General features: G+C 47.4%; 1 protein-coding gene across 2 annotated transcripts; it reads right to left on the reverse strand.

Annotated features, from left to right (window-relative positions):
- Positions 1–7,070: 7,070 nt before the first annotated feature.
- Positions 7,071–117,838, reverse strand: LOC122945126. 2 transcript variants are annotated; one of them, XM_044304014.1, is made up of 21 exons: positions 117,671–117,838; positions 113,619–113,948; positions 112,094–112,393; positions 104,429–104,713; positions 104,046–104,153; positions 93,942–94,262; positions 90,990–91,331; positions 90,323–90,628; positions 85,149–85,484; positions 82,580–82,873; positions 81,710–82,039; positions 52,989–53,291; positions 49,391–49,735; positions 45,939–46,232; positions 45,066–45,398; positions 39,475–39,777; positions 35,757–36,101; positions 33,647–33,940; positions 20,403–20,732; positions 10,694–10,997; positions 7,071–7,825 (listed from the first exon to the last, which is right to left on the reverse strand). In XM_044304014.1, exons 1-21 carry the CDS (start codon positions 117,714–117,716, stop codon positions 7,822–7,824), a joined length of 5,853 nt encoding a protein of 1,950 aa, XP_044159949.1. In that variant the 5' UTR covers positions 117,717–117,838; the 3' UTR covers positions 7,071–7,821. The 2 variants fall into 2 exon arrangements, with proteins under 2 accessions (XP_044159949.1, XP_044159950.1); XM_044304015.1 differs by having other exon boundaries at positions 10,682–10,997.
- Between the last annotated feature and the right edge of the window lie 16,695 nt (positions 117,839–134,533).

Here is a 134,533-nt window from a genome sequence, read left to right on the forward strand (position 1 = left end):
GCAAGTTTATTTATTTATTTATTTTATGCACTTATATAGCGCTCATAGGCGTGAGCACCCTAAGGCTGGGTTCACACCTGAGCGTATTCGAGAAGCGCTGTTTACAGGCGTTTTTATCAGGCGTTTTTATCGGGCGTTTTTGAGGCGTATTTTGGAAACGCGCGTCGTACGCGCGTTCTTGCTATTGACCACAGAGGCGTACAATGAAAAACAGAGGTGTTACGCGCGACAATACGCCCCAAAGAAGCCCCTGTACTTCTTGGGGCGTCGGGCGTTTTACAGCGCATTCGTACGCTCTGTAAAACGATCAGGTGAGAACCATGCCCATAGGGAAACATTGGTTTTTGCCTGTTGAGCATTTTACAGCGTAAAGCGGTCAGGTGTGAACCTAGCCTAAAGCGCAAACACACACACTGCGCGAGTGTGTATGTATGTATATATATATGTATGTAGACTTTATGCCATTAGCCCCATTATGCCTCTCATTAGCCCCCATTATGCTCTCATTAGCCCCCATTATGCTCTCATTAGCCCCCATTATGCTCTCATTAGCCCCCATTATGCCTCTCATTAGCCCCCATTTTGCCTCTCATTATCCCCCATTATGCCTCTCATTAGCCCCCATTATGCCTCTCATTAGCCCCCATTATGCCTCTCATTAGCCCCCATTATGCCTATCATTAGCCCCCATTATGCCTCTCATTAGCTCCATTATGCCTCAAATTAGCCCCCATTATGCCTCTCATTAGCCCCCATTATGCCTCTCATTAGCCCCCATTATGCCTCTCATTAGCCCCCATTATGCCTCTCACTAGTCCCCATTATGCCTATCTTTAGCCCCCATTATGCCTATCTTTAGCCCCCATTATGCCTATCATTAGCCCCCATATGCCTATCATTAGCCCCCATATGCCTACTGATACTGCTGTCGGCTGTTCTCTGAACTGGCGAGCACAGCATGACGTCACAAAGCGCCTCACGCTGTGCGGTAAGTACAGAGCATTCACCGCTTCCTGGTCCTCCTGTACTAATGAGCGCTTCCAAAATGGAAGCACTTCATTAGTATTCACCGGCCAGCAGGCTTGATTAGGGTGTGCCCAGGCACACCCGCCTATGACAGCGCTTTACAGACATTAGCATCCCCAATGGGGCTCACAATCTAAGTTCCTATCAGTATGACTTTGGAAGGAAACCGGAGTACCCAGAGGAAACTCATGCAAACACAGGGAGAACATACAAACTCCATGCAGATGTTGCCCTTGGTTTGATTCAAACTTAGGACCCCGGTGTTGCAAGGCACCAGTGCTAACCTCTGAGCCACCATGCTGCCCAGTTAAAGTTAAAGGGATTCAGTCACTACGTTTAACCCCACAAACCAATGTCTGGATACGAAAAAAGCATAGGCCCCAATATGTACTTTCTATTTACAGTAGGTACTCATTGGCATTCCTCTCAGTCAGCCCACAAAGGGTCCATGACTGGGGGAGGCCAGTGAGTACTGAGATGAGTATTACATATTTGGAATCAGTGGGGGTCATTTACAAAGATTGGTATTTTATGACATCCTTTCTTTCCTCCCTGTGCTGGCAGAGAAAGCACTAACCTTGTCATAAATTAGGTGCACTGCTGGCAGTCTGTGCACCCAGATTAAAGAATACTCTTGCGCCTGATTGGAGTAGTTTTTTTGCTTCTCTTTTACTCCTATTTCCAGGTGTAAAAGTCTCGGCCCCTGCCACGCCACTCCAACTCCTGAATAATGAACACAGTGCAAAGACGCCCATGCAATAAAATATACTCGCACGGTCTTGCAACTGTTGTTATGCCAAAAACAGCCGTAACAATATTCGTAAATGACCCTCGGTGTCTTTTCACCTACCTAGCCATTACACTGGTTTGGGTGGTTCCACAGTGGCTAACTAAGTGGAGCATGGTGAGCAGGATTTTATGGTCTTTGGTATCAAACGCTGCAGAGAGATCCAGAAGAATCAGTAGAGAATAATCACCATTTCTTTTTGCTGTCAGGAGATCGTTACACACTTTAGTAAGGACAGTATCTGTAGCATGAAGAGGGCGAAAGACAGATTATAAGGGGTCAAGAAGAGAGTTTGCAGAGAGATAGCTCATTAAGCCAGAGTAAACAAGACATTCAAGGAGTTTACAGATGAAGGGGAGGTTAGAAACAGTTCGGTACTTAGCAGTACAAGTAGGTTCAAGAGATGGTAATTATCTACTACTCTTTCTGTGTGCAGATGGCGAAGACTTAAGTAAAGATATAAAGGATGCCCTCTTAAAGGTGTAGGTACGAAGGGATCATTAGAAGGGTCTCCGCACTGTCCATGTACGTGATTTGTACAATGTAATCAGATTGCCCTCTAGGCCAGCAGTTTTTTTTTTTTAAATGCTGAACACCATGTCACATAGCCTGTCTTGGTTCTGCAAACCAGCCATTCCCTTCATTATCTTTGTCACCCTCCTCTGCACATGAAAAACAGGAAAGAAAATCTTTATCATTGTGGCCTCAATATCCTCCGATCTTACCACTGAAATTGAGGCGGCACAACATCTATCTCCTGTACAGTCCTCCAATGAGAAGTTGTTTGTTCCAGGTCATTTACGCCTCTGAATTTTGGTTGAGTGCCATAATTCAGTATTGTGTGGACATCCCGGTGTTAATGCCACCATGGAACTCATTTCCAGGTCCTACTGGTGGCCCAAGTTATCGAGGGATGTCAACTTGTATGTGTCTTCATGTGTGGTGTAAATAATACCAAGTCGGTCAAAAAGTAGTAACTAAGCTGTTACTGGGGTACTCAGAAATATCAATGAACACCTTAAATTAATGAGTACAAAAAGATCCCAAATGTTTTTAAAAATATATATTATCTTTATTAGAAAATCAAAATATGAACATGATTACATCACTTATAACAATTTATTGTAAAAGTAGTATCAAGCCTTTAAAGTGAAGCTAACTAATAGCTATAGAGCCTTTTTATAAAGTCGACTATTCTCATGGAAAGGAATCATCAAGGTCTAAACACTGCACAATGTGTGGTGTGTGCTAGAGCCAAAACTCCCAAAACTCGCCCGGCTGGTGAGTTGCGACCATTACCCATTCCTAGTAGACCATGGTCACATATTTCCATGGATTTTATTACTGACTTGCCTCCCTCTGAGGGTAAGTCAGTGGTATGGGTAGTGGTCGATAGATTTAGTAAGATGGTGCATTTTGACCCATTGGCTAAGCTCCCTAATGCTAAGACTCTGGCTTCCCTGTTTGTGGATCATGTGGTATGTCTGCACGGGATTCCAGAAAATGTTGTTTCCGATAGAGGTGTTCAGTTTGTTTCTAGGTTTTGGAGAGCCTTTTGTCATAAATGTGATATTGCTTTGTATTTTTCTTCTGCTTTTCACTGAAACTAATGGTCAAACCGAACGGTTGAATCAGTCGTTGGAACAGTTTTTGAGATGTTATGTTGCTGACAACCAACAGTTGTGGGTGCGGCATCTACCCTTGGCTGAGTTTGCTATTAATAACTCATCCACTGGAGTGTTGCCCTTTTTCTGAAATCTTGGCTTCCATCCACGATTTAATTCACTGTCGCCGTCCTCTTCACAAGTTCCGGAAGCAGATAAATTGGTTAGAGAACTGTGCACAGTCTGGGCCCAGGTTCAGTCGAACCTGAATTAAGGTTATTAAACCTGTATCTTTTAAACTAAAACTACCTGACTCCTTTCGCATCCACAATGTGTTTTACAAGTCTTTACTAAAGAAGTATGTGTCACCTGTCGTTCCTTCACAGGAGCCCCCGCCTCCAGTGGAGGTTGCCGGACAAATTGAATTCGAGGTCTTAAGGATTATTGATGTTAGAAAGGTCCGGAATTCCTTCCAGTATTTGGTGCATTGGAAGGGTTTTGGGCCAGAAGAGAGGTCTTGGGTGCCAATGAGTAAGTTACATGCTGCCAGACTGGTGAAAAGGTTTCAGCGGGCGCCTCCGGAGAAACCCAACCCTATAACTTTGGGTCCAGTGGCCCCTCGTAGAAGGGAGGTGCTGGCAACGCGCGATTCCTTCACAGCACCGCCGGCACCCTGCGCATGGAGAGGGACAGGGACGTAGCCTGCGTCCTCGTCTCCATGACAGCAGGCGAGCTGCAGGAGAACCGAGCACCGATAATGATAATCAGTGGTGTTCGGCTGAGTTGGGATGCTGTGAGTCATGAGACGCCGGCCACGTCATGTGACTCACCAGCCAGGACCTGCTGGCCACAGGTTGCCTGTGAATAAGGTCTTTTCCTTTACCAAGTTCTCTGTATTGGTTTGCATTGTACCTTGACCTCTGCTCTGTTTCCTTGACCCTGCTTCTGCTGTTTCCTCTGTATTCACGTGACCTCCTGGCATTCGGACCTTGGCTTGTGTTTGTGATTTGGTTATTCCTTTGTACTGACTTGACCTCCTAGTACTGACCTCGGCTTGTTTTGACCTTGCTTTCTCTTTTATATGTATCTTTCGTCCTGTATTTTGACCGCTGCTTATATTTACATTGTTTGTGTATTTAGCCCTCGGTGCCTGCATGTCACTTTGTTTATTATCTTCTCCAGTTTTGTTGTTCCTTTTAAGGCCCAGCACGTACTCAGTTTAGGGAAAGTTGTCCAGTTGTACACCGTCGCCTAGGGCGGACCGTGAAAGTAGGCAGGGACAGAGGTGTGGGTTGCGCTGAGGGCTGTGCATGCTCTCCCCTACCATGAAAGTTGTGAGTTTGAATCCCGGCAGAAACTTTTCTGAAATACAGGCTAAATTAGATTTAAGTACACTGGGGTGTCCCCAAGCACTGACTCCAATATATGGAGTCAAGGCAGGGACTCCTAAGCCGCGGACTCACACTGAGGGATTCCCTCACTGTACAGCGATCTTCTGCATAGAAATAAAGGCTTAATTAGATTTAAATGAACCGACTCGAGCACACGCAGTGTTTGGCCGAAGTCAGCGATGTGCTGAGCATAGCGATGCTCGAGCTGAACTGGTGTTCGGCTGAGCATGCTCACTCGACACTAGTGTTGAGGACTGTGTCGGCCTGTAGTATCTGTGCACGTGCTAAGGTGGATCTCTACTATCGTTACCCACACCGTCCAGACCATGGACTCACTTGTCTATGGATTTTATTACTGATCTGCCTAATTCGTCTGGAAAGACAGTTAATCTGGTGGTGGTTGATTGTTTTAGTAAAATGGTGCACTTTATAGCACTGCCTGTTCTACCTAATGCTAAAACACTTAGGGCTCTTTCACACTTGCGTTCTTTTCTTCCGGCATAGAGTTCCGTCGTCAGGGCTCTATGCCGGAAGGATCCTGATCAGGATTATCCCCATGCATTCTGAATGGAGAGAAATCCGTTCAGGATGCATCAGGATGTCTTCAGTTCAGGACCGGAACGTTTTTCGGCCGAAGAAAATACTGCAGCATGCTGCGCTTTTTGCTCCGGCCAAAAATCCTAAACACTTGCCGCAAGGCCGGATCCGGAATTAATGCCCATTGAAAGGCATTATTCCGGATCCGGCCTTAAGCTAAACGTTGTTTCGGCGCATTGCTGGATCCGACGTTTAGCTTTTTCTGAATGGTTATCATGGCTGCCAGGACGCTAAAGTCCTGTTTGCTATGGTAAAGTGTAGTGGGGAGCAGTATACTTACCGTCTGTGCGGCTCCCGGGGCGCTTCAGAGTGACGTCAGGGCGCCCCACGCGCATGGATGACGTGATCGCACCCAGGAGCCGCACGGACTGTAAGTATACCGCTCCCCACTACTACTATGGCAACCAGGACTTTAATAGCGTCCTGGCTGCCATAGTAACACTGAACGCATGAAACACAGAAATGTTTTCAGTACACTTGCGTTTAGCCGGATCCGGCGTGTAATTCCGGCAAATGAAGTACACGCCGGATCCGGACAACGCAAGTGTGAAAGAGCCCTTAGACATCCCAGTTGTCTTTCAAATAATTACATCATTTTACTTTGCCCACAGAAATGAAGGTATTTCACAAAAAACAAAAACTACCATGGTCAAAATGATTCCCCCCCCCCCCGGTGCTAATAGTCAATTGTGTATCCTTTTTGCTAGATAACAGTCTACAGTTGTTTGCTGTAGTTTGCAAGTTTTGCTGCTGACTGCAGAAGGTTTTCTTTCAAAACTTTCACATATCCTCCTTCTTTCTTTAGGATTCCTTTAACCTTGACGAGATCCCCAGGTCCAGATACCCTGAAGCATCCCCACAGCATGATACTCCCACCACCGTGTCTCACTGTGGGGACGGTGTTCTTTGGGTTATAAGCCTCTCTCTTGTTCCTCCAAACATAAACAATGTCTCCATGGCCAAAGAGCTGTAGTTGTGTCTCATCTGACCTAAGGACATGCTTCCAGTATGCATAATTTTTTTCCAGGTTGTCCTTAGGTACGTCAGACTGGCGTGAAGTTGTCTTTTCTGCAGAAGTGGAGTTTTTCTTATCCTGCCGTTTTCTGCTGTAACTGGGGTGTAGATGGAAGCCCCTGTTCTAGGGGATAACAGCAAGAGAGTAGTGACGAGTGGCAGGGGCAATATCCGAATTCGCAATATTTTGTGAAAGTTTTGTAGAATATTCGTCATATATTTGAGAATTCACGATTATATTCTTGATTGCGAAAATCGCCAAAGTAATAATAAGAATTACAGGTCACTTGTGCTACATTTTTCAAGCTGTATAAGTTTCCTGAGACTGGAGAAAATGGTCGGCACGGCAGAACATTACAATAGCTCTATGTGCAGATAGAGTCAAGTGCTCCAATATATTTGGCATAATGATGCGCATATTTTTTTGCAATACGTCCAACTTGTGACATCACAGCGCTATGTCTGTAGTATGTATGGACAGCTCTCTCTCTCAGAACTGCAATAAACTGCAGGAAATGGCTTCTGGGGAGGTTCTTATATAGTAAGGGGGAGGCAGCTTTCCTATTGGTTGCTAGGGATGTTGCTAAGCTCAGACAAAGACATTGCAGCCTTCTCATTGGCCCACAAGCAAGAAGCAGGGAGGGGTCATGGGTTCTGATGAAAATAAAATCTAGAATATTTGTAAATACGACTATATAGCACTATATTCAAAATTTTCGCGAATTCTCGAAGTTGCAATATTCGCACCCAACACTACACGAGAGGACACAAAGCAGGAGCAGTTATACAGCCGGGCACTCACACAGTACATTTACAGCACACAGTCATAAACAGGTTAATTAGGTATTTGTTTTTATAATATTATAGAAAATCATTATATACCAGAACATCATGCTCATTGGAGGTCCAAAGTCTGTGACCGCGCTCATCCTGAGAATGAGAAGAATAAGACCCCCATAAATTTATAGATTTTCAAATCATTATATACCAGAACATCATGATCACTGGAGGTCCAACGTCTGAGACCGCGCTCATCCTGAGAATGAAAAGGATAAGACCCCCATAAATTTAAAGATTTGCATTTTTTCCCCCTGGTCCTGCAGGCTGTAGTCCGTGTGCAGAAGACGAAGATGAATGAGGATATATTATACCTCCAGCAGCAAATAGGTTCAACTAATGTCATGGCTCCTTCATCATGAGGGTTGTTGGGCCCCGGTGCGTCTTATGTGTTTATTGCTCTACAGTCAAATTATAGAGTTAGGAGAAGGCAGCAATTTACACTGAGCAGCTGGCCGCAACGCCTCGCCTTGATGGAACGTGTAACGCCGGAGTCATTGTTGTCTAGGGGAGCATTGATTCCTGCGGTATACTGTGGTTTTCCGCTTTACATCCTGACTGCGGATCATCTGGGAAGAACAGTATAAAAAACAATACATATAGTTAGAACATCAGCTATATATATATATACAGTATATAGCATTGTGCTATACAGTCTCGCATGTCACCAGCTGATAGTATTCTGGGAAACTTTACTTTGATTAAATATAATTTATCAGGTTTGACATTTATTTCATGAACATATATTCAGTTTTATTACTTTTGAATTGACTTAGCTTAAACCCTATTGATATGGATTATTGGTTTTCATTTATTATGTAGTGATCATGTATATACTTATATACTGTGTACAGTGGTGGCCAAAAGTTTTGAGAATTACATAAATATTGGAAATTGGAAAAGTTGCTGCTTAAGTTTTTATAATAGCAATTTGCATATACTCCAGAATGTTATGAAGAGGGATCAGATGAATTGCATAGTCCTTCTTTGCCATGAAAATTAACTTATTCCCCAAAAAAACTTTCCACTGCATTTCATTGCTGTCATTAAAGGACCTGCTGAGATCATTTCAGTAATAGTCTTGTTAACTCAGGTGAGAATGTTGACGAGCACAAGGCTGGAGAGCATTATGTCAAGCTGATTGGGCTAAAATGGCAGACTTGACCTGTTAAAAGGAGGGTGATGCTTGAAATCATTGTTCTACCATTGTTAACCATGGTGACCTGCAAAGAAACGCGTGCAGCCATCATTGCGTTGCATAAAAATGGCTTCACAGGCAAGGATATTGTGGCTACTAAGATTGTACCTCAATCAATTTATAGGATCATCAAGAACTTCAAGGAAAGAGGTTCAATTCTTGTTAAGAAGGCTTCAGGGCGTCCAAGAAAGTCCAGCAAGTGCCAGGATCGTCTCCTAAAGAGGATTCAGCTGCGGGATCGGAGTGCCACCAGTGCAGCGCTTGCTCAGGAATGACAGCAGGCAGGTGTGAGCGCATCTCAACGCACAGTGAGGAGAAGACTGGAGGGAAGATGGCCTGGTGTCAAGAAGGGCAGCAAAGAAGCCACTTCTCTCCAAAAAAAACATCAGGGACAGATTGATCTTCTGCAGAAAATATGGTGAATGGACTGTTGAGGACTGGGGCAAAGTCATATTCTCCGATGAAACCTCTTTCCGATTGTTTGGGGCATCAGGAAAAAGGCTTGTCTGGAGAAGAAAAGGTGAGCGCTACCATCAGTCCTGTGTCATGCCAACAGTAAAGCATCCTGAGACCATTCATGTGTGGAGTTGCGTCTCATCCAAGGGAGTGGGCTCACTCACAATTCAATTTTGCCCCAAAACACAGCCATGAATAAAGAATGGTACCAAAACACCCTCCAACAGCAACTTCTTCCAACAATCCAACAACAGTTTGGTGAAGAACAATGCATTTTCCAGCAGGATGGAGCACCGTGCCATAAGGCAAAAGTGATAACTAAGTGTCACAACCAGACAGCTGAGAAGCTCTGACAGAGGCCTTTCAGAACCTCCTCTTTGAGTTTCTGTGTTGTGGTATTCAGCTCCTCCTCTCCTTAGCCTCTCTCAGCTGTCATGTGTTGGACTAATTGCTTCCCTTTAAATTCTTCCCCAGAAGGCTTTTCTGGGCGGCTTATATTTCTTCCTGGAGTGTGTGTGCATGCCCATCTGGTTCTCCTCTCCTCTACAAAGTTAAGTGTTATACTGTTATCTGTTATTTTCTGTTTGCTGGATCCCAGGTGACCCTGACTCCCTCCGTGTCTGGTGTAGGGAGCCGGTGGTCGTGTCCCCTCACTATTGTAGGGTGCTCAGGGGTTATATAGTCAAGGTACGTGGATATGCATACCTCCACCATTCGGATCTATGCATAGGCTAAGCAGCCAGGGAAAGTGCCAGGTCTTCTACAGGGGTCTCCCTTTTGTTCCTTAGCTGTTGGATCCAGCGAGTCATTTATGCATGTTGTTTTGCCTTGTTACCTGTACACATTCCGTGACACTAAGTGGCTCGGGGACCAAAACGTTGACATTTTGGGTCCATGGCCTGGAAACTCCCCAGATCTTAATCCCATTGGGAACTTGTAGTCAATCCTCCAGAGGCGGGTGGACAAACAAAAACCCACTAATTCTGACAAACTCCAAGAAGTGATTATGAAAGAATGGGTTGCTCTCAGTCAGGAATTGGCCCAGAAGTTGATTGAGAGCATGCCCAGTCGGATTGCAGAGGTCCTGAAAAAGAAGGGCCAACACTGCAAATACTGACTCTGCATAAATGTCATGAAATTGTCGATAAAAGCCTTTGAAATGTATGAAGTGCGTGTAATTATATTTCACTACATCACAGAAACAACTGAAACAAAGATCTAAAAGCAGTTTAGCAGCAAACTTTGTGAAAACTAATATTTGTGTCATTCTCCAAACTTTTGGCCACGACTGTAGTGCGCCGTGCCAGGTCTGCGGGGTATTTCCATACACTGTAATGTGTCTTTATAGCTTTTCTGCTACATTTTGTATAAAACACTAATGTGACGTGTAAAACCATCCTATTGGCAGACGTCGGCTAGTGAAGAAGTATTCTGGGCAAGGTTCATACACCAATGGTGGGCAAATAGTAATGTGCCATGAGACATCGGGGGCTGTAGATCCCGGCTCTCTCATTGCAGCAGTGCGCTCTGCCTCCTCAGACTCGGTATCAGTGCGTTACCAGCATCTTCTAGAGCAGGTACGCTCCACCCGCGGCCCTCCAGCTGTTGTAAAACTGCAACTCCCACAATGCCCCGGTGTAGGCTGTTTGGGTATGCTGGGAGTTGTAGTTTTGCAACAGCTGGAGGGCCGCAGGTTGAGCATGCCTGTTCTAGAGAATTCTACTTTATTGTGGGTTATGTGGCTCTTTGCAGTGTGTGGAGGATTTCATACCTTTATTATTACCTGCGTCCCTTTATGTACATCTCTCTCCTTTCTGGTCCACCCAGTGATCCGTGGCTCCAGGTGACTATGATCTTAAAGTCATGGTCGGTGATGACCTCCTCCGGGACGGTGCACTCACTCCTCACATTGTAGGTTGAGTCTGGATTGTCTTGATAGGTTTCTCTGGATGTTACTTCACTGTCTGAACTGCAGCTCCACTTGATGTCTATCGGCTTGGGGTAAAAACCCTGCAAACTGAGAGTACAGAGACCTTCTCCTCTCTGTCCGAGAGACCACCGTATGGGCTCCTGCATCCTGGGAGAAGCTGGACAAGAGAATAGATGTTACACCGCTGCAGAATAGGGAGAAATCATCTGGTTTGGTAAATTTTTGTCTATTCCATAGAGAAATATTTTCTAAATGAGTAAAACACAGGAGGTCTCGGCATTTATGCTCAGCTCCTTCTCATTGCTGTTTTCTGCTACTTTTCACTCTGCAGATGATATAACATAAGCTTAGCTGGTATTATATAGATTATAAATTATTTTCAGCCTTGATGTAATCAGCGGGTCGCTCAGTTATCACACCACCTCTTCAGATTGTGAATCCCCCATAGACAAGCTGGTCCACATGAGAGCTGCTGGGGGCCATGTTCTCTGCTCTTACATAGGTTCGGATCTCCACCACTGGGAAAGTTTTGCTAGAAAAGCTGAGGCCAGCCTGACAGTCAGATAAATAGCAAATTACATAATACGTGAGACCAGAGATGAGGCTTCTTTTATAGGATGACTCCTCTGTGGATTCTAGAGCCCCTATAGCAGTGATGGCGAACGTTTTACAGGCCGAGTGCCCAAACTACAACCCAAAACCCACTTATTTATCTCAAAGTGCCAAGACTGCAATGTAACCTGAATCCTACAGTCCAGTATAGTGTATCCTCCATTATCCATAATATCCCGCCTACATTCAGTGCGCGGCCTGTGCTGTTCATAGTGCGCCCTGCGCCAATGAATGGCAGGAAATGTCTAAGACTTATCGGTACACCATAGACTTTTTCCAGGGAGGTCAGGCTGTGGCCGTGCTGCGGTCAAGTACCACACAGCCAATCAGCCCGCAGCTGCCTTTCATTTAACTAACGAAGACCGCACTGCCGTCGTCTTCATTGTTGTTAAAGTGAGGCCGGACGGAGCGGTACGCTTCAGGGAAGGCCGGCATGAGGGGTTGTGGCAGCGAGGGCTAGGAGAGGCAATGGGTTAACGGGGGTGACGTGCTGGGGGGGGGAGGAGCCAGGAAGAGGCGGAGAGCGGCGCGCTTAAGGAAGGGTGAGGCGAGGTAGCGCCCGCCATTTTGTCTGAGCAAGGAGCCGGCATCACATCTGTTATCTCTGCAGCATCGCAGACTGCCATGTCGGACGCAGTGGAAGCGATGCTGCGGCGGCTGAGAGAGGCGGCGGTCTCCAGGGGCCCGGAATGGTTAGAGCAGCAGGTGATGGACTTACTGGGGGGAGCGGAGGGGGGTACAGCTAGCCCCAATCCCATGGCTACACGGTCGCGGCGGGTACGGCCGCCGGCGCGCCTGAGCCCTGATCTACCCCCCCGGGTCCGGCGCCGTGTCAGGAGCCCCACAAGGGACCCTCCACGCCGGGGGCCTTCTAGCATCCCCGCTCCTACGGCCCCCCGGCGTGGGAGGAATCCATATGTCCGGCGGGACCCTGAGGAGGCTGCGGGGCCTCCCCCTCAGCGCAATGCAGCCGCGTCTAGGGAATCCGGACCAGGTGCTGCGGGATCCCCTCCTGTCCCCGGGAGGCGGAGGCCTGCTCAGCGTGGGAGCGGCAGCAGTGGCGGCGGCGGGGCTGCGCGGTCGGCCAGGGCGGCCCGGCGCAGGCCCTTACAGGATGAGCCCCTTTCATTGGCACACGAGGCTGCGCTTGGCGGTGCCAGGGACGGGCGCAGGCCTTGCCAGGATTCACCACCTTCGGAGGAGGAGGACGAGGTTGCTCTGGACGCCCCTCTTACCCAGAGCAGGCCTCTTGGGCGGGAAGATAGGCGCGAGGCTGCGTATGTGGAGGTCAGGGACATGTGCAGGCCTTTGGCGGCGGGCGGACAGCTTTCTGCTGGTCCAGACGGCGTGGAGGACAGAGGGCTTCCCAGAGTCATTCCTAACGCGCCCAGCAGCGTCCTGGCTGGGGCGCAGCCTACGAACACCGCCAGTGACCGTACCGGGACCGTCGCGGATCCAGGAGCCGTCCGTCAGGAATCCGGATCTTCGGCTGCCGGGCTCACAGCACCCGGGCAGTTAGGTGAGACATCACTGGGAACTTTGATATCTTTATTTAACGGGGCGCCCAATGCAGGTGGGAGCAATAGTGATATTATCGGGGGTTTGGGACGCTTGCTGTGTGGTTTAGCCGGGGTTAGTCAGGATAGGGGGGGAGTGGGGGCCACCCCCTTAACAGCGTGGGGGTTGGGGACAGGAAATAGCAATATACCGCAGCCAGCGAGCACGGGTATGGCGGAGGCGGTGTCAGTGCAGACGCAGGCGGGAGGTGAGGAGGATAGGCCCAGGTTAGATGATGCGGCGAAAGGGGAAGTGTATGTCTGCTTTGAGGGTCCCTTGGGAGCGCATTTGAAGGCTGAGGTACGCGAAAAGATTTGGAAGGGGGAATATGTGGAGATCTTCTCGCTGCTCCCGTTGGAGCGGTTCAATCTAGACGTGGTAAAGAAAGATGGTGTAAGGAAGGAGGATGAGGATAAACGGCGTTTTCGCCTTATCCCTAGGTCATTTAGTAATTGGCTGCAGGCCTTTGCTATTTTGGCCAGTGTTATTGGGGAGAAGAGTCCCGAATGTTGCTCCCCTTTGTTCTGTTATCTGGATGCTATCGGGGAGGCCTATAGGGTTTATGGGGGATCAGGGTGGCTACGTTATGACGAGCAGTTTCGTCAAAGGAAAGCGGTCCGCCCCAATATGAGATGGGACCATAAAGACATTGCGTTGTGGATGAGGGTGACAGCGCCAGGTAGGAGTGGTCAGTCCTTTCGGACCGACTCAGGGGCGGGAGGGCAGCAAGGTACAGGGGCACCCCCAGTTGGGAGGGGTTTCTGCTTCCTTTTCAATGAGGGAAATTGTAAATTCGGCCAGAAATGTAAATTTAGGCATGAATGTTCCGTGTGTGGAGCTGCCCATGGGGCTAGCAGATGTTTTAGAGGGGGCAGACAAAGGGGAGGGGATAGTTTTGCAAAAGGGGCTGACTCCGGTACGAGTGGAAAGGATGGTGGATCATCTAAATAGATATCCGAACCGGGAGTTAGCGGATTTTTTGTGTTTAGGGTTTAAGTTTGGTTTTCATATTCCCTCTCACCCGGTACCAGTGGCGGAGAAGCGGAAGAATTTGCGCTCAGCATTGGAGTTCCCGGACATAGTGGCAGAGAAGTTAGCTAAGGAAGTTTCTCTGGGAAGGATGGATGGTCCGTTTGGTACGCCACCCATATGTAATTTGCGGGTCTCCCCTTTGGGTTTAATCCCTAAGAAGGAGCCGCACAAATTTCGGCTTATCCACCATTTATCATTCCCTAAGGGAGCGTCGGTCAATGAGGGCATTGACCCGGAGCTTTGTTCCGTGGTTTATGCTTCCTTTGACGCGGCTGTGGAATGGGTTAGGAGGTTGGGTCCGGGTACCCTGTTGGCAAAATGTGACATTGAAGCGGCATTCCGATTGTTACCGGTCCACCCGGATAGTCTACATTTACTGGGTTGTTTTTGGGATGGCGGCTATATTGTGGATAGGTGTTTGCCAATGGGCTGTTCCATATCGTGTGCATATTTTGAGCGTTTCAGTTCCTTTCTGGAGTGGGTGGTTGTTCAGGAATCAGGTTGTCGTTCGATCATTCACTACTTGGATGATTTCCTGTGTTTAGGGGCGGGAGGATCTAGAGTTTGTTCTTTGCTGTTATCAACATTGCAGTCTGTTTTTGAGTTTTTCGGAGTCCCGTTGGCGGTGGATAAGACGGTGGGGCCGACTACTCAGCTGAGTTTTCTGGGTATTGTCATTGATACGCAGCGGATGGAGTGTAGGCTGCCGGTAGAGAAGGTGTCAGATTTGAGAGCAGGAGTGGCGGCTGCATTGGGGGCTAAGAAGATTCGCCTGTGGGATCTGCAGTCATTATTGGGAAAATTGAATTTTGCTTGTAGGATCCTTCCCATGGGCCGCATTTTTAGTAGGAGGTTGGCCTCTGCGACTGGGGGTGTGGTGTCTCCGCATCATTTTATTAGGCTAGGCAGGGAGTTAAAAGGGGACTTGAAGGTTTGGGATTCTTTTTTACAACAGTTTAACGGCAGAGCATTGGTTATGGGCGGGGTGGTTGATGCATTTGATTTTGAATTGTTTACGGATGCTGCGGGTGGAGTTGGTTTTGGGGCCTTCTGTGAGGGACAATGGTGTGCGGGTGAGTGGCCGGAGTCTTGGGTGCTGAAGGGGTGGGTTAAGAATGTGGCCTTGTTGGAACTCTTTCCCATTGTGTTGGCAGTCACGCTCTGGGGGGAGAAGTTTAGGCACAAGAAGGTTAGGTTTCATTGTGACAACCTGGGCGTGGTGCAAGCCATCAATAGCGTAACTGCTTCTTCCCCCCAAGTTGTTTGCCTGTTGCAACAGTTGGTCCTGAGGTGTTTGTCCCTGAATGCTTGGGTGTTGGCGGTGCATGTTCCTGGTTCTTCTAATGGCATAGCTGACGCACTTTCTCGTTTTCAGTGGGAGCGGTTTCGCCAGTTGGCCCCGGAGGCGAGTTGGGTCGGGATGGTGTGTCCGGAGTCGTTGTGGGAGATCTTGGAGGTACCTTAGCGTTTCTGTTGCGGGCATCATTGAGTGAGGGGACTTGGAAGATGTACGATAAGGCGTGGAGTATGTGGCAGCGGTGGTGTGCTGACCTGGGGGTCGAGGTGCTGGCCGGGGAGATTCCGTTGTTGCTTTTCATTGGCCATGCGAAGGAACAAGGTTGGTCAGTGGCAAAGATCAACGGCTGCATCGCAGGCCTGGCCTTTGGATTCAAGTTGCGGAGTTCTCCGGACGTTACTAAGTCCTTTTTGGTTCGGCAACTTCTGAAGGGGTATAGAAGGTTTCAGCGCGTCAAAGATTCCCGTCTCCCGGTGTCTTTTTCATTGTTATTGCAGCTGGGGGAGCAGGTGTCGGCAGTGTGTCATTCGGTTTGGGAGGTCAGACTGTTCAGATTAGCTTTTGCGCTTGCCTTTTTTGGGGCCTTCCGTTTGGGGGAGTTAGTGTGTGCGAGTGTGCGGAAGGAGGGGGGTCTGAGATGGGAGGATGTCAGTTTATATGACGACAGGGTGGTGATATTTCTGAGATTTTCCAAGATGGATCAGGACGGTAGAGGTCGTTTTATTTCCTTGTTTGTGGTGCCAAGATGTTTGTTGTGTCCGGTACGGTGTTTGCGGGATTTTCAAGGAGGGGCTGGTGTCGCGGCTGGCCCGCTTCTCAGGCACGAGGATGGTTCTTTTCTATCACGATTTCAATTCATAGCAGTTTTTAAGAAATGCTTGCGTAATCTGGGAATGGACCCTGCCAAATATACGGGTCATTCCTTCAGAATTGGGGCTGCCACGGAGGCTGCTCGTTTGGGGGTGCGGGATGAGGTGATCAAACGTATTGGGAGATGGGAGTCGGAGCGTTTTCGGCTGTATGTCCGTTTAGGGGCGGTTTAGGGCTGTGCTAACCGTCTTTGTCTTGTCTTTGCAGGTGCCGCGCCGTTGTTAGTATGGATTTTGGGCCATTCCTTCGTTTTTTGGGGGGCCTTGAGGGCGGACGTCCGACAGAATGGGCGCCAGTTGGGGTTTGAGCGTGGGATGGCCGTGGTGAGATGGATCGGGTGTAGAGGTATGTTGTGGGGTAGTGTGCTTCAGGAGGTTCATCGTCACGTTAGGCTGGATAGGGCCCCGGATGTCTTGGTATTACATGTTGGGGGGAATGACCTTGGGGTCCGTCCCTGCAGGGAATTGATTAGGGATATTCGTTTCGATTTCTTGCGTTTATGGTCCCTTTTTCCGTCAATGGTCACGGTATGGTCTGACATTGTGCCCAGGAGGGTCTGGAGGGAGGCGAGATCTGTGGACAAGCTCAATAAGGCCAGGATTAAACTGAACCGGGTTATTGGGCGGTTTTGTGCCAAGCATGGTGCAGTGGTGGTGCGGCACCCTGAGTTGGAAGCAGGGACTGGAGGTTTTTGGAGACAGGATGGGGTCCACCTTAATGCGGTGGGTATTGACTTGTGGTCCCTTGATTTGCAGGGAGGTGTTGAGAGGGCCCTCCGGGTGTGGCGGAACGTGCGAGCTTAAGGTTGCGGTCAAGCTGCGCGTTGTTGGCGGGGGGAGGTCATAGAAGCTGGGGCTACTGGATGGTAACGGTGAATGAGAGGGCCTCAATGGTGGGGCTGGACTCTCAGAGTTGGGGCACCTGGTTGGCTTGGTACGGCGTCCGTCAGTTGGTGTCCCCGAGCTTGTGGTACGCGGCTGGGGGCAAGATGGAATAGCCGTGGTGGTTTGTGGTCGTTTAAGGTGCAGTTAGGCGGCTTCTAGGACCTCCCTCGTCAGTTATATATTTATACAAATGTTTATGTTTTGTTCATGTTATTTATATTATTTAATAAAGAATGGCTGCTGTGGCCGATTTAATCCAAACAGTGGCTGTGTGTGGTTATTAGGGATGGTAAGTGGGGGTGGTTTAGTTAAATGGGTCAGGTAAGGGGACCCGAGCATAGCCAATAACCCTACTCATGACCCTGCAGTGTTAAAGGTGCCGTGCGGCCATTAACAATGTAGACCGACTATAGAGTGCGGCCTTTATTAAAGAGTAACTAACCCTTTGTGTCAAATTTTAATAAGATGTCCCTAATGCCCTAATTAAAGATGAGTGAATTTTATGTTAGGAAATTCATTCACGCTTCGCTTGGTGGTAAAAGCAAAATTGCCTTATGGATTCCATTGCCACGGACCATAACGCAATTCTATGACGGAATGCATAACGCAATGCTTTTAGAGGCATTCCGTTATTCATTCCATCATAATAGAAGTCTATGGGCTGCATAGCGGAAACAGGATGGTTCCGTTATGCAGCCCATAGACTTATATTATGACGGCCTCTAAAGGCATTCCGTTATACATTCTGTCATAGAATTGCGTTATTGTCCGTGGTAACGGAATCCATAACGCAATCCTGCTTTTACCACTAAACTAAGCTCATCTCTAACCCTAATAAAAGTTTGTCTAATATACTGCATTAATAATTTGGGATTTTTATTAGACTTTTCCCTACCTAAAGCGCACCATTCCCTGTGCACTTAAAATTCAGTTCTCTGTACACCGCTGACCGCTCCTATGAATGGGGCCACATAAGCAGGGGGCCACATATCGCTGTTCCTGCCCATGTCCCCCGGGGGTTTACTAACTCCTGGCATAGCCAATGGCTATCCTGTACCCATGTACTGTGCCAGGATTAGTTGAGTGGAGCGAACTCTGGCTTCTTCCTGCTCCGCTAAGCTAAGATCTGGCAGTACCCTTAGCTTAGCGGAGCAGGCAGGAGCTCGCTCAGCTAATCCTGGCACAGTACATGGGTACAGGATAGCCATTGGCTATGCCAGGAGTTAGTAAACCTCCGGGGGGCATAGGCAGGAGCAGCGATATGTGCTCCTGCCCATACTCCCTGCTTATGTGGCCCCATTCATAAACTTTACAGCCCGTACACCGCTGAGCGGTCAGCGGTGTACAGAGAACTGAGTTTTAAGCGCACAGGGAATGGTGCGCTTTAGGGAGGAATGTATAATAAAAATACAAAATTAATAAAGTATATTAGAAAAACTCTTATTAAAATGTTACACAAAGGTTTAGTTTTTCTTTAAATGAAAGGAATCTGCGGGCTAATAGTCTGTGCAGTTCTTGACCACAGCATGGCCGCTCCGTGTGGCTGTACCTCTTCCATATCGGCAGCTGGGTGAGGAGATGGAGTACACATGTAATAAGTGCCTCCCCAGAAGGATGGGAGGGATCCCTTATCTCCAGCCTTTGCTGCAGGGAATAAAAATTAGGGACTTTAGACATTTAAAAAAAGAAACGTAAATTGATCTAGATAAGATAGCGTGGTATCCCAGTGTAAATGCAAATCAAAAAGTTTATAAATAGAAATAGGACCCTTAAAATGCAATACTTTATTTCTAATTAGATAAAAATATCTCCCAAGCCTAATATAGAGGCGAACTCTGATGTACACATTTAGATGTTTCCTTTGACACAATGTGGGGATTAGATGGAAATTAGAGTTGTGATCAACTTTCTCTCCCGATCCCTGGGACCAGCAAAGGACTTTTATGAGTATCCTGATAAATATAAAAACCTTTCTCTTTTTCTTTTTCATATTTTTTTGCACCAAAGCTGTTCTGACTCTACAACTCCCAGAATCCTCCTTTTCCTTCTATGATCGTTACAAGAACAGCCAAATAGGTGTGCATGTTGGGAGTTGTAGTTTCACAGCAGCTGGAGTGTCGAAGATTGCCGATCCCTGGCTTAGAGGCTGCTGTGTGTCTGCTTTCCAGTAGGGCGTTGTTGGGGCTCCTATTGGTCCCTAATTAACTTTATTAATACATTGTAGTGCAGTAGGTGGTGGCAGTGTGTAGCGGGGTAGAGGAGTGTCGTAACTCTGGGGTGTTACATATACATAGTGTGTATATATAAATATACACGTGCACATTTTTACATAGACCTACATAAAAACTGGCTGGAAGTTTTATCTGAGGCTCTTGTCATGATCACTTACCATATTTTTTACCCTTAAATTTTGGGGAAAATGTCAGTGCGTCCTATGAGGCGAATACTAATGAGCACCTCCATTATGGAAGCGCTCTTTAGTACAGGAGGACCGGGAAGTGGTGAATGCAGCGCTCCCCAGGCTCTGTCCTCGGCCACTCGCTGTGCTGTGAGTGCGCGCAGTGTGAGGACGTCGGCGTGCTGTGACCTCTCGCTGTGGGTGTCCGGTCACAGCACAGCGCGCAGCAGGCTGAACTAGAAGAGTATAGATATTAGGAGTGGCGGTGTCCGGAGCAGGAGAGGTAAGTTAATTAATTGTTTTTATCTGATCTGAGGTTTGCTTGGGGGTCATTTACATTGGGGGTCTGAATGGGAGATTCTTATTCACATTGGGGCTGTGATCTGAAGTGAGATCTGGTTAACACAGGGGTCTGACTGGGCTCTGAGCTGAGGTGTGCTGAAAAATACAACCATACAAACAGAAAGATGTACATGTATGACACTACAGCAGTACACCCCACAGGTGATGTACATGTATGACACTACAGCAGTACACCCCACAGGTGATGTACATGTATGACACTACAGCAGGTACACCCCACAGGTGATGCACATGTATGACACTACAGCAGTACACCCCACAGGTGATGTACATGTATGACACTACAGCAGGTACACCCCACAGGTGATGCACATGTATGACACTACAGCAGTACACCCCACAGGTGATGCACATGTATGATGCTCTGCAGCAGGTACACCCCACAGGTGATGTACATGTATGACGCTCTGCAGCAGGTACACCCCGCAGGTGATGATTGACATTTTATAAGAAGGATCTACTTAAAAATAATCAGAATTGCACATTCACTTCATATAAGATGTTATTAATGATGTATCAGTTCTAGTTGGTAATTACTGAAGGACTCACCATAGACTTGCATTGGTCCTGTAGATTTCTCCACGTGTTGCTCTGAGCTCGGATGCTGCACTGTGCAGATGATCTCTGCTCCATCATGGTTATGTATGGATGGTCTGACTACCAGGCTGGCGGTACAGCTGTACGTGTTGTCAGGCTGTCTCTCTGCTGTAGGTGTAGTGTTCTCAGTTAGCTTTAGATATCCCCTATTTATCTTCTTGTACCAGATCACAGTGAGATCATTTGGAAAGTACTGAGAGATTTTACACTGTAATCTGGCTTCAGTGTTCACATGGAAAATGGGTTTCTCTATTTCTTCAACGACCGGACGCCAGGGAAGATCTAGAAAGAAGTCACAGAAAACCGACCAATGAGGGATATTACTGGACGTCACTTGTTAGGATCTGTTCACACCTGTGATCTTTAGTGAGACGTTCTGCTCTGTTATAGGAGAACAACAAGAAAATGAAGATTACTCTTACCAGTAATTGTTTTTTCCTGACCCCACGACAGCACCACGAGAGAGGGGCTCTGCCCCCACAGACAGGAAACCTGAAGAGCAAAAAGGCGGAGGCTCTTCTCGCCCTCCACTATGTCTTTCCAAAGATGAGCGGAAACTCCGCCCGCAAATATTATCAAATCTTGTCACATACTTTTTTTTGTTTGTTTTGCAACACCCCACACATGCACCAACCACCAAAATAACAGGAAAAGGGAATAAGGGTGGTGTCGTGGGTTCAGGAAAATCCAATAACCGGTAAGAGTAATCTTCATTTTTCCCCCTCACTCACGACAGCACCACGAGAGTGAAAACTAAGGAGACAATCAGGGTTGACAGCTGAAAGCACCTTAGTAGTAAAGGTTAGATCCGAAGAAGAGTCTAACTGTAAATGGTAATGTTTAAAGAAAGTAGTCGGAGAAGACCAAACAGCCGCCTTACAGATATCCTCTATAGATACAGCAGCCCTCTCAGCCCAAGATGTGAAAATAGCCCTAGTAGAGTGAGCTCTGAGGCCTTCTGGAGGAGACTTCCCTAAAGAAGAGTAAGCCAATGATATTGCTGAAGTAATCCATCTGACCAAGGTATTTTTTCATGCTGCATGGCCCTTTCTTTTCCCGTGAAAAACAAGAAACATCGATGAAGACTTCCTCCAGTCTTTAGTCTAGGACAAATACTGTGTCAAACACCTTCTAACATCAAGATAATGATAAGCCTCTTCCTGAACTTTTAAGGTGCTAGGAGATAACCCTAACTGTAACCTCTTCTGAAGGAATTCTAAAATCTGGTGAACCGGAACCTGAGAGGGGATGTCCCTAAAATCAATATCAATATCAGCAAAACTCACTAAGCCAGAAGAAAATCCCTTCTTGGCTAACAGGAACCTTTTGAATTCCATGCCATTAGATGGAGGCCCTTTTTATGAAAAATTTGGCCCCTGAGACAGAAGGTCCTGGTTCTCTGGAAGGACCCATGGGTCCGACACCGACATTTTTCTTAGCCATGTAAACCATGTCCTTCTGGGCCAAAAGGGAGCTATTAAAATCACCTGAGTACGATCTTCCCTCATCTTCTGTAACACCCTGGGAATCAAGGGAAAGGGAGGGAAGTCATACCCCAGAGGAAACTTCCAACTGTGAAGGAAGGCATCCAGACCACAAGGGGATCCCTCTAGAGATGGAGAAAATAATTTCTTTACTTTCCTGTTTTGACTAGTAGCAAAAAGGTCTACTGAAGGAACCCCCCCAACTGTCTGTAATCCTATTAAAAATTTGCTGGTTTACACTCCACTCCCCTTGGGAAATTTTCTGTGCCTTTTAATGTGGACTGATGAGATGGAACTACAATTTCTTTCTGCCAACTGAAGAATCTCGCTCGCCATCAACATTAAGGTTTTACTTCTGGTACCCCCTGCTTGTTTATATAGGAAACTACAATGCTGTTGTCTGACATGATTCTGAGATGTCTGTTTGATATTAATGGAAGAACTTCTAACATAGCAAATTTTACCGCCATAAGTTCCTTCATATTTCAGGAAGCTGACTTCTGACAGCCTCGCCACAAGCGATGCAGTGTCTCAGGGGGTCAGTAGTGTATGCTGGGCTTTGTAGTGCAGATTGACCACTAACCTGGGATCCACTGTCGTCTTCAATTGGGGCAAACACTGGAACAGGCAGGTAGTTAAAGAGTTTGTGACGCCAGTGTCAATTAAACGGTGACACGCCGTGTAAAGTATGGTGGAAGAACGAAGCAAGCACAGGATAGCCAACAAAAACTGGAACTTTTACTGAATATCAGTCAGGATAATACATGGACACAGGAAGAGCACAGTTCCATAAAAGACGGTTGGTTTCTTATAGCAATACAGGTGGTTCTTGGGAGTACAGAATGGCCGGTCTTAGCAAGGCATTATACAGAGTGTTGATTACAGGAGATGCAGTACAGGCGGCTTGCTCAACATTCCTGACTGGTCCTGCTACATGTGCCTTTCTCTCCAAGGTCTAATGCCCTTTATCTGGCGTACCCTTGAATCGATCCTTATCTAGTACCTCCTCTGTTGTCTTGAGTACCTCTTGCTTTCTCTGATCGGCCTCTGTGGTATTCTGTGTCTTCAGGCTGATTAGCTATGCCCTTCTGACTTCTATGCATGGACTCAGGAGGGAATCCTCTCTGCACTGAGTCTGGAAACTTCTCTCCTTCCTGAGCTAGGCCCTAGCCTATTTATACTGAACTGGGGGCTCCCTCTGCTGGCTGTGATAAGAATCGCCGGTAACCGGCCTGACTGGCTTAAAGGGAACTACACACTCAAATCTAGCAGTGTCGGGTAGCCTACCCGTATGCTGCACACCCCCAGACTTTAACGTGAGTAAGGCCTCGTACTCACACACACGCCTGAACCAACATAAGCGGATGCATAATTTAAACATTACATTATAAATATAATAAACAACTATTTCACATAAAAATATAACATTTGCAATAACTGACGCAAGAAAAAGGGGCGTCTTCTTTCTTCTTAGGCACGGCCGCTGACCTGGCACAGCGGACTTAAGGTGAACCAGGTTAGTCTATTTTTTTCCTTGACTGAAGTATAATAAGGAACTACACAGGGTTTCCCCGTGGGTGTAGAACAGGCAAGGGCTCACGTGGAGGAGTCCATTCTTGCGCACAAACATCAAGCAGGCTATTTCCGATAGTAACTGTTCGGGAGGAGACACCACCAGCATAGTCAAAGTCTCTTAAATGGACTGGCGGACGTCCCCTGGTCATCCGGGTGGACCTTCTCAACACAGGGGTCTCCTCTTCCCTTAGCACCGAGGTAGAAGAGGGAGTAGCAACAGGAGGATCTCCATCCGTGAGACCTTGGTCAGGAACAACGGGAACAACGGGAACAACAGGAACAACAGGATCCACTGGAGGGGGAACTGGATCCGGGGCATCTTGAACCGGCTCTTCTGGAAGTAAAGGTACAGTAGGTGCCGGAGCGGGCACCAACAAGTTCAACCATGGTGTCAGAAGCCAATGCATGGGATCGGCGTCATACCTTAGATTTCGGACAGCCTGCATAGGATCCTCGGGCTGTATCGATGACTCTGACACAGGGGGTTCAGATATAGAACTCTCGGCACTGGGTCCTGGTGTCAGGCAAAGCTTTAACCGGTTTCGGTGTACAATTTGGGATCCCCTGCCCTCCCGGATGATCTCATAAGTGTGAGTCCCAACATTTGGGATTGCAGTGACAACATAAGGACTTTGCTCCCATTTACTGTCCAGTTTACTGGTACGGCGGTTATTTTTTAACCATACCACAGCCCCTATCTTCAGGGGTTCTGCATGGGCTGCTTGGTCATAGTCTCTCTGCTGCCGGTCTCTAGCATAGTCCATACGTTCCTGAACAATAGCTTGGGCTGTATTCAATCGCCTTTGGTGTTCAGCAACCCAGTCGGTATTAGGGAATGGGTTGATGCCATCAGGTACGAGTACATCCAAGGAGTGGTCAGCAGGCAATAATCCTTGGCGCCCAAACATCAAATAAAAGGGGGTATACCCGGTGGAACAGTGTATGGTATGATTGTATGTGAACATGAGCTGTGGCAACAGATTAGGCCAATCTCCCCTGGTTTCAGGAGGCACGGTCCTCAGCATCTCTATCAAGGTCTGATTCATTTTTTCACATAATCCATTACCTTGCGGATGGTAGGCCGTCGTCCGGATCTTCTTACAGTTGTGCAGGCGGCACAGTTCATGGAACAGATGGGACTCAAAAGCAGGACCTTGATCGGTGAGGATCTTTTCTGGACAACCGTAGGGCAGGAGGAAGTGTTTCCAGAACAGTTCGGCTGTAGTCTTGGCCGTCTGGTCTCTCACAGGCACCGCTACAACAAACTTAGTGAAATGGTCAATAATAGTCATAGCGTACACATACCCTGAGCGACTAGGCTCCAGTTTCACATGGTCGATGGCGACAAGTTCAAGAGGACGAGTACTTACAATGGGTCTCAGTGGTGCCCTCTGATCATGGTGTTCACCTCGTTTCAAGGCACAGGCTACGCACTCCCGACACCACTTCTCCATGTCTTCTCTCATGCCCACCCAGTAAAACCGCTGGCGGATATTGGCCTCAGTCTTTTGGACCCCAAAGTGACCGGATTGATTGTGGTACATCTCCAACACCATACCTGCATCTCGTCGGGGTATGAGAATTTGATGCACTCTTTCGTTGGACACTGGGTCTAGGCTTCTCCGTAGCAACAGGCCCTTTTGTATGAAGAGTTGATTGCGCTGTCTCCACAGTTTGATGAGCTCAGGATCTGTACTCTTACGCCGAATCCTCTCAGGGGTTCTGCCACTGGTAATGAAGTCCAACAATTCACCCATCACTCTACTTTCAGACTGTAGTTTCACCCACCTTTCTTCTTTGAGTTCCGGCCTACTGGAGGGTGAAGGAACTGCAGCTCTGTTACTGGTAGCCCGAGCCTGATCCTGTTGAGCAAATTTATGGTAGAAGGCCGGCATTTCTACATCTTCCCAAGCATCCCGCACATCATCAGGAGCTGTCTCTGTGGGGAGTCTGGATAAAGCATCAGCATTGTCGTTAGTACGTCCAGCGCGATATTTTACAGAGAAATCATAGTTGGCGAGACGAGAGGCCCATCTTTGCTCCAGAGCCCCCAATTTAGCTGTATTTAAATGTGCCAGAGGGTTATTATCAGTGAATGCAATGAATGGGGTAGCGGCTAGATAATCTTTGAATTTCTCCGTCACTGCCCACACTAATGCCAGGAATTCTAGTTTGAAGGAACTATAATTCTGGTCATTTTTCTCAGCTCCTTTCAGGGAGCGGCTTGCATAAGCTATCACTCTTTCTTTTCCCTCTTGGATCTGGGCCAACACAGCCCCCAGGCCTCGCTTGCTAGCATCAGTATACAGATGGAAGGGCTTGCTGTAGTCGGGATAACCTAACACGGGAGGCTCGGTCAGTTTTTTCTTTAACAACTGGAACGCTATCTCTCTCTCTTCATTCCACTCAATGAGCACTGGAGTTCTAGGACTTTTCTTGGGCTGCCCCCTCAAGAGTTCCTGGAGAGGATCGGCTATTTGAGCAAAATGGGGGATGAAACGTCTATAGTAGCCGGCAAAACCAAGGAAACCCCTCACCTCTTTGACGGTAGTGGGGACCGGCCAGTTACGGACAGCCGCTAACTTATCAGGGTCAGGTTGTACGCCCTCTCCGCTTACCACATGCCCCAGGTATTTTACCGCAGGTTTGAGCAAGTGGCATTTAGATGGCTTTACCTTCAGGCCATATTTGACAAGGATTTCAAAGACCTCTGCTAAGTGTTTCAGGTGGTCTTCATATGTTTTTGAGTACACAATGACGTCATCTAGATACAGCAGCACTGTTTCGAAGTTTTTGTGACCCAAACACCGCTCCATTAGTCTCTGGAAAGTTCCTGGGGCATTACATAACCCGAACGGCATACAATTGAATTCGAACAGGCCCATGGGAGTGGTGAAAGCAGTCTTTTCCCTATCTGCCGGGGCCATGGGTACTTGCCAGTAGCCACTGGTCAAGTCCAATGTGGAGAAATAGGCAGCGGAGCCCAGAGCAGTTAGTGACTCCTCAATGCGGGGCAGTGGGTATGCGTCTTTGTGGGTTATTTGGTTAATTTTTCTATAGTCCACGCAGAAACGGATACCATCATCCTTCTTCTTTACAAGAACCAGGGGTGCCGCCCACGGGCTACGACTGTCCCGGATTACATTAGAGTCTTTCATCTCTTGGATCATTTCTTTTACAGTCTGATAAGAAGTAGGCGGTAAGGGTCGGTATCTCTCCTTGATAGGAGGATGAGAGCCAGTAGGTATGGTGTGTTGTATGGCACTAACCTCTCCATAATCAGTAGCATGTTTACTGAAGGCCTGGTGGTGCTCTTTGACAAGCCGTAGTATCCCTTCTTGTTGATGTTGGGGGGTAGTCTCGTCCCCGACATGTAGCTCTTCCCACCAGGGTACCTGTGACTGGGGCACCGGCGGACATCCGCTGACTGCAGCTGGCGGCTTTTCTGTCACTGGAAGACGGATGATGTCTTGGAAGAACACCTGAGAAAGCTGGGCAACAGGGTAATGCTTAGTAAGCGCCACAGGATGATCACTCAGGTTAATCAGACGGACAGGTACTTTACCTTGGGAGACGTTCACCAGGCACTTGGCAGCTCTCACGTAAGGGTAGTTCTCCATCTGGATTGGTTCCACCAGGGCCGGATAATCTTGGCCTTGGACTCCCAGGACAGCACGACACCATAAGAGAGTTTGGGAATTAGGAGGCAAAGTCACAGGCTTATTATCACGAATCTTGGCAGTACAAATTTCTCCTTTCCCGTTAGCAAACCTCTGCTGGGCACTTAACACAGTGATAGTCTTTTGAATCACCCTCTTGGACGCAGAGGAAGCGGTGGGCAGAGTCTGATGTAATACGGCAAGTATTTCTGCATAACAGTTTTTGAAGACATTGGTGCCTAGAATGACAGGATGTCCTCCTCTGTCGCCAGCCTGTACTACTATCACCCCCTGTTGAGGCAAGGTTACTTCTCCCACCTGTAGGGTGGGTTCCCAGTATCCATGGATCTTTACCGGTTTGCCATTGCTGGCGATAATCTCTACCCAGGATTCAGGCGGCTGGGTCAATTGGTTGGTGTCCCAGAATCTTTCAAAGGCGGGCAGCTGAATAGTAGTGACCTGAGACCCAGTATCTAATAGGGCTTCAAAGGGGACCCCGTTAATCTCCACATTGATTTTAGGATGGGATCCTACATACCGTGGCATCCAATTTGGATCTTTTGGACCTAGTGTTCTACCTCCCGAGGGGTGGTCCTCAGCCTCAGGGGTTGCCCGTTTAACTGCCAGCAAGTGGATTCTGTGTGTCCCATCTTTTTGCAGTATGCACACACGGGCCGCTTGCGACCCCTATTACGCCTCCCAGGATCCCTGGGGTGAGTCTCTTGGTATGGAGGTGGGAACGGCTTAGAGGGTGACAGGAACTCCTCTTCTGACATCATAGGTTTTTCCCATTCCTCCATTTTTCTGCACACTCTCTCTAGGCTTTTAGTGAGGTGATTTACTTGCTCTGTCAGCATGGCGATAGTATCGGTAGCTGTAGCCTGAACAGCTTGACCGGCCTCAGCTCGGTTAATGACAAGCGGTTTTGACCTGCAGGCTGATAACTCAGGTGGGGTGCTCAACTCTGTAGATACTGCTGACCCCAGAATTTTTATAGCCAGCTCTTTAAAGTCCAGAAAGGTATTGTTAGGGTGTTGGGCGGACAGCATCTTTAATTGGGTCCTTATTTGCTCACTAGCCACTCCAGTAATAAATTGTTCCCTCAGGGTCTGATCCTGGTTATCAGCTTCCTTGGGATCTATCTGGATTACAGCCCCCAAAGCCTCCTGAAGTGATAGGGCATAGTCACAGAGGGACTCACCGGGCCTCTGTTTCTTGCCAAAGAAGTGCATCTTTATCTCTGAGGCAGTCCTCGTTTCAAAAGTGGCCCTGAGGCGGGTGAATATCTGCTCTAGAGTACTCCGTTCCGCAGCAGGCCAGGATAATACCTCTCTGCGGGCAGCCCCCTCCAGTTGCGCTAGCAAGATTTCCATTTGCTGATCGGCATTTATGGGGTACAGTTTGAATAAGGCCAGTAACTTTTCTTTAAAGTCTCTTAGGGTATGGGCCTCTCCGTTATAGCGGGGAAACCATGGGGCCCCAAAATAGTAAGGCATGGTAAAGGGCATCATGCTGGGGGCTACAGGATGATTAGGAGCCGCGAGCTCTCCCGGGTCCGGCCGCTCGGCAACTCCCGGATCTGACATGTTAACTTATTACGAGGTGGCCGCTGGTGACTAAAGGGGCCGGAACAATCCCCTTCCCTCCGGATACAAGTTCTTACCGGTATCGCCGGGTTCGCGCAGGCCAAATCTCGTGAGACTCCGGACGTCCTGTGTACGCGGTGACGTTGCTGACGCAGGAAAAGCAGGGCCGCGGCGGTGCGATGATGAAGAGGGCGGGATTCTCTGTGTCTTTGAAGGGATCCGCCCACGGAGGTCCTCAGCAGCGCGGGAAACTTTACTCCAGGCGGCCGGTGGCCATCTTGATCACGATTCCCTGACAGCAAGCAGGGTGTTGCAAAGTCCAATAAATCACAGTCCACAAATACGATTTTCCCTCTGGGGGTAGCGCAACACAGTACAGCGCCTCTGATTCCTCCCAGGCACAATTTCAATCCACCGGCTTGGAAATAAAGGGTACAGTCTTTGCCATACGGTGGTGGAATAGTTAAAGCACACAGTTCACACTTCTCTGCACTGTAGAAGTATGCGGATCCTGTTCGTGACGCCAAAAAGAGCGATGCAGTGTCCCAGGGGGTCAGTAGTGTATGCTGGGCTTTGTAGTGCAGATTGACCACTAACCTGGGATCCACTGTCGTCTTCAATTGGGGCAAACACTGGAACAGGCAGGTAGTTAAAGAGTTCGTGACGCCAGTGTCAATTAAACGGTGACACGCCGTGTAAAGTATGGTGGAAGAACGAAGCAAGCACAGGATAGCCAACAAAAACTGGAACTTTTACTGAATATCAGTCAGGATAATACATGGACACAGGAAGAGCACAGTTCCATAAAAGACGGTTGGTTTCTTATAGCAATACAGGTGGTTCTTGGGAGTACAGAATGGCCGGTCTTAGCAAGGCATTATACAGAGTGTTGATTACAGGAGATGCAGTACAGGCGGCTTACTCAACATTCCTGACTGGTCCTGCTACATGTGCCTTTCTCTCCAAGGTCTAATGCCCTTTATCTGGCGTACCCTTGAATCGATCCTTATCTAGTACCTCCTCTGTTATCTTGAGTACCTCTTGCTTTCTCTGATCGGCCTCTGTGGTATTCTGTGTCTTCAGGCTGATTAGCTATGCCCTTCTGACTTCTATGCATGGACTCAGGAGGGAATCCTCTCTGCACTGAGTCTGGAAACTTCTCTCCTTCCTGAGCTAGGCCCTAGCCTATTTATACTGAACTGGGGGCTCCCTCTGCTGGCTGTGATAAGAATCGCCGGTAACCGGCCTGACTGGCTTAAAGGGAACTACACACTCAAATCTAGCAGTGTCGGGTAGCCTACCCGTATGCTGCAAATGTTCTAGAATATGGGCCCCCCAACCCCAAGGGCTTGTATCTGTAGACAAGCATAAAAGATTCTTCCTTATCCAAAGAGCCTCCTGGGTTAGATTGTCTCTTATCAACCACTACCTGATCTGATCTGAAATAACTAAGCAAGATTCTAAGGGTTTCTTTCCCCCTTCCCAAGCTGTCAACAGGTCCCACTGCAGGCCTCTGGAATGGAACTGGGCCAATACAACAGCTGGAATACATGATGTCAAACTTCCCAGAATCAACATACCTTTTTCTCATGGATATTATTGGGCTCTGGGCTAGATCTTGTATTTTTTTTTCTTTATTTCCAGATCTTTTCTTCCGTCAGGAAGCACGTCTGTACCCTTGAATCCAGCAGCAATCCTAGAAAATGCTGACTTTGCCAGGGTTCTGGTGTCAATTTTTTCTTTGTTCAAGACCCATCCTATTTCCTCCAGAATCTGAGACACGTTCTCTACTGCTTCCCTGCAGGCCTCCCATGAATCTCCAACTATCAAAAAGTCGTTCAGATAAAGGATAAAAAGAATATCCTTCTCCCTGATATGAGCTGCTATCTCAGAGATTACCTTTGTGAACAGTCTCGGTGCCATTGACAGACCTGAAATTGTAGATGTCTGACTATTCCTCCTAGTTCTACGGCCACTCGGAGGAACTTCTGATAGTCTCGATGGATAGGGACATGAAAATAAGCATCTTTTAGGTCCAGGACCGCCATGAAGCAATTGGGATAGAGCAAATTTATTTTCATATTTTGGTCTCCATTTTGAACTTTTCTAAGATCAAGAACCCAGCTTTTTTAAATTTATAATTGTTCTAAAGGTTTTTTCACCAGAAAGTAAAAACCTTCTGCCTCCTGTCCCCTTGGAACTCTCAGGACTTTCTTTTTTTAATAATTCCAAGACTTCTAGTTCTATAGAATTGTTTCTTTCTCCAGCAGTCTTTGTGACTACAAATCTTACTGGAGGAGGAGAACGAAAGTCTAGTTTTAAACCTAGACCTATGGTGTCTAAAATCCAGGAACTGTTGGAAATTTGCTGCCATGCAGGAAGAAATTTTGCTAGTCTGCCTCCTACAGGCAACCTGGCATCATTGTTGGTCACCTGATTTTATTTTATTTTTTCTTATCTGTAAAGGATTGACCAAAGAAAAATCCTCTTCCTCTTCTTCTTTGTGATCTGTATTTACCTTCTTTGTCTTTCTTATCTCCTTCTCTGTTACCTCGAAAGGGATGAAAGGAATGATCAAATCTTCCTCTAGCAGAAAAGGTCTGAACTGGAGATTTCTTCTTCTTATCTGCCTTTTCTTACAGCTTGTCTAAAGCAGAACCAAACAGATACTCGCCCTCACAAAGAACAGCACACAACCCTTTCTTGGAAAGCAAATCTCCACTTCAACCTTTTTAGCCACAAAGCCCTTTGGGCAGAGTTACCGAGAGCAGAAGATCTAGCCGCAAGCCTAATAGAAACTGCAGAAGCGTCTGCTAAAAAATCAGCTGCTTTCCTAATGGTGGGAAGACCTGCTAGAATTTCCTCCCTAGGACATTTGTTTTTTAACTGATCTTCTAACTCAGAGCCAAACAATTAAGGAACGTGCTGTACAAGTGGACGTGATAGAGGGCCTAAAGGATGATGTAGCCGCCTCCCAGGCACCCTTTAGGAACACATCTGCTTTTTTATCTAATGGGTCCTTAAGGGAGCCCATATCTTCAAAGGGGCAAAGCAAATAGCCACGTCTATTTTGGGTGCTTTGTTCCAAGGGGCACAATCTACTTCTGTAAAGGGTTATTTTCTTCTAATATGTTTAGAAATATAAACTCTCCTACTAGGCTTATTCCATTCCCCTTTAATTAAACATGTGACATTTTTATGTATAGGAAAACATCATATCCTGCACGGATTTTGGCTCCTTAGAATCTTCAATGCCCATGGTCGATTTTACTGCTTTTAATAAACGATCACTATCTTCCACTGGAAAAAAGGGGTCTTCCAATTTCTTTTTCCTCTTTTCCAGAAGAAAAAGATGATACGTCAGAACATAGATCTTCAATTTAATGAAAATCCTGTTCCAGCTCTGAGTCAGAGGAGCTCACCAAATCAAGACGCTGGAGTCTCTTAGATTTCTGCTTTTTGCGACCCCCAGACTTCGTTGTTGACACAGAAGAGCTGACCTCAGGCCTGACTAATGACTGAAGGCGATTCTTCCGCCACCGTCTTGTCAATGCAGACCTGACACAACTTCAAGTATTCCGAAGATAGAGGGCATCTGCATAGGGCACACTACCTATTCTTCCTTTTAGACAAAACTTTCTTATATAGGACTCAATAAAAGAAATTGGCGGAAGGCCGCTCACCCCCCTTCAGGTACCAGAGCTGGAGTGGAAGCGGGATCCTCAGGAATATCCTTTTTGTCTTCATCCATAGTCGCCTGCCACAGGATATCAGCCCTCCTTATCCGGGTTATGAAAGGAACACCCGCCAGGAGACGATTCATATGTGTCTTGCAGTAACTCCCATGAACCCGCCGGCAACTACCATCGGGTTACGTGCTCTATAAGCGCCTCCCGTGATGTCATCGCTGAGCATGCTCACACATCCGGCGCTCTGCGTTCCAAGCCTTATTACCGACGTCTTCCGCTTCCTGTTAAGCCACTAAGGCATCCGGCAACTACCGCTCCTCCCCTGGGACTCTTTCCTAAATGCCTAAGGTACGCCACCAAGCATACCCCACAGCGCTTCTGAGCCCTTCATACCAGCTATCGTGCCTCTGCCGGTCCACCAGTGCATGAACATGGCGCCATATATTGAAAGGGACCGCAGATAAACAGTGGATACGCGGGGGGAGAAGCCACATGAGAACTTCAGGCTTCGCTCCAGAGACTGGAAACCATACAGAAGGGGAAGAAGAGCCTCCGCCTTTTTGTACTTCAGGTTTCCAGTCTGTGGTGGGGGAGCCTCTCTCTCGTGGTGCTGTCGTGGGTGAGGGGAAAAATGGCCGTGCGGGGTCCATTACATGCCGGACACCAGACCCCATTGACTATAAGGTCGGTTACCCTTCTGCCATAGCGCACAATACTGCAGCGTGCTGGGGGATGGAATCTTCTATGGAGTCTCAAAACTCCTATAATCCCTTTCTCTAAAACATACATTTTATAAATCCTTAGAATAATACAAGTACAGATGACTGTGGGGACCGAAAACTATCCTTTACTACAATGTAAAGGGTCGACCTCCAGCTTATCCTACTGTATGTACTACTACTCCCACCAGATATCTGCAGGAAATCATTCACAGTGCAGATGATGGGGGTCTGGTGGGAACTATCTATGGAGTCAGTGTTGTACAGGGTGTGACTAGGCCAGTGATCGGCAAACTGCGGCTCTCCAGCTGTTGCAAAACTACAACTCCCACCATGCCCTGCTGTAGGCTGAAAGCTGTATGCAGTCTTTGCATGCTGGGAGTTGTAGTTCTGCAACAGCTGGAGAGACGCAGTTTGCCTATCACTGGACTAGGCCATCAGTGTTCTGTGCGGTGCGATGACCGGGGTCCTTCTAGGGCCGTACCTGTTACACGGAGGTCGTGATGCTGAGGAGATGTCAGGGATTCATGCTCCCAAGTCACTCGCACTCCAGAGCGGAAATCTTTCCAGGGAACTGTGCATTTACTTGTAGCATCAAAGGTCTGTTCCTCGTCCGTCTGGATAAGTTTTCTGGTTGAAGGGATTGGTTTATTATCTGCCATATTATTCCAGGTAATCTTAATACTTGATGGATAAAACTTTAATAAACTCATGGAGCAGGTCACTGTGTCTGATGCACCGGGGGTTAACTTCACCGGCTTCGCTATCGGCGGAGTCACTGGGGGTAAAACATATGATGAGCTTTGTGTATGTGTTATACAATCCTATAAACGTCCCTACTCTTGTAAAGGAGGCTGGAAATGCTGACACGTATTAGTTGTGCAGAATCTCCCTTAAGCAGCTCTCAGAATGCACTGTGTACATAGATGTCAGTGCAGCAGCTCTCAGAATGAGCTGTGTACATAGATGTCAGTGCAGCAGCTCTCAGAATGTGCTGTGTACATAGATGTTAGTGCAGCAGCTCTCAGAATGCGCAGTATACATAGATGTCAGTGCAGCAGCTCTCAGAATGCGCTGTATATATAGATGTCAGTGCAGCAGGTCTCGGAATGCGCTGTGTACATAGATGTCAGTGCAGCAGCTCTCAGAATGGGCTGTATACATAGATGTCAGTGCAGCAGCTCTCAGAATGCGCTGTATACATAGATGTCAGTGCAGCAGCTCTCAGAATGCGCTGTATACATAGGTGTCAGTGCAGCAGCTCTCAGAATGCACTGTATACATAGATGTCAGTGCAGCAGCTCTCAGAATGTGCTGTGTACATAGATGTCAGTGCAGCAGCTCTCAGAATGCGCTGTATACATAGATGCCAGTGCAGCAGCTCTCAGAATGCGCTGTGTACATAGATGTCAGTGCAGCAGCTCTCAGAATGCGCTGTATACATAGATGTCAGTGCAGCAGCTCTCAGAATGAGCTGTGTACATAAATGTCAGTGCAGCAGCTCTCAGAATGCGCTGTATACATAGATGTCAGTGCAGCAGCTCTCAGAATGGGCTGTATACATAGATGTCAGTGCAGCAGCTCTCAGAATGCGCTGTATACATAGATGTCAGTGCAGCAGCTCTCAGAATGCGCTGTATACATAGGTGTCAGTGCAGCAGCTCTCAGAATGCACTGTATACATAGATGTCAGTGCAGCAGCTCTCAGAATGTGCTGTGTACATAGATGTCAGTGCAGCAGCTCTCAGAATGCGCTGTATACATAGATGCCAGTGCAGCAGCTCTCAGAATGCGCTGTGTACATAGATGTCAGTGCAGCAGCTCTCAGAATGCGCTGTATACATAGATGTCAGTGCAGCAGCTCTCAGAATGAGCTGTGTACATAAATGTCAGTGCAGCAGCTCTCAGAATGCGCTGTATACATAGATGCCAGTGCAGCAGCTCTCAGAATGCGCTGTGTACATAGATGTCAGTGCAGCAGCTCTCAGAATGCGCTGTATACATAGATGTCAGTGCAGCAGCTCTCAGAATGAGCTGTGTACATAGATGTCAGTGCAGCAGCTCTCAGAATGCGCTGTGTACATAGATGTCAGTGCAGCAGCTCTCAGAATGCGCTGTGTACATAGATGTCAGTGCAGCAGCTCTCAGAATGCGCTGTGTACATAGATGTCAGTGCAGCAGCTCTCAGAATGCGCTGTGTGCATAGATGTCAGTGCAGCAGCTCTCAGAATGCGCTGTGTGCATAGATGTCAGTGCAGCAGCTCTCAGAATGCGCTGTATACATAGATGTCAGTGCAGCAGCTCTCAGAATGCGCTGTATACATAGATGTCAGTGCAGCAGCTCTCAGAATGCGCTGTATACATAGATGTCAGTGCAGCAGCTCTCAGAATGCGCTGTGTACATAGATGTCAGTGCAGCGGCTCTCAAAATGCGCTGTGTACATAGATGTCAGTGCAGCAGCTCTCACCCTGAGATCTCTATATACCAGTGCAGTGCGGTGAAGAACTGTAGGTACATTTTATAACTATACCCTTACATCTAATAACCCAACCCATAATTCCTGATGGTCCAGTGTGTCCAGAGAGTTACTCACATGAGATGAAGAGAGGTCCCGTGCTTCTCTCTATGGGGCGATCCAGACTCGGGTGCTGTACTTCACACATGAACTGAATCCCATGGTAATGTATGGGAAATGAGTGGACGTGTAATGAGGCTTTACAGCGGTATCCAGTGTCTGAATATTGGGCTGCTATGGGCTCGATCCGGGATTTGTACTTTTCTGCGGGGACATAATCATCGCGTCCTCTCTCCTTCACAAACCAGGTCACGGTCAGTTTATTGGGGAAGTATCCGCTGATGTCACAGTGCACGTTTACTTCTTTATTGATTAAGATAATTGGTGTGGATATCTCTCCGACTTCTGGGCGCCAGGGTAGACCTATACATATAGGAAAAGCGCAAAACCTCATGGACGTAATTCTACAAATACATCAATGATAACGGGAACAGCAGCAATAATCGCATTCTATGTAATGTTACCGTATTTTTTGGTTTATAAGACGCACTTTTTACCAAGAAATGATCTTGCCATAAAGTGGTTGTGTCTTCTAATTGGTAGTCAGGGCGATCCAGCAGTGCCGCACTCCCCGATTGCTTCCTAATGATCCGGCAGAGCGCATTCAGCAGTAGTGAAGGGACATGGGAGTTTTATTAAAGATGATAGATGTATGTGTGTAGCAAAGCTGTAAGGCCTATTGCACACGACCATATGGTTTTGCTTTCAGTTTTAAACAGATCCGTTTTTCCTTCTTTTTTTTTTTGTTTCAGTAGTGCTTCCGTTCCGTTTTGCCATTCTGTTTTTCCATTAGTAACCCTTGTTTTGCGGATCGGAAACGGAAGCATACAATAATGTTTAAACAGTAAGTACATAAAAAAATTGGGCTGGGCATAACATTTTCAATAGATGGTTCCGCTAAAATGGATACGGACGACATATGGATGCATTCTGTATGCATTCCATTTTTTTTTACTTTGACTTGAATGGAGCCACGGACCGTGATTTGCGGGCAATATTAGGAAATGTTTTTTCTCTGAACGGAAATGGAATGCATACGGAGTACCTTCCGTTGTCTTTGCAGACCCATTGAAGTGAATGGTTCCGCATATGGACTGCAAACGGAATCCGCAAAAAACGGAAAAAAAAAAAAGGTGTCCAAGAGGCCTAAGTGTGTGTAGCAGAGCTGTAAGATTGTAACAGAACTATATCTGTGTGTAGCAGAGCTGTGAGTGTGTATGGCAGAGCTGTGTGTGTCTCGCAGACAAATACTTACAAATAATCTAGCAGAAGAACAGAGCAGTGATATTTGGATAGGTACATTTCATGAGGTGACCACATGCACCACTGCTGGTTGGTACAAGGGTCCGCAGATGACACAGTAAGGGTAACAGGAGCTGAAGAAAACTATTCCCCTCCATTCTACACCCGGAAGTTACTGACCTTGACCCCTCTACTCCAGTAAAACACCAGTAAACCACATTACATTCAAAGAGGAACAAGAAAATATTTTTTCTAATTTTCTGTGGTCTAATCCTGGGGTGCGTCTTATAAAGTGAAAAATACGGTATATATAGTATTTCTTTTAAAACGCCATTAATTCCATAGCACTGTGCATCTGTAAAGGGGTTCACATACATGATAGAAAACAAAACAAGTACAAAAGCCTGAATGTATTAACAGGCTGGTAGAGAGGAGCAGAGGACCCTGCGCAGGAGGGTTGAACATGTACAGAGATATAATCCCTCGTCTCCTTTGAGGGTAGGATGTTTTGTTTCTGGGTTCGCTATGTGGGGGGAATTTATCAAACCCTTCCATCCAGAATTCTGGCTTCAAAAAGTTCGCAAAATTAGGGCTTTGCATCTTTTGGGCCCCTTGTCAGTGGCGTGCCTACGGTGTTAGGCACTTGGGGCAGTCCTTTTTCTGCCCCACCCCTCCTTCCCCAATAATTTAAAATAATTGTACCCCCTCACAGTAGTATTGCCCTCATTGTACAACCTTCACAGTAGTTTTGTCCAGATATGTGCCCGCTTACGGTAGTTATGCCAATATTGTGCCCCCTCACAGTAGTTATGCCCTCATTATACCTCTTTCACAGTAGTTATGTCCACATTGTTCCCCCTTAAAGTGCTTATGCCTTCGATGTGCCCCTTTCACAGTAATTATGACCTCTCTGTGCCCCTTTCACAGTAGTAATGCCCTCTGTGTGCCCCCTTCATAGTAGTAATTCCCATTGTGCCCTCTTCATAGTAATAATGCACATTCTTCACCTTTCACAGTAGTAATGTACATTGTGCCCCCTTCATAGTAATAATGCCCTTTGTGCACTCTTCATAGTAATAATGCCCATTTTTTCCACCTCCATAGTAGTAATGCCTGTTGTGCCCCCTTCATAATAGCAATGCCCATTATTCCACCTTCACAGTAGTAATGCCTATTGTGCCCCCTTCATAGTAGCAATGCCCATTTTTCCCCTTCGTAGTTGCAATGTCCATTGTGCCCTCTTTACAGTAGTAATGCCTATTGTGCCCCTTCATAGTAGTAATGCCCAACGTGCCCCCTTTATAGTAATAATGCCCATTGTGCCCCCTTCACAGTAATAATGCCTACTGTGCCCTTTAATGGTAGTAATGCACATTTTGCCCCCTTTATAGTAGTAATTTCCATTGTGCCCCCTTACAGTTATAATGCCAATTGTGCCCCCTCTATAGTAATAATCGCCACTGTGCCCCTTCACAGTAATAATGCCCATTGTGCCACCTTAATAGTAGTAATGCTCTGTACCCCTTTGTAGTAGTAATGCCCTCCGTGTCCCCTACATAGTAGAAATGCCCATTGTGCCCCCTCCACAGTAGCCCTCTGTGCTAAAAAAAAAACACAAAAAATGTGTAACTACTCTCCCCATTGTGCCCCCTCACAGTAGTTATGCTCTCATTGTACAACTTTCACAATAGTTATGTCCACATTGTATCTTCTTAAATTGCTTATCCCTTCATTGTGCCCCCTTCATAGTAGTAATGCCTATTGTGTTCCATTCATAGTAGTAATGCCCTCTGTGTGCCCCTTCACAGTAATAATCCCCATTGTGACAGATATAACAGGATTCAGCACACAATCGGTGATTGTCACATCTTCTCTCTTCTTCCCTTGTACAATGAGCTCTGCACAGGTCACAGAGCAGCCCAGAGAACTCTCCCATAGAAGTCAATGAGGTTCCTCCTGACCACTGTGTCTATGGACCACCGGGCTGCCGTAAAACCATTAATGCCGTGTAAATGCTAAGAACAGATCAACCAAGATGGCCGCCCCCATAATCATCTTCAGGAAACAGAAAAAATCCAATACATCTGCCATCAGAAAATAAAAACGGATTAGGCTACTTTCAGACCAGCGTCATGGATCAGCAAAAACGCTTCCGTTACCATAATACAACCGTCTGCGTCTGTTCTTAACGGATCCGGTTGTAGCATCTCTAAAATAGCCAAGATGGATCCGTCTCTAAAACTATTGTAAGTCAATGGGGGACGGATCCGTTTTCTATTGTGACAGAGAAAACGGATCCATCCCTATTGACTTACATTGTGTGTCAGGACGGATCCATCTTGTTCCGCACCACATCGCGGACAGGAAAACGCTACAATTCTACCTCTTTTAATGGTGTCTGCACTGAACGAAGCTGCTGATTTCAGGATAAATAATTCATTGGTGTTACCTGTGGAGTAAAGAACATGGGCATGATGGCCTCCGAATGTATTACCTGCGTCCCTTATGTACATCTCTCTCCTTTCTGGTCCACCCAGTGATCCGTGGCTCCAGGTGACTATGATCTTAAAGTCATGGTCGGTGATGTCCTCCTCCGGGACGGTGCACTCACTCCTCACATCGTAGGTTGAGTCTGGATTGTGTTGATAGGTTTCTCTGGATGTTACTTCACTGTGTGAACTGCAGCTCCACGTGATTTCTATCGGCTTGGGGTAAAAACCCTGCAAACTGAGAGTACAGAGACCTTCTCCTCTCTGTCCGAGAGACCACCGTATGGGCTCCTGCATCCTGGGAGAAGCTGGACAAGAGAATAGATGTTACACCGCTGCAGAATAGGGAGAAATCATCTGGTTTGGTAAATTTGTCAATTCCATTGAGAAATATTTTCTAAATTAGTAAAACACAGGAGGTCTCGGCATTTATGCTCAGCTCCTTCTCATTGCTGTTTTCTGCTTCTTTTCACTCTGCAGATGATATAACATAAGCTTAGCTGGTATTATATAGATTATACATTATTTTCAGCATTGATGTAATCAGCGGGTCGCTCAGTTATCACACCACCTCTTCAGATTGTGAATCCCCCATAGACAAGCTGGTCCACATGACAAGCGTCTTGTCGTTCTCCCCTATGTCCCCCAATTCCCAACCAAATAAAGACAACACCTCAGGTGGCTTTTATTGGCCACAGCAGCCATTTTATTAAATAAACATACAATAAATAACCAACCCCAAAGGCCTTCCCACCTGAAGGCCACCCAAGGAACACATAAAACACGGGGAGGGTCCTTGGACAGGTAACTGCCCCACCCCTCAATAAAACTGAATTAACTCTAGTCGATAAACGACAGCTCAGAGGAAGAAAAAACGGTAACCATGGGCAACAAATGTGGGCAGATAACCGCCATATCACTCCCCAAATTCCTGTACCTGGGGAGTCCAGAGCCCAATTGGCTCCCTTCTCACCACGCCAGATCCACCATAATCACCAACTCCAAGGACCCACCACCGCCCATGACCCAAGGTAGTGACAGCTCACCTCCTTGCGTCCCGCCACACCCGCAAAGCCAACTCAATCCCGTCCTGCAAAGTTGAACACCATAACTCAATCCCCACCCCGTTCAAGTGTACTCAATCCCCCCTTCGAAACGCCCCCCCCCTCCCGCTTCAAACTCCCTATGACGCACTGCAATACCGCAATTCCTCACCACAAAACGAACTACCGCCCTATTAACTTTAATCCTGGCTTTGTTGACCCTCTCCACTGACCTGGCGTCCCTCCACTGTTTCCGCGGCACCATGTCTGACCAGACTGTCACCAAACCTGGAAACTGAGCCCACAACCGCAATAAATCTGTCACAACCAGACAGCTGAGAAGCTCTGACAGAAGCCTTTCAGAACCTCCTCCTTGAGTTTTCTTTGTTGTGCTGTTCAGTTCCTCATCTCGTTAGCCTCTCTCAGCTGTCATGGAGTTGGACTGATTGCTTCCCTTTAAATTCCTCCCCATAATGCTTTACTGGGCGGCTTATACTTCTTCCTGGAGTGTGTGTGCATGCTGATCCTATTTCCCAGTCTGCTACTAAGTTAAGTGCTGTACTTTCATCTGTTATTTTCTGTTTGCTGGATCCCAGGTGACCCTGACTCCCTCCGTGTCTGGTGTAGGGAGCCGGTGGTCGTGTCCCCTCACTATTGTAGGGTGTTCAGGTGTTATATAGTCGAAGTACGTGGATATGCGACCATCCACCTTTGGGATTTTTGCATAGGCTGAGCAGCCAGGGAAAGTGCCAGGTCTTATGCAGGGGTCTCCCTTTTGGTTCCTTAGCTTTGGATCCAGTGAGTCATACAGGGAGTGCAGAATTATTAGGCAAATGAGTATTTTGACCACATCATCCTCTTTATGCATGTTGTCTTACTCCAAGCTGTATAGGCTCGAAAGCTTACTACCAATTAAGCATATTAGGTAATGTGCATCTCTGTAATGAGAAGGGGTGTGGTCTAATGACATCAACACCCTATATCAGGTGTGCATAATTATTAGGCAACTTCCTTTCCTTTGGCAAAATGGGTCAAAAGAAGGACTTGACAGGCTCAGAAAAGGCAAAAATAGTGAGATATCTTGCAGAGGGATGCAGCACTCTTAAAATTGCAAAGCTTCTGAAGCGTGATCATCGAACAATCAAGCGTTTCATTCAAAATAGTCAACAGGGTCGCAAGAAGCGTGTGGAAAAACCAAGGCGCAAAATAACTGCCCATGAACTGAGAAAAGTCAAGCGTGCAGCTGCCAAGATGCCACTTGCCACCAGTTTGGCCATATTTCAGAGCTGCAACATCACTGGAGTGCCCAAAAGCACAAGGTGTGCAATACTCAGAGACATGGCCAAGGTAAGAAAGGCTGAAAGACGACCACCACTGAACAAGACACACAAGCTGAAACGTCAAGACTGGGCCAAGAAATATCTCAAGACTGATTTTTCTAAGGTTTTATGGACTGATGAAATGAGAGTGAGTCTTGATGGGCCAGATGGCTGGATTGGTAAAGGGCAGAGAGCTCCAGTCCGACTCAGACGCCAGCAAGGTGGAGGTGGAGTACTGGTTTGGGCTGGTATCATCAAAGATGAGCTTGTGGGACCTTTTCGGGTTGAGGATGGAGTCAAGCTCAACTCCCAGTCCTACTGCCAGTTTCTGGAAGACACCTTCTTCAAGCAGTGGTACAGGAAGAAGTCTGCAAGGTAAGAAAAACATGATTTTCATGCAGGACAATGCTCCATCACACGCGTCCAAGTACTCCACAGCGTGGCTGGCAAGAAAGGGTATAAAAGAAGAAAATCTAATGACATGGCCTCCTTGTTCACCTGATCTGAACCCCATTGAGAACCTGTGGTCCATCATCAAATGTGAGATTTACAAGGAGGGAAAACAGTCCACCTCTCTGAACAGTGTCTGGGAGGCTGTGGTTGCTGCTGCACGCAATGTTCATGGTGAACAGATCACAACACTGGCAGAATCCATGGATGGCAGGCTTTTGAGTGTCCTTGCAAAGAAAGGTGGCTATATTGGTCACTGATTTGTTTTTGTTTTGTTTTTGAATGTCAGAAATGTATATTTGTGAATGTTGAGATGTTATATTGGTTTCACTGGTAAAAATAAAAAATTGAAATGGGTATATATTTGTTTTTTGTTAAGTTGCCTAATAATTATGCACAGTAATAGTCACCTGCACACACAGATATCCCCCTAAAATAGCTAAAACTAAAAACAAACTAAAAACTACTTCCAAAAATATTCAGCTTTGATATTAATGAGTTTTTTGGGTTCATTGAGAACATGGTTGTTGTTCAATAATAAAATGAATCCTCAAAAATACAACTTGCCTAATAATTCTGCACTCCCTGTAGATGCATGTTGCATTGTCTTGTTTCCTGTACACCGTCCGTGACAGGTACACCCCGTAGGTGATTTACGTGTATGACGCTCTGCAGCAGGTACACCCCGCACGTGATGTACATGTATGACACTCTGCAGCAGGTACACCCCACAGGTGATGTACATGTATGACACTCTGCAGCAGGTACACCCCACAGGTGATGTACATGTATGATACTCTGCAGCAGGTACACCCCGCAGGTGATGTACATGTATGATACTCTGCAGCAGGTACACCCCACAGGTGATATACATGTATGATACTCTGCAGCAGGTACACCCCACAGGTGATGTACATGTATGATACTCTGCAGCAGGTACACCCCACAGGTGATGTACATGTATGACACTCTGCAGCAGGTACACCCCGCAGGTGATGTACATGTATGACGCTCTGCAGCAGGTACACCCCGCAGGTGATGTACATGTATGACGCCCTGCAGCAGGTACACCTCGCAGGTGATGTACATGTATGACGCTCTGCAGCAGGTACACCCCGTAGGTGATTTACGTGTATGACGCTCTGCAGCAGGTACACCCCGCACGTGATGTACATGTATGACACTCTGCAGCAGGTACACCCCACAGGTGATGTACATGTATGACACTCTGCAGCAGGTACACCCCACAGGTGATGTACATGTATGATACTCTGCAGCAGGTACACCCCGCAGGTGATGTACATGTATGATACTCTGCAGCAGGTACACCCCACAGGTGATATACATGTATGATACTCTGCAGCAGGTACACCCCACAGGTGATGTACATGTATGATACTCTGCAGCAGGTACACCCCACAGGTGATGTACATGTATGACACTCTGCAGCAGGTACACCCCGCAGGTGATGTACATGTATGACGCTCTGCAGCAGGTACACCCCACAGGCGATGTACATGTATGACGCCCTGCAGCAGGTACACCTCGCAGGTGATGTACATGTATGACACTCTGCAGCAGGTACACCCCACAGGCGATGTACATGTATGACACTCTGCAGCAGGTACACCCCACAGGTGATGCACATGTATGACACTCTGCAGCAGGTACACCCCGCAGGTGATGTACCTGTATGACGCTCTGCAGCAGGTACACCCCGCAGGTGATGTACATGTATGACGCTCTGCAGCAGGTACACCCCGCAGGTGATGTACATGTATGACGCCCTGCAGCAGGTACACCTCGCAGGTGATGTACATGTATGACACTCTGCAGCAGGTACACCCCACAGGCGATGTACATGTATGACACTCTGCAGCAGGTACACCCCACAGGTGATGTACATGTATGATACTCGGCAGCAGGTACACCCCGCAGGTGATGTACATGTATGATACTCTGCAGCAGGTACACCCCACAGGTGATATACATGTATGATACTCTGCAGCAGGTACACCCCACAGGTGATGTACATGTATGACACTCTGCAGCGGGTACACCCCACAGGTGATGCACATGTATGACACTCTGCAGCAGGTACACCCCGCAGGTGATGTACCTGTATGACGCTCTGCAGCAGGTACACCCCACAGGCGATGTACATGTATGACACTCTGCAGCAGGTACACCCCACAGGTGATGCACATGTATGACACTCTGCAGCAGGTACACCCCGCAGGTGATGTACCTGTATGACGCTCTGCAGCAGGTACACCCCGCAGGTGATGTACATGTATGACGCTCTGCAGCAGGTACACCCCGCAGGTGATGTACATGTATGACGCCCTGCAGCAGGTACACCTCGCAGGTGATGTACATGTATGACACTCTGCAGCAGGTACACCCCACAGGCGATGTACATGTATGACACTCTGCAGCAGGTACACCCCACAGGTGATGTACATGTATGATACTCGGCAGCAGGTACACCCCACAGGTGATGCACATGTATGACACTCTGCAGCAGGTACACCCCGCAGGTGATGTACCTGTATGACGCTCTGCAGCAGGTACGCCCCGCAGGTGATGTACGTGTATGACGCTCTGCAGCAGGTACACCCCGCAGGTGATGTACATGTATGACGCTCTACAGCAGGTACACCCCACAGGTGATGTTGGTGACATTTTATAATAAGTATCCACTTAAAAATAAATCACATTCACTTCATATAAGATGTTATTAATGATGTATCAGTTCTAGTTGGTAATTACTGAAGGACTCACCATAGACTTGCATTGGTCCTGTAGATTTCTCCACGTGTTGCCCTGAGCTCGGATGCTGCACTGTGCAGATGATCTCTGCTCCATCATGGTCTTGTATGGATGGTCTGACTACCAGGCTGGCGGTACAGCTGTACGTGTTGTCAGGCTGTCTTTCGGCAGTGGTTGTAGTGTCCTCGGTTAGGTTTAGATTTCTCTTCACCTTCCTCTTCATGTACCAGGTCACAGTGAGATCGTTTGGAAAGTACTGAGAGATTTTACACTGTAATCTGGCTTCAGTGTTCACATGGAAAACGGGTTTCTCTATTTCTTCAACGACCGGACGCCAGGGAAGATCTAGAAAGAAGTCACAGAAAACCGACCGATGAGGGATATTACTGGACGTCACTTGTTAGGATCTGTTCACACCTGTGATCTTTACTGAGACGTTCTGCTCTGTTATAGGAGAACAACAAGCAATGGCCGTGCGGGGTCCATTACACGCCGGACACCAGACCCCATTGACTATAAGGTCGGTTACCCTTCCGCCATAGCGCACAATACTGCAGCGTGCTGGGGGATGGAATCTTCTATGGAGTCTCTAAACTCCTATAATCCCGTTCTCTAATACATACATTTTATAAATCCACAGAATAATACAAGTCCAGATGACTGTGGGGACCGAAAACTATCCTTTACTACAATGTAACAGGGTCGACCTCCAGCTTATCCTACTGCATGTACTACTACTCCCACCAGATCTCTGCAGGAAATCATTCACAGTGCAGATGATGGGGGTCTGGTGGGAACCATCTATGGAGTCAGTGTGGTGCAGGGGGTGACTAGGCCATCAGTGTTCTGTGCGGTGCGATGACCGGGGTCCTTCTAGGGCCGTACCTGTTACACGGAGGTCGTGATGCTGAGGAGATGTCAGGGATTCATGCTCCCAAGTCACTCGCACTCCAGAGCGGAAATCTTTCCAGGGAACTGTGCATTCACTTGTAGCATCAAAGGTCTGTTCCTCGTCCATCTGGATAAGTTTTCTGGTTGAAGGGATTGATTTATTATCTGCCATATTATTCCAGGTAATATTAATACTTGATGGATAAAACTTTAATAAACTCATGGAGCAGGTCACTGTGTCTGATGCACCGGGGGTTAACGTCACCGGCTTCGCTATCGGCGGAGTCACTGGGGGTAAAACATATGATGAGCTTTGTGTATGTGTTATACAATCCTATAAACGTCCCTACTCTTGTAATGTGCTGCATACATAGATTTCAGTGCAGCAGCTCTTAAAATGCACTGTATACATAGATGTCCGTGCAGCAGCTCTTAAAATGCACTGTATACATAGATGTCAGTGCAGCAGCTCTCAGAATGCACTGTATACATAGATGTCCGTGCAGCAGCTCTCAGAATGTGCTGTGTACATAGATGTCAGTGCAGCAGATCTCAGAATGCGCTGTATACATAGATGTCCGTGCAGCAGCTCTCAGAATGCGCTGTATACATAGATGTCAGTGCAGATACTCTCAGAATGCGCTGTATACATAGATGTCAGTGCAGCAGCTCTCAGAATGTGCTGTATACATAGATGTCAGTGCAGCAGCTCTCAGAATGCGCTGTATACATAGATGTCAGTGCAGCAGCTCTCAGAATGTGCTGTATACATAGATGTCAGTGCAGCAGCTCTCAGAATGCACTGTATACATAGATGTCAGTGCAGCAGCTCTCAGAATGCGCTGTATACATAGATGTCAGTGCAGCAGCTCTCAGAATGTGCTGTATACATAGATGTCAGTGCAGCAGCTCTCAGAATGCGCTGTATACATAGATGTCAGTGCAGCAGCTCTCAGAATGCGCTGTATACATAGATGTCAGTGCAGCAGCTCTCAGAATGCACTGTATACATAGATGTCAGTGCAGCAGCTCTCAGAATGTGCTGTATACAAAGATGTCAGTGCAGCGGCTCTCAGAATGCGCTGTATACATAGATGTCAGTGCAGCAGCTCTCAGAATGTGCTGTATACATAGATGTCAGTGCAGCAGCTCTCAGAATGCACTGTATACATAGATGTCAGTGCAGCAGCTCTCAGAATGTGCTGTATACATAGATGTCAGTGCAGCAGCTCTCAGAATGCACTGTATACATAGATGTCAGTGCAGCAGCTCTCAGAATGCGCTGTATACATAGATGTCAGTGCAGCAGCTCTCAGAATGCGCTGTATACATAGATGTCAGTGCAGCAGCTCTCAGAATGTGCTGTATACATAGATGTCAGTGCAGCGGCTCTCAGAATGCGCTGTATACATAGATGTCAGTGCAGCAGCTCTCAGAATGTGCTGTATACATAGATGTAAGTGCAGCAGCTCTCAGAATGCACTGTATACATAGATGTCAGTGCAGCAGCTCTCAGAATGTGCTGTGTACATAGATGTCAGTGTGGCAGCTCTAAGAATGCGCTGTATACATAGATGTCAGTGCAGCAGCTCTCAGAATGCGCTGTATACATAGATGTCAGTGCAGCAGCTCTCAGAATGCCTTTTATACATAGATGTCAGTGCAGCAGCTCTCAGAATGCCCCTCATACATAGATGTCAGTGCAGCAGCTCTCAGAATGCGCTGTATACATAGATGTCAGTGCAGCAGCACTAAGAATGCCCTGCATACATAGATATCAGTGGAGCAGCTCTCAGAATGTGCTGTATACATAGATGTCAGTACAGCAGCTCTCAGAATGCCCTGCATACATAGATGTCAGTGCAGCAGCTCTCAGAATGCGCTGTATACATAGATGTCAATGCAGCAGCTCTCAGAATGTGCTGTATACATAGATGTCAGTAGAGCAGCTCTCAGAAAGTGCTGTATACATAGATGTCAGTACAGCAGCTCTCAGAAAGTGCTGTATACATAGATGTTAGTGCAGCAGCTCTCAGAATGTGCTGTGTACATAGATGTCAGTGCAGCAGCTCTCAGAATGTGCTGTTTACATAGATGTCAGTGCAGCAGCTCTTAGAATGCGCTGTGTACATAGATGTCCGTGCAGCAGCTCTCAGAATGCGCTGTATACATAGATGTCAGTGCAGCAGCTCTCAGAATGCGCTGTGTACATAGATGTCAGTGCAGCAGCTCTTAGAATGCGCTGTGTGCATAGATGTCAGTGCAGCAGCTCTCAGAATGCGCTGTATACATAGATGTCAGTGCAGCAGCTCTCAGAATGTGCTGTATACATAGATGTCAGTCCAGCAGCTCTCAGAATGTGCTGTATACATAGATGTCAGTGCAGCAGCTCGCAGAATGCGCTGTGTGCATAGATGTCAGTGCAGCAGCTCTCAGAATGTGCTGTATACATAGATGTCAGTGCAGCAGCTCTCAGAATGCGCTCTGTATACATAGATGTCAGTGCAGCAGCTCTCAGAATGCGCTCTGTATACATAGATGTCAGTGCAGCAGCTCTCAGAATGCGCTCTGTATACATAGATGTCAGTGCAGCAGCTCTCAGTATGCGCTGTATACATAGATGTCAGTGCAGCAGCTCTCAGAATGCGCTGTATACATAGATGTCAGTGCAGCAGCTCTCAGAATGTGCTGTATACATAGATGTCAGTGCAGCAGCTCTCAGAATGTGCTGTATACATAGATGTCAGTGCAGCAGCTCTCAGAATGCGCTGTATACATAGATGTCAGTGCAGCAGCTCTCAGAATGCGCTGTATACATAGATGTCAGTGCAGCAGCTCTCAGAATGCGCTGTGTACATAGATGTCAGTGCAGCAGCTCTCAGAATGCCCTGTATACATAGATGTCAGTGCAGCAGCTCTCAGAATGCGCTGTATACATAGATGTCAGTGCAGCAGCTCTCAGAATGTGCTGTATACATAGATGTCAGTGCAGCAGCTCTCAGAATGCGCTGTATACATAGATGTCAGTGCAGAGCTCTCAGAATGTGCTGTGTACATAGATGTCAGTGCAGAGCTCTCAGAATGTGCTGTGTACATAGATGTCAGTGCAGCAGATCTCAGAATGTGCTGTATACATAGATGTCAGTGCAGCAGCTCTCAGAATGCGCTGTGTACATAGATGTCAGTGCAGCAGCTCTCAGAATGCACTGTATACATAGATGTCAGTGCAGCAGCTCTCAGAATGTGCTGTATACATAGATGTCAGTGCAGCAGCTCTCAGAATGTGCTGTATACATAGATGTCAGTGCAGCAGCTCTCACCCTGAGATCTCTATATAACAGTGCAGCGTGGTGAAGAACTGTAGGTGCATTTTATAACTATACCCTTACATCTAATAACCCAACCCATAATTCCTGATGGTCCAGTGTGTCCAGAGAGTTACTCACATGAGATGAAGAGAGGTTCTGTGCTTCTCTCTATGGGGCGATCCAGGCTCGGGTGCTGTACTTCACACATGAACTGAATCCCATGGTAATGTATGGGAAATGAGTGGACGTGTAATGAGGCTTTACAGCGGTATCCAGTGTCTGAATATTGGGCTGCTATGGGCTCGATCCGGCATTGGTACTTTTCTGCGGGGACATAATCATCGCGTCCTCTCTCCTTCACAAACCAGGTGACGGTCAGTTTATTGGGGAAGTATCCGCTGATGTCACAGTGCACGTTTACTTCTTTATTGATTAAGATAATTGGTGTGGATATCTCTCCGACTTCTGGGCGCCAGGGTAGACCTATACATATAGGAAAAGCGCTAAACCTCATGGACGTAATTCTACAAATACATCAATGATAACGGGAACAGCAGCAATAATCGCATCATGTACGTCCAGAATCCAGCAAATACAGGAATTATCAGTTGTTTCAGAACTTTTCCTTCTATGTAATGTTACCGTATTTTTTGCTTTATAAGAAATAATATTGCCATAAAGTGCTTGTGTCTTCTAATTGGTAGTCAGGGCGATCCGGCAGTGCCGCACTCCCCGACTGCTTCCTAATGATCCGGCAGAGCGCATTCAGCAGTAGTGAAGGGACATGGGAGTTTTTATTAACCCTTTCGCTACCAGCGCCGTACATGTATGGTGCTGGTAGCGCTGTGCAAGCATTACGACCGCTTGCGCATGCAGCAGGCGTCATGGCCGGCAAGTCTCTGCTGTTTCAAACAGCAAAGACCTGCGGCTAATTACCGCAACTGGCAATAATGCCGATCACGGTAATTAAATTCTTTAGATGCCGTCATCAAGTGCGGCCAATCGGGACTTCAGTACATGCGCTGAATGCTTTGAGTCTCTATGAAGAAATTCAGAGCATTAATTCTGCAATTCTTATTTTGGCCACCAGATGGCAGGCCAACATAAGAAATCAGCAAAATGCAAAGAAATTGTCACCTTACAGGTCAAAATTAAAAAAACATAATTTTTAAGGTCATTTATGAGCCTTAAAATGATAAAAAATAAATAAAAAAAGTTAAATATATAAAAATAAATTTAAAAGTTAAAATCACCCCTCTTTTCGTATAATAAAAAATTAATAAATAAACGATAAATATAAACATACTGGGTATCACTGAGACTGAAAACGGCCATAATATTAAAATATAAAAGAAAAAAAATCCAATACAGTGAATGGCGTAACGGAAAAAAGCGTCAAAATGGCCGATTAGCCATTTTTTTTATTTCTTCTCTCACCCAAAGAAATTCCATAAAAATGAGATCCAAAAGTCATGCACACTCCAAATTGGTATCAATAAAAACTATGAATTGTCCTGCAAAACAGCTCAGTGGACACAAGTATACAAAAGTTATGGGGGTCAGAATATGGTGATGTAAAAAAAATATATAAATTCTCAAAGTTAAAATTTATTTTTACACTATTAACACATAAAAACCTATACATATGGGGTATCGTTGTAATCGTACCGACCGAGAGAATGAAGGGCATGGGTCAGTTGTGCCATAAACAAAATTCAGTGGGAACAAAACCCGTAAAACGGTGAAGGGATTGCGTTTTTGTTTTTTTTCAATTCCACCCCATTTGAAATCTTTTCCCGCTTCCCACTACATTTTATGCCATAATTAATGATGGCATTAGAAAGTACAACTTGTCCCACAAAAAATAAGCCCTCATACAGCTATGTGACTGGAAATATAAAAAAAAGTTATGGCTCACGGAAAATAGGGAAGAAAAATGAAAACGCAAAAACGACAAAAAACCTCCGGCAGCCAAAGGGTTAAAGATGATAAATGTGTGTGTTTGTAAACCACATTACATTCAAAGAGGACCAAGAAAATATTTTTTCTTATTTTCTGTTGTCTAATCCTGGGGTGCGTCTTATAAAGTGAAGAATACGGTATATATAGTATTTCTTTTTAAACGCCATTAATTCCATAGCACTGTGCATCTGTAAAGGGGTTCACATACATGATAGAAAACAAAACAAGTACAAAAGCCTGAATGTATTAACAGGCTGGTAGAGAGGAGCAGAGGACCCTGCGCAGGAGGGTTTAACATGTACAGAGATATAATCCCTCGTCTCCTTTGAGGGTAGGATGTTTTGTTCCTAGGTTCGCTATGTGGGGGGAATTTATCAAACCCTTCCATCCAGAATTCTGGCTTCAGAAATTTTTCTAAATAAGGGCTTTGCATCTTTTGGGCCCCTTGTCAGTGGCGTGCCTACGGTGTTAGACACTCGGGGCAGTCCTTTTTCTGCCCCCTCCCCCACCCCCTCACAGTAGTATTGCCCTTATTGTACAACCTTCACAGTAGTTTTGTCCAGATATGTGCCTGCTTACGGTAGTTATGCCAATATTGTGCCCCCTCACAGTATTTATGCCTTCATTGTACAACTTTCACAGTAGTTATGCCCACACTGTGCCCCCTCACAGTAGTTATGCTCTCATTGTACAACTTTCACAGTAGTTATGTCCACATTGTGCCCCTTAAAGTGCTCATCCCTTCATTGTGCCCCCTTTATAGTAGTAATGCCTTCTGTGTGCCCCCTTCACAGTAGTTATGCTCTCATTGTACTTTCTTAAAGTGCTTATCCCTTCATTGTGCCCCCTTCATAGTAGTAATGCCCTCTGTGTGCCCCCTTCACAGTAATAATCCCGATTGTGACAGATAAAACAGGATTCAGCACACAATCGGTGATTGTCACATCTTCTCTCTTCTTCCCTTGTACAATGAGCTCCGCACAGGTCACAGAGCAGCCCAGAGAACTCTCCCATGGAAGTCAATGAGGTTCCTCCTGACCACTGTGTCTATGGACCACGGGGCTGCCATAAAACCATTAATGCCGTGTAAATGCTAAGGACAGCTCAACCAAGATGGCCGCCCCCATAATCATCTTCAGGAAACAGAAAAAATCCAATACATCTGCCATCAGAAAATAAAAACAGATTAGGCTACTTTCAGACCAGGAAAAACGCTTCCGTTACCATAATACAACCGTCTGCGTCTGTTCTTAACGGATCCGGTTGTATTATCTCTAAAATAGCCATGACGGATCCGTCTCGAAAACCATTGTAAGTCAATGGGGGACTGATCCGTTTTCTATTGTGTCAGAGAAAACGGATCAGTCCCCATTGACTTACATTGTGTGTCAGGACGGATCCGTCTTGCTCTGCACCACATCACGGACAGGAAAATGCTGCTTGCAGAGCAGAGATGTGTTACTATCTGGCAGAAAACCTTGTTGGTGACACGTTTCCGTTACCTTGCCTCGGGGCAGCCTCCTGGCACGCTTCTGTAGGGAGGCTGCTGTCTGAACAGGTCTTATAATGATGATATGATGCACATTATATCGGCTCTATGTGGAGGAGGAGTCCATAGGATGATGTTTTCATACAATTCTACCTCTCCTAATGGTGTCTGCACTGAACGAAGCTGCTGATTTCAGGATAAATACCAACCTGGACATATTCTCTAATTCATTGGTGTTACCTGTGGAGTAAAGAACATGGGCATGATGGCCTCCGAATGTATTACCTGCGTCCCTTATGTACATCTCTCTCCTTTCTGGTCCACACAGTGATCCGTGGCTCCAGGTGACTATGATCTTAAAGTCATGGTCGGTGATGACCTCCTCCGGGACGGTGCACTGACTCCTCACATTGTAGGTTGAGTCTGGATTCTCTTCATAGGTTTCTCTGGATGTTACTTCACTGTCTGAACTGCAGCTCCACTTGATGTCTATCGGCTTGGGGTAAAAACCCTGCAAGCTGAGAGTACAGAGACCTTCTCCTCTCTGTCCGAGAGACCACCGTATGGGCTCCTGCATCCTGGGAGAAGCTGGACAAGAGAATAGATGTTACACCGCTGCAGAATAGGGAGAAATCATCTGGTCTGGTAAATTTGTCAATTTCATAGATGATAATATAAAAAACTGAAGTACTGGGCACTCCCAGATTTTGTGACCAATATTGAATTTATTAATTAGAACTATGTGCTAGGTCAATGTTAAATACTAATACATACTACAATTTCAATCAATAAAATCCATTATATAACACTCATAATAAAATCATGCCAATAATATTCCCATTCACTAGCAGCCTTCAAGGGTGTGAGTCCATTATTTCGAATCTCCGATCCGATGAAATACAGTATGGGAAGACAATGCTTTCGAGAAAAAATATTCGGATAAACAGAAATGTCTCTTTAACTTAATTAACTTGTGTTAAAGTGCTTGCCCAAAGTTCGTTCAAGCGGCGTCCCGCTACATTAAATTCTCAGTGGCGTCCCACTGAAATGAATAAATGTGTATTGCCAACACAAAATCGGTAATAAACTGCAATGCTCTAGACGTTGGTCTTTAGATATATTCGACCGTAGTCCTGCTAGTTGTATTAACCGTTTCAGTCTGACTCTCCCACGTCGGCCGCTTGTTTGCACATAAGTTGTGCACAATCTTCATCAAGCTTTCGGTCGCCACTGAGAATTTAATGTAGCGGGACGCCGCTTGAACGAACTTTGGGCAAGCACTTTAACACAAGTTAATTAAGTTGAAGAGACATTTCTGTTTATCCGAATATTTTTTCTCGAAAGCATTATCTTCCCATATTTAATCGGATCGGAGATTCGAAATAATGGACTCACACCCTTGAAGGCTGCTAGTGAATGGGAATAATGCAGATAATCCAACTAGCTTTATCGATTTTATTGATACGATTTTATTGGCATGATTTTATTATGAGTGTTATATAATGGATTTCATTGATTGAAATTGTAGTATGTATTAGTATTTAACATTGACCTAGCACATAGTTCTAATTAAAAAAATTCAATATTGGTCACAAAATCCGGGAGTGCCCAGTACTTCTGTTTCTTTATATTGTATACTGCTGAATAGATTGGGTGAATCTATTTCACTGAGAGCACCTCACTTGATCTTGGGTGACCCAGTGCGTCACATTATACCTGTATTGCTCATAGATGATGATGTCCTAAGTTAGAAGACACTAGAGATGAGCAAATTTCTAAAAATCGATTTGGCCGGTTCGGCGAATTTTTCGAAAAGATTTGCTTCGATCCGAATTTATTTGCAGCAAATTGCGTAAAAAAACGGCTATTTTCTGGCTGCTGAGAGCCTGTATAGCAGTGTAGAACACTGTGCCTTGCAGTAACACGCATAGGGAGTCTGCTGTGGTAGTGAAATAATACTGTGAGTCAGTATGACAAGCAGATGACAGGAGTCGCTCTTAGAATCACTGCACACTTCACAAATTTGGGCAGTCACGGGGCCAAAACTGACCAAATAACTCAAGTGTGAACTCAGCCTTTCAGGTCGATGTTAGCGCCAAGAAGAAGCGCACTCCTTTTACACCGTCGGCAGCTGATTCCACATAGATGTCTACAGAACCTGTTCTATTAAACGCTTATACAAGTAGAGCCCCCGACAGAGTGGAGAGGGTGTCAGCAGTAAGTGTGTGTTGATGTCACTGATTATTTTGCCCTTCCTCTGATCTGTCAGAACAATAACCCCCCCCAAAAAGATCCTGTCTGTGGTGCATTCTAGGGAATCGACCGATTATCGGATTTACCGATATTATCGGCCGATATTCAGGATTTTGAACGCTATCGGTATCGGCATTTATTTTGCCGATATTCCAATAGTGTATGGGGAACACAGATCGCGCTGCTGTCAGCGCTCTCCGTGTTCCCCTTAGCAGCACAGGGGAGAAGGAAGCAGTGTCTCCTCCCCCTGTGCTGCTGCTGCCGCCAATGAGAGGACAGGGGACAAGAGGAGGGGAGGGGCTGTGGCCACTGCACCACCAATGAAGCTTAATCTCTCATTTATTCATATACAGGAGGCGGGAGCTGCAGGATCACATAGCCGGCTCCCGGCCTCTATGAGCGGTAGCTGCGATCTGCGGTAGTTAACCCCTCAGGTGCCGCGGATCGCAGCTACTGCTCATAGAGGTCGGGAGCCGGCTATGTGATTCTGCAGCCAGCTCCCGCCTCCTGTATATGAATAAATGAGAGAGGGGTTGTCCAAGTTATATTTATTGATGACCTATCCCCAGGATAGGTCATTAATATCAGATCGGCAGGGGTCCGACACCCGGCACCCCCTCCGATCAGCTGTTTGAAGAGAAGGCGTGCGTGGTGTCATGAGTCTCCTCTTCAAACAGCTGATCGGAGGGGGTGCCTGGTCATCAAGAAATATAACTTGGACAACCCCTTTAATCTTAATTGGTGGTGCAGTGCACCCCCCCCAACCCCAGTATTAGATATTGGTGGCGCAGTGCGCCCCCCCTCCCCCCCCCAGTATTAAGCATTGGCGGCGCAGTGCGCCTCCCCCCCAAGCCCCCCCAGTATTAAGCATTGGTGGCGCAGTGCACCCCTCCACAGGATCCCCTCTCCCCTCCTCCTCCGATCGGAGCCCCAGCAGTGTAATGTGTGACAGGGACAGTGTGACCTCCTATTCACTCTGATAGATCTCTATCAGGGTGAAAAGGACAAGGGTTCTAGTCCCTAAGGGGGCTAAAAGTTAGTAAAAAAAAGTTACAAAAATAAAACACCAAAATATTAAGTATAAATGAAAAAGAAAGATTTACAAAAAAAAACACTACACATTAACAATAAACATTAATTTTCAGCAGATTTGTGGGAATTTTTAATTTTTATTTCAAAAATAAAAATTCCCAGAATATCGGTATAAATTATCGGCTATCGGCCTGAAAGTTCACAAATTATCGGTATCGGCCCTAAAAAATCAATATCGGTCGATCCCTAGTGCATTCGCCTTCACTCGGTCAGCATTTGGTCAGTAATCCATCAGTATTGCTAATGCCAAAAAAAACAGGAGTGGATCTAAAACGGAGATGACACGTGAATGGAATATTTGCATGTCTTCTGTGTTTTGTACCCACTCCTGCTTTTGGCTACCAAATTATAAGCCAATTCTGATGGGACCATACAGGCCTTACAGCTGCTACACATACAGGATCCGTTGTGTGTCTCAATTTTACTTCCTTCTGACAGATTAGAAGAAAGGTCAAACAAATGATGTCAGCCAGGCTGAAAGGCAAAATAGTGGACCAGTCATGAAGTGGGGAGGGTGGGAACAGCACGAGAAGTCCACAGAGTGGACCTATGAAATAGTGGAAATGTGGAAGCAGCATGAGGAGACCACAGAGTGGCCCAATGACACAGTTTGGGGGTGGCGGCAGCATCAGGAGGCTACCAAGTGGCACAATGACAGAGTCTGGAGTTGACATTAGCAGGAGAAGGCCACCGAGTGGCACAATGACCGAGTCTGGAGTTGGCAGCAGTATGAGGAGGCCACTGAGTGGCACAATGACCGAGTCTGGAGTTGGCAGCAGTATGAGGAGGCCACTGAGTGGCACAATGACCGAGCCTGGAGTTGGCAGAGGTATGAGGAGGCCACAGAGTGGCACAATGACCGAGTCTTGAGGTGGCAGCAGTATGAGGAGGCCACCGAGTGGGACAATGACAGTCTGGAGGTGGTGACAGCAGCAGCATCAGGATACCACAGAGTGGCAAGGTGACATAGCATGGATATGGCAGCAGCATCAGGATACCACAGAGTGGCAAGGTGACAATGTGCATATGGCAGCAGCAGTATCAGGAGACCTTAAGGCTGGGTTCACACCTGAGTGTTTTACAGCATGTTCCTACGCGCTGTAAAACGCTCAAGAAGCAAAAACCAATGCTTCCCTATCGGCATGGTTCTCACCTGAGCGTTTTACAGCGCGTACGATCGCACTGTAAAATGCCCGACGCCCCAAGAAGTACAGGAGCTTTTTTTGGGGTGCATTGTCGCGCGTTCCCGCACATAGACCTAGCGGGAACGCGTGACAATGGGCGTTTGCTTGTCTCCTCGGCACGTATGTAAACGCTTGTAAACAGCGCTTATCGGGTACGCTTATGTGTGAACCCGGCCTAAAGTGACCCGGTGACAGAGTGGGGCGGTGGGTGGCAATACCAGTACCCGCTGATGAAGGTGGGTGAAAGAAGGAGCACTTGGCATTAGATGTGTGGCATCAGGCGGGTGGCAGCATCAGAGTAGCTGAGACGGGTAGCCAGACGAAACCACTCTCTTTTGTCAAAGTGTTGCTGTGGCACCATGGATGATCATAAGTCTAATGCATCAGGCATTGGTGGGTGGAAATCCTGGCTAATCCACGCCTGATTCATCTTGACAAAGGTCAGTCTCTCCACATTTTGGGTGGACAGGCGAGTTCTCATTGGGATTACTATGGCCCCCGCCACACTAAACACCCGCTCTGATGCCACACTACTGGCCGGACAGCACAGCTTTTCCAGGGCAACTCTGCTAGTTGCGGCCACAAATCCAGTTTGGCCGCTCAGTAGTCCAGCAGATCTTTAATGTGGGTTGGACGATGGAGCAGATGGGCAGCAGTTTGTACTCCCTCTCAGTGGGTGTAAAAAAAGGCCCCCATTTTTTCCAAGAAGGTGGAGAGTCCTCTGCCGAATGGTGACAATTCGGCTGTCACTACGCAAGCAAGTGAGCATGCATCGGGCCATTTGTGCAAGTGACTCGGTGGGACTCCCTGCCTCCATCTCCACTGCATACTGCCACTGTGTGTCTGTGTCCTCTGTCTCATCTTCCTCATCGCCCTGTAGCTCCTCTGGCTGCTCCTGATCCTCCTCTCCTGTCAGCTGAGTAGAAAAACCACCCATTTCGCTACACATTGCCTGTGATCCAATGTCCTCCTCCTCTTCCTCCTCCTCTTTCAGTTCAGCCCCCACAGGGCTCATGTGGCCGTGAGATCCAAGCACCACGTCTCCTGTTCCCTGACCAGCCATTGTTACCACCATCTGTTTCAGGACATGAAGCAGTGGAATGATGTTGTTAATTCCATACTCCTGGCAACTGACAAATAACGTGGCCTCCTCAAAGGGCCTGAGCAAACGTCAGGTGTCATGTATGAGCGGCCACTGGCTGACATCGAAGTTATACAGGGGAGTACTCCTATCCGCTTGGATCATCAAGAAATCGTTGATGGCCTTTCTCTGTTCGTATAGCTGGTCCAACATATGGAGGGTGGAAACGTCGCATATCAGCCTATGTTGGGGGATGCCGTTCTGCCACTGCAGCTCAAGGACGGTGTGCTTTGCGGTGTACGAGTGGCTGAAGTGCATGCAAAGTTTTCTAGCCATTTTTAGGATGTCTTGCAGATGGGTTGAAGACTTCAGGAACCACTTGACAACCAGATTGAACATGTGCGCCATGCAGGACGCATGGCTCAGCCCTCTTTGATGCAGCACCGACACCATGTTCTTCCCGTTGTCGGTCACCATGGTTCCAATTTTGAGTTGTCGCGGAGAAAGCCAGGATTCGATTTCTTGATGAAGGACACGGAGCAGTTCCTCCCCTGTGTGACTGTTCGCCCAGGCAAACGAGGTGCAGAACAGCGTGACACCGCCGTGCCCTGCATATGTGGTATGCTAGAGGGGCACTGTGACTTCTCCCTGCAGTTGAGGCTGAGGACATGGTGGAGGAGGCAGAGACGGACATTGTCACAGGACCAACGGCGTGACAGCATGGAGGCGGAAGCGGCGTGACCTGGCCAAGTTGCTGCTGTGGCTGTGCAGGAACCACATTCACCCAGTGGGATGTAAAGGACATATATTGTCCCTGACTGTGTTACGACACTCACCGCCAGGTAGATGACGCCGCTGGTTAGTGAATAAACCCCTTTCTCCAGGAATGCAGTTTTTAATCCAGCCGATCATCAAACCCCCGAATGGAGCATACGAACGTCGCAACTCCCGATCAGTAATTCAGTCGAACTCCCTCCACAGCTAGCAAAATACGAAAGCGCTGTCCCAATAATAAATCCCTCCATAAACGAGACCAAGCTCCGTCTTGAAAGTCAAACAGGGAATGTTTTATTGAGGGCTACCCGCCCATTTTTATGCAGGTCCCCATCTGGTGGACACGCCCCTAGGGGCCCAGAATGGAGACTGGGACACAGGACAGACATGTAGCACTACAGAGACAATACATCCCCACAATGCATTATGGTTTTCTCCTCTCTGCCCTGGCGACACCCGAAGAATAATCCAATTATCTCCCAAGACAGAGGGAAATCACCAATACACATGTGGGGACAACAGAACAGACATCACCATTTAAACACACAATGTCACAACCCTTTTCAATACACAGACATTTAACATATCCCACAATGGCACAAATTAGTCCAGGAGGTCAAGTTGGTTCAAGTCCTTTGTGAACAAGGAGGCCATTTGGGTTAACTAGCAACACACTCCTCTCCTGGGTGGCCGTCTGTTTAGTAGTTCCAATCGGTATGTGGGGAAACACACGAACAGGGGCATATGGACAGGAAATCCAGCGAAATGAGGGCAAACAGACGAACCAGCAATATAGGTCTATACAGATGGATCTGTCACACGGCTCCCCCCTTGTGGGACACTCCGGCAGACCCGGCTTGACCCTTTAGCGGGTCAACTTGGGGATGACCGGACTAGGAGGTAGCAAGAACGTCGGTTTGCCGGGACAATCCATCTGCATTCCCATTCTGCTTACCGGGTCGGTAGCTGATGGTGAAGTTATACGGTTGTAAAGCTAAACTCCACCGCAGCAGTCTCCCATTGTCTCCTGAGACCCGGTTAAGCCAGACAAGGGGATTGTGGTCCGTCACAAGGGAAAATTCCTGTCCATACAAATAAGGGCTTAACTTTTTCAATGCCCAGACCAGGGCCAAGCATTCCTTCTCCACTGCCGCATAACTCACTTCTCGGGGTAACAGCTTTCTACTGAGATATGCGACAGGGTGCTCTCCTCCATCTTCCCCGACCTGGCTCAGCACAGCCCCCAGTCCATACATGGAAGCATCCGTATGGACGAGAAAACGTTTGTTAGGGACTGGGGCAGCCAGGACAGGGGCATTTACAAGAGCCTGTTTGAGTGCTTGAAACGCAGCTTCACAAGCCGGAGACCACAGGACCTGCTTAGGGAGGTTTTTCTTGGTCAGGTCAGTCAGGGGCTTAGCAATAGTGCTGTAGTCTGGGACAAAGCGTCTGTAATACCCTGCTGTCCCTAGGAAGGCTAACACCTGGGTCTTAGTGATAGGTGTGGGCCAGTTAGCTACTGCCTCTATCTTAGCCGGCTCCGGTCTCTGGCTCCCACACCCCACTCTGTGACCCAGGTATTGCACTTCAGCCATGCCTAGATGGCACTTCTCTGGCTTCAATGTCAGGCCAGCAGCCCGAATTTTATCCAAAACTACCCCTACATGTACTAGGTGTTCCTCCCAGGACCCACTGTACAGGGCCGGACTGGCCCACCGGGATACCGGGAAATTTCCCGCTAGGCCGCCGGCCCTGGGGCCGCTTTACGATGTGTCTGCACCTTTTCGGCGGCCGGCAGGCCGAATCTGAAAGCTCTGTAGTGGTGGCCGGTGGGTGGAGCTGAGCAGGCCGGCAGCCGGCCTCCGTGGGAGCGGCACTTCTCCCTCCGACCACCTGGTGTCACTGTGAGCAGCAGCCCGTGATCCTCCTGGCTTGCTGTCCTGTGTGTGGCTGCCCCTCTCTGACTTCCTGCAAGTGGCCTCACCTCCACATTCAATATGCCGGGCCCAGGCCGCAGACCGGAAGCAGAGCCCGACCCCTGTGTCTGCCGCCCGCCGTCATGACCGATGCAAACAGCCCTGAGAGGACTTGAGGAGCCGCAAATACTGGGGGTAAGAAGGGGCCAGGCTGTGCCTACATGTGACTGTGCAGGCTGTCAGGGTTATGTAGTGTATATTATTTACATACAGTCCTATAAATTTTAAGACTGTATGTACACTAATATACACTACATAACCCTGACAGCCTGCACGGCGAATGCAGCTTATTTTGCGAATTTCCGTGCGAATTTTCGCGCGATTTTTTGCGCAAATTTTTGTGCGAATTTTTGGCGCAAATTTTTTGCAGAGTACTTACAACTACAAACGCTCGCCGAGAGGAGGGAGGAGGCAGGCTGGGAGGACGGGCGCTGGCAGTGTGTGAGTCATACGTCACGCGCCTGCGCTGCCCACTTTATGAATGAAGCAGGCGGCGTGGGCGCATGACGTATGACTCACGCTGCCAGCGCCTGTCCTCCCGGCCTGCCTCCTCCCTCCTCTCGGCGAGCGCTTGTAGTTGTAAGTACTCCGCTCATTATGCGATTATGCACATAACTATTTACTATTAGACATACGATTATACAGTGAGCGGGGCCCGTGTAGTAGAATAGTCACTGCACGGGCCCCGCTGTCATTATAAAGCCAGATGCCGGCCCCCAGCCCTGTATTGAGGGTCATTCACTGCAGGGACACTTATGGAGGGGATCTGTGGATGACACATAGCATAAGATGCTATATATGTGTCATCCACAGATCCCCCCCATAACTGTCATACACAGAGACCCCAATAAGAGCCACCCACAGATCCCCCATAAGTGTCACCCACAGATCCCCCCATAAGTGTCACCCACAGATCCCCCCATAAGTGTCACCCACAGATCCCCCATAAGTGTCACCCACAGATCCCCCCATAAGTGTCACCCACAGATCCCCCCATAAGTGTCACCCACAGATCCCCCATAAGTGTCACCCACAGATCCCCCATAAGTGTCACCCACAGATCCCCCATAAGTGTCACCCACAGATCCCCCATAAGTGTCACCCACAGATCCCCCATAAGCGTCACCCACAGATCCCCCATAAGCGTCACCCACAGATCCCCCATAAGCGTCACCCACAGATCCCCCATAAGCGTCACCCACAGATCCCCCATAAGTGTCACCCACAGATCCCCCATAAGTGTCACCCACAGATCCCCCATAAGTGTCACCCACAGATCCCCCATAAGTGTCACCCACAGATCCCCCATAAGTGTCACCCACAGATCCCCCATAAGTGTCACCCACAGATCCCCCATAAGTGTCACCCACAGATCCCCCATAAGTGTCACCCACAGATCCCCCATAAGTGTCACCCACAGATCCCCCATAAGTGTCACCCACAGATCCCCCATAAGTGTCACCCACAGATCCCCCATAAGTGTCACCCACAGATCCCCCATGTGCGTCACCCACAGATCCCCCATAACAGTGCGTCACCCACAGATCCCCCATAACAGTGCGTCACCCACAGATCCCCCCATAACAGTGCGTCACCCACAGATCCCCCCATAACAGTGCGTCACCCACAGATCCCCCCATAACAGTGCGTCACCCACAGATCCCCCCATAACAGTGCGTCACCCACAGATCCCCCCATAACAGTGCGTCACCCACAGATCCCCCCATAACAGTGCGTCACCCACAGATCCCCCCATAACAGTGTCCGTCAGCCACAGATCCCCAGTAATAGTGCCATCCACAGACCACAATTAGTTCAAAACCCACCAAAAGCACACCTTTTGGTTCAAAATATTTTTTTTCTTATTTTCCTCCTCAAAAACCTAGGTGCGTCTTATGGGCCGGTGCGTCTTATACGGCGAAAAATATGGTATATCACAGAGAGCTATACTGTGCAGTATAGCTTATAATGCACAGTATAGCTCTCTGTGATATGTATTGGATGCCAGGGCTGTGCCCACATGTGACTGTGCAGGCTGCCAGGGTTATGTAGTGTATACTATTAGTTTACATACAGTCTCCAGTTTACAGTAATCTCCAGGAGTGGCATCGGCTGGGCAAATCAGCTTCTAGGATCTGGGCTCCATGGGCACTCTGTACCCTCACATGCTTCTTTATGCATCACAGCAAGGAGATTGGGGCAGTTGACAGCAGGGCTCCGGCTGGAGGTAGCACTTTGTGAAAGGTTGTCACACAGGTTGTCAGGGGCTGGGAGTGGAGAACATCTTGGTGTGTAACCTGGTGTCACTGTGCTGTACAAAGTACCTGCTGGGCATGGTGCCTCCACAGGGGGCAGATAATCAGATTGACTGAGGAGGGCTTGTACTTTGGAGAAGAATATGTGGCTTCATGTGACAGAGCAGAGGAATCGCACAGAAGAGTGTGTGGATGAGGATACGTCGTGTCTCCAGGAGCTCTGCCGCTGACATCTCCAAGTGACAGACCCTGCTGGACCCCCCTGGCACCCTGCACACATTATAAATGCACAGTATAGCTTTCCCTGATATGTATTGAATGCCAGGGCCATGCCCACATGTGGCGAGTGGCGGTGCATTATACACAGCAGCACGGTGTCCGGTACTCACAAAGACGTGGTAGACAAATGCCCAGCCCCGGGGTCTCTCCAGCACGTTGCACAGGTAGTTATGCAGCCTCCGGTACTTCACGTTCCTCCGGCAGCTCTGGCTGCTGTTGTACGACAGCGGCTTCCCCAATAAGCTCATGCGAGCTCCCTGCTTCCCACGGCGGCTCTCCTGCAAGCCCCCTCCTGGTCCCACACCGCTGCCCCTGCCAGTGTCACCGGTGCCCAGGAGAAGCAGCCCATCCCCTCTACTGGAGTTCAACAGCACCCTGTTGCCCCGACTCCACATCTTTCGTGCCGTAGTAACGGTCCCTGCCCCTGCCTTTACCTCCAGAGCTGCTTTTTATCCAGAGCCCAGAGCCTCCCACATCACCTCCACTATGGTTGCGGGACATGGCATCACCGGCGTGGGCACAGAGGGCTCTGGCTGCATGCACAGAGCAGACCTGGGGACAGGGTGGCAGCGCTTCCTGGCTTCAGACTGTCAGATCTGATCACAAGTTGGCACCAGCCATACATACAGGAAGGCTCTGTGTGCAGGGTGCCAGGGGGGTCCAGCAGTGTCTGTTACTTGGAGATGTCAGCGGCAGAGCTCCTGGAGACACGACGTATCCTCATCCACACACTCTTCTGTGCGATTCCTCTGCTCTGTCACATGAAGCCACATATTCTTCTCCAAAGTACAAGCCCTCCTCAGTCAATCTGATTCCCTGCCCTCTGTGGAGGCACCATGCCCAGCAGATCTTTTGTACAGCACAGTGACACCAGGTTACACACCAAGATGTTCTCCACTCCCAGCCCCTGACAACCTGTGTGACAACCTTTCACAAAGTGCTACCTCCAGCCAGAGCCCTGCTGTCAACTGCCCCAATCTCCTTGCTGTGATGTATAAAGAAGCATGTGAGGGTACAGAGTGCCCATGGAGTCCACATCCTAGAAGCGGATCTGCCCAGCCGATGCCACTCCTGGAGAGTCCCTTGCTGCTCTCTGTACAGGAGGGGACAGTGATCACACAGCTCTCTGCATCCAGCAGGCTGCTCAGCCTCCACACAGGCAGCTCCCAGCAGTCTACTGTGCCTTCATACATAGAAGCCTGGAGGTCACTTCCAGGCAGCTGAAACTCCATGCATGGTGGTCAGAGTGGCTGTGAGAAGCTTGGAGCCCACCACCTCCAGGCAGCTGCACTTCAACAACTTTTCCAGGAGAACCCAGCAACTCTGTGACAGCAGGAAGGGGTTGCCAGTCACTCACTTGTCCCTGTGCAGCCTGCAGCTCCAGTCCTTCTCCTGGTGCTGCTGCTGACATACATTCAAGGGGGACAGAAGGGGAAGGGGGTGAGGAAGAGGGGGACAGAGGGGGAAGGCCAGGTACTTACAGGAGGACTATATCTGAGTATAAATTTAAAGGGGTTGTTCGGGTTCAGAGCTGAACCCGGACATCCCTCCATTTTCACCCAGGCAGGCCTTCTGACTTGAGCATCGGAGCAGTTCATGCTCCAATGCTCTCCTTTGCCCTGCGCTAAATCGCGCAGGGCAAAGGCATTTTTTGAAGATCTGGTGACGTACCGGGGCTCTCTATGGGGCTGACAGGAACCCCGGTGACGTCAACGGCACTGATGGCTGGGATTTAGCGCTGCCCTAGCCAGTAAAATGGTAATATGAACAATGGGGTTCTACAAAAGAGCTATTGTGGGGCAAAGTTCATATTCGTGTTTACACACGTGTTTTAAAATGAATGCTTTCCCCTTTTATAAACAAGTAAATAATGACGCAATGCTGTGGGGCTGGTGTGCAACTTTTTCCAGGGCTGGTTTTTATCCCCAGTCCGGCCCTGCCACTGTAGATCGCAATGTCATCCAGGTATGCACAAGCAAATTCCTGGAATCCATCGAGAAGTCTATCCACCATACGCTGAAAGGTAGCCGGGGCATTCTTCATCCCAAATGGCATGACCTTAAATTGGTACAAGCCAAATGGGGTGACGAAGGCCGACTTGGGGATAGCATCCTCGGCCAGGGGGATCTGCCAATAACCTTTACACAGGTCTATGGTGGTCAGATAGCGTCCCCTGGCAATACGATCTAACAATTCGTCTACCCGGGGCATCGGGTAGGCGTCAGTGGTGGTCCGCTCATTGAGCCGCCTGTAGTCTACACAGAACCGGGTGGTCCCATCTTTCTTAGGCACCAGGACTACAGGCGAAGCCCAAGGGCTATCGGAGTGTTCGATGACCCCAAGCTGGGTCATCTCCTGTATCTCCTTCCGCATTCCTTCTCGGACTGCTTCAGGGATACGGTACGGGGGCTGTCGTAGAGGGTTCTGTCCAGGGGTCTCTACCTTATGTACAGCTAGGGTAGTGTAGCCAGGCTCTTGGGAGAACGTCGCCTGCTTCTCCCACAGAAGCTGTCTTGCCTGTCCCTTCTCTGTGGGGCTTAATCTATCCCCTAGCTGTACAAGACTAGTAAGGTCAGTCTGGGAGTCCCTCTCTAACAAATCCGGTAAGGGTAAACTCTCTGTATCATCTGCAGCAGGGGCACATACTGCAGCGACATCCTCCGGTCTCTCCTGATACTCCTTTAGCATGTTCACATGAAAGGATCGCTGGATCCTTTCATCTGAACAGCTGGCTATAAGGTAGGTAGTATCACACACCTGAGCTACCACCTTATACGGGCCCTGCCAAGATGCTTGCATCTTGTTCGCTTTCACAGGTTTGAGCACTAGCACTTTCTGCCCAACCTGGAAGACTCGCTGCCGGGCACCCCGATCGTACCATCTCTTCTGTCTCCCCTGGGCCACCTGGAGATTCTCTCTTACCATCAGGGACAGTTTCTCCATGCGGTCCCGGAGTTCCAGGACATACGGTACTATGGGGGTCCCTTCCTGCTCTGTCTCCCCCTCCCAGTGGCCTCTAATGAGATCTAGGGGTCCGCGGACCCTCCTCCCATAGAGCAACTCAAAAGGGGAGAACCCAGTAGATTCCTGGGGCACCTCTCTGTAAGAAAACAACAGATGAGGCAGGAATCGCTCCCAGTCTCTGCAAGTGTCAGAAAAGGTCCTCAACATCTGTTTGAGGGTGCCATTAAATCGCTCGCAGAGGCCGTTAGTCTGTGGATGGTACGGGGAACTAAGTATTGGTTTAATGCCGCACACCCTCCACAGTTGCTGGGTGAGCACAGCGGTAAATTGGGTTCCCTGGTCAGAGAGAATCTCCTTAGGGAACCCGACCCTAGTAAAAATTCTAACCAGGGCATCAGCAACTGTCTCTGCCTCTATATTAGACAGCGCTGCTGCCTCTGGATAGCGAGTGGCATAGTCCACCACGGTGAGAATATACTTCTTACCGGATGGACTAGCCCTGGCCAGTGGACCCACAATGTCAACGGCTATGCGGGCAAAGGGCTCCCCAATGATAGGCATAGACATAAGCCTAGCTCTTGGGTGGTCCCCCCGCTTTCCTACCCGTTGACAAGTGTCACACGTACTACAATGTATCCGCACAGCCTGATTAAAATTTGGCCAAAAGAAGTTCTGCATGATCCTATAGGCTGTGCGGCGGGACCCTAGATGTCCGGCTAATGGAACGTCATGCCCTATCCGCAGAATCTCCTGCCGGTATTTTGCGGGCACCACCAGCTGTCGATTCGGCGGATGGGCAACACTTTTCTGGGACGGTTTAGGGATCCTATATAACCTGTCCCCCACCCATTCATACCGCTCCCCATCTACTCCTTCCTCTCCAGTATCTGCTCTGTCTCTATACTTCTGGAGAGTCGGATCTGCCTGAGTTTCCCTCCCAAACTCCTCTGGGGAATCCCAGCTAGCAAAGGTCTTTCCTAGGGTATCAGTCGGGGAATCGGGTCTTACCTGGGTCTCGGTGGCAGGTGGGCTGGTTCCAGCAACACGGGTCTGGGCCCGGGTAGTCACTGGGTGCAGGGCCGGTGCAAGGATTTTTGCCAACACAAGCGAAGCTACATTTTGGCGCCCCCCCCCCCCCTCTGTGGTCTTGGTATCTTCTCTCTGCTTAATCAGACCTCAGATCAGAACCCCATGTCAGACATCATCCCCCAGCCATCAGACCCCCATGTCACATTTCTCCCCCTCCATGTCACATTTTTCCACCCTCCCCCAGGGTGCGCTCTAAGGCGACCACTTGGTCTGTCTTATGGTAGCACCGGCCCTGCAAGGAGAGCAACGGCCCAAACAGGACGTTTACATGGAAGACCTGAGACAAGCAGGGAATCAGGCAAGTAAGATCACTAACATGGGTTCCGCCAGTCTGAGAGGTCTTGAAATGAGTGCACAACCCCTTTAAGGAAAGCAGTTTATGTACATTAAGCTGTGTGTGCAAGACCAGGACTGCTCCATGCATCTGATGTCAAACTCTGCAGGCATTATAAAAAACCTGTGCTGTTACAAGCTGCGGCCACCAGATGGCAGTATAACATTAGAAAACTTGTAATATCTGATGACTTACGGTACATGCGCTACACTGCCTTGTTCATAGAAGAGGATGTGAGATTCATCCCTAACCAGGACCCCAGATCCTCTGACCCAGCAGTGAACCATGACTATGGAGAGAGACATGAGCGTAAACTAGTGTACTGCACCTTCATACAACTTCTCAACCCTTCTGCAACTTATACCATGCCCTGGTGTTCTTCAGAGCGCTCTGCCCCTTCAGGTTTTAGGTTAATGATCTTGATTGCGATGCCGTTGACCAGCACTTTCACGCATGAAGGAAAGTTTTACAATTTACAAAAAAAACAAAACACTTTGCATTTCAGCATTAATTTGACGTGCAAAAAATGCTGTGATGTACCGCTATGAGCTATGCTCCTGTGTCAGATGGACAGGATGGGTTTACAGCCGCTGGGTGCAGTGGCACCATTCATTGATAGCAAGCAGAGATTTTGGTAATGGCGAAGAACTTAGCAGAACCTGTGCTTTTTATTTAATCCCCATTTGTGTGCGCTGCTGCTGATGCTGCGTATTATCCCAAGGTGGGGGCAATACTTTTGCAATGGAGATTTATACAAAGAGCAGGAGAGTTCACTGACACTTACCTGAGATTAGATTTCCCATGATGCTGCTGGTCACAAAGAGGGCATCCTCTGTGCCAAGGAGCTGCACCGTGTACCTCTGGATCTCTGTGTGGACACATATAGCAGACGGCAGCCGCAGCCCGCGCCCGCCAAGAAATTGAATCAGAATTATCAGATTAATCTGATTAGAGCGAGGCTGAGCTGCCTGTGTGTGACTGTCTAGTCTACGCCCCCCTGTGCAGGTCAGGTGACTTGAGTTGTCAGTCACTAGTAGTGGCAGCCAGAGCGGCGCACTGCTGACTGAGCCAATGAATGAAGAATATCTATCATTCATCTGTGAGACTGTGATCAACTAGCTCTGCCTGCCTACTCCTAGCTCAGCTGCTGCTGCTATCTATGTTGCCCTGACTACGAGTCCGGCCGGGCGGCCCAGCCAGCACACAGCCGCCCGCCGCACACACAGGCTGGGGGGGCCGGGTGATATGTCTAACTTGCCCTGAGAGTCCCTGACTACTGTAGACTAGACAGACGAGCGCCGCGGCTGCTGCCGGCCGACACACGTGGGGCGGGAGCGGCAGGTTCAAATGAGTAAGTCAAGTCAAAAAAAAAAAAAAAAGCATTCATCCATTCTTGCCGCCCTGCGCAGGGCGCGCCCTAAGGCGGCCGCTTGGCCTGCCTTATGGTAGCGCCGGCCCTGACTGGGTGGACATCAGCAGGTCCCATTGGAGCATAAGCAGAAACCAAAGGGGCCAGGTCATTCCCGAGCAAGACATCAGCAGGCAAGTCTTTCATAACCCCCACATTCACATGTCCAGAGCCCACTCCCCAATCCAAATGAACCCGGGCAACAGGTAGACGGAACACGGCGCCTCCTGCTACCCTCACTGCCACAGTATTTCCAGTGTGTTGGTGTTCCGAAACAAGGTTCTTTTGGAGCAGGGTCATAGTGGCCCCGGTGTCTCTCAGACCAGTGACCACTTTACCGTTTAGTCTAACGGTCTGCCTGTGCTGCTGCCGGTTATCCTGCTGGGCGGCTTGTACTGGATCCGCCTCATGTAGTATACCCCAAAATTCCTCCTGCTCAAGACAGTGAGCGGAAGGCTGGGGTGGCTGCTGATTTCCGCCGGCTGGTTTTCTCCACGACTGCGCTGGGTTGGAATTGTTCAATGGGCACTCCGGTCTCTTGTGCCCCAACTGTTTGCACCCATAGCACCGGATAGGCTGAGAGTAATTCCGGGCGTTGAACCGAGCTGGCTGAACATAATTGTTCGCTGGTGGTATTGTGGGGGTGCGTTGCGCTGGGGGGTGATACACAGTAGTGGTTGGAGGTGCTGCCGGTTTGTACTCCACTCGGGTAGGGACCTTGGCTGCTGTCTGGTCTAGCCTTCGTGCATCTGTGTATTCATCGGCCAGACGAGCAGCTTCAGGTAAGGTAGCGGGTTTGCGGTCCCTAACCCACTCTCTGACTCCTGCAGGTAACCGATCAAAGCAGTGCTCCAACAAAAATACTTGCAGCACCTCTTCCCCAGTTACCGCTTGGCACCCTGCCATCCAGTGGGCTGCGGTGCGGTGTACCCTGCATGCCCACTCCACATAAGAATCACCAGCCTGCTTGTTAGTGTCCCGGAATCGCCGCCGATACGCCTCAGGGGTGACAGCATATCTGGCCAAAAGGGCATCTTTTACTGCCCGGTAACTTGTAAGTTCCTCCTCTGGGATGGCCCGAAAAGCCTCCCTGGCCCGGCCGGATAATTTCCCAGAGAGGATAGGGACCCATTCCTCTGCGGGTACCTGGTGTAAGGCACACTGCCTTTCAAAATCGGCCAGGAACCCGTCAATCTCTCCCTCCGCTTCCACAAAATGTCTAAATGCAGCAAAAGGTACCTTTCTCCTTCCATTGTTACTATGGGGTACCTCTGCTGCTGCAGCTCCTCTTCCCTGTTGTGCTGCTACTGCTGCTTGCACCTGGACCACAATATCTGCTGCAGGGTTGGGGCCAAAGTGTGCCAGCCTTATCTGGACTGCCCGGTTAAATTGTACCTCCTCGGGTGTTAAATCCAGTATGCCAGGCACATTAGCGCTCTCCGTTCCCTGTGCTGCATCCATCTCCAATAATATAGAAATAATCTCTCTCTTCTTGAGATTACTCGCTGATCGTCCTCTGCGTTCCAATATATCTTTAAGGGTAGCACGCCTTAATTCCTCATACTGCATCTCCACCCTGGGATTTGTAGCTGGCCTTCTGGGCGGTAGGATTCATCCCGTTGCTTGCCACCAATTGTTACGACACTCACCGCCAGGTAGATGACGCCGCTGGTTAGTGAATAAACCCCTTTCTCCAGGAATGCAGTTTTTAATCCAGCCGATCATCAAACCCCCGAATGGAGCATACGAACGTCGCAACTCCCGATCAGTAATTCAGTCGAACTCCCTCCACAGCTAGCAAAATACGAAAGCGCTGTCCCAATAATAAATCCCTCCATAAACGAGACCAAGCTCCGTCTTGAAAGTCAAACAGGGAATGTTTTATTGAGGGCTACCCGCCCATTTTTATGCAGGTCCCCATCTGGTGGACACGCCCCTAGGGGCCCAGAATGGAGACTGGGACACAGGACAGACATGTAGCACTACAGAGACAATACATCCCCACAATGCATTATGGTTTTCTCCTCTCTGCCCTGGCGACACCCGAGGAATAATCCAATTATCTCCCAAGACAGAGGGAAATCACCAATACACATGTGGGGACAACAGAACAGACATCACCATTTAAACACACAATGTCACAACCCTTTTCAATACACAGACATTTAACATATCCCACAATGGCACAAATTAGTCCAGGAGGTCAAGTTGGTTCAAGTCCTTTGTGAACAAGGAGGCCATTTGGGTTAACTAGCAACACACTCCTCTCCTGGGTGGCCGTCTGTTTAGTAGTTCCAATCGGTATGTGGGGAAACACACGAACAGGGGCATATGGACAGGAAATCCAGCGAAATGAGGGCAAACAGACGAACCAGCAATATAGGTCTATACAGATGGATCTGTCACAGACTGTAGTTACAGCTCCACACGTCGGCGCTGCCGTGCACTTTGGCAGACATCGACAGGCTCAAGGACTGGCCCACCTTCTGTTCTACATATTTGTGCAGGGCTGGTACTGCCTTTTTCGCAAAGAAATGACTGCTTGGGACTCTCCACCTCGGCTCGGCACAAGCCATCAGTTCTCTGAAAGGTGCAGAGTCCACCACTTGGAAAGGGAGGGCCTGCAGCACCAGCAACTTAGCCAGGAGCATGTTCAGTGCACGCATACTGCTGTCTCTTGGCAATCGCTTTGACTCCCGACCTCCCACTGCTGCAACCCTGCTGACTCCAAGCCATGCTACCACCTTGTTGGCTCCGCCGCTGCCTCACGGTCAAGCTGCCACCCTCTTCTCCTGATGATGATGAAGCCCCTTCTGCACCCGGCTCCCAAGTGCGATCGGCTTCATCATCGAGTAGTGTCTGCACGTCACTGATGTCCTCCTCAACGGTCTCTCGGTCAGGATCCTGATCGCTCGCAGCACCACCTCCCACACCACTCTCCTCATCACTACTTGCCCGCCTAGTGGAGGAAGCGGGGGATGTCTCCTCCAGATCTTGGCTGGCCAGTAGCTGCTGACTGTCCTCTAGTAGCTCGTCCTCGCTGTACAGTGGAGCTGAGCCAACAGCATGCAATCCTTCTCTGGCTGAGGGAACAGAAAAGGACAGAGGCAGGTTGAGGACAGGTGAGGGCACAGGGCCTGCTCCCGGGCCATGCCAACTAAGGGTTGTGTCTGACGAACCCACGACTGTTGGCTGGGGGTGTCTGAGGTCACTTGGGACGACGTGGATGACCGAGTTCAACAATCAAGAACCGCTGGGTTGCTGGTCAAGACACGATTGCTAGCTGACACTGGGAGCTCAGGCCTCGCGCTGCGACTCCTGCTGACACGCCCCCTTACTCTGCTGCTACTTCTGCCTGCGCCAGAAACATTTAGGCCTCTGCCACTCTGCCACTGTGCATGGCCTGGCACTTCTCTGTCTGTCTGACATTATTTTAGCTGAACTAAATAAATTAAAAGCAAATTAAAGACACCCCTAAAAGCAACAAATATATTTTTCTTTCTGTACTGAAATAGGCCAATAAACACTTTCACCACATAAAACTGCAGAAGTGAACTGAAAATATTTTTTTCTTTTTCCACAGATATAAGCCACTAAAGGCTTTTCAACTAAAAGCGCAAATATTCGAAAAGCGAATTTTTATCGCAACTTCGAATTTGCGAATATTTAGACTATAGTGCTATATATTCATAATGAAGAATATTTTTTATTTTTTTAAAACACAGTCTAGCTTGTGGGCCAATGAGAACACTTTGTCACAGCTTAGCAACATCCCTAGCAACCAATAGAAAAGTTGCCTACCCCTTACTATATAAGAACCTCCCCAGCAGCCATTTTCTAAAGTTTATTGCAGTTATGAAAGAGACAGCAGTGTGAGATATATATATATATATATGTTATTTCAAATAGTTAGTGTAGGTTAGATTGATCTATAGTGTAGCTGATAGGTTCTGCTGTCCATACATACATGCTACAGACATAGTGCTGTGTTGTCACAAGTTGCACGTATTGCAAAAAAATATGCGCATCATTAATTGCTGAAAATTTGCAAGCACAAATATTTTGGAGCACTATATCTGCATATAAAGCTATTCTAATGTTCTGCCGGGCCAACCATTTTCTCCAGTCTCAGGAAACTTATACCAGCTTGAAAAATGTAGTATAAGTGTCTCACGCCGGTATTTCGCGCGCATTACGCGAATAATACAATGCCGATTTTCGCAATCAAGAATATAATCTTGAATTCGCGAATATATGAAGAATATTCTACAAAATATTCGCAAAATATTGCGAATTCGAATATTGCCCCTGCCGCTCATCACTATTTTCAACATAGCACTTGCACCCCAAGAACAAATAGCTGGAATGACAGAGATGTCTAATGGCTATTTGGAGCCCTAAATAATTTTTCCCTGCACTTGTAAAACACTTTATTTTCACAATGAGGTTTTTGATATCACTGTCCCTAGCGCCTTTTGACGTCTCCCCCTGCACTAAGATGCTGTGAAATAATTCCTTCTTATCCTTTTCCTGCACTTCGTTCTTTTTTTTTTTTTTTCACAATGAGGTTTTTCCTATTGCTGTCCCTAGCGCCTTATCACGTCTCTCCCTGCACTCAGAACACTGGAAAATGTCTGCATCCAAGATGGCTGCCATATTTATACGGCTGTGACATCACAGGGCTGGTTGGCTGCATGAAGGCATGTCAGTCTGGGTGATCCCGCCTTCCCAGAGTTCCTTGCCCCATGTTTTAACACATGCAGCAGCCATTTTAGGAAAAATCAAATTTTTCCTGAAATTCGGATCGAATTCCACTTCGTCAGCTTTGATTCGCTCATCTCTAGAAGATACACAAGAGGCCTCTGCACTGAGTCTGTGTGAGATTGTGAGCAAGCTCTCTTTGTTTAGTTTGTATATCATTGTTATTTGGCATTTCTGCCACTAGATGCCACTGTTTCGCAGTTACAACCAGTACACTCTGGGATTTGAATATGTAAAACAGACGATGCCTCTTGCAGACTGTTTTTGTGAGGAGAACCAGGAAGTGAAGGTGCTGACATCTTGAGAGGATCGTGTGTGAAGGAGGCCACACGGTTACATCCTGGCTGCAGGGAGTCTAAAAGTGATCGTAGTCACGGAAAGGAAAGACTGATCGCTGCTTACTATTTGATCTTGCTTGTTGGAGAAAGGATTGCTTCCAGGAAGGCTGCTGTGAGCTGTGTAGTGAAACATCATCTACCTTGGCAAGGCCACATTTGTGTAAAGGGACCTGTGGCCATCCCGGTCAAAGCCACCCTCTGACACAGAAGGGACTAGGGGCAGTGAACCAGTTTATGCTTTATATTGCATCAGTGACTCCAGTACCAGAAGCCAAGTTTAGGCCTGCAAGTAGTTAGATAGATAGGGTTCTATTTTTGCTAGACTGCACTGAATTGTTCTGCGGCACGGTAACGACTTACAGGCTCTGCTGCGTCAGCCACCGGCTAGGTTTGTCCTCTTTTGCGGCACAGCACGACTTGCAGGCTCTGTTGTGTGCGCCACCGGTCTAGGCCTGGCCAACGGAGAGGGACACTGACTTGGGAAGGGAGTCTGGAATACAAGATATTCTGAGTGTCTTTATATTTTTGTGTTATTACTACTGTTAAAGTAAAGTTTCTGTTCTTGCATAAAAAGCTGGTGTCTGTGTCACTTTTCTCATCTGTGACTTTGCTGTATCCTGGGGAGCCCACCCAGGTTTTCGGCTAACATCTTGACGTAGTCGGCAGGATACAACAACCCTTATGGACGGGAAGGCGGCGGGAGACCTTCCCCTGGCGCCAGTGGTGCCAGATCAGGACCCAGCCCAGGGTGCACAAGCGCAAGACCAGCTTGCCCCCAACAACATGGCCAACCCAGTAGGATACATCCCCGTAGGGGCACTGCTGCGTCATCTGCCAAAGTATGACGGTAGATACATGACATTGCAGGGCTGGACTGAAAGGGTGTGAAGTGTGGTTAAAATGTGTAACTTGACCCCCAAACTGCGGGCAGAGGGAGCCCTAGAGGATGACGTCAGACGGACAGTGATGGTAAGGCCCGACTTCGAGAGAGATACCCTAGAGAAGATATTCTCCCTGCTAGAGAGAGCCCAAGGTGGGCGTGCCAAAATGGTACAGTTATGGAGTCACTTCTTTAACCGACCCCAACAAGAGGGCGAGACCCTGATGAAATATTCCAATGCTCTGTAGGAGACGATTAATGAGATACAACGACGGGACCCCAAGGCCATGGGCAACTTCCGGGAGGTGGACCGGCTACTACGAGATCAGTTCATAGTGGGGCTCTCAAATAAATTCTTACAAGAGAAATTACAAGAGATGACCCGAACAATGGCCGACATAACATTCTACAGCGTTTACTTAGCCACAGTAGAGAGAGAGGAAGAGCCCATGCCTGCGGTGACGAGAGTAGTGAATAGCACACATGCTACAGGGGACCGGCCGGGGTCTGAAGAATCGGAGACCTTAAAGGATGTGGTCCAGGCCCTGCAGGTGGAATTGAAAGAGCTTCGGCTGGAAGTGTCCCAGATGAAGGCCGAGCTGCTCCGGCATCCAGAAACGATCCCTGTACCTCGTGCCACTTCACTCAGAACAACCCAAGTGAGGGGGCTGGTCAGAAGAGGGCCTCTCTGTTGGACTTGCCGAAAGTACGGCCATATGGCCAGAGAGTGCCCAGAACAGGTAGCGTCAGAGCAGACGTTAAACTTCCGACTGCTGCAGTAGCTGGGCGTCCTGCAGCGGTGCACAAGGAGTTAAGCCCTCTGCATGAAGAACATGATCTGTTAGCCAACAGCCCCGTTATAGAAGCAGAGTTGGAAGGCCGGAAGGTCTGCCGCCTAGTCAATACAGGGTTGGAGTGCACCCTTATGCCTCTGGAGTTCTTCGAGAGGCACTTCCGGCATATGATGGAGCCCGAAGGCGGGAGCGTCATCAGGCTGATGGCTGACGATAACCGAGAGATGGATGTCCGAGGGATAGTCTGGATGCGGGTCCGACTGTTTGGGCAAGACATCGGAAAGGAATGGACGTAACCATGGGCATGAATGTACTGAGAGACCTAGACCATCAACTCTATGCCAAAGAAGGGCCGAAGTATTGGAAATGGGCCACCACACACCGGCCTACCTAGAAGGTTTTACAACAGATGGTGAGGAGCTGTAGCCTGCAAAAGAGTAACATGTCCTATTGGAAATGTGAAGGTGCCACAGAGGACCCCGGTGAAGATCCCCCCCCCCCCCAGACAAGAGCAAATATTGATGCTGCCGGTGGGGGCTGGACGACTACTGAATGGACTGGAGGTCCTGATCGAGCCTGCCCATCAGGAAGAAACACAGGCTTGTCCGCTGGTAGCCCGGGTCCTCGCCATTGTGAAAGATGGATGTGTGCCTGTACGCTGCCGCAGTGTTGAGGACTGCGAGTAAACTGTCCCTGGAAACACCTTGCTGGCCACAGATTGTGTCCAAAGGGGGTATCTTTCAACAAAGGGACATTACGCTACAGCCTGATAGGAGATCAGCCTGGACCTATGCCGTAGAGATCCATCCAAGGGAAACATCCGACAGCGGGGTGGAACGGTCGAGTGATCATGGCCGGGATGGGGGTGGACTGTAGAACAAAAGCTGCTGGAAGACACCCTTTGGGAATTTCAGGAGGCCTTCTCAAGACATGATGAGGACTTTGGGTGTGCTGCTGCCATTGAACACGAAATCCCGACCGGCGATGCTGCACCGATCAGGGAATGTTACCGGCAAATCCCACCTAATATGTACCAGGAGGTGAAAGATATGGTGGCCAGCATGTTGGAAAACTGGGTGATCCAGGAGAGTCAAAGTCTGTGGGCTGCTCCGGTAGTCTTGGTGCGGAAGAAAGATGGGAGTCTCCAGTTCTGCGTGGATTATCGGAAGCTTTTTGTGAGGAGAACCAGGAAGTGAAGGTGCTGACATCTTGAGAGGATTGTGTGTGAAGGAGGCCATCCGGTTACATCCTGGCTGCAGGGAGTCTAAAAGTGATCGTAGTCGCGGAAAGGAGAGACTGATCGCTGCTTACTATTTGATCCTGCTTGTTGGAGAAAGGATTGCTTCCAGGAAGGCTGCTGTGAGCTGTGTAGTGAAACATCTACCTTGGCAATGCTGCATTTGTGTAAAGGGACCTGTGGCTAATACAGAAGGGACTCAGATCAGTGAACCCGTGTATGCTTTATGTTGCATCAGGACTCCAGTACCAGAAACCAAGTTTAGGCCTGCAAGTAGTTAGATAGATAGGGTTGTATTTTTGCTAGACTGCACCGAAATTGTTCTGCAGCGCGGTAACGACTTGCAGGCTCTGCTGTGTCCGCCACCGGCTAGGTTTGTCCTCTTTTGTGACACAGCACGACTTGTAGGCTCTGTTGTGTGCGCCACCGGTCTAGGCCTGGTGAGCGGAGAGGGACACTGACTGGGGGAGGGAGTCTGGAATACAAGATATTCTGGGGTGTCTTTATATTGTTGTGTTATTACTACTGTTAAAGTAAAGTTTCTGTTCTTGCATAAAAAGCTGGTGTCTGTGTTGCTTTTCTCGTCTGGGACTTTGCTGTATCCTGGGAAGCCCACCCCGGTACATGCTTATATCTGTGTAGTTGATGATCCTTCACTAGTCTTCAGTTAGTTCCTTCTTATTGTCTGCTGCTTATTACTATGAAGAGTAAATGGCATAAATCTGGATGGTATTATTCAGATTACATTTTATTTGCTGTATTAGCAGACATTTTCCGCAAAGAAATCCGCACGTAACTTTTTTTTGCATCCAGCAGGTCAGTTGTGGTTGTGGATATCTGCAGCGGATTTCACTCTTTGCAGTGCAAGAGGAGCAATTCTCAACAAACCTGCTGCATGTCCACCAGGATTTCCACAAAGAAATGCACACCATTTGGTCTGAACTCTGCCGTTGTGAATACAGCCGGCCCAGAGAGATTGGCCATATGTTCTTTTGGAGACACAAGTCCTGCAGGTGATATATCATCTCTCCATGTACAGACTTCCTGGTGGACTTGTGATGGGCTTGTGAGGTTCTCCAGTGTAATGAAGTAACAAGAATTGGAGTGACAGCCGAGAGTAGAAGACTACGAGATAGTGCGGTTGTTACCAGCGGTGCACGGCGAATGACTACTTTATAAGAAGGCATCTGGGAGAGATTTCTAGTGAACCTTCAGATGAACGGGTGTGTACGTCCTACCATCCTTATCTCAAGCTTTTGAATAGGAGCTGCGCAGACCACCCGTCATGACACTCTGCAGCAGGTACACCCCACAGGTGATGTACATGTATGACGCTCTGCAGCAGGTACACCCCACAGGTGATGTACATGTATGACACTCTGCAGCAGGTACACCCCACAGGTGATGTACATGTATGACACTCTGCAGAAGGTACACCCCGCAGGTGATGTACATGTATGACGCTCTGCAGAAGGTACACCCCGCAGGTGATGTACATGTATGACGCTCTGCAGCAGGAATCCCATAGCCCCGCATTGGTTCCTGCTAGGCCCTACCCATTAACCCTCCCTTTACTTTCCTAAAACAACATTCACATATTGTCCACTCCATAATCTATCTAAAACAACATATACCTTTGTCTGTCACATTACCATGCTGTAGGAGATTCTGCCTTCTTTATTCTGGTGCATTTTCATGCTTTCGTTTTCCCATGTGTTCTCGGCGTCCCTGCATGCCTACTGCGCCTGCGCGACATCGTCACTTCCGCCCTTCCATGCGTACTTCCGCCAGGCAATGCCCTGCTTTCGAATCATGTGATTCTGTCGCTCTGGTGACGTAGTGTCATGTGATCATTATGAGTTGGAAACAATGGAGCCGAAGGGCCTGAATAGGGAATTCAAGGTTGGTTCCCTTTTCTGACTCTCTACTGGGTTGTGCGTAAAAGACATTAGGCTGAATAGCCGTTTTTATGTATGCATATATATATGTACAATATCTAACTCCTTTTCTTTTATTTGCCTATATCTCCATTTTTATGGTAAAAGTTCATTTAATAAAACCTTTTCTTTTGTCCATAGATGGTGTCAACATACATGCTGTGGGAGAACCGCCTCTTGACGCTCACGATGCCTCTAAATAAAAGGCCTATAGTTAATAAGGAAGCATGGGAAATAATTGAACGGGTCCTCTGGTGGTGATGTGGGTCTGTCAAGGTTTGCACCATATATAAAACGTCTTTTGTGATGCTTTTTGAGACTGCAGCTAGAAGGACCTAGTCCTAGATATCCTACAATTTGAGAATTTCTCTGTAAGAATAATTGAGTGAAATGGCGCTGGAGGCTATTAAAGATGTAGCAGGATTAGCCATAAAATATTAGGAAGTCATGAGAGGATGAGGGTGACTCCCCGTAAGGAAGGGCTACCCTACGTGCTCCCATTAGAACTTTCCTATAGAATGAATGACAGTATGGGACTGGATGAGCAGGTGGACTGGGGGCTAACTACCCCTAGAACGCTAGCTCTATACACCAGCCACTGGATGAATGATGGCAAACCTGCAAGAATAACCTGTGAATAGAACGCCATGCGATTCATTCTGAAGTGTTGGAGATGTAATAAGAAAATGCTGATGCATTAGGGATGTAATAATGGACCCGATAGCTGCAGCCTCTTAATAGCAATTGAATAGTAGTGAAATGGTACAGCTGATAGTTTGATAAAACATCGGCTTGTATTTGATATGCACCAGACGGCCCGCATCATGAAACCACAGGTCTCGTTCTGCTTATAATGTTTGAATATCTAGGGTAACTGAGCCTGAACATCTAATGACAACTTAGATAAATGATCGATGTACGATCACATGACACTACGTCACCAGAGCGACAGAATCACATGATTCGAAAGCAGGGCATTGCCTGGCGGAAGTACGCATGGAAGGGCGGAAGTGACGATGTCGCGCAGGCGCAGTAGGCATGCAGGGACGCCGAGAACACATGGGAAAACGAAAGCATGAAAATGCACCCGAATAAAGAAGGCAGAATCTCCTACAGCATGGTAATGTGACAGACAAAGGTATATGTTGTTTTAGATAGATTATGGAGTGGACAATATGTGAATGTTGTTTTAGGAAAGTAAAGGGAGGGTTAATGGGTAGGGCCTAGCAGGAACCAATGCGGGGCAATGGGACTGTATTTAATGTTCACTGTGTTACCTGTGTATTGGGAGCTTGATAAAGACCGTTAGGTTGAAACGTTGCTGCACAAGGTGTAATAAAAAGAAATCGATTGGAATCCCTCTGGAGTGCCGTGGCTTATTCTACACTGTTAACCATTGGAATCCTAGGACCAGGATTTAATGCTACAGGCACCGCCACGTACCGGAGTAGCTATAACAATAGTGAGTAGTGCTGTCTTATTATTTAATTTTTGGCTCTGCAGCAGGTACACCCCGCACGTGATGTACCTGTATGACGCTCTGCAGCAGGTACACCCCGCAGGTAATGTACCTGTATGACGCTCTGCAGCAGGTACACCCCGCAGGTAATGTACCTGTATGACGCTCTGCAGCAGGTACACCCCGCAGGTAATGTACCTGTATGACACCCTGCAGCAGGTACACCCCACAGGTGATGTACATGTATGACGCTCTTCAGCAGGGACACCCTGCAGGTGATGTACCTGTATGACACTCTGCAGCAGGTACACCCCGCAGGTGATGTACCTGTATGATGCTCTGCAGCAGGTACACCCCGCAGGTGATGTACCTGTATGACGCTCTGCAGCAGGTACACCCCGCAGGTAAAGTACCTGTATGACGCTCTGCAGCAGGTACACCCCGCAGGTAAAGTACCTGTATGTCGCTCTGCAGCAGGTACACCCCGCAGGTGATGTACCTGTATGACGCTCTGCAGCAGGTACACCCCACAGGTGATGTACATGTATGACACTCTGCAGCAGGTACACCCCGCAGGTGATGTACATGTATGATGCTCTGCAGCAGGTACACCCTACAGGTAATGTACATGTATGACGCTCTGCAGCAGGTACACCCCACAGGTGATGTACATGTATGATACTCTGCAGCAGGTACACCCCACAGGTGATGTACATTTATGATGCTCTGCAGCAGGTACACCCCACAGGTACATGTATGATGCTCTGCAGCAGGTGCACCCCACAGGTGATGTTGGTGACATTTTATAATAAGTATCTAATTAAAAATAATCAGAATTGCACATTCACTTCATATAAGATGTTATTAATGATGTATCAGTTCTAGTTGGTAATTACTGGAAAAGGACTCACCATAGACTTGCATTGGTCCTGTAGATTTCTCCACGTGTTGCTCTGAGCTCGGATGCTGCACTGTGCAGATGATCTCTGCTCCATCATGGTCTCGTATGGATGGTCTGACTACCAGGCTGGCGGTACAGCTGTACGTGTTGTCAGGCTGTCTCTCTGCTGTGGTTGTAGTGTTCTCAGTTAGCTTTCCATATCCACTTTTTGTCTTCCTGTACCAGGTCACAGTGAGATCGTTTGGAAAGTACTGAGAGATTTTACACTGTAATCTGGCTTCAGTGTTCACATGGAAAACGGGTTTCTCTATTTCTTCAACGACCGGACGCCAGGGAAGATCTAGAAAGAAGTCACAGAAAACCGACCGATGAGGGATATTACTGGACGTCACTTGTTAGGATCTGTTCACACCTGTGATCTTTACTGAGACGTTCTGCTCTGTTATAGGAGAACAACAAGCAATGGCCGTGCGGGGTCCATTACATGCCGGACACCAGACCCCATTGACTATAAGGTCGGTTACCCTTCCGCCATAGCGCACAATACTGCAGCGTGCTGGGGGATGGAATCTTCTATGGAGTCTCTAAACTCCTATAATCCCTTTCTCTAATACATACATTTTATAAATCCACAGAATAATACAAGTCCAGATGACTGTGGGGACCGAAAACTATCCTTTACTACAATGTAACAGGGTCGACCTCCAGCTTATCCTACTGTATGGACTACTACTCCCACCAGATCTCTGCAGAAAATCATTCACACTGCAGATGATGGGGGTCTGGTGGGAACTATCTATGGAGTCAGTGTGGTGCAGGGTGTGACTAGGCCATCAGTGTTCTGTGCGGTGCGATGACCGGGGTCCTTCTAGGGCCGTACCTGTTACACGGAGGTCGTGATGCTGAGGAGATGTCAGGGATTCATGCTCCCAAGTCACTCGCACTCCAGAGCTGAAATCTTTCCAGGGAACTGTGCATTCACTTGTAGCATCAAAGGTCTGTTCCTCGTCCGTCTGGATAAGTTTTCTGGTTGAAGGGATTGGTTTATTATCTGCCATATTATTCCAGGTAATATTAATACTTGATGGATAAAACTTTAATAAACTCATGGAGCAGGTCACTGTGTCTGATGCATCGGGGGTTAACTTCACCGGCTTCACCATCCGCGGAGTCACTGGGGGTAAAAGTGATAAATGATGATAACGTACAAAGAAACAGTGGCGGAAGTTTATCACAAGGGACATTTTTAGTTAAGTTAGTTTTGCCAAAGTCGGCAGTAATTCACTATAATGCAGGCATGCTCAAACTACGGCCCTGTCACGGCGGACAGTATCTCAGATATACAGACAACCAAATAAACAAGTGTCTAGGCGAGATGCAGGGGAATGGTCACCTCCTAGTACATCCCTGACTTCTCTCCCTATGCTGCTAAGCCCACATTCAGACCTTGATGGTAGGAATGAAGTGTCCTCGTGCCTTGACTGCAAACACCCTAGAATCCCTGAGATGGTGAAAGGGGAGAAGGGGCAGAAGACACACAAACAGCCTAGACCACAAATAATGAAACAAAAACCAAACTCATCTGAGCTGGAACATCCCTTCCCTTCCCTTCCCTTCCCCCCTCTGGGAGTGAAGGCAATTTAAGCCAATGACCCCACCCAGAGCACCTGAAGGAAGGCGGATCCAGCATGATTCCAAAACAAATGGTTAGACACGTGCTGCCAATCTGACAGACCTCCGTACACCATCCAAGCAGGGCATGTCAGGACCTCCAGCTGTTGCAAAACTACAACTCCCAGCCTGCCCGAACAGCCTACAGCAGGGCATTGTGGGAGTTGTAGTTATACAACAGCTGGAGGGCCGCAGGTTGAGCATGCCTGCTATAATGCACATACACAGCTGAGCCGCACGGGGGTTGGGGAAGCCGGGAGAGACTGTCCTGTGGACAACATCTATTGAATTTGTATGGGCAGCCTAACACTAATGTCTTAGATTTTAATCCACTTTCTACACCGCCCCTTTATTAGATCACAAATGACCACTTTCACACGGTCAGTATTTTTATCTGTATTTGGCCTCATGCACACGGCCGTTGGGCAGCCGTGGCCATATTGCAGCCCGCAAATGGCGGGTCGACAATCCACGGCCGCCGGCCGTGTGCACTCCGCATCTCGGATGCAGACCCATTCACTTGAATGGGTCCGCAATTCCGGAGATGTGGAACGGAGTCACGGAACGGAACACCGGAAGCACTATGGAGTGCTTCCATGGTGTTTCTTTCTGTGGTTCCGCACCGCAAAAATATTTTTTCACGGTGCAGACATACCATGGACCGAATGGGTCCGGCCCGCTGCACGGATGTTGCCCGTGCATTGAGGACCACAATTGCGGTCCCCAAATACACAGAATGGCCGCACAACGCCCTTGTGCATGAGGCCTTTGTGAGCTAAATCCAGGAGTAGGTCCAAAATCCAGATGAGAATCATTTCCATCCTACTTGGATAACAAATAGTGATTTCAAATTCTGACTGAACACCGACCATGTGAAGGTGGACATTGACAAGTTAATAAATCTGGCTCCAATCAGCTCCCCGGACTAATCATGTCCTCATTTACCACCTACTTATCAAAACTGAAGTGAGTGGAGCACAAGGACTGACTGTGGCAACATTTTTGCTTAACAGTGTTTTCTAAGATTTAAACACTGATGACTTGTCCTCTAGATAGGTCATCAGTATCAGATTGGTGGGCGTCTAATGCCCGGGACCCCCGCCGATCGGCTGTTTGAGAATGTACCAAGCACAGCGCTGTACATTGTATAGAGCGCCTAGGCCATGTGACCAATGAACGTGATGTCACATGGCCTAGGGAAGGCTGCGAGAAAGCCATGGCGCTACTGCGAGCCCTGCTGTCCTCTCAAACAGCTGATCAGCGGGAGTCCCGGGTGTATAAATCTCAGAAAACCCCTTTAATCTCAAAAAGTCACAAAACCCTATATTGCAACAGTTTGAGCCAAATTTCAGGACTCCCACTCCATTCTGATGTCACTACCATGAGACAGGGGAAGATTTTTTGGACTTCATTTATATTTTTCAACCCCTAATGATTAATTTATCCCAGGTGGGTTCCGGTCTCTGGACTTAGCAGTCATTTTCTTTATTTGAAATGTTTAATCAGTAAAATACCTATTGTTTGTATGCTAAACGCATATTTTATAAAGATTTGGTTTGATTTTCTCTGTTTCTATATAAATGTAACAAATCATTCATTTTAATGGGGCCGCAAAAGATGTACCGCGTCCGTAGTTCTTTAGAGCGTGTCCTATTCTTGTCCAATAGGCATTTCTCTCATAGGACCGACCATGTGCGGACCGCAAAACAGTTACGGACACGTGAATGCACCCTTGTACATATATGATTTTAAATGTTTGTATAAATCACGTTACTCACCCCTCTTCATCGCTTTCTTTGTGCTCCATTCTATTGGATCCTTTAGGCTGGGATGTGAAACTTTGCAGATAAATTCGAGGTCGTCCGGCTCTGACAGAACCATGAATGATAAGGAGGCTGAGCAGGAGCGCAGGTTATCAGCAGTTCTCTCCGGTTTGATAGACATTCTGTAAGTTCCATCCATACACGGTGTTACAGATTCCCCCACCTTCTCGTACCAGTTCACCGTCAAGTTATCAGGGAAAAACATTGAGATTTTGCAAGTGACTGCCGTCTGTTTGCCCATTTGCAGAATCAGAGGAGTCATTTCCACAATTCTTGGACGCCAAGGAAAATCTAGGAAATATCAGTGTTAGATGTAGAGAATGTTCTCGCATGACAAGACGATGCAGCAACATCAAGACAATCTGCCTGAGATTTTCATTTGGAAAAAGTGTGTGGAAACACATGAGATAATTGCCTGCTACCTTTTTCTTATTTATTTTTTTACATTTTTGCTGTAGGTTGAATTTCTTTAAAGCGGTTGGCCACTTTTTGGCTTCTGTTGACTGATGTGTTAGTAATATGACTACAGTATACAGCATTTACTAATATAACCTATTTGATATTTTGCACCATATGCCCCTTTTTGGCCAAGACTTTTGGGCGGTCCACACAGAGGTCCTGTCCATATAATGGCTGCTGGCGGAGGGTCATGTGACCAGACAAATCCCCCCCCCCCCCAGTCTCCTCATTTCACATATACTGCCCCTGCCATCTGCACTGGGAGTTTAGAGCCGGAGGATTGTGTTTGAACAGAGAAGACTGAGTGATGTGTCTGGTGACACGACCCTTCATCTTACGGACAGGACCGGTATACTTTCGGCACTGAATATTTGCCCAAGAAGGGGACATGGCAAATATAGATGTGCCCCCCCTTCCCTTTAACCCACCAAAACACTCATAAACCTCCAGTTTACAAATATTTAGTACTTGATTGAATATGATACATACACATAAAAAAAGAATAGCAGCAAATATCAACCCAAAAGAGGATACGGAGGGGGCAGCAGAGTCCGTCCCCCACACTCCATAAGCACCCAAGGCAATGGCTCTCACCATAATGATACACGATAACTGGTATTAGGGGTCCAGAAACGGGGCCATACAACCTACCCAAAGCTTATCTATAATCACAGCAATGTAGAAACACATTGCACTTCAGTACAGACCAATACAGTAGCGTGTATCATGAATAGTATAAGCACAACCATCAAGCCATACCGAATGTGGGAACCTGACTCTGCAGCCGCCTCCACCCAACGGCGTTTCGCCAACCAGGCTTCTTTTACTCTGTTGGGAGATCGGTGGGGGATGGAGGTCACAGTGGTAGAGTAGCTCTACAAGGCACTTTTACCATCTACAGTACGTCCTGTCTGTTGCTCTTTTAGAACAACGGCCCATTGTGTCCATAAAAATTAAATGAAGGATATAGTGCAAACTTACAGTAGTAATAGAAGAGAAAGATCTGTAGATAGAATTTCTGACCACCACTTGCAGGAACTACTATTGTTACTGTTCCTTTGCAGCTACTATAATTATCACAGCTGTGCTCTCAACATGATAAAACTGTATGGGAGATAAACTTTACTGTAGTGATCATTCCACCTATTTTTTGCAGTTTGCATTAACATCAGTTAAAGGATAACTGTCACATTTTTATTTTTTTTCAATATTGGATTCTGGTAATTAATATCACCTTATTTGCCATGTTTTAACTTTTTGGCTCTTTAGTAAATAATTCCTAAAAACCACATTTATGTCCCCAGTATATGCTATTCTTACCTAAGATTAAAATCAGGTTGCTATGATTCATCCGTCTTCCAATTGTGCTCAGATGAAAGACGAAGGACGCACAAGGAGGCCGCCCTCATTGGTGGCAGCGGCAGTTCCGATTAGAGTCCCAGCAGTGTAATGCTGGGGCTCCGATCGGTTACCATGGCAGCCAGGACTCTACTGAAGTCCTGTCTGCCATGGCCAGTTACTCTGCAGCAATATACTTACATGCGCTGTGGCCGCCGGGCGCTCCTCCTTCTTGTAACTCGTCACAGGTCTGTGCGGCGCATTGCTATAAGCATAAGCAATGCGCCGCACAGAACTGTGAGTTACAAGAAGAAGGAGCGCCCGGCGGCCACAGCGCATGTAAGTATATTGCTGCAGAGTAACTGGCCATGGCAGACAGGACTTCAGTAGTGTCCTGGCTGCCATGGTAACCGATCGGAGCCCCAGCATTACACTGGTGGGTGCACTGGGGGCTGATGGAGATGGCACTGGGGGCTGGTGAGAGGCACTGGGGGCTGATGGAGAGGGTACTGGGGGCTGATGGAGAAGCACTGGGGGCTGGAAAGGCAATGAAAGGCAAAAGATAACAGTACACATAAATAAGACACATGAATTAACGCTCCACAATCCAGCCACTTCCTAAAGTGTATGTGATAGAAGGAGGAGGAGGGCGTGTTTAAGTGTAGAGAGCAACCATTGGTTGAGGTGCAGCTGTGTGGCCTCTTACTGAGAACAGTTAGGGGGGAATCCAAGCAGCTCCCACAAGAACCTGGGACACTTAGGGTCATAATCCGCCATAAAAAACACTGAATTTGCCAGTGGAGTTTTGGCACGAACAGTGCGCCATACTGCGGCCAGCGACTGCGCCTTGTCTGACTGCAGTTTTCAGAGGGAAGCAGCGCGGCAGTTTGCTGGCGGTTTAGAGGGACATCTCATTTCTTGGTGCAGTGTGTGGACAGCTGCTGCAGGTGACGGCTTACAGATTAGTGCCATTCTATGGAGGTAAGCTGCAAGCAGGTCCTCGGCATCCAAAATCAACAACTGCAGCAGAAACCGCGGTGGTCTCTGCTGCGGTATATGCAGCTGATGCCGACAGTGTCAGAATGCATCATGTGGACTGTCCCTTACACAGCATTTTATGTTCATTATATTCTGCACAGTGACTGTGAGCGACGGGATAGTTCATGACAGAGTTTACCTGGAGCCTATTGTGTTCCATGAAATGGAAAGTGTTATAGTATCCACACATGTGGCTGGTGCCTTGTCAGCTCACACCTGGGAGACAAGCACACTCGGACAAGTCACACAAGCGACACATGCACACTCGGACAGCTCACACCTGGGAGACAAGCACACTCGGACAAGTCACACAAGCGACACGTGCACACTCGGACAGCTCACACCTGGGAGACAAGCACACTCGGACAAGTCACACCTGGGAGACGTGCACACTTGGACAGGTCACACCTGGGAGACGTGCACACTCGGACAGCTCACACCTGGGAGACGTGCACACTCGGACAGCTCACACCTGGGAGACATGCACACTCGGACAAGTCACACCTGGGAGACAAGCACACTCGGACAAGTCACACCTGGGAGACGTGCACACTTGGACAGGTCACACCTGGGAGACATGTACACTCGGACAAGTCACACAAGCGACACGTGCACACTCGGACAGCTCACACCTGGGAGACAAGCACACTCGGACAAGTCACACAAGCGACATGTGCACACTCGGACAGCTCACACCTGGGAGACAAGCACACTCGGACAAGTCACACCTGAGAGACGTGCACACTCGGACAGCTCACACCTGGGAGACGTGCACACTTGGACAGGTCACACCTGGGAGACGTGCACACTCGGACAGCTCACACCTGGGAGACGTGCACACTCGGACAGCTCACACCTGGGAGACGTGCACACTCGGACAGCTCACACCTGGGAGACATGCACACTCGGACAGCTCACACAAGCGACACGTGCACACTCGGACAGCTCACACCTGGGAGACAAGCACACTCGGACAGCTCACACAAGCGACACGTGCACACTCGGACAGCTCACACCTGGGAGACAAGCACACTCGGACAAGTCACACCTGGGAGACGTGCACACTTGGACAGGTCACACCTGGGAGACGTGCACACTCGGACAGCTCACACCTGGGAGACATGAACGCTCTGACAGCTTATTCAAGGCCAAGGGACACATGCACACTCGTGCAGCTCACACCTTGGACACATGCACAGTATTTGTAAACAAGCTTTACTTTAGATTGTGTTGGAATGAGTTTAGGCCCCTTTACACTGCTAGATTTAGCAATTTTGTAAAGGGGCCTTTAGGCACTGCGTTTTGTGCTACACATATCTGGCCGTGTTGAGATTCATCAACACCTGTAATATCACCAAAGGTTATATTAGTAAGTGCAGTACTGGTACATTGATGAACAGTAACCAAAAAGTGTCCAACCGGCTTAAGGACTCCAATTTCTCATGACATTAATTCAATGCAATGTCACAACATGGCAGCAAAACGTCTGAGGTTGCAACCTACAACACAACAACTGGGTGGCCGAACATAGACTCTGGGACGAGCGAATTGACTTTGGATTAAACATAATGAAGACCGCCCTGCATAGTCAGTCGTCATTGTTAATGGCTGTGTGACACCTTTAATACGGCACGGCCATTAACAATGAAGACATGGCCACAACCCGACCTTATCACAGCCGCTCTGTGTGGCCGTACCCCAAGAAAGAAAAGGAAGAAAGAACATACCTGTCACCAAGACAATTAATGTTCACGGGTATGGAAAGAAGGGTGCTCACAAATAAACTTAAAATTGTAATATTCAGCGTCTTCCATCGTTAGTACGCTCAGAATTCTCCAACACTCTGCATATTTATATGGATAAACGATGGAAAGATAAACTTTGCCCATTACAACGTAAATGTATAATGTAGATATAAAACACTTCTGACGGCTCAGCATCCTAAGGTAGCTGGAACAGAAGCCTCACCGTTCAGTGATCTGCCATCACCACAACATGTAGCTGAACAAAAAATACTGGGATGGTTATAGTCGGGTTATTGGAAATGTATGGATTGTTAACAGAAGAGTTTTCTACGGCTGCTGTGTAGTGTAATACATAGAGGCTGCAGAAGCCAAAAGGATGGACGTGTTTTTATAAAAACCTAATACCAAAATGTATTAGCCCCAAAATGCATAAAAATCTATTATATGTAAAATATGGCTCTGAAAGTTTCTTTAAACTTTAAACCCCTCTTTTTTTTTATGCAGAGTTGTCAGGAGGATCATGTACGTGCACCGAGTTCACCGTCTCACCTGCATCTCTTACAGACATCTCTCTGCTTTCTGCCCGGTCCATTGTTTTATGTTTCCATGTCACTTTCAGTTTAAAATCCACGTCGTTAAAGCTCTGCCCGGGGATTGTACACCTTGTAGTAATGGAGAAGGTGCCGTCCGGATTTTCGGCGGCTCTTTCCTCTGACGGCCTCTTCTCCTGGGATTGACCATCGCTCCATGTGATCCTTATGTCTTTAGGATAAAACTTTAGAAGAGATAAAGCTGCTATCACATCTCCGGAGTCACTGATGGAAAGCTGTATGGGATGGTCGAGTGTAGGTTTTACTGAAAGAGAGAAGAAATAAAGCGTAAATCATCAGTAATACACAGACGGTCATCAGATGCAGGATCTGCAGTTAAATGATGTCTAATCTTTCTTTTTGGATGTATCATAGTAACATATTATATAAGGCCGAAAAAATACATTTGTCCATCCAGTTCGGCCTGTTATCCTGCAAGTAGATCCAGAGGAAGGCAAAAAATATATAAAAAATGCGATACTAGTGCACGCTAGGCAGAGTACCAGTGCTATAAGGTCATGGTGATGGCAGATCCTTCATGGTATAAAGTGAATAGACCCTGCAGCTCTTGACGGCTGGAGATGACACTGGTGCGGATCTTACTCGGAGGATCCGCCTGAACTCACCGCACACTTGTATCCGTCCTGTGCTCCTCTCCGCCGGCTGCTCCAGGCTGGGATGTGCGACTCTACAGATGATCTCTGCGCCTTGATCCTCCAGCGATGGGGTGAGCAGTAGACATGCTGTGCAGGTAAATGTCTTGTCGCGCTGCTTCTGTGACGTGTGAGGTGTAATCTTGTATTTCTCAGACGTCTTCATTATTTCCTCATTACCCTTTACTTTCTTAATCCAGTTCACAGTGAGATTATCGGGGTAAAAACGTGAGATTGTGCACTGGAGCGGCGTCTGGCTGTTCAGCGTCAGATTTGGTGTCAATATTTCCCCCAGTTCTGGAGAAGACATTAAATCTGCAAAAAGAAAACTTATCAGATGCTTCTTTGCACATTCATACACAACAGCTGTGTTATTGATGTGATTTTTCAATCCGTCATCATTTAGGTGAAATCACTGTACCGAGTATCTAAGTGCAGGGCCGTATTTATAGCATCTTGGGTGTCTCAGCAGTTACAGCACATCAAGAAGAATACATTAGAGCTTATACAATTGTATGGACTTAGTCTGTCGCTCAGTAGTTAAAATCAATCAGTAGTGTAAAATGGCACCGTGTAGCCAAGGCCTTAAACGGTAATAATGTTTTCAATAATTTTTGGTCAAAATGTTGAACCCTTGTCTATGTACAGCCTTGAGTTTCTCTTGTATAAGGATCTGAATCTTCATTCTGTGCCATCAGGCAGCTTAGTTGCCTGATGGCATAGAGAACCCTAACCGTATATTTACGGCGCTGGTCGATGTGACTTAAGGACTGGTGCCGTACATGTACGGCGGGCTGATCAGGCTGGTGCGGGAGCTGCACCCACCCGATCAGCGGCACAGATCCGGCAGTCACTGACAGGTGGGCCCCTGCTGCATACGCCGGCATCAGTGAAAACACAGATCCCGGTGTATTAACCCCTTGTATGCCGCCGTCAAAGCTGCCCGCGGCATGCGGAGGGTACGCAAATGACGGGGACCCGATGGCAGCCCAATGCCTTTCATGTAAGATCCAGCCCTTAGGCTAAACTTCTAAGTCTTCTAACGTCCCCAAAAAATAAAATGGCATTCACAAAACATAAAGTAGACAAATGGGAAATGTAAAGTAATAACTATATGAGGTATCACTATCTGTTTAAAAAGCAGAGAAATTGAAATTTGGAAAGTTGCGAATTTTTCCAATTTCTTAATAAATTATTATAATTTTTTTAAATAAAAATTTAAAATATTGACTTAAATTTGCCACTGTCATGAAGTACTAAGTGTCATGAGAAAACAGTATTGGAATGGCTTTGATAAGTAAAAACGTTCCAAAGTTATTACCACATAAATTGACATGTCAAATTTCTATCAAAAAGGCCGGGTCCTTAAGGTGAAAAATGTTAGGGTCCTGAAGGGGTTAAAATATGGGGGTCATGTGTTCAGAGGACTAGTTATTTGGTACAGCAATCATGGTTACTTTTATCATTTTTTGATGTTTTTGCCCCATCAACGCCTTCTAATCACGTGTTTGATTCAATGGATAAAAAAACTTTATGTTTATCTAGGAAGCCTTCCATAGAATGTGATGGAGCTGTGAGTGATATGGAAGCTGAGTAGTAGAGATGAGCAAAGTTTAGAAAAATTAGATTCGCCAACTTCGCAGAATTTAGCCAAGAAATTTGATTAGTTAACAATGAATTTGTCACAAATCACTATAGATCAGGAATACCCATCTGCCTTTCCTCCTTTTACACATCATCTCATATCACTGAGAATATGTAATCAGGAACATCCAGCTCCTCCTCTCTCTGCATCTTGCTGACTTTTTTTTAGGACACAGAAACTTTGAAGGATGATTTGGAAGACATAAAGCTAGCAAAAGATGAAGATAGTCATCATTAAAACCTGGCCCCCATAAGGGGTGCAGACTGGATGGAGGAATAAGTAGGAAGGAGTAAATAAAACTGACGCAGTATAAGTCTCCCTGCACTGTCCCTGCACTGTCCCTGCACTGTCCCTGCACTCTCCCTTCTCCAATATTTTTCTAAAAAAAAATTTCAGCAACAATGTCCCTAGCGCATGAGCACTTGCCACGTCTCTCCCTATGCTCAGCTCACAGGACAATGGCAAAGACCGCGTGGGATAAGGGCTTTATAGGGCTGTGACATCACAGATGATGGCTTTCTGCAGATTGTCTGGCTGCATGGCATTATGGGTGATCTCGCGTTCCTGGGCTTCTTACTTTCACTTTGTAACATGTGCAGCTGCCATTTTGGGGAAAACTGATTTGCTACCACGAAGTGCAAGGAAATTCAGATTTGCTGCAAATCAAAGTTTTCATAAACTTTGTACCAAATTCCATTTCGAATGCTTTGCTTCGCTCAACACTACTGAGCAGGAACCCCAGATATCACCTGCTTTCTCTTGTGCACGGGAGATATTTATTTTACCAGTTTTTAGGGATTTCTTCCTTTTCTCTGTGCCCGGTCACATTTAGGCTACTTAGTAAAAATTTTACATGCCCTTGTTATCTCTGCCCCCCTTGCATGAAAGGTGCACCCCTCTTAATTGTAGTGCATCTCTGAAGGTCCATGTCGCAGAACTGAAATCTAAGTCAGCAAGGGAGCCGATGAAGATTGCAGGTATAATCTACGCCAGTTTCCAGGCCTAGATCATAATAAATGTGGCTATACACAAACTGAGCACAAAGCAGGACACTAATTGCCCAAAAATTCACCTTTTTGACCCCAGTCTTCTGGCATACAAGGATTAATAAATGTCCCTAGCTTTAGCTTGTTTTGCTCATTTGCAGATCGAAAACGTTTTGTCCTCAACTTTTGGACATAACGGAAAATAGAAAATCTTTGTGTTAGAGGTAGAAAAATATCATCATGTATATGTGTGGTTATACGATGCAGTAATATACAGCAGAATGCCGTCCTTACATGTGTTGTCTTTGTTCTGATGAGGCGTCCATTCTTTGTAGGACGGATGCTTCAGTTTCCGGTGAGTCACCGTAGCACGCAGGGTATACTCCTCTCCTGCGATGACTTTGTCTCTGAGGCTTTCAGTGGTGCTGGTCACATTAAAAGTGCCATCTGGGTTTTCTTCCATGATGTTTGTAGATTCCAGGTTCTGTGGGGTTTTACTTGAAGAAGGTTGAAAGATTTCCCAGGTGACTGAGATTTCTTTGGGGTAAAAATGGTCCACATTCAAAGTGAAGCTGCCGTCTGTCACCTGTGTGATGTTCCTTAGCTTTGGATGGCCTGGAACGAACAAAACCATAATTTATACTTGCACTTAGTGTTGATCACGAATATTCGAATTGCAAATTTTTATTGCGAATATCGGCACTTCGAGAATTCGCAAATATTTAGAATATAGTGATATATATTCGTAATTTTGAAAATTCGAGATTTTTTTTAATCAGTACACATGATCCCTCCCTGCTTCTAGCTTGTGGGCCAATGAGAAGGCTGCAATATCTTTGACTTTAGGACTAGTGTTGATTGCAAATTTTCGTAATGAGAATTTTTGTAATGAGAATTTTCGTAATGAGAATTTTCGCAATATAATAATTCGCTATATATTCTTGTTTTAGAATATTACAAATATTCTAAAAAATGAATATATAGCAATATAGCGAATATTTTAAAAAAAACGGATATAGAGCAATTTAGCTTACCGTATATACTCGAGTATAAGACGAGTTTTTTGGCACATATTCTTGTGCTCAAAAAGCCCCCTCGTCTTATACTCGAGTCTAGGTCTTGATTGCGAAAATTCGCTAAAAAATTCGCATGAACTGGTATTTTCCCAGTTTTTGTACTGTTAAAGTTATTGTTGATACCATATTGTTTTTCTTTGAAATAAATATTCAAAAAACCTTTAACCTACTGATGCCTCAATTAATGTAATTTTATTGGTACGGTATCTATTTTTATTTTTGAAATTTACCAGTAGCTGCTGCATTTCCCACCCTAGTCTTATACTCGTCAATAATTTTTCCCATTTTTTGGGGGTAAAATTAGGGGCCTCGGCTTATATTCAGGTCGGCTTATACTCGAGTATATACGGTATATAGTGCTATAATCTTCTTCGTCTAATAGTTGTAATTTTTTTCTCATCTGAAGTTCAGATTGGAAAAAAATTACAACTATTAAAAAAAAAAAGATTATAGCACTATATTAGCTAAATTGTTCTACATTCGTATTTTTTTCGAATATTCGCTATATTGCTATATATTCTTGTTTTAAAATATTACGAATATTCTAAAAAACAAATATATATTTTTTTGAATATTTGTCTTTTTTTTAAATCTGTACAGTTGTTCCACTTTGGCATACTCCTCCCCGACAAGCGTCCCCGTCACCATGGGAACGCCTGGGGGTAGGGTGTAGCTATAGGGGGTGCAGAGGTAGCAGTCGCTACCGGGCCCAGGAGCCTGAGGGGGCCCAAAGACCCTTGTGCTGCATAAGAAGACACACAAAGCACTGAGGGAAGGGGGGCCCAAGCCTAACTCTTGCACCGGGGCCCATGAGCCTTTAGCTACTCCCCTGCCTGGGGGTTAGAAAATACCATCGGATCTGAGTTTTCACGATCTCATTGATTCTTATTACAAAAATTTGCATTACGAAAATTTGCAATCAACACTACTCTTAACGAATATTCGACGAATATTCTACGAAATATTTGCGAAATATCGCGAATTCAAATATAACCCCTGCCGCTCATCACTACTTGCACTATACAGAACAGTTAATGTGGAGAACCCTTTGGAGAGATGGCAAATGAAGTTCATTTTGGTCAAGGAAACAAAAGGTGCAGTTACAGGTGAAACTCGAAAAATTTGAATATCGTGCAAAGTTAATTTATTTCAGTAATGCAACTTAAAAGGTGAAGCTAACATATGAGTCTCATCACATGCAAAGCGAGATATTTCAAGCCTTTATTTGTTATAATTTTGATGATTTTGGCTTACAGCTTATGAAACCCCAAAGTCACAATCTCAGGTCCCCTTCACTCAGGGGATATGGATTAATTATCTGACTAGAGTGTGACACTTTGAGCCTAGAATATTGAACCTTTTTACAAAATTCTAATTTTAAGCTGCAATAATACAATTCCTTTTCATTTGCATTACTGAAATAAATGGACTTTTGCACGATATTCTAATTTTTCGAGTTTCACCTGTATGTATTTAATAGTGAAACTTTGGGAAAATCGGTGTAAGACTTGTGGATATTGGTGGACAGTAATCCTAACTTCAGCAGCCAGTGTCAGATAGCTGCTACCAAGGAGAATAAATAATGTGCATTTCAAGATGGTGCAGAGGAGGGCAACCACGGGAATTATAGGAATGGGTGGACTGCAGTACAAGACAGGTTATCAGATTTGGGGTTATTTAGTTTGGGAAAAGATGGCTTAGGGGCGATCTCTTTACAATGTGAAACACAGTATGTGGACAGTGTAGAGATCCCTCTAACCTTTTTTTACCTAAACCTCTTACTATGATGAGAAGGCATCCTCTACGTCTAGAGGAAAGAAGGTTTCCCTGTCATCATAAACCATGATTCTTTACTGTAAGAGCAGTGAGACTATTGATCTCTCCGCCACAAGTGGTGATGGTTCATTCATTGTACAGGTCTTTCTTAAAAAATGTAATATCACAGGTTATTTGTACTAGATTTGTGGAGACGGGACGTTGATCCTGGGAGGTATCCCAGTTGTCGGATTTGAAGTTGCAAATGAAGCAATTTTGGTAGTAAAGGATAGCAATAACAAATTACCCGTCTGTCACATCTGAGGATGGGGAAAACCCTCAGCCGTGCGATGCCGGAAGATGTTATTGGCTGCTCGGCCAGGACTACAGAATTAGGGAGCAGGTCACCTCCTATCGCGTCCCTAACCTGACCCTGACTCCTAACCATATGAGCCAACCCTGATGGTTGGAGGGCTCATACACCGGAACCTAATAGTCCCTGCTGGCCCTCAGGGTGGCCCTGAACTAGGAGCAGGGTAAGACAATCTGTTCCTCATAGGCACGGAGGAACAGGAGTCTCACTGGCAGATGGAAAATAAGAAGGAGGATAACTCCAGCTTACATAGCTGAAGTACCCCTCAGACTTCTGAATCACAGCAGAAGCTATATAGGCCCAAGTAGCCACACTCACACTCAGACACACCCAGTGTTCACACACAGAGAAGGGAATTAACCATTCTCATGTAAGAGGCAGCCCTGATCATCCAGCAACATTTCCAACACATATATATATAGCAGACTGTCATGTTTCCCTCCAGCCACCAGAGGCCACTGTGGCTGAGTAGGACAGTGAGAGGAGTTGTTTCCAGAGGACAAGGAGTTAAGTTTTTTCCCGGGCTGAGCAGAGGGCCTGGGCTGAAGGTGTCTGAGTACACAGGAAGAAGGACGCTGTGCACTGAGAGGGAGATCCACAGGGAAGATTAGAGTGATTTCTCCCTGCCTGCTGTGACACAGTATCTGGACATTAGAGTGTGTTTGCTCTCTGACTGAGCTGATGTGTCCTGGTGTAGAAGAGAGACTGCTGCAGTGTGAGGCACTTACCAGAGGGGCTTGTGAGTGAATTCCAGGCCCTGCCTGATTACACGTCCAGAGCTGCTGATTATCTCTAACCAGAGTTACAGAGACTACAAAGAGAGGCCAGAGCTGAGCCACGCTGAAGCAAGCAAGCAAGCAAGCAAGCAAGCAACCAACCAGATTGGGACCCAGACTGTACCTGCCTGCATGTGCCGGACACCGAACTGTGAGTGCACTGATGCTAACCTGAGCTAGGACATAGTGGAATAGGATTTAGTTTAGTGCACCGTAGAGGTGCACCCCGGGTAGCGGGGACAGATAGGACTACCTAGAAGAGAGTAGCCTGCTATTGTCTGTACTTGTGTTTGTGATTCATTTGTGTTCTTTATGCAAATTTCCATTATCTTTATTGTGAATTCTCAAGCTGTTCATATTGTAAATCTGCTTCTCCGGCAGTTAGAGTTCTCTTTTAATAAAGCCGGTTTCTACTTCAGCCTCCTTGTCTGCTGCACTGTACTTGAGTCCTGCTCTACGGTCTCTTCCTCTGCTGACCGTTACAAGTGGCGCTGCGAGCAGGGTACAGTCACAGAGATGGAGTCGCGCCATACTACTGAGGCTGCCTATCCAGCCCGACAACAAACCTATCAGGCGACTCCGTGGGTTCCTACACCCGAATGCCCTTATGCTAGTTTACCATACCATCAAGCCCCTCATTACCTTTCAGTGGGGCCATCCAGCCAAGCTCTGAGGGCACCTCCCACTCGCAGGCAAAAAGTGGGCCGTCAAGGGGCACAGTGTTGGCGGTGTGGAGATCTAGGACATTTCGCCAGAGAGTGTCGGAATAATCCAGCTGGACGCCAAGAGCCGCCGTTAAACTACCGACCCCTGCAGTAGTGGGGCGTACTGCAGGGGAGGTGGAGAGCCAAGTTACCCAGCAAAGCTCCGAACACCTGGTCGCAGGGTGCCCCACTATACGAGCTGAGTTCGAAGGTGTTCCTGTCGACTGCTTAGTGGATACCGGGTCTCAGGTGACAACTATGCCCGAGTCATTCTTCTACCGTTACTTTCAAGCGCTGGCCAAGCCAGAACGAGAGACACTGGTCCGGGTTACAGCGGCTAACCAACAACAGATTCCTGTCACAGGGGTCGTGTGGATGAATGTACGGCTATGTGGACAGGAAGTGGGGCGGAAAGGTATCTTGTTGGTCCCCGAAACGTTCAAAGAAGATGTGCCGGTGATAATGGGCATGAATATCCTGCGAGAATTGGATCAGATCATGTTCACCAAACGGGGGCCGGGTTACTGGAAACAAGCCACCCCGCACAAACCTACCCAGAAAGCATTTCAACGGCTAATCCGTTTTTGTGGAACACAGAAAAGTGTACCAGCACACCAGGCGGTGGGAACGATCCGAGCGCCAGGAAAGGCTACCTTCACCCTTCCCCCTGGTCGGGAGACCGTGCTGACGTTACCCGTGGGAACTTTCCGTAATCTTGAAGGCATGGAGGTGTTCGTTGAACCAACAGGCCTAGGAGAGCTGGGTCAGGACGTCCTGGTGGCCCGGACACTGGGAGTGGTCCAGAATGGACGAGTACCCATAAGAGCTGTGAATGTGGGATATCTAGAAGTTCCCTTGACGCCAGGGGTGGAACTGGCTCGTGTGTACCTACATCAGGGAGAAATCCTGAGTCAGAGAGAAGTGACTCTAGCTCCGGTAGGGGATGCTGGTTGGACCCTGGCAGTTACTGCCAGTGCAGAAGAGGCGCCGACCCCAGAATGGAATGGGGGAACCATCTTGGGTCAAATGGAGATAGATGTTAAGGCTCTCAGCTTAGACCAACAGCGAGCAGTTGAAACCATGCTGTGGGAGAATCAGGCTGCGTTTGCCCGCCACGCCGATGACTTTGGCTGCACGAATGCTATCACACATGATATACCGACGGGGGACACTCCACCAATTCGGGAGAGATATCGACAGATTCCGCCCAAGTTGTACCAGGAAGTGAAGACGCTATTGAAACAGATGATAGATTCCGGAGTGGTGCGGGGAAGCCAGAGCCCTTGGGCAGCCCCAGTGGTGCTTGTCAAGAAGAAGGACGGCACTATTCGATTTTGTGTGGATTACCGGCGGTTGAATGCTTGCACTGCGCGAGACTCATATCCTCTGCCACGCATCGAGGAGTCTCTGACGGCTCTAGGACGAGCCAAATACTTCTCCACCCTGGATCTAGCAAGTGGGTACTGGCAAGTACCAGTGGCTGAGCAGGACAAGGCAAAGACAGCATTCATACTCCCCATGGGGTTATTTGAATTCAACAGGATGCCATTCGGACTGACTAATGCCCCTGGAACCTTCCAGCGGCTGATGGAGAGATGCCTGGGAGACCTGAATTTTGAAGCCACTCTGATATACCTAGACGATATCATCGTATACTCTGCTACTTTTCAAGAACACTTGAATCGGCTAGGGCAGGTACTCGAGCGACTGCGATCCCATGGCCTGAAGGTAAAGCCAAAGAAGTGCCATCTCTTCAAGAGGGAGATCGAGTACCTGGGCCATAGGGTGTCCCAAGACGGAGTGCTACCGTCCCAAGACAAAGTGGCTGCAATACGACAATGGCTAGTGCCGAGAACACTGCGTGAGTTGAAGGCCTTCCTGGGACTGACTGGGTACTACCGGCGGTTCATCAAAGACTACGCAAAAATAGCGGGCCCTCTGAATGAGTTGTTGAGAGGAACGGCTGGGCAACCCAAGGGCCAAAGTATCCCCTGGGGACAGAAACAGGAAGAGGCCTTCCAGGCCCTGAAAGAAGCCCTGACATCGGGCCCCATCTTGGCTTATGCCGATTTTGATAAACCATTCATCTTAGCTACTGATGGCAGCCTCTACGGACTTGGGGCAGTCCTGTCGCAGGTACAAGATGGACATGAGAGAGTGATCGCTTATGCCAGTAGATCCTTGCGAGATACGGAGCGAAACCCCCATAACTACAGTTCCTTCCGGCTGGAACTCCTTGCCCTGGTGTGGGCTATGACGGAGAAATTTGCAGGATATCTGACAGGAGCTAAGATCTTCGTACGGACGGATAACAATCCCCTGGCCCATCTGGGTACTGCCAAGTTGGGAGCCCTGGAGCAACGCTGGGCGGCTCGCCTCGCAAAGTATGACTTCTCAATTCGCTACCGCTCCGCTACAGAGAACACTAATGCTGATGGTCTCTCGAGGGTTACTTTTGAAACTCCAGTAGGGGATATGGATGAACAAAAGGAAGAAGATGAAACTCCTGACTTCCGCAAGTTCGCTCCCCCAACAGTCACGGCCCAGACAAGTGGGGAGGCCCGTAAGCTACCCAAAGCATTGGGGAGAACTAATGAAGAATGGGGCAGATTGCAAGATGAAGACATTGGACTGCAGCAAATGAAAAGCTGGGTAACCCAGTGCAGGAAACCCAACAAAGAAGAAAGGACTGATCTGGATGCTGAGATGAAGTCCGTTCTACATCAATGGGACAGACTGGAAGTGCATGGAGCTGTTTTGTTCCGCAAGTGGCAACAGCCTGCCGACCTAGAGGCGAGGTGGCAGGTAGTGATACCCAGAAGAATGGCACGGGAGATAGCCAAAGAGGCTCATGAGTTTGGAGCTCACTTCGGGCCAGTCAAGACATACCAGTGGCTGCAGCGTTATGTGTATTGTCCGCGACTGGAGGCCACAGTTGAAGAAGTTTGCCGACAGTGTCGAGTGTGTGAACTCACGAAGAGTACAGACCAGAGAGCACCCCTACAGTCCATCCAGACCACAGAACCGCTGGAAGTGTTGATGATAGACTATCTTCTTGTGGGACAATCGTCAAGAGGTCCACAGTATTGCCTGGTCATGATCGACCACTTCTCCAAGTTTGCAGTAGTTACCCCAACTCGGGACCAGACGGCCGAGTCCGCTGCACGAGCCATTTGTCAAGACTTCATTCGGGTCTATGGGTGTCCAAAGCGGATCCATTCAGATCAAGGGGCGTGCTTTCAAGGAAAAGTGATGGAAGAGCTACATCGACTGTACGGCATTGAAAAATCCAGGACAACTCCTTATCATCCCCAAGGAAACGGAGCCTGTGAGCGCTTTAACCGCACATTGCTGCAAATGCTGAGGACGCTAGAGGAAGACAAGAGGGCACACTGGCCTGACTACCTGCCAGAATTAGTCTGGGCTTACAATAATCATGTCCACACCACCACCGGTTACACCCCATACATGTTACTGTTCGGTAGGGCTGGTCGAGAGATCGTGGAATTAAACCTAGAACAGCCAGAAGACCTAATAGAGCGATCAACCACCTCAGGGGTGAAAGAACACCGTCGGCGTCTCCAGACCATTCGCCGGTTGGCAGGTCAGCGGTTACAGGAGAGAGCTCATACAGACCGTCCTCCAGTTCAGGAGGTTCCATTGCAGCCTGGGGATCGGGTACTGGTACGAGAGAAACGTCCCAGAGGCAAGTTGAGTGAGCGTTGGGAAGTACAGCCGTATAAAGTGATCAAGAGAGTGTACCCTAATGGTCCGGTCTACGAAGTGCAGGTTGAGAATGAGGAATTTGCTTCACGGACTCTACATAGGAATATGTTACGGCCATGCCGGTCCAAAGATCCCGCACCTGTTCAGAGGACACCTTCTCCTCCTGCCCCATACTCAGAACTTGTTATCTCTGATGGAGATGATGGTGAAGACTGGTGGACTGCTCCCAACACTGAAGAAGCCTCCCAGGTTACAGGTGATGAAGGCACTGTCACAGAACCATTGCCAGCCCGTAATGGAGAGGGGCCCTCGGACACACCCGAACCTCCTATTGTGGTGGATGAATCCAGACTGGCAGTTCCTAGTGGAGAGAGTCAGGTCGTAACAGATAGCCAGGACCTCCGGAGATCCAGTAGGCTTACTGCAGGGGTTCCACCAAACAGGTACGCTGCTGATGAGTTCATTTGGTCCACCTGTATGTATTGTGGACAATGTTGTACTGCTGTATAAAAAGTTACATTAACCATTATTTCTATGGACTATATAACAAGGCCGAGGACGGCCACCTTTAAGTGGGGAGGCATGTAAGAGGCAGCCCTGATCATCCAGCAACATTTCCAACACATATATATATAGCAGACTGTCATGTTTCCCTCCAGCCACCAGAGGCCACTGTGGCTGAGTAGGACAGTGAGAGGAGTTGTTTCCAGAGGACAAGGAGTTAAGTTTTTTCCCGGGCTGAGCAGAGGGCCTGGGCTGAAGGTGTCTGAGTACACAGGAAGAAGGACGCTGTGCACTGAGAGGGAGATCCACAGGGAAGATTAGAGTGATTTCTCCCTGCCTGCTGTGACACAGTATCTGGACATTAGAGTGTGTTTGCTCTCTGACTGAGCTGATGTGTCCTGGTGTAGAAGAGAGACTGCTGCAGTGTGAGGCACTTACCAGAGGGGCTTGTGAGTGAATTCCAGGCCCTGCCTGATTACACGTCCAGAGCTGCTGATTATCTCTAACCAGAGTTACAGAGACTACAAAGAGAGGCCAGAGCTGAGCCACGCTGAAGCAAGCAAGCAAGCAACCAACCAACCAGATTGGGACCCAGACTGTACCTGCCTGCATGTGCCGGACACCGAACTGTGAGTGCACTGATGCTAACCTGAGCTAGGACATAGTGGAATAGGATTTAGTTTAGTGCACCGTAGAGGTGCACCCCGGGTAGCGGGGACAGATAGGACTACCTAGAAGAGAGTAGCCTGCTATTGTCTGTACTTGTGTTTGTGATTCATTTGTGTTCTTTATGCAAATTTCCATTATCTTTATTGTGAATTCTCAAGCTGTTCATATTGTAAATCTGCTTCTCCGGCAGTTAGAGTTCTCTTTTAATAAAGCCGGTTTCTACTTCAGCCTCCTTGTCTGCTGCACTGTACTTGAGTCCTGCTCTACGGTCTCTTCCTCTGCTGACCGTTACACTCACACCAGGGAAGGGAAGACAGACACTTAAAGGAGAAATTGCACACATAACTAAAACCCTGTTCACACCAGACAAGGAAAGTGCACACATAAACACACGTTGCCAAGTGCAACCGCATGCACATTGCAGCAAGCTGCCTAGCACCAGCTCAGCCTGCTATACTGCCACATACATCATAAGAACATGTTGCCAGCGGCAACCACAAGTGAGGCAACATACAAGCGTCCCTCACCTGTGGTTGAAACAACCAAACGAGACCGCAGGCAACAGTGACACCGTCATAAAAAGTCGTGACACCGTCATGGTCGTGACACCGTCATAAAAAGACTACGATCAGTAGAAGGGGTGAGACAAGGTACTAGCAGAGATTGATGAGAGTGGATCCTACGTTCATCCGGTAAACCTGTTATAACATTCCAATGTTTTATATCAGGGGGTATGAGGTGTGTGATTCTAAACCTATATTTATATTCTGAATTCTGATATATTAATAAATAATATCAAGTTTTCAATGACTTACGTTTCTGTCTGTATCTGTACACATAAAAGAAAATGGTCCCAGCTCCTAATCCAGCAGACAGTAATAGGGCGACCGCTACAACGAGAGGTTTGTAATGTGCCTTCAGATCTGAAACAAAAGACACAAAACAAGAAAAGATCATAATATATGATAAAATGTTATAGTAATGGTTCGGCAAGACTTGTAATCTTGCAGTTCATATTATGCTCGTGTATTGAGTGCTGTAAATTCATGCTCATAAATTGCTAGAATTACTTGATGTTCTCCAGCAGGAGTCGTAAGTCAGGAATCAAATTTGACTTGTTCACTTTGGCTCCTGCTCGTTGTTATAATCCAGTGTCATCAGTGGTTTCTAGGCTCATTATTGTCACATTTTCACCCACCTTTCCCCAGTATGATCAGGCTCTGAACTTTCGGACGTAGTAGGGTTTCATGTTCCACCACACAGGAGACCTCCGTACCCCAGTTCTCCTCTGTTGGCATGAATTGGAGGACAGCTTCCAGGGCTGAGCTGTTAATTCTCCTTGTTTCGGTTTTATCCACAGATGTCCCGTTCAAGAACCAATTCACCACAATGGATTCTGGGTAAAACCCAGAGACGTGACAGACCAATGGCTGTTCTACATTTTTTTTAAAAGTGTGGGGAAGGATGTGCACAGTTGGGATGGCTGAAAATGAAGACAAATTGAGGTTATTTCTTAATATCATAGTTATTATTTTATGAGGACTTCAGGTTTGTAGAAGATATCATTTTCAGGCCTTTTCCATTGTGTTGTGCATAGTTGTCACTATAGGTTATGTACCTTATAATTTTTGTAAAAACAGTCCAGACCTGTTGAGAAAGCTACCTACCTATACACACCATTATAGGTAGTCGATAATACCTGTGATTACAGCAGCCTCAGCACAGATTCCAGTTGCCAACAGACAAAGTCAAAGAAGTTGTGAATGTTATATGAGATAGAAAGATTGTAGAAACAGTGACCGGAGACCAGGCTGAACCTTTACTATGTCTGCAACATGGCAGACCATTACAGCAACTTCCTGTTTTTTGATTCAGGAGGATGGAGAGGACTGCTGGAGTCTGAAGGTAAAGACTTCCCTAAGGTGCTGCCCGTCTAAGGCTAGTTTCACACTAGCGTTCGGCTGTCCGCTCGTGAGCTCCGTTTGAAGGGGCTCACGAGCGGACCCGAACGCTTCCGTCCAGCCCTGATGCAGTCTGAATGGATGCGGATCCGCTCAGACTGCATCAGTCTGGCGGCGTTCAGCCTCCGCTCCACTCAGCAGGCGGACACCTGAACGCTGCTTGCAGCGTTCGGGTGTCCGCCTGGCCGTGCGGAGGCTTGCGGATCTTTCCAGACTTACAATGTAAGTCAATGGGGACGGATCCGTTTGAAGATGCCACAATATGGCTCAATCTTCAAACGGATCCGTCCCCCATTGACTTTCAATGTAAAAGTCTGGACGGATCCGCTCAGGCTAATTTCACACTTAGCCATTTTTTGCCAATATAATGCAGACGGATCCGTTCTGAACGGAGCCTCCGTCTGCATTAATATGAGCGGATCCGTTCAGAACGGATCCGATCGAACGCTAGTGTGAAAGTAGCCTAAGGCTACTTTCACACTAGCGTTGTTAGAATCCGGCAGGCAGTTATGTTGCCGGAATCGGCAAACCGTATACAAACGGATATAATTGTTTGCTGGATTATTTAGACGTATCCTGTGAAATACCAGATCCATCTCACCCAGTATCATCCGGTTTCAAACGGAATGCCAGATCCGGTATTTACATTTTTCAAAGATCAAAGGAACCAATTTCAGATGCAAATTGTACACTGGCTATAAGGGTACTTTCACACTAGCGTTTCAAGAATCCGGCAGGCAGTTCCGGATCTGGAAATCCATATACAAAAGGATACATTTTTAATCCGGTATTGAATTTTTATGACAGCTATAAAGAACTGCGCATGCGCAGACCGGAAAACCGGATCCGGCAATGCAGCAATTTAGAGAACACTTGGTACCGAATCCGGCATTAATACATTTCAATAATACATTCCGGCAAGTGCGGTAGTGTTCTGGGATTTTCTCTAGTTAAATACCGTACAAGCAGGGCCGTCTTTACCAAGGGGCAAAAGGGGCAACTGCCCCGGGCCCAGTTGCTCCTGGGGGGCCCAAGGCAGCTGCCTCTTGAGCCCTGCTAGCTACTGCCCCGGGTGTCAAGCTGTCTGTGTACTTTAACGTTGTGATCTAGGACCTTAATGACATCATCACCATGTGACCAGTAACCTAGCAATTACTGGTCACATGGCTATGAGGTCATCACAGGTCCTATCAGGAGTGTTGCAGAAGTTAACCGTGGAGCTTTTTTGTGTGAAGATTACATCAGAAAAAGGTGACAGGGTCTGTCATGTTAATATTCTGTAAACTACTGTATAGTGGGGTGCTGTATATTGTGTGGGGGCCTGTATACTGTGGGGGGCTGTATTTTGTGTGGGACTGTATACTGTGTGGTGGGCTGTATACTGTGTGGGGCTGTATGCTGTGGGGGGGCCTGTATACTGTGTGGTGGGCTGTTAACTGTGTGGTGGGCTGTATACTGTGTGGGGGGGCTGTATACTGTGTGTGGGGGGGCTGTATACTGTGTGGGGGCCTGTATACTGTGTGGTGGGCTGTATACTGTGTGGTGGGCTGTATACTGTGTTGGGGCCTGTATACTGTGGGGGGGCCTGTATACTGTGTGGTGGTCTGTATACTGTGTGGTGGGCTGTATACTGTGTGGGGGGGCTGTATACTGTGTGGGGGGGGCTGTATACTGTGTGGGGGCCTGTATACTGTGTGGTGGGCTGTATACTGTGTTGGGGCCTGTATACTGTGGGGGAGGCCTTATACTGTGTGGTGGGCTGTATACTGTGTGGTGGTCTGTATACTGTGGGGGGGCCTTATACTGTGTGGTGGTCTGTATACTGTGTGGTGGTCTGTATACTGTGTGGTGGGGCTGTATACTGTGTGGTGGGCTGTATACTGTGGTGGGCTGTATACTGTGTGGTGGGCTGTATACTGTGTGGGGGGCTGTATACTGTGTGGGGGCCTGTATACTGTGGGGGACTGTACAGGGAGTGCAGAATTATTAGGCAAATGAGTATTTTGACCACATCATCCTCTTTATGCATGTTGTCTTACTCCAAGCTGTATAGGCTCGAAAGCCTACTACCAATTAAGCATATTAGGTGATGTGCATCTCTGTAATGAGAAGGGGTGTGGTCTAATAACATCAACACCCTATATCAGGTGTGCATAATTATTAGGCAACTTCCTTTCCTTTGGCAAAATGGGTCAAAAGAAGGACTTGACAGGCTCAGAAAAGTCAAAAATAGTGAGATATCTTGCAGAGGGATGCAGCACTCTTAAAATTGCAAAGCTTCTGAAGCGTGATCATCGAACAATCAAGCGTTTCATTCAAAATAGTCAACAGGGTCGCAAGAAGCGTGTGGAAAAACCAAGGCGCAAAATAACTGCCCATGAACTGAGAAAAGTCAAGCATGCAGCTGCCAAGATGCCACTTGCCACCAGTTTGGCCATATTTCAGAGCTGCAACATCACTGGAGTGCCCAAAAGCACGAGGTGTGCAATACTCAGAGACATGGCCAAGGTAAGAAAGGCTGAAAGACGACCACCACTGAACAAGACACACAAGCTGAAACGTCAAGACTGGGCCAAGAAATATCTCAAGACTGATTTTTCTAAGGTTTTATGGACTGATGAAATGAGAGTGAGTCATGATGGGCCAGATGGATGGGCCCGTGGCTGGATTGGTAAAGGGCAGAGAGCTCCAGTCCGACTCAGACGCCAGCAAGGTGGAGGTGGAGTACTGGTTTGGGCTGGTATCATCAAAGATAAGCTTGTGGGGCCTTTTCGGGTTGAGGATGGAGTCAAGCTCAACTCCCAGTCCTACTGCCAGTTTCTGGAAGACACCTTCTTCAAGCAGTGGTACAGGAAGAAGTCTGCATACTTCAAGAAAAACATGATTTTCATGCAGGACAATGCTCCATCACACGCGTCCAAGTACTCCACAGCGTGGCTGGCAAGAAAGGGTATAAAAGAAGAAAATCTAATGACATGGCCTCCTTGTTCACCTGATCTGAACCCCATTGAGAACCTGTGGTCCATCATCAAATGTGAGATTTACAAGGAGGGAAAACAGTCCACCTCTCTGAACAGTGTCTGGGAGGCTGTGGTTGCTGCTGCACGCAATGTTGATGGTGAACAGATCAAAACACTGACAGAATCCATGGATGGCAGGCTTTTGAGTGTCCTTGCAAAGAAAGGTGGCTATATTGGTCACTGATTTGTTTTTGTTTTGTTTTTGAATGTCAGAAATGTATATTTGTGAATGTTGAGATGTTATATTGGTTTCACTGGTAAAAATAAATAATTGAAATGGGTATATATTAGTTTTTTGTTAAGTTGCCTAATAATTATGCACAGTAATAGTCACCTGCACACACAGATATCCCCCTAAAATAGCTAAAACTAAAAACAAACTAAAAACTACTTCCAAAAATATTCAGCTTTGATATTAATGAGTTTTTTGGGTTCATTGAGAACATGGTTGTTGTTCAATAATAAAATTAATCCTCAAAAATACAACTTGCCTAATAATTCTGCACTCCCTGTATACTGTGGGGGGGCCTGTATAGTGTGGGGGGCCTGTATAGTGTGGGGGGCTGTATATTGTGGAGTGCTATGCTGCTGTACTGTATACTGTGGGGGTCTGTATACTGTATACTGTGGGTGCGGTATAGTGTGGAGTGCTATACTGCTGTACTGTATAGTGTGGGGGGCTGTATCGTGTATAGTTTGGGGTTCTGTATACTGTGGGGTGCTGTATACTGTGGGGTGCTGTATACTGTGGGCTGCTATACTGCTCTACTATACACTACGTGCAGAATTATTAGGCAAATGAGTATTTTGACCACATCATCCTCTTTATGCATGTTGTCTTACTCCAAGCTGTATAGGCTCGAAAGCCTACTACCAATTAAGCATATTAGGTGATGTGCATCTCTGTAATGAGAAGGGGTGTGGTCTAATGACATCAACACCCTATATCAGGTGTGCATAATTATTAGGCAACTTCCTTTCCTTTGGCAAAATGGGTCAAAAGAAGGACTTGACAGGCTCAGAAAAGTCAAAAATAGTGAGATATCTTGCAGAGGGATGCAGCACTCTTAAAATTGCAAAGCTTCTGAAGCGTGATCATCGAACAATCAAGCGTTTCATTCAAAATAGTCAACAGGGTCGCAAGAAGCGTGTGGAAAAACCAAGGCGCAAAATAACTGCCCATGAACTGAGAAAAGTCAAGCATGCAGCTGCCAAGATGCCACTTGCCACCAGTTTGGCCATATTTCAGAGCTGCAACATCACTGGAGTGCCCAAAAGCACAAGGTGTGCAATACTCAGAGACATGGCCAAGGTAAGAAAGGCTGAAAGACGACCACCACTGAACAAGACACACAAGCTGAAACGTCAAGACTGGGCCAAGAAATATCTCAAGATTGATTTTTCTAAGGTTTTATGGACTGATGAAATGAGAGTGAGTCTTGATGGGCCAGATGGCTGGATTGGTAAAGGGCAGAGAGCTCCAGTCCGACTCAGATGCCAGCAAGGTGGAGGTGGAGTACTGGTTTGGGCTGGTATCATCAAAGATGAGCTTGTGGGGCCTTTTCGGGTTGAGGATGGAGTCAAGCTCAACTCCCAGTCCTACTGCCAGTTTCTGGAAGACACCTTCTTCAAGCAGTGGTACAGGAAGAAAAACATGGTACAGGTAAGAAAAACATGATTTTCATGCAGGACAATGCTCCATCACACGCGTCCAAGTACTCCACAACGTGGCTGGCAAGAAAGGGTATAAAAGAAGAAAATCTAATGACATGGCCTCCTTGTTCACCTGATCTGAACCCCATTGAGAACCTGTGGTCCATCATCAAATGTGAGATTTACAAGGAGGGAAAACAGTCCACCTCTCTGAACAGTGTCTGGGAGGCTGTGGTTGCTGCTGCACGCAATGTTGATGGTGAACAGATCAAAACACTGACAGAATCCATGGATGGCAGGCTTTTGAGTGTCCTTGCAAAGAAAGGTGGCTATATTGGTCACTGATTTGTTTTTGTTTTGTTTTTGAATGTCAGAAATGTATATTTGTGAATGTTGAGATGTTATATTGGTTTCACTGGTAAAAATAAATAATGGAAATGGGTATATGTTTGTTTTTTGTTAAGTTGCCTAATAATTATGTACAGTAATAGTCACCTGCACACACAGATATCCCCCTAAAATAGCTAAAACTAAAACCAAACTAAAAACTACTTCAAAAAATATTCAGCTTTGATATTAATGAGTTTTTTGGGTTCATTGAGAACATGGTTGTTGTTCAATAATAAAATTAATCCTCAAAAATACAACTTGCCTAATAATTCTGCACTCCCTGTATACTGTGGGGTACTGTATAGTGTGGGGTGCTATACTGCATACTGTGTGGTGCTGTATACTATAGGGTGCTATACTGCATACTGTGGGGTGCTGGGGTGCACTGTGACGCTAGGGTGGGCCGAGCCCCGGTCTCCTTCCTGCAGAGCGGTGCCCACTTCCAGCCTGAGCCCAGCTGCCCAGAGCACTGATCCTGAGCCGCTGGAGTCTTCAGAACTGGAAGTATTTACAGTCATTCACTGGACTCTACCAGATGTGTGGATTTTTTGTGTGAGTGTTGTGGTGGAGGGCGTGATTGCCTGCTAAGGTGTGGGAAGGCGGGATCCAGGGGGCCCAAGTAAATTTTTGCCCAGGGTCCAATCAATATTAAAGACGGCCCTGCGCACAAGGGACGGAACGGAAGACATCCTGATGCACACTGAACGGATTGCTTTCCATTCAGAATGCATTGGGACAAAACTGATGAGTTTTTTTTCCGGTATTAAGACCCTTTACCGGATTTCAATACCGGAAAAGAATAACGCTAGTGTGAGAGTACCCTAAGGGGACTGTCAGGTTTTCATTTTTACAAGATACACTAAACTTTAACCACAAACTTAATGTTCGTTAGCAAGGAATGGGTCATACTCTAGAGGCTGCTCCACTCTTGGTGGCTTTTTGCATGCTCTGGAGTTCAGTACTTTTGGAGTATATGACATGATTAGAGCTATCTCTGGTGTCGATGCCCATGTAAAGCTCACGTTGGTAAGTCCGCTACTGGCCTTCCAAGTATAGTTCAACTACCAAGCAGGTGATAGGGAAGACCTGGAAACAACCGGTCATATATCTGGATGTTAAGAATAATAAAGTCTCTTGGCACGTGAAATATCATCTTCAATCTCATGCAAATCCCAAGATAAATATGATAAATTTCAACAAGTGTGGTCTCATGGCTAGACTATGCCATCCAATCTGACCAATCCCCCTTTTTCCTCTTTATTTTTTATGTTTCCTATTTTTCCTTAAAATTGAAATTACGTATTAGCTCATTTACAGTATCACATGGATTTATTTAATGTATTCTAAAAAGAAAAGGTTTTCAGGTTTCTTAGTAACTGCAAATAGGAATTTAAAGGGGTTGTTCCATAAGCTATTTCCATCAATTACTCTAGCTCCCATTCCTTCAGATTTACCTCATTTGCAGTTTCCTCTTACCCCCCATGCTTTAATCCTACTTTCTGTTTTTTCATGTGACTGCTGTCCCATCATGCTTTAGGTCAGTGAGATGTGTCCCGACATCAGCAGATCATGTAAAACTTACCACGACCCCTTGTTCTTACCAGTGGGGCCTCCTATGTCCTACATTTCAAGGGTCCAATGCAGAACCTACAGCAACTGAATATCCAAACAGATCTGCCACGGGGTGCAACGGTAGGCTAATAATGTTTGGAAAAGGCAGTATTGATAAATGATGGTATTTGGGAAAAGTAAAATAACAGCAATATCAGTTGGGCTGGATACATTTGTATTAGTGGTACAATCCTTTTGTTGAGTCTGGACTCCAGTATACTTATTTACCTCCATATAAAAGTTGGAACGTTTCTTGGAGAGGTTCCTGTAGAGATTCATGTTGGACTGTACATGAGAAGCTCAGCTTTCTGTCCTCGTCGGTGGGGATTATTGTCACCGAGCTGTTCACAGTGTAAGTCCTGTCTGGGTTCCTCCAGGGCTCATCTGTAGTGACATCCCTCAGCATCTCCGAGCCCCTGAACCATTTAATACCAAGGTCCTCCGGGTAGAATCCAGTGATGGAGCAGCTCAGGACGCTCTTCTCATTCAGTACAACAGTTTTTCCCGTGATTGTCACCTTTGGAAGAGCTGAATCAAAGGAAACACAGGAAATATATTATACATTATATTTGTTGGTTGTCATAAAAAAATGACTGGACATAAAAGTTGCCCAACGCAACTAGCATAGGGTGTGGGACTTGGAGCTTGAAGCTCCACCCAAGAAATCTATTGATACAACTGTAAGAAGTAAAGGCATTTCTTCTAAGATGTCATCTCAAACATACAAAGACCTTCTGGAGATCGTACAGATGGCGACCTCTTTTTGGGAACAGTAAAACATTGGTGTTTACAGAAAATAATGAACAACACCTTTGTGACGATCTGCAGGTCTGTCTGGTCTGGTTTCTTTTACCTTCTGTGATCAGGTCAGACATTTCAGCATCAGAGATTACATGGCAGCCATTCAAATTAGTGACATCCATGTAACATATCCACAGACGGAAAGCGGAAGGCTTGTTTTGAGATCGACACTCCATGCTAGCTCATACAGGATGGACCTCCTCCATGACGTCCATATTTCTTTTTGAGCATTTGGAGAGAACCTTGTTTCACGGGAGATTAATAAATAATACCCAACTCAGATCATATAAGTGTTTCGAGGTCGTCAGCTATTTGATTTCTTGTGGCATATAGAGAGGGGTCAGCCGCTTGTAAAACAATGGCAAACAGGGACACAGCCATGTATGTCCTAAAAGCTGATCAATGAGGTTCAAACAGCTGCTGCCTCAATATCATCTCGCTGTCTAGGGACCGTCCTTGGTGGACATCCCTTTGGAAATAGGTATGATGAGTAGTGATGAGCGGCAGGGCCCATATTCGAATTTGCTAAATATTTCACAAATAATTTGTAGAATATTCGTTATATATTAGAGAATTCACTATTATTTTCTTGATTGTGAAAATTGGCAATGAAATATTTGCGTAATGCGCGCAATACAGGCGTGGGTCACTTATGCTACATTTTTCAAGCTACTAGAAATTTCCTGAGACTCGAAAAAATGGTTGGGACGGCAGAACATTACAATAGCCTTATATGCAGTTAGAGTGCTCCAAAATATTCGCGATTGTGAAATTGGCACTAATGATGTGAATATTTTGGCGCAATACGGGCAACTTCACATTTTAACACTATACACTTTAGCACTATATTCTGAATATTTGCGAATTCTCAAAGTGCCGATATTCGCGATTCGAATATTCGCGCCCAACACTAATGATGACTATATTTTTATTATGAGGTGTTTTTTCTTACCTTGAATGTCCAGCCGGACTTCCCCCTCCTTCCTCTGTGAGCCGTATAGGACAGAGCATTTGTAAAGGCCGCCATCAGATAGCGTTAGGTTTGAAATAAGCAGATCGGCGCCCCCGTCCCAGGCTCCGTCCACATAGGACAGTCTTGGATTTGTTGTTGTCTCTGATTTGTCATCGACTCTTAAGACTTGTATTCCTTGAAAATACCAAGTTATCACAAGCAGCGTGCGGTCGACTGGAGGTTTATCCACGGTGAACGAGCACGGGATCTGCACATTTCCCCCCAGAAATGCTTTATGAGTGTTCGGGACAAAGAACCTGAAAGCTGCAACTGTAGACAATGAAAGAGGACGTATTGTCAGACGATTGCATGAAGATATTTATAATAATCCGCATAGATATAATCAGTGTGATTTGCTGGCACCTAGGATAGGTCTGCACGTCTGCAGTTTCTCTTTTTGCAGTACTCCTCTCCCCTCCAATCCATACACGATAATAAGTGCGACATTAGCGCCCGAGTGTTCATCTTAATTGGTCTATCATTCACTAAGTGATTTTTGGCTCAATTCAATTCAGTTTACCTGAGAAGGGCTCAGATTAAAGCCAACATGTCTGTTAGGTTGCTTTCTGACAACTGTGACAGTTGTCAGAAAGCTGCCAATTTTTTTGCCAATTGCAGGTCCAACATCCAATATCAGAAAGAGAGTTTAGGCACCATAGGTTTCCATACAATTAATTTTAACTATAGTATAGTGTAACATCCCAGAGTATGTTACTAAAACTCTATTTCCCTGCTAAAACATGTCAGGTGTATATTTATTGTCGTCTTGCGTAATCTAACACTGCATTCTCCATTATGTGCATTTTCTATACCTGTTTCATAAATTTGCTGTGATTTTCATGTTCACCAGCAGGTGGCAGCAATGTGTTTAGTTCAGTTTAGCATATCTAGACTGGAATAGTACATTCCAATCTAGCTCCCCCCCCCCCCTCTTTGAGGAGGTGTGGAATGTTCCTACTTCCTGCCTCATGGGGAGGAAAGAATGTTCTAGTTAGTGTACAAGCCCCCCTGGCTTGGGGAAAGTTGTGTTGGTAGGAGCTCCCAGAAACAGGGATCCCAACCTAGGATCCAGCCTCGGCTGAGGCAAAGATCACCCTTCCCAGCCTGAGCCATCAGCCTCAGCTGGTTGACAAGAAAAGCAGCCATCTCCAGCCTCCAGGAAGAAGCATTCCCTGTGAGCCAAGCTGTGAGTACATATCCAAAGTCCAGGAGAAGCCAAATTCCTCCTCAGCCAGTCAGGCCCATTATAAGCAGACTACAGACCGAGCAGAAGATAGATACCTGCCAGATTCTCCAGGCACATAGTATAAGAGCAGAAGAGGTATTAACCCCTGCCATACATTGCCTATACCTGCTGGTACCCAAGACTTATGCTGTTACTTGTATGGATATAAAGCTGCCACTCAGTAAAGACAAGTGGGATCATATTACCTGTTTGGATCTTATTTACTGCTACCAAAGTTCCTCAATTACTCCTACTAGCAACACTCAATTTATTGCAAGTGAGCCAGGATGCAGGCGTCCAGCCGTACCAAGCTAGGAGACACCATTGACACTACATAGAGACATTATCCCCCTCTGGCATTCCTCACCTGGTACGTGAGTTATAACACCTTAAAGGGCCCTGAGACTATAACCTGCGCAAGCTGCAATTGGCATCACAAACTAAAACTATTAATTTTGCGCCAGTGTGCATTAGTCCTAATCCGGCTTACTGCAATAGGAGCCCACAAAAAACACATATTACAGTCAGTGGTCGGGGTGTGATCAGAGAATTTTGTAAATTTTTTTGTGTGGAATTTTCGCTGCTATTTATTTGCTGTTCCAATTATGAATAAATCAATAGCACAAGTGAATATAAGAAACATTCTAATATATCTTATTAGAGAAAACATCTGCCACTTATCAGCAACTTCTCTCCCCCCTGCCTCCTGAAATGTCCATTCACTCTCGGTTCACTTCATCCTGAGAGACGACGTGGATTATTAGCTTCCTGAGACATCAGATTACAGGTTCATCCCATATAAGTTTTTGGAGAAGTGGAGGAAGCGCTGTTGGAGGGAGAGACAGACACATACTGCTGGCTCTGGGAGGTTTTCTACCTCACCCCCTTGTGGGTTCATGGCTACACTGCTCATCCTGCTGCTAATGAGGCTGTGCAACAGATAGATAGGGAAGCAGGATCTTCTCTGGGTGTTGTGTATGGGAGACATCATAGCTGAGCTCAGTGAAAACCAGGGCCGCACCGCCAATTAGGCGAGGTGAGGCGATCGCAACAGCAGGGCCATGGGAAATGAGTGTTTTTATTGTGATAGTGCTCATCTCTCTCTATTCTACTGTATCGTCGTCCTCAGAATGGTGACACAGGTAGTGCGGCAGGGCACGGGAGCGATGTCTCCCTTCCCCGTTCCCTCTGGTAGGTTTCATGCCTGTAGCCTATCAGAGGCGGCGCAATGACCTCATCATCATCGCACCTCCTGAGTGAGGCAGTGTACAGCGCGGGACACCGGCTGGAAGAGGCCTGCACTGCATCACTGACAGCCGCATGGAGTTAAAGGGGTTATCCGAATTCTGAAAGATCCCCTCCATCGCCTGGGCCCCTCGTATACATTATACTTAGGGTACATTCACTTGCGTTGAAGGATTCCGTCAGGCAGTTCCCGCCGGATCCAGAAAAACTTTTGAAAACTGATTGATTACATTTGCATCCGGATCCTTTTGACAAATGTATTGAAATACCGGATCAGTCTCTCCTGTGTCATCTGGAAAAACGGATCTGGTATTTATTATTTTCACTTTTTTTAATGGTATGCGCATGCGCAGACCAGAAGAACGGATCCGTCAATGCGGCAATTTTAAATTCCATATCCAGCCCTAACACATTTCAATGTAAATTAATGCTGTGTTTCCGGAATTTTGGACGGAGAGAAAAATACAACATGCTGCGTTTTTTTTTTCTCCGCGGACAGCACACGTCCCCATTTATTTGAACGAGTGTATTCACACATCAGTGTTTTAGCACGGTCCGCGGGTCCGTGTTTTCAGCACGGATGCATGGTCCGTGTTCCCGGATCCCTCACGCCCATTATAGTCAATGAGTCTGTGAAAACCACGGATGCCATCCGTGTTTCACGGATCATTAAGAATAGATGCTTTGAAAATAGTTTTTCAGCTGTTCAGTGTCAGTAAAACACGGATGCAACACGGACAGCAAAAAACGGACACACGGACCCAACACGGATCCTTCACCGATGCATCACTGACCACCTGCTCACGGATTTCAGCGCGGACTCTAATGTGTGAATGAGGCTTCATGCGTAGAAAGTGATCTAAATATAAGACAACTTGGAAGCCGTCTTACATTTAGAACTGGCGCTGGATACGCTGAAGGTATGGAGTGGCCGCTGCCTCTTCAGAACTTCTACGGATCCTCCGCCAGCCATGTATGGGACTTTATTAAGACCGACGTCCAAAACAATCCCCTGACCATGATACACGTGGAATCTCCCATTCGACTCTTCCCTTTTAGTGCTGGGGGAAGGGGTTAAATATTAGATCTCGTCGGTTTCTCTGTAACTAGCAGCCATTGTCCTGCTCCAGATCTAAGCCTCACACAGATGGGACCTACATCGCGCGAAGGATTCCTGCCTGTCCTGAACTGTCATGCCGCTCGTCCTCAAGTAGTAAAAAGCATTATTTGAGATTAGAAAAAATTAGTTTTTTTTTTTTCTTTCCTGCAAAAACAGAAATCCCTCCAGTTCACTGGTTGTGTCACAGCAAAGCGAGTTACCGCACACACGGGGTTAATGCAGTGAGAGACATCGTACAAGGAGCTGGAGAAGCCGGGATCCCGGCTGGGACACGCTGTACAGTCTATTACATGTCACCATCCGCGCTGCAGACGAGTATTTCTGGCGTCGCGCTGAGCTCGGTGATACTGTTCTATTCTCCATGATCTCCTCTCTGCGAACAAGATAAAATATAAGACATACCTGAATGGAGAAGGAGGAGAAGGAGGACAACTCGTGAGGTGGCCATGATCTTCTGAGCCGTCTACTTTTACTTTCACTATTGTTATACAATCTGCTGGGGAAAAACCACACAGATCTGCATGTGTTCTCCTCCATGTTCACCTGATAACGGAGGAAACCTGCACAAGAATACAGCACGCCGCAGAATTTATACCTTCCTGCATTCAGACAACCAGAGCTTTTTAACATTTTGGGTTTCAGCAGGACAAGTTGTACATACTCACAGATACATGGAACTTAAACTGGTTTCCTGGGAGTTTTCTGTCAATGTCCTAACATCAGATCGGAGGGGATGTGACGCCCCCACCAGTCAGCTCTTCAGGAATGATGCACAGTGGACGCCGCTACATCCAAACAGTAGACCGGTTGGGGCGCCAGGAGACCTAAAGAAAGTCCCAGGAAACCCTTTTAGATGGATTACTGTGTAGTCTCGTAGAGCATCCTAAATAAAGCATTCTAGGAATACGCATGGAATAAAATGTTGTTTGTTGTTTTATATACATTACATTTTCCTCTCAGGTGGCGCCCTCTTCAGGTCCATTTAGTGGTGGACTAATACGCCCAGTAGAGATCTCATAGTAAGGCCTCATGGACGCGACCGTATGTATTTTGCGGTCCGCAGAAAACAGACCTGCGAAAAATGCGGATGACGTCCGTGTGCATTCTGTATTTTGCGGAACTTTCCTTGCAGGAAAAAAAAATTATATTTAAAAATTTTCTGTGATTTAATCACATTTGCAAGCCCGTGTGCGTCAGGCCCACACATACTGTATTGTGCCCACTGGCTAGTGGCTAGGCCTGCACTTATACCGTTACAGGGTGTCATTCACTCAAATACCTTGCAGGAAAAAAAATTATATTTAAAATTTTTCTGTGATATAATCACATGTGCAAGCCCGTGTGTGTCAGGCCCACACAGACTGTATTGTGCCCACTGCCCACCACTTATATAGGGTGGCAAAGTACCTTGCACGCATAGTAACACTTATCTAATAAAAAATGACAGGCAGAGGCAGGCCACGCCGCAGGGGCAGTCGTGTTCGTGGTGCTGTGATTTCCACTGGCCCTGGAATAATGCCCAGTGTTCAGAGGCCACGTACCCTGAACCAAAAAAATTCTGAAAAAATAGTTGACTGGCTTACACAGGACAACCAATCTTCAACAGCTTCCGCTAAGAACCTTGACGCACCATCCTCCTCCAGCTCAGCTTTGGTCACCTGCTCTCAAGTTACCACTCTCCCTCCCCCCCCGCCGCCACCACTACCACTACCACCACAGCCACTTCACTTGATCCCTCAGAGGAGTTATTTACACATCAGTTGGATGAAATTAGTGATGCGCAACCATTATTGCCAGGGGATGTAGATAACAGGGATATGTCTCAATCAGGCAGCATTACACACATGGACGTACAGTGTGATGATGATGATGATGTTGTACCCGCTGCTGCTTCCTTTGCTGAGGTGTCAGATACAAGTGAAGTGCTTTATGATGACGATGTGTCCGTGGATGCCACGTGGGTGCCTGCTCGAAGAGAAGAAGAAGAGGGGGAAAGTTCAGAATAGGAGACAGAGAGAAGGAGGAGACGAGTTGGAAGCAGGGGGAGGTCGTCGCAAGGAGCAAGTGGCACAGTCAGACAGCATGTATCGGCACCCGGGGTCAGCCAGACAGCACGCCAATCAACGCATGCTGTTGCCACCACCAGAATGCCGTCATTGCAAAGCTCAGCAGTGTGGCATTTTTTTTGTGTGTCTGCCTCTGATAACAGCAATGCCATTTGCGACCTGTGCCAAAAGAAACTGAGTCGTGGGAAATCCAACACCCACCTAGGTACAACTGCTTTGCGAAGGCACATGATCGCACATCACAAACGCCTATGGGATCAACACATGATGACAAGTAGAAGCAGCACACAAGCTCAAAGCCACCATCTTCCTCCTGGTCCAGCATCTTCAGCCACGTCAACCACTGCTGTCCTCCCTGACCCCGCACCAACTGGAGATCGGGAAAGTGGTGTGTGACAATGGAAGCAATTTGTTGGCGGCATTGAATTTGGGCAAGTTGCATGGCACATGTGTTGAATCTCATCGTACAACGCTTTGTGTCTAAGTACCCAGGCGCACAGGACGTCCTCAAGCAGGCCAGGAAGGTGTGTGGCCATTTCAGGCGTTCCTACATGGCAATGGCACACTTTTCAGACATTCAGCGCCGAAACAACATGCCAGTGAGGCGCTTGATTTGCGACAGCCCGACACGTTGGAATTCAACACTCCTAATGTTTGACCGCCTGCTCCAACAAGAAAAAGCCGTCAACGAGTATTTGTATGCTAGGACAGCCTCTGTGGAGCTTGGAATTTTTTTGCCACGTTACTGGACGCTCATGCGCAATGCCTGTAGGCTCATGCGTCCTTTTGAGGAGGTGACAAACCTAGTCAGTCGCACCGAAGGCACCATCAGCGACCGTCTTTTTTGCGGACCCATTGACTTGAATGGAGCCACGGAACGTGATTTGTGGGCAATAATAGGACATGTTCTATCTTTTAACGGAACGGAAATACTGAAACACAATGCATACAGGGTACATTTCATTTTTTTGCGGAACCAGTGAAATGAATGGTTCCGTATGCGGACCATATACGGACCGCATACGGAGCGCAAAAGACCAGTAAACGGGGGGAAAAAACGGTCGTGTGAAAGAGGCCTAAGGGAGAGATCTGCTCCTGTTCTGTGTTTAGAGCCGCACCTGGTTTTGGCTCACAATCACTATTGCCCTTAGCAACCAATCAGATGCCACCTTTCATTTTTCAGAGCTCCTTTGTAAAATGAAAGGTGAAGTCTGATTGGTTGCTATGCTTTACACCAGTTTGATGAATCTCCCCCACTGACTGTGTGAATAAGGCATTACACAGTGCGGAGCCAGGATTATAAGGGGGGGGGGGGGGGGGGGCATTTATTAAACTGAAATATATTATATTAGGAACATTTCAGGTGCAGATTGTGTCGCAGCAGTTAGTTGTAATCTGTGACTTCACCCCATTTACACCAGCTTTAAAAAAGTGGGTGTGGTGTGGGCGGGGAAGGGGAGGGGCCGTCTAATTCAAAATGTGAGACAGCTCGGAAGGCGTCTTATATTTAGACTGGCACAGGATACGCCAAAGTAATGTAGAGGCCGGCGCCTCTTTATTCCTCCGGCGGATCCACCGCCAGATATAGGGCTGATAAACACCGCCACCACCCTGTACCCATAATGATGCGGGTGAGCACTGAGCTTATATGCAGCCCTGCCACAAATTTGCTGAGATTTCACATTATTTCTAATCTCCACAAAAACCTAATCTGCAAAACCCTCCAGCGGCTCCTGACTCTACAGGGCAAAGTACAGACTGTTTCTAATCTAGTACAGTGGAGAAGGGGGATGGGCTGGGGCCATTAACCACTTCAACCCCGCTAGCTGAAACCCCCTTAATGACCAGGCCACTTTTTACACTTCTGCACTACTCTACTTTCACCGTTTATTGCTCGGTCATGCAACTTACCACCCAAATGAATTTTACCTCCTTTTCTTCTCACTAATAGAGCTTTCATTTGGTGGTATTTCATTGCTGCTGACATTTTCACTTTTTTTGTTATTAATCGAAATGTAACGATTTTTTTGCAAATAAATGACATTTTTCACTTTCAGTTGTAAAATTTTGCAAAAAAAACAACATCCATATATAAATTTTTCACTAAATTTATTGTTCTACATGTCTTTGATAAAAAAAAATGTTTGGGTAAAAAAAAAATGGTTTGGGTAAAAGTTATAGCATTTACAAACTATGGTACAAAAATGTGAATTTCGGCTTTTTGAAGCAGCTCTGACTTTCTGAGCACCTGTCATGTTTCCTGAGGTTCTACAATGCCCAGATAGTAGAAAAACCCCACAAATAACCCCATTTCGGAAAGTAGACACCCTAAAGTATTCGCTGATGGGCATAGTGAGTTCATAGAACGTTTTATTTTTTGTCACAAGTTAGCGGAAAATGATGATTTATTTTTATTTATTTCTTTCTTACAAAGTCTCATATTCCACTAACTTGTGACAAAAAATAAAATTCCATGAACTCACTATGCCCATCACAAAATACCTTGGGGTGTCTTCTTTCCAAAATGGGGTCACTTGTGGGGTAGTTATACTGCCCTGGCATTCTAGGGGCCCTAATGTGTGAGAAGTAGTTTGCAATCAAAATCTGTAAAAAATGGCCTGTAAAATCCGAAAGGTGCTCTTTGGAATGTGGGCCCCTTTGCCCACCTAGGCTGCAAAAAAGTGTCACACATCTGGTATCGCCGTACTCAGGAGAAGTTGGGGAATGTGTTTTGCGGTGTCATTTTACATATACCCATGCTGGGTGAGAGAAATATCTTGGCAAAAGACAACTTTTCACATTTTTTTATACAAAGTTGGCATTTGACCAAGATATTTCTCTCACCCAGCATGGGTATATGTAAAATGACACCCCAAAACACATTTCCCAACTTCTCCTGAGTACGGCGATACCACATGTGTGACACTTTTTTGCAGCCTAGATGCGCAAAGCGGCCCAAATTCCTTTTGGGAGGGCATTTTTAGACATTTGGATCCCAGACTTCTTCTCACGCTTTCGGGCCCCTAACATGCTAGGGCAGTATAAATACCCCACATGTGACCCCATTTTGGAAAGAAGACACCCCAAGGTATTCCGTGAGGGGCATGGCGAGTTCCTAGAATATTTTTTTTTTTGGCACAAGTTAGCTGAAATTGATTTTTTTTGTATTTTCTCTCTCCGTTTCCGCTAACTTAGGACAAAAATGTCAATCTTTCATGGACTCAATATGCCCCTCACGGAATACCTTGGGGTGTCTTCTTTCCGAAATGGGGTCACATGTGGGGTATTTATACTGCCCTGGCATTTTAGGGGCCCTAAAGCGTGAGAAGAAGTCTGGAATATAAATGTCTAAAAAATTTTACGCATTTGGATTCCGTGAGGGGTATGGTGGGTTCATGTGAGATTTTTTTTTTTGACACAAGTTAGTGGAATATGAGACTTTGTAAGAAAAAATAATAATAATAATTCCGCTAACTTGGGCCCAAAAAAATGTCTGAATGGAGCCTTACAGGGGGTGATCAATGACAGGGGGGTGATCAGGGAGTCTATATGGGGTGATCACCCTCCTGTCATTGATCACCCCCCTGTCATTGATCACCCCCCTGTAAGGCTCCATTCAGACTTCTGTATGATTTTTACGGATCCACGGATACATGGATCGGATCCGCAAAACGCATACGGACGTCTGAATGGAGCCTTACAGGGGGGTGATCAATGACAGGGGGGTGATCAGGGAGTCTATATGGGTGATCACCCCCCTGTCATTGATCACCCCCCTGTAAGGCTCCATTCAGACGTCCGTATGTGTTTTGCGAATCCGATCCATGTATCCGTGGATCCGTAAAAAATCATATGGACGTCTGAATGGAGCCTTACAGGGGGGTGATCAATGACAGGGGGTGATCAGGGAGTCTATATGGGTGATCACCCCCTTGTCATTGATCACCCACCGGTAAGGCTCCATTCAGACGTCCATATGTGTTTTGCGAATCCGATCCATGTATCCGTGGATCCGTAAAAATCATACGGACGTCTGAATGGAGCCTTACAGGGGGGTGATCAATGACAGGGGGGTGAGCAATGACAGGGAAGTGATCAGGAAGTCTATATGGGTGATCACCCCCCTGTCATTGATCACCCCCCTGTAAGGCTCCATTCAGACGTCCGTATGTGTTTTGTGGATCCGATCCATGTATCCGTGGATCCGTAAAAATCATACGGATGTCTGAATGGAGCCTTACAGGGGGGTAATCAATGACAGGGGGGTGATCAGGGAGTCTATATGGGGTGATCACCCCCTTGTAAGGACCAGGTATATTAGACGCTGTTATCAAAACAGCGTCTAATATACCTGTTAGGGGTTAAAAAAATCACATCTCCAGCCTGCCAGCGAGCGATCGCCGCTGGCAGGCTGGAGATCCACTCGCTTACCTTCAGTTCCTGTGAGCGCGCGCGCCTGTGTCTGCGCGCGTTCACAGGAAATCACGGCTCTCGCGAGATGACGCATATATGCGTGACTCTGCGCAGAGCTGCCACCTCCGGACCGCAGATCTGCGTTAGGCGGTCCGGAGGTGGTTAAAGGAGTTCATGCAGTTTACTTCAAGCTCCTAGCGTTCCTGCACCGTCTCGGAGAGCTGCCGATTATCCGATCAGCAAGCTCGTTTATTGGGGAACCACATCTTTTATGTAGGCTAAAAAATCATTGTTTGCTGGCAGCAGGTTGTGCCGTCTAATCACGCTCTGCTGCCACAAATAATTACTCTGCGTGGGGACGAGCGATGGCATTAGTGATCACTGCTCCCTATACTGTGGAGGAGATCGCTGCATGTAGGCTGGCTTATCAAGCTACCTAAAATTACTATTCCCAGACTAAACCTCTCCCCCACCAACTCCTCTTGCCTGAACTCAATCCTCTAGTAGTCCCAACCCCGAAGCAGATCGGCCGCACCGCTCCTGTCAGTTCAATAATGGCTTGAATCCTACTTTACGGCATACATATTAGGACATCATCAGCCATCAGCCAAAACTCCGTCCTCCCTCAGACATCAGCCAAAACTCCGTCCTGCCTCAGACATCAGCCAAAACTCCGTCCTCCCTCAGACATCAGCCAAAACTCCGTCCTCCCTCAGACATCAGCCAAAACTCCGTCCTCCCTCAGACATCAGCCAAAACTCCGTCCTCCCTCAGACATCAGCCAAAAACTCCGTCCTCCCTCAGACATCAGCCAAAACTCCGTCCTCCCTCAGACATCAGCCAAAAACTCCGTCCTCCCTCAGACATCAGCCAAAACTCCGTCCTCCCTCAGACATCAGCCAAAACTCCGTCCTCCCTCAAACATCAGCCAAAACTCCGTCCTCCCTCAGACATCAGCCAAAACTCCGTCCTCCCTCAGACATCAGACAAAACTCCGTCCTCCCTCAGACATCAGCCAAAACTGCGTCCTCCCTCAGACATCAGCCAAAACTGCGTCCTCCCTCAGACATCAGTGTAGTGTACGGGAGAGTAATACCCCGTCACTACTGAAGGGTCACTTGGGTACTGTCGTTCCCCCTGTATTTATGGGGAGGTTGGTATAGAATATCTTATAATGTCATGCTATGTATTTTCCTGTTACTGTGAAACGTGCATTTTGCAGGCCGGCTAGGGTGTAGTTCCAGCTCTGAGTCACTAGAGGGAGCTAGGGAACCCTAGGTTATATAAGGCCCAGTCAGGAAGTAGTAAGAGAGGAGACAGACTGTGGGAGCAGAGGTCAGAAATGATCCTGTGTCTGAGAGAAGGCCAGGCTATGGGCCTGTGAGAGCATAGCAGGCCTGAAGCCTGCCAGCTAGGAGAGGGTAGTAAAGGCCCTGTAACCGGGTTCCGGATCCAAGGAAAAGGTTCCCCTCCTGAGTCACCATCCGTTCAGCTGAAGCAGCATAAGCGAGCCACAAGCCAAGACACAGATTACCACAGAGGCCGATCAGATAAAGCGAGAGGTACTCAAGATAACAGAGGAGGTACTAGATAAGGACAGCTTCAAGGGTACGCCAGATAAAGGGCATTAGACCTTGGAGGAAAGTCACATGTAGCGGGACCAGTCAGGAATAGTGTGCAAGCCGCCTGTACTGCATCTCCTGTAATTAACACTCTGTATAATTCATCGCTAAGACCGGCCTTTCTGTAATGTCAAGAACCATCTGTATTCTTCTAAAACCAACCGTCTTTTATGGAACTGTGCACTACCAGTGTCCGTGTATTATCCTGACTGATATTCAGTAAAAGTTCCAGTTTTTGTTGGCTATCCTGTGCTTGCTTCATTCTTCCACCATACTTTACACGGCGTGTCACCGTTTAATTGACACTGGCGTCACGAACTGTTAACTACCTGCCTGTTCCAGTATTTGCCCCAATTGAAGACGACAGTGGATCCCAGGTTAGTGGTCAATCTGCACTACAAAGCCCAGCATACACTACTGACCCCCTGGGACACTGCATCGCTCTTTTTGGCGTCACGAACAGGATCTGCATACTTCTACAGTGCAGAGAAGTGTGAACTGTGTGCTTTGAATATTCCACCACCGTATTACAAAGACTGTAACCTTTATTTCTGAAATCTGTGGATTACAATTGCGCCTGGGAGGAATCAAAGACGCTATACTGTGTTGCGCTACCCCCAGAGAGAAAAATCGCATTTGTGGACTGTGTTTTACTGGACTTTTCATCATCCTGCTTGCTGTCAGTGAATTGCGGCATCAGGACCCTTAAAATGGCCGCCGACGCCATGAGGCTTTTTACTGCGCCATCAGGATGTGCAGAGGCGCGAAAATTTGGCGCCGAAACCTTCCAAGAAGAAGGAGGAGACGATTGCCCTGGAGCGCCACCCACCTTGAGGAGTGACGACGCGGCTGACTACTTTGAAGAGTTACGCCTGGGAGGCGGGGCTCAGATGGAGATAGACTGGCCCAGTGTGTGGGAGGAGTCAGAGTCGATGCAGCAACCAGGAAGAGAAGAGATGGCGTGCGCTGCAGAGAGAGAGACTGAGACCACGTGCGAGTGGGGCGCCACTCCACCGGACTTTCCGGAGTTGGGGCCGTGGGATCCTCTAGCCTGGACGGCCACCCCCTGGGCCCAGGCCATGGATCTAAGCATCACCCGACCTGAGTCCCCACCGATCCGTCGCCGGCACGCAGAATGGCCGGCTATTATGGAGGAGTTGAGAGCCGCGGTGGCGACAAAGAACACCAGCCGGAAGAAGCGGTTCGAGGAGATGGCTAAGTCCATACAGGGAGACTCCTTTCCGGGTAAGCCCCAGCTAGAAAGGCGCCGCGGGATCGTGGTGTCCTTTGACAAGGAAAAAGGCTATGGGTTTATCCAGGAGTTGGGGACTGGCCGGGACTTCTATGTCAACCGGCGATCGGTAAAACGGCACTACCTCCCAGAGCATCTCCACAATCTAACTATGGGGGAGATCATAGAATACACCCCTGCCGAAAGTCTAAGGGGCCCCTACGCCACCGCAGTGACTCGCCCGAAGGCGCCGGCTGAGAACTGGGACTCTGGGAAAGAGAGGTCAGAGCCAGTTGAGATAGTGAGAGCGCATGTGGACAAGGCCCGGACCACCCATCTACAGAACCAGACCTACCTCAGCCCCGACGTGTTCTGGGAGCCCATCGTGCTGCAGGGGCTGGAGGAGCGGTATCCCCCTCCGGATGCAGTGAGACGAGAGGAGGAGAAGGAGCGACAGGACAGCTGCCGGAGAGCAGAGGAATGGGCTGAGGCCCGGCGCCAAACCGCAGCTGCCATTGTTACCCCAGCGGCCGGACCCCTTGGACCTCCGGTAGATCCGACCACCTGCACTAAAGCGGAACTAGAGGCCCTGCGCAAGCGGGTGTACTGGGTGGCGGACCTTGGCTGCGCTGGAGGAGTGCAGTGGTTTCCATTCCCGAGGACAGAGGCTGAAATGGAGGCCGTGAAAGATAAACCTCCCCCTCTAAAAATTGTCAGGGGAGACGGGTTTCAAATGTGGCCGTCCTTGCCAGAACAACTGCTGCAGGTTCCCTATGTCGACTCGTCGTCTGAGGAAGAACAGGACACTCGTCTGTGAGTACTTCTGCCCTCTTGTCCATCTCCTTAATGGCCGTTTGTCCCTCCATTTGGCAGAGCTGGTGAAGCTCGCTGCCAGTTACCCACGGCCGGTGGCATCCTAGTTAAAGAATGTGCCACTGTGTATCAATGCTTCCAGTTGCCTTTGTTTTGTTTGGGACATCCGGTTTGCTGCTGAATTCCCGGTTGTGCCTTGAAGTTTTTGCACAAATTTTATCCCTTTTCACCCCCATTTCAGGTTGAAAAGACATTTTTATGTCAGCAATATTTTAAAGGGTAAGCAGGACTTGCCAGGAAAACATGGCCCTGGTATTGTCAGAGTCCTGTATTGTCATTTTATATATGTGCTGCTGACAGTATTTAATAACCGGTTTTTCTATTCAAGTATATGTGCCCAGAGATGGACTTCCTATGTGCAAGCCTCTGAGAGGTTAATTTATTGTGGACTTATTTATTGTCATGGACTATCCTGGTTCTTTCAACATCCGCTGTGCCAGGTCAGCGCCCCCGTTCCACTCACTATCCTGAGAAAAAGAGAACGACGCCCCTTGTCACCGGACTTCACCATTTCCAATTGGGTCTGATAAGAGTGTAAATGACATATATATCTGCATGCATGTGTCTTCCTCTATTTCAGGTCATGATTCCAGTTGGGCGGGCCCTGATGGAGTACGAGGTCGTACTCAGCTTAAAGCAGCGGGGTATGTAGTGTACGGGAGAGTAATACCCCGTCACTACTGAAGGGTCACTTGGGTACTGTCGTTCCCCCTGTATTTATGGGGAGGTTGGTATAGAATATCTTATAATGTCATGCTATGTATTTTCCTGTTACTGTGAAACGTGCATTTTGCAGGCCGGCTAGGGTGTAGTTCCAGCTCTGAGTCACTAGAGGGAGCTAGGGAACCCTAGGTTATATAAGGCCCAGTCAGGAAGTAGTAAGAGAGGAGACAGACTGTGGGAGCAGAGGTCAGAAATGATCCTGTGTCTGAGAGAAGGCCAGGCTATGGGCCTGTGAGAGCATAGCAGGCCTGAAGCCTGCCGGCTAGGAGAGGGTAGTAAAGGCCCTGTAACCGGGTTCCGGATCCAAGGAAAAGGTTCCCCTCCTGAGTCACCATCCGTTCAGCTGAAGCAGCATAAGCGAGCCACAAGCCAAGACACAGATTACCACAGAGGCCGATCAGATAAAGCAAGAGGTACTCAAGATAACAGAGGAGGTACTAGATAAGGACAGCTTCAAGGGTACGCCAGATAAAGGGCATTAGACCTTGGAGGAAAGTCACATGTAGCGGGACCAGTCAGGAATAGTGTGCAAGCCGCCTGTACTGCATCTCCTGTAATTAACACTCTGTATAATTCATCGCTAAGACCGGCCTTTCTGTAATGTCAAGAACCATCTGTATTCTTCTAAAACCAACCGTCTTTTATGGAACTGTGCACTACCAGTGTCCGTGTATTATCCTGACTGATATTCAGTAAAAGTTCCAGTTTTTGTTGGCTATCCTGTGCTTGCTTCATTCTTCCACCATACTTTACACGGCGTGTCACCGTTTAATTGACACTGGCGTCACGAACTGTTAACTACCTGCCTGTTCCAGTATTTGCCCCAATTGAAGACGACAGTGGATCCCAGGTTAGTGGTCAATCTGCACTACAAAGCCCAGCATACACTACTGACCCCCTGGGACACTGCATCAGCCAAAACTCCGTCCTCCCTCAGACATCAGTCAAAACTCCGTCCTCCCTCAGACATCAGCCAAAACTCCGTCCTCCCTCAGACATCAGCCAAAACTCTGTCCTCCCTCAGACATCAGCCAAAACTCTGTCCTCCCTCAACCATCAGCCAAAACTCTGTCCTCCCTCAGACATCAGACAAAACTCCGTCCTCCCTCAGACATCAGCCAAAACTCTGTCCTCCCTCAACCATCAGCCAAAACTCCGTCCTATCTCAGACATCAGACAAAACTCCATCCTCCCTCAGACATCAGACAAAACTCCGTCCTCCCTCAGACATCAGACAAAACTCCGTCCTCCCTCAGACATCAGTCAAAACTCCGTCCTCCCTCAGACATCAGCCAAAACTCCGTCCTCCCTCAGACATCAGCCAAAACTCCGTCCTCCCTCAGACATCAGCCAAAACTGCGTCCTCCCTCAGACATCAGCCAAAACTGCGTCCTCCCTCAGACATCAGCCAAAACTCTGTCCTCCCTCAGACATCAGCCAAAACTCCGTCCTCCCTCAGACATCAGCCAAAACTCTGTCCTCCCTCAGACATCAGCCAAAACTCCGTCCTCCCTCAGACATCAGCCAAAACTCCGTCCTCCCTCAGACATCAGCCAAAACTGCGTACTCCCTCAGACATCAGCCAAAACTCCGTCCTCCCTCAGACATCAGACAAAACTCCGTCCTCCCTCAGACATCAGACAAAACTCCGTCCTCCCTCAGACATCAGACAAAACTCCGTCCTCCCTAACTCAAAATACGCCCTACTACACACACTCTTCACCTGACGGAGCTGCTAGCTGCTGGAGAGGCAAAGGACCTGTGATGACGTCATGACCATGTGACGAGTCACATGTGTGGGAGGGGTCAGATGTGCACAGCAGCTGGTAGAGTGTACAGAACTGAAGCCATCAAATATAGCTGTGTACTAGAGATGTGTGTGTAACCTGCATGTAGCAGAGCTGTGTACTGTGTTTCAGAGATGTGTGTGTAACCGCATGTAGCAGAGCTGTGTACTGTGTTACAGAGATGTGTATGTAACCTGGGAACTATAAAAAAGTGTTAACAAAAACCATATAAACCCATATCTAACTGTAATGCAGCACATAATATTAGTTTATTGGTATCAGCTTTGCACTCAGAAATGCTCTTCTATGATTTTTACTCCCTGTTCTCATCTCCTCTCAGTGTGGGTGGTACTTTTGCTCTATATGCTCAATATGGCGACAAAAATAAATAAATCTGATTCTGTAAATCTCCTGTCACTCCGAGTTAATTAATAAATACATGCAACATGAATGCATATATGCCGCTTCACACAAAACTAGATCACAAGTGTTAGGCCTCTTGCACATGAACGTTGTTGGTCCATTCCGTGCATTGGGGACAGCAATTTGCAGTCCCCAATGCACGGGCAACGTGCGTGCAGCGGCCGGGACAGATCCAGACCCATTCAACTTGAATGGGTCCGTGAACATGTTCTACTTTTCTGCTGTGCGGAGGCATGGCCAGAAACACCACGGAAGCACTCTGTAGTGCTTCTGTGGGGATCCGATCCGTGTTTCCGTTCAAGTGAATTGGTCCACATCACAGATGTGGGATGCACACGGCTGGTGCCCTGTGTCCACAATACAACCACAGGCACACAGCGGCCATGTGCAAGAGGCCTTACAAAGATGGGATTTATGGTGCACATCCTCTTATGCTTCCCATATTCGCAGATTTATATCACACAGCTACTTACAGTTGTGCTGATAAGTTTACATACCCCTGCAGAATTTATGATTTCTTAAAGTGGTATTCTCATCTTCCCTTTTCATACTTACCTTCCTGGAGCGCGACGTTCACTTGCTGGATTCTTCTCCCGGCCGGGCCGCGCTTGCGCAGAAGACTGAAGATTTTCTCCTGGCCGGGCCGCGCAATGTCCTGAACGTGCACGCCGTCGCGCATGTGCCATGGTGACTTATTCCTGGCCTGTATAGTACAGAGTCGGTGTGTGCGTTCGCGGCTCTGTACTATACTGGCCAAGAAGAAGTCATCATAGCGCATGCGCGGCGGCATGCGCGTTCAGGACATTGCGCGGCGCGGCGGGATTCGACAGGAGAGGTGGCCGTATACAGGGGAGATCAAAGACAACATCAGGTAAGAGGGGACTTATTTTCTAAAAAAGGGTGGGAATTGGGTAATAAAATGTATTTAGAAAACTGGTCACTGTCAAATCATTACCAGATTTACCAGTGATCATTAAGATGAGGATACCCCTTTACCATTGTTCAGAGAATATGATTGATACCACGGACACTTCTCTCTCGCTCATGGTTAGTGGTCGGCTGAAGCCATTTATGTCAAACAACGGTGTTTACTCTTTATAAATCATAATCACAACACAAACTCCCCAAATTACCCTGATCAGAAGTTTACACACCCCAGTTCTTAATACCATGAATTGCCCCCTTTAACATCAATGACAGCTTGAAGTCTTTTGTGGTAGTTGTGGATGAGGCTCCTTATTTTCTCAGATGGTAAAACTGACCATTCTTCCTGTTGAAAAAAAAAAAAAACAATTCCACCACAGTTTTATGGGATTTTTATTTACGACATTCGATGTGCGAAAAAACTGACTGGTTACTTTTATTCTACAGGTCAGATCGAATCCGGCGATACCTTATATGTATAGTTTTTTTTGCGGTTTAATAGTGATAAAAAAAACGGATTTTTTTTTGTCTCCATATTTTGAGCCCTATAACTTTTTTGTAATTATGTGTACGGAGCTGGGTGGGGGCTAATTTTTTGCGGGGCAATCTGAACTTTTAACTGATACCATTCTGGGGTGTTTAAGACTTTTTGATCACTTTTGATAAAAAAAATTGTAGCAAATGAAGCGACCAAAAATGGCGAATCTGACATTTGCCGTATGGGGAATATATTTTTATACAATGGGTGTTTTTACACATTGCGACACCCATGATGTGTATTTTTTTAGTTCTTTTATTTTCATTTTGGGAAAAGGGGGGTGATCTGAATTTTTATGTTTTTTTTTTTTACACTTTTATATAGTTCCCAGGTTACACACACATCTCTGTAACACAGTACACAGCTCTGCTACATGCAGTTACACACACTACTCTATATACACAGTGCATAGCTCTGCTACATGCAGGTTACACACACATCTCTGTAACAGTACACATCTCTACTACACAGTACACCGCACTGCTACCTACAGGTTGCACATACATCTCTGTAACACAGTACACAGCTCTGTTACATGCAAGTTACACATATAGCTCTGCTACACAATACACAGCTCTGCTACATGCAGGTTACACATACAGCTCTGCTACACAGTACACAGCACTGCTACATGCAGGTTACACATACAGCTCTGCTACATAGTACACAGCTCTGCTACATGCAGGTTACACATACAGCTCTGCTACACAGTACACAGTTCTGCTACATGCAGGCTACACATACAGCTCTGGTACACAGTACACAGCACTGCTACATGCATGCTACACATACAGCTCTGCTACACAGTACACAGCTCTGCTAAATGCAGGTTACACATACGGCTCTGCTACACAGTACACAGCTCTGCTACATGCAGGTTACACATACGGCTCTGCTACACAGTACACAGCACTGCTACATGCAGGTTACACATACAGCTCTGCTATATAGTACACAGCTATGCTACATGCAAGTTACATATACAGCTCTGCTACATAGTACACAGCTCTGCCACATGCAGGTTACACATACAGCTCTGCTACATGCAGGTTACACATACAGCTCTGCTACACAGTACACAGCTCTGCTACATGCAGGTTACACATACAGCTTTGCTACACAGTACACAGCTCTGCTACATGCAGGTAACACATACAGCTCTGCTACACAGTACACAGCTGTGCTTTATGCAGGTTACACATACAGCTCTACTACACAGTACACAGCACTGCTACATGCAGGTTACACACACATCTCTGTAACACAGTACATAGCTCTGCTACATGCAGGTTACACACACATCTCTGTAACACAGTACACATCTCTGCAACACAGTACACAGCTCTGCTACCTGCAGGTTACACATACAGCTCTGCTACACAGTACACAGCTCTGCTACATGCAAGTTACACATACAGCCCTGCTACACAGTACACAGCACTGCTACATGCAGGTTACACACACATCTCTAGTACCCAGCTCTATTTGATGGCTTCAGTTCTGTACACTCTACCAGCTGCTGTGCACATCTGACCCCTCCCACACATGTGACTCGTCACATGGTCATGACGTCATCACAGGTCATTTGCCTCTCCAGCAGCTAGCAGCTCCGTCAGGTGAAGGGTGTGTGTAGTAGGGCGTATTTTGAGTTAGGGAGGACGGCGTTTTGTCTGATGGCTGAGGGAGGACAGAGTTTTGGCTGATGTCTGAGGGAGGACGGAGTTTTGGCTGAGGGCTGAGGTAGGACGGAGTTTTGGCTGAGGTAGGATGGAGTTGTGGATGATGTCTGACGATGTCCTAACCTAATATGTATGCCGTACACCAGTCCTCCAGTCCACCTTAATGCCTGTCCACATTTCTGGTGCGCCTGGCCATCCGACCATGTACCTGATTGACTGCCTTTTGTTGTTCACCTGCCTGATCACATCTGCAGCCCTGTAAGTGCAGCAGCCCGATCCAGGAGCAGGTAGGGATCTCCATGTTGTCTGTTATGCAGGAGATCTACTGGGGTCCTAGGTTCACATCCGACCAAGGACGACCTCTGCATGGAGTTTGTATGTTCTCCCCGGGTTTGTGTGTATTTCCTCCCGGGTTCTCTTGTTTCCAATTGCTAATGTCTGTAAAGCGCTGCGGAATATATCAGTGCTATATAATTGCGTAAAATCAATAAATAAATGGAGTATATATCCTGTCCTATAGTAGGTATATATAGTAGATATCCTGCATGTACAGTAGTATATAATATATTACTATATGCAGGAGATTTACTATAACCGATTGTATCTGGTCGCTATGATATAGGAGGAGCAGACTCTGGTGTTTGGTTCCAGTAGTCTGTATGTAATTGGCTGTTCAAGGAGATAGTGGAGACTGTGCCGTGTGACAGGATGTGGGGGCAGAGCTCCTGTATCTCAGAGAAGGGAGAGCAGAGCTGTGCTGGTGCATGTGACCTCAACAGACAGGGGAGAGGCCATGTGACCAGAGCAAAAGGAACACCCACACTGAGAGGAGATGAGAACAGGGAGTAAAAATCATAGAAGAGCATTTCTGAGTGCAAAGCTGATACCAATAAACAAATATTATCTGCTGCATTACAGTTAGATATGGGTTTATTGATTTTTTTAATTAACAAAAGGTGTCCATAGCCTTTAAAAGCAAAAAAATT

The sequence above is a fragment of the Bufo gargarizans genome, chromosome 8 (genome assembly GCF_014858855.1).
Source record: "Bufo gargarizans isolate SCDJY-AF-19 chromosome 8, ASM1485885v1, whole genome shotgun sequence".
Classification (NCBI taxonomy): domain Eukaryota; kingdom Metazoa; phylum Chordata; class Amphibia; order Anura; family Bufonidae; genus Bufo; species Bufo gargarizans.

What these genes read in the sequence shown, in the direction of transcription:
- LOC122945126 (XM_044304014.1), bottom strand. Translation starts at nt 117,716, where the DNA reads ATGGCCACCTCACGAGTTGTCCTCCTTCTCCTCCTTCTCCATTCAG. An exon ending in TCAGAACAAAGACAACACAT is followed by an intron (nt 91,332 to 93,941) that starts GTAAGGACGGCA and finishes TTCTTTTTGCAG; the next exon opens with ATTTAATGTCTTCTCCAGAA. An exon ending in GATGTACATAAGGGACGCAG is followed by an intron (nt 36,102 to 39,474) that starts GTAATACATTCG and finishes CTATATGTATAG; the next exon opens with GTCTACCCTGGCGCCCAGAA.